This window comes from Gracilinanus agilis, chromosome 2, assembly GCF_016433145.1.
Source record: "Gracilinanus agilis isolate LMUSP501 chromosome 2, AgileGrace, whole genome shotgun sequence".
NCBI lineage: Eukaryota > Metazoa > Chordata > Mammalia > Didelphimorphia > Didelphidae > Gracilinanus > Gracilinanus agilis.
In genome coordinates this window covers 452,811,178-452,955,356 of record NC_058131.1, presented here as the reverse complement: position 1 = coordinate 452,955,356, position 144,179 = coordinate 452,811,178, and the positions used below count along the sequence as shown (strand labels likewise).

At 35.1% G+C, this 144,179-nt stretch overlaps 3 protein-coding genes across 3 annotated transcripts in view; 1 reads left to right on the top strand and 2 right to left on the bottom strand.

Annotated features, from left to right (window-relative positions):
- GCH1 (GTP cyclohydrolase 1) overlaps positions 1–27,606 on the bottom strand; it is a 73,449-nt gene extending 45,843 nt beyond the window's left edge. Inside the window, exon 1 of the mRNA XM_044664787.1 lies at positions 26,919–27,606. Within this exon, the coding sequence (XP_044520722.1) occupies positions 26,919–27,606 (688 nt within the window). The remainder of the gene's footprint in view (positions 1–26,918) is intronic.
- Positions 27,607–53,010: 25,404 nt separating this feature from the next.
- On the bottom strand, positions 53,011–130,474 carry WDHD1 (WD repeat and HMG-box DNA binding protein 1). The gene is made up of 25 exons (XM_044661978.1): positions 130,398–130,474; positions 126,418–126,529; positions 125,498–125,649; positions 122,890–123,001; positions 122,669–122,719; positions 121,455–121,550; positions 120,324–120,416; positions 116,535–116,641; positions 116,245–116,386; positions 115,358–115,574; positions 112,043–112,218; positions 106,028–106,212; positions 105,379–105,620; positions 104,219–104,356; positions 102,423–102,579; positions 95,168–95,282; positions 94,142–94,273; positions 75,152–75,351; positions 74,944–75,059; positions 73,993–74,055; positions 72,239–72,276; positions 70,934–71,101; positions 58,398–58,522; positions 54,167–54,305; positions 53,011–53,820 (listed from the first exon to the last, which is right to left on the bottom strand). The coding sequence occupies exons 1-25, from the start codon at positions 130,472–130,474 to the stop codon at positions 53,611–53,613; spliced, it is 3,363 nt and encodes a 1,120-aa protein (XP_044517913.1). The 3' UTR covers positions 53,011–53,610.
- Positions 130,475–131,806: 1,332 nt separating this feature from the next.
- SOCS4 (suppressor of cytokine signaling 4) overlaps positions 131,807–144,179 on the top strand; it is a 30,833-nt gene continuing 18,460 nt past the window's right edge. Inside the window, exons 1-2 of the mRNA XM_044661977.1 lie at positions 131,807–131,887; positions 132,000–132,071. The gene's annotated coding sequence lies outside the window, so the exon portion shown is untranslated. The remainder of the gene's footprint in view (positions 131,888–131,999; positions 132,072–144,179) is intronic.

Genomic DNA, 144,179 nt, shown 5'->3' with positions numbered 1-144,179 from the left:
TAGGGGAAAATTCCAAGGGGAATATTTGTCTTAGGGGTCTTTCCTTATAGTAAGTCTTTGATGTCCAGGTTCATCCTTTCTTCAACCTTAACAAGAACACAAATAAGGAAAGGAATCTTCCTGCTTATAATTCGACCTGAAGCACTCTGATAATTTGGGGATTCAAAGGAAACACAGAGTCCCATGCCACCTTCACCTTGCATTTGCTTGTTACTTTTGCCAGTTATTCTTTTGTTTTATCTTAGTTGTTTTGTTATTCTAATCCTAATTTCTCTTCACGTAAAAATTGATAGCCAACACAGACAGGCAAATTTCCTTGCACACATGCTTTTCATTTTAGATGGTACATTTTAAAGGGGAAAACTACATAGAAGGAAACTGACAAGAAAGTTTTCTTCCTAGTAGAGAAAAGAGATCTCATTTTCTGACCCAATTGTTATAGAAAAGCATGCTTTCTTTAACCTGACATGAATAAGCTATGTTCATTTTTCTTATATGTTAATAATTCTACTAACTTTCCAAGGAAAAGAGAGAAAAGTCCACATGGATTTGGGGCCATTATCTCTGGACACAAGCAAACATGTTAACTACTGTGACTGGGAATGGCTAATAAGATCTCCAACCATAACTCTAATAAAGGGAAGCATGGCACACAGAAACTGAGGCAACATGTCTCCATGCCTGTCCTCAGCAGAGTACTAAAAGCTTTTATCAACTCTTAACTATATGATAGATTTCTGCCAAAAAAAAAAGACCATTTCTTTGGAGCTATCAAAAGTAGGTATTATTTAGTGTCAACTGGGAACTTTGAAGAAGCAAAGTAATATTTTCATTACTCCCTTATTATTTCTTTAGCCCATTCCCTGAAAGAACTGTTTCTTCAAGTCACATGCCCACCCCTCTCACAACTGAGAACCCCGTCTAGCAGTTTGTATAAACTGATCTTAGAACCAAATTCTGGGGATCTAGACCTGAGAGATTAGAGAGAACTTTTGAGAAATTAATGGGAGGAAAAAGCTAAGACAAAGAAGGTAGATATCACAGAGAGACACTGGCTCTACATATCATTTTAAAGAGAAAGATAGTCTGAGGGAAGTCCCAAGACAAGGTAAGTTTTTTCCCCAACTTACACTCATGATGCCTTTTGATCCAAAGATATTATAATCTGAGATACAGATATCTATATCTATATGTTTGTGCATGTATACAGTAGCTTCTAATTTTATCCAACCAATATATTCCAACATCCTTCAAGCAAACTAAAAATTGTACACAACAGTGACTCCCATTTAATAAGTATTTCTTATATGAAGGCATATTACAACTTTTCTTAGGCTTATCAGAGCTACCAGCAAACACTGCTCTTATACTTTAGGGTCATTATTAATAACTAAATAGCATTAATGAAACAAAGAGAAGCACCGCTCTGAGGGAGAACTTCAGACTAAAGTAGAGCTAATGATTAGTAAAAAACAACATAATGACTCATACCAACACTTCTCAGAGTGAGAATGGGCATGACTAGGCTAACTATTTCAAGACTTAATGCTGCTTTGGGAAATGGTGCAAATTTAGTGCATAATTGAATTTTTTATTTTACATTTTTTCTCTTTTTTGGATTTGAAGCACATGCTACCAGTATTAAAAAGCTTTTTTGATTTTGCACTAGATTAAGTTTAAAAATGTCCATTAATCCTAATGTCTCTGCATACCCAAAAGCTTTAGACTATGGAAACCTGCCATTTATTGATAAATGTTATGGGATTGTGATTAATGTTTGTGTCTGGATCCAAAAGAAGGGAATACAAAAACGACTATTGCACAGTGCAAAGAAGCACAGAATTAACCTGCATAGTGCCAACTGAGCACAAGGTCAAAGAGATCTAATCCCAGTAGGATTGATGAGATTTTGAGCCAAGACAAAAGGATTTGAACTTGTTTGGGGTTCAAGGTTGTGGCAGTTTTGACATATGTTAGAGGCCAGACTTCCCTGAGCCACATTCTATCCAAGCACCTCACTTTGGCTTCCATCCTGGATCCCATTCTAGTCCCTAGTCTTTCATAATGTGGCGAACTTTCTGTAGTCCTGACTACTGATTGGGTAAGTGCATAATTACATAAATCACTTTAATTGGATCCTGATTCAAGGACCTATTATAGTTTTATTTTTTCTTTACTTGGAATTTTTACACATTAGACTCTGATATTCTATAGTTCATCCAGAAATTATTTTTTCTCTTTTATTTGGACTTTTTCTTGATGTTTTTTTATTTTCTTTTGCCAGTTGATTCATATACCTCATAATTCAGTCATACATAACTGAGTGATCCCTGTGTTTGCCACCATCCTCCTCAGGAGGGAATGTATTATTATCCTATAATGTAAAGTTTAAATTCTTTTGAGATAAGAAACTTGCTACCTCCCCAAATCCAGAAAGTGAACTGTTTGGAGAAGGCATCATGAAGATGTCTGTAGAAACCTACACTGTTATCAAGAAGATCCAGAATGAACTTTGAGATTTGAACTGTGGGGGGTTGAGTACATTCAAGTACACTCTTATGCCTAAGGGGATTGCCCCCAATTTAATTTTTGTCAATGTGCCTAGCAATCATTGGTTTTGTTCTCTTTTTCTTTTATCCCCAAATTATTGCAATTTAAAAGTTGGTTAGAGTCTTCCAAGAGATCTCAGGGGAGAATGTGTAATTGGAAATTTTGTACCTTTGAACTACATTACCCAGGAGCCCACTGACATCCTGTAGTTACATGCTGATGTAGACAGGAGATAAATTCAGTGGATTTCCATGTCTAGCCCTCTTCCTATGAGGGCAGCTATGAATGAGGGGCTTTTAAACAGGGAGATTAGCCATGGGCACATGTTTTTATTTTGTTGTAAAAATATCTTTTATTCCTTTACTTCTAGTGATTATTGATAAATCTTGTAAAAATACAATATTTAAAGCTATTGTATATTCATTTTCATTTTTACACAGGATCATACAGCTAGGAAGTGTCCGAGGCCAGATTTGAGCCCAGGACCTCCCATTTGTAAGCCCAGCTCTGTCTTTAACCAATACACAGTATTGATTATAAGATGGAAAGTAGGGATTAAAAAAAATGCTATGTATAGAAAAAGTTATATACAGTCATCCCTCACTATATTGTGGTTCACTTATTGTGACTTCGCTATATCGTGGTTCACTTATTGTATCATGGGTTAAAAAAATATCTAATTCTGTATTGCAGAGGTTTTTTTGTGGATGAATTTTGTGGATAAATACCATATTGTACACAATGGAAATGCAGCATGCTACTATTGCTCATGCAAATTTGCCAACTTGGCACACTGTTGGCTGATGTAATGAAAGTCAACCAACCACAGCACTATGTTCTGTATTCTGGCATCTGATTGGCTCAGTGACTGCTAGCATTGGTCTGTTTGCTCTCCTACACTGTGCCCATATGTTCAGCGTCTCTCCTGGTCCACGTCACATTGACATTTTATGAAGTTTTCATAAAAGTTTGAACTTATTTCAAGTCCTATGCCACCCAAACATTCTGTGCCTTCTAAGCCTTCTGGCAGTGAACCCAAGCACCAAATTACGTAGGTTTAAGTGTTTAAGAGCATATAAAGGGTTTATAAAAGTATGGGAAAGATGAATAAGAGTGTGGAAAAGGTTTATAGGCAAGTGGGAAGGGTTTATAAAACCTTAAAATATATATAAATAATAAAATAAATATAACACCATTACTTTGTGGATTTTCCCTTATTGTGAGGGTCTCTGGAACATAACTCCTGTGACAGGTGAGTTATCACTATCGAGGATAAATAAGAAATAAATTAAAAAACTGAAAAAACATAAATGATTGACTTGGAAAAGAGGTCAAGGAATAATGTTCACTGATTCATTCCTTTTTGACTTTAGGAAATTTATTTTAGAGGAAAAGTTCTGAATTGATTAACAATTGCACCATGCCCCTGGTTATGAAATTTCCTAATATTTAGGTACAGTTTGCACTCTCTGCCTTACCTCACCTTTATCTCTTTTTAATGCTTCAATTTTTTGTGTTGAGTCAAAATTCAGTTTATGGATAATATTTGGGACAACAGATATATATATATGTGTGTGTGTGTGTACGTATATTGTTTATATATACATATGTACATATATATACAATGCACATATATTATATATATTATGAGAATTTGACATTAGCCTGGACCCTTTTTCTTTCTATTGGTACCTTAAGATCAGCCTTGGATTTTGAAAGAAAAGTTTCATACTGAGTTTGAAAATAGCCCATACTCTGAAGCCCGCCCTTTGATTGAGTTAAAAACAAAGGTTGATGCTTATATATCAACAAACTACTTTAAATAAGCATGGGGCACTTTGGGGCACACCAGAGATCTCATGACTCCCTGGACCCTGAAAGGCACTTGTCTCTTGACCCCTGTTACTCCTGGCATCTGAAAGGCCAACCTCTGATCCAGATTTGAGGTCAGAGTCCATCAAATCAGAGGGACTCAAAAAAGTGATGTCACTGAAAGTATAGATTTGGCTCTGGAAAGGAAGTTGCACTCTTTGTCTAGGATTTTCAGAGTGAGACAGTGTTCTTGGAATGACTCTGGAGCTTGGTGGAGGTTTGGTGAGGGCTAGCCACATGTGGGTAAGAGACCTTTTCTTTCTCTGACCTGTTCTTTTTAATTTATTTAATAAAAGATACTGGAACAATTTGCCATTTCCTTCTCTAGCTCATTTTACAGATAAAGAGTTTGACAAGAGTAAACAGGGTTAAGTGACTTGCCCAGGGTCTCAGGCCACATTTGAACTCAGGAAGAGAGTCTTCTTAATTCTAGTCCCAACACTCTATCTAGCTGTGATATCTGAATCTCTAACTTCCTTTCAACTCAAGGACCTCTTCCACAAGAAACCTATCCTGAGCCCTTTAGTTTCTAGTGCTATTCCCCAGGAATATGAGTTTTCTATAACTTTTCTTTTTCTTTTTCTTTTTAAACCCTTAACTTCTGTGTATTGGCTCCTAGGTGGAAGAGTGGTAAGGATGGGCAATGGGGGTCAAGTGACTTGCCCAGGGTCACACAGCTGGGAAGTGTCTGAGGCCGGATCTGAACCTAGGACCTCCTGTCTCTATGCCTGACTCTCAATCCACTGAGCTACCCAGCTGCCCCTATATAACTTTTCATTTTTCATTTCCTATAGATGTTTCTCCCCAAAGGATGAGGAGGAAATGTTTCATTTTGGTATTTTGTAGGCCTAGTATCCAGCACAATCACTACTAGCACATTGCATGAGCTTAGTTAATGCTGTTTGAAATGCAAATAGGAATGACAATAACAACAAAAATATGAACTATGAATAATTATGACTTAATTTGGACCAGAAGAAGAAAAGAGAAAATTCTCCTCCCTCCCTTGCAGAAGCAAGGAATTATGGGTATAAAAATTTGCATATTCTTTCAGGCTTAGTTTATGTTTGTTAGTTTTACTGACCTATGTTTTTCTTCTCTGAGATGGCTCTCTACCTAAAGGAAGTAAAAAGGGATATATATATATATATATATATATATATATATATATATATGGGAGAAAAGTGATGAAAAACAAAATAGGCAAGTCACCCTAAATGAGAGAGTTAGACTCAATGATCTCTAAGGTCTCATATAGCTATAATTCTTTAGTTTCAACAAATAATTAAGTAAATATAAAAATAGATGATTATTGAGTTGAGTACTTAGCAGAACTAGACCTGACAGTTCAGTGATGGCAAACCTTTTAGAGACAGAGTGCCAGGGCCCACCCCCACCACACCCCCCAGACTAAGTGCTATGCCTGCCCACCTCCAGAGACCAGTGAGCTGTGCCCCTCACCCCCATCAAGTGTCAGGCACTCCCTGCCCCCCACCCCACTCCAAACAGGGGAGGGAGGAAGAACTCCCATTGGGCTGCTGGACAGAGGAATGGACGAAGTGACGAATGTCCTCAACAAGTGTAAAGAGAGGGAGGGGAGTAGCCTAAGTGCTCTGCTCCCCTCCAACTCTACTGCCTGTGAGCTGTTTACATTTCCCCCGGTGAGCTCCCATTGGGCTGCTGGGCAGAGGGGCAGGGATGTGAAAAAATGTTGTTAGGCTCCATGGAGAGGGGGAGGGGAACAACTCTGTCCAAGTCCTTCTGCCTTTCTAGTAACAAATTCTGGAGTAGGGGAGGGTGGTTGCATACCCACAGAGAGTGCTCTGCATGCCCTCTTTCGCACCTGTGCCATAGGTTTGCCATCACTGTGATAAGTTGTCTCCCTCATACAACCATTATAAGAGAGAAACAACAAAACACAATTTTTAATGTTTTCTCCCTTTTTTCTTTTTAAACAAAAGCATATTTGGAATGCCAAAAGCAAGTTTAATACCACATTTTACACTGAAGGCTTAAAATCTCTGCCAAATAGTAATATTCAAATAGAATAATTTTAAACTTTGCTGATAAAGGACAAAAACCTTGTCCTTACACTCATGTTCACAGTTTGCTTTTTGATTTGTTTTTTCCTCAAAAGAAGACACACAGGCAATATCCCAAATTATCATGTATCATACTAAAATGCTAAGATTAGTAGATTAAAGGCAAACTGATTGTAGAGTTTAAAGATTACAGATTTCATGCCTAGGACTGAGATAATTAATACAGTTGAATGCCATACATTATCAGGAAGATAATTTTTTAAAGAAAATATTCAGTGAAAAATTAAAGATAAATAAAGACAAAAACAAATTTATATAGCTCTTAAATGTTAAGCATAAGGACATAAATAATTCTCTGAGACATACAGAATTATAAAGATAAAGGGAAAGGTTAAGGTAAGAGTGCTTACCATCTCCAAGAAGGAGGAGGGAAAGGAAGCAAGGAGGCAATTTGGACCTTATAATTTCAGAAAACATATGCTGGAAAATTGATGTTACATGTAATTGGGAAAATAAAATCTTTTTTAAAAAGAATAATTATATTTTAATACGTAGTATTCATTATTGTTAGAGTTATGTGTCATTGAGATAAATAATGCCCTAAATGGTCCATATGCTTGGGAGTTCAAATTATATTAAATTAGTATGTTCTTTATCAAGATACAGTCTATGTTCTGAGTCTCCATTAAATATTCACCTCTAGAGCATAACCATGTATAAAATCAACATCAAAAGATTTCAGAAGCCCAGCCTCTCCAAAAGGTTTAGGTGTCCAGCAGATATAACAGCTATGGTAGTTGGGAGTTGCTTCCCAACCCTCAGCCTCATTAATACTATGGATTCTCCTATATAAGATTTTCTCTCTCCAATGGAATTTATCTTCACAAACTAGTTATTTTCTAAATGTATTTTAAATAACATTTGTTAAAATATTTGGAATAATAAAAAGCTATTAGATGATAATAATTTTTCTAATATTTTTGTATATCCTAGATCATAATTATTAAGATTTAAATTAGAAATTTCCCTGCACCAATCATCTCTAGGACCTAAACTAATACCCTTCAAAACAAGAATGAGTAAAATTCAGGGCTAATAAGTGACTATATTAATTTGGGTAGTGACAATCAATGAATTTTAGTCCACTAATGGTGTCTACTCAAATAACAGCCTATTTATACTATAGCAATATAGAAAGAAATTAAATTGTTTTACATAACCTGAAGTCTCAATTTTAGGAATTTTCAAGATAGATTATACTATGGATTCCAATGAATCTGCCTATTAGAATATGGTACTAAAGCCTAGATACTCTAAATATCAAAAATATCCAAAGGAAGTTTTCACTTTTAAGCTCTGAAAAGTCATGGGATTCTGAGGCACAGAAGAAATTTCTCAATGAGGGATCATATTAATAATATAGATTAGCCTGAATCCCATATCCAACCCACCATGTATTACTATACATTTTGATCATTCCAATGATTTAGATCACAAATAATCCAGAGCTTCCCCTTCCATGCAACTTTTGTCCATGTTTTCCTATGCACTCTCTATAGGAGAGTCCATTCAATCTTGGGGGTGGATCTTTATGTCTCTTGGCATTTCATGGATATCAATATAATAAGAGTGTCATCTCTCATTTTCATTGTAAGATCATGGCACTTGCTTTTTCAAGTATTTGCCTCTTTAATGGCACTGCTTCTTGCACACAGTTCCTGTTTCATGACCATATATTTCTCCATTGTTCTTTGAGTGACCTGCATTATTCATCCTATGTTAATTATTTTATTGCATTATTTGAAACAGAATAATATTGGTGTTAGAAAAAGATGGATCTTTATTTTAAGTGTAGATTTATGGTCATTAATGTTGATTGGCTCTTTTCTTTTTTTTTAACCTTTACCTTTCTCAATACTGTGTGTTGGTTCTAAGGCAGAAGCGGTAAGGGCTAGGCAACAAGGATTAAGTGAATTACCCAGGGCCACGCAGCTAGGAAGTGTCTGAGGCCAGATTTGAACCCAGGATGACTGGCTCTTTTCCAATCAGGCACCTATCCAATGTCCTCCATTCTCAACCATGGAAGATAATAGTTTTGTAAGCACTTCAGCCAATTCTATTAGCTGGAAAAGGCCTTTAGGTGTTAAATATTTTCGTATTGAATATTTCAAAGACCTGTAGTTTCACCTATGTGGGTATCCCCTCCACTAATATTTAATCATAATTTTTTTTCTCAACAGGCTGCACTCCAGACTTCCTCTAACATTCTCCAGCTTTTCAACCTGAAACCTCACTCTAGCCCTAGAATTCAGATATGGGAAATACTCTCCTCTGTCCCTATGTCATCTCCCTCTAGATGGCTTCTCCCAGAACCTTCATTTGAGGATGGTGTCCAAGTCAGCTGTCTCTTCATTTCCTATAAGAATGAACCCCAGACTTATCTATTATGCTACTAAGCTGGGTACCTTCTTTCCCTTCCTCCCTTAACCACTTTTCAACTTTCCTTTTTTGTTTTCTCCATTAGAATGTAGCTCTTATAGGGCAGGAGCTTTTTTTTTCTTGCTTGTATTTGTATTCCTAGAATGTAGCACAGTGCCTGGCATATGGTTACATTCTTAAATTTTTGGCTAGGAAGCATGATGCAATAGATGGTGAGGTGGCCTTAGGAATCAGGAAGACCTGAGTTAAAGTTCTGCCTCTGATACATAATAGCTGTGGGGCCCTTTGAGGAGGCACTTTAACCTCTCAGTACCCACAGGCAACTCACTCTCTATGTCCTTTAAGCTCCTGAAGAGTTGTCAGTTTATACCAGTGGAAGGAGTTTGATTAACCTAAAACAGAAAGTCACAATTCTTCATAGAACCCCTCCATGCACGATGAAGCTAGAAAGAAGCTGCCTCAAAAAAAGATAACAGAAAAAAAGCCTAGTAAAAAAATCTCCATGTCACTGATCCTATCTCAGAGTCATAGATAAATTTATGAACATTGGTGTATCAAGTACTTTTCTTCTGAGGGTGGAAGGAGGGGGAAAAAAAGTTTTCTGCCAGACTCAGGCCTAGATAAGCTGACCAACCAATAACCATGATTATAAAGAGTAAGAATTTCAACAATGACTGGCTTTAGGGTTTCACATACACATCTAGGTTTTAACTGAATTTTTGAAAACTTTTCTTTAAGTAATGAAATACTTCTGCCAAAAGTCAAAAATTCTTTGAGGAATTATCTAGTTCAGTACTTCAAATTATTGGGGATTTGGTATAAATAATGCCTTATTTTTCTTCCCCAAAATATTATTTTTTAAACCTAACTAGCTGAAAGATTAGCAAGAAATCTGATGCTGACAGTAAGTTTCATTCATTTTAACTAATACAGGAGAAGGGGTATAAACTATTGAATGGTCTTGAAATCTATGGTTTCAATTATAAATATGTTAGGATATAGAATTGTAAAGAGAAGGGAAACTGAGACTGCCACTATTGGCATATTTATTGTTTTACTAATTACAAGTTGATATTATAAGTTAGTATAATGAGTTTCACAACAGGAATCCCAGATCCAAATTAAATCATGGGCCAGAACAAAAACAAAAACACATGTGTGTGTAACATAACATGAGAGTTCACTATAAAATTAAAACATGCAAACACATGTATTACAATCATGTTTAAAAGTTGAAAGGTTGATGAAGGTCCTGAGAGTGATCAATCAAGATTTATTATTCACCTGTTATAATAAAAGGTCCAAAGCAACACTAGAAAATTTCATAACCAGTATCCTACTATCTCATATCCAATGTATTCCATACAGAGGAAGCTACCACTACTGAAGAATAATCCCAATATCCAGGATTTATAGCTTTAAACTATTACAATACTTCACCTGCAAAATAGCATCAAACAAGCAAATCATATTTCTCTATTGCCTTAGGTTCTCTAATAAAAAGGACAAAGCCCTGAGACTTCTTTAAGATAAGAAATGACAAATGGATAAAAAAAAAAGAATGCATGTAAAATTAATAAAAAGCTAGAAACAATTGGAATTAGAATATTCTCTAACCATGACTCTATGCAGCAACACAGACTATCTTCAGATATTGGCTAGTAGGTTTCTCATAAAAAGACTTTAGCTTTCTGTGAAACACCCATGTAGTTCTCAGACCTTTCATCCTTTCCCCTGGGGATCTGATCAAATTCTGGTCTTTGAAACCTAACTATAATAAGAGAGTGTTGACATATTCCAATACTGAGGCTGGGCTGAAATTTTTACTCTGGTGCATGAGTCAGAATTTCTGTGAAGCTTAAATTTTGTTCAGTAAATGTACACAAGGATTTTAGAAAGCAAGTGATAGATTACATCTTTTCTATACCTGGCATAAAAGAAATTTAAGTCGTTGGTTGAGGAATTTTTCCCTACCTTAGAAGAAAAGATTTTTCCATTCCACATAGAAGAGTAGGGGAAGGTAGCAAAATATTTAGTAAAGCATCAATAAACAACACCTTGTAATGAGTAGACCCACCTCACAAACCATGTATTACAAATCATTTTCCAAACTCAGGATAAAATCCTCTGTTTGGCTTTACAAAACCTTCATAACTTGGTCCCTTCTTACTTTTCCAGACTTCTTCATTTTTCACATCCTCCTCAATCCAGGTGCCCTGGCCTCCTTCCTAACCCTCACACAAAATACTTTATCTTCTATTATTGCATTGTTTCCCATGACTAGAATTCTCTTCCCTCATCTTTCACCTCTAATTTTCCCTGGATTCTTTCAAATCTCACCTAAAATCCTGCCTTCTGTAAGAAACTTTTCCTGGTTTATAGCACTCTGTGATCATCTCCAGTTCATCCTGCAGTTATATTGTTTGGACACAATTATTTCCATTAGATTGTAAGCTCCTTGAAGGCAAGGGTTTTTTTTTGTTTGTTTATTTAGTATAATGCCTGACACAATACTTTTAACTTCACTTGACTCAGAGTATTGTTAAGACATGACTTATTGTCTTGAAAATGTATATATTGGAGAACTGTGTCTAATAATTTAATCATGGATTTGGAGAAAGCCTCAAGCAAATCATAACTTCTTGTTTCAGTCCTTTAAAAAATCTGACAAAATGCAGAATCTTCTTTCTTTCCTCAGGAGTATTTCTCCTTAATTGTGCAAAAGTAATAGAAAGAACCCAGGTCTTTAAGTCAAAAGAACTAGGATGACTTTCCAGCTCTGACACTTAGAAACTACAAAACTTTGGAGAAAATCATTTTTTGCTTCTCAGCTTCAGTTTTTTCATCTGTAAAATGAGGAGACTGGAATCAGTTATCTCTAAGGTCCCTTTCTGCTCTACTGCTATACATATGTTGAAATTACAAGTCTCATGATAATATAACATCAGCATAAGAAACTCTCAGTAAGGATAATCCTTCTATCAATGCAGATGGCATCTGCACTTTACTGTCTTATGGAATATTAGTCTGCAGTGCTGAGGATTTATGGCTTCCCCAGAATCATACTGCCAGTTATGTTTCAGAGGCAGGACTTGAAACTGAGTCTGCAGGAAATAGCTATTTCTCCACTCTTCCCCACTAAAATATATTTATTCATATGAAATCAGTTGCAAGGGACTGATGAATCTAATCCAATGATAAATCTAAAAATAAAAACTCACTAATCCTTGATAGCTTTTTTTGCTACCTTTATTTCATTCTCCTTAAAGAAGAATGGGTGGGGTGGGGAAAGGGGAAAGGCTAGAATTAATCAAATGTTTACTCAACTCCCCAGAAAATTATAAAGTCTTAAAAAGTAAAATGACCTTAGATGGAAATGAACTTATATTTTAAATATTACATGACAACAAATACCTATGATTTTAGAAAATGCTTTGACTTTTCCTTCTACAAGATACATGATGTGTGGAAGATTCCTGAACAAATATGAGTGACTTCCCCAAAGAGATAATAAGGAAAAATACTTGTACAAAAATATTCATAGCCACACTTTTTGTGGTGGCAAAAAACTAGAAAATGAAGGGTTGTCTCTCAATTGGGGAATGGCTGAACCAATTACTGTTTCTGATGGTGATGGAACACTATTGTGCTCTAAAGATTGATGATCTGGAGGATTTTTATATGAACTGAGAGAACCTCAATGAATTGATGCAGAGTGAAATGAGCAGAACCAGGAGAACACTGTAAACTGAAAGTAAAACACTGTGGAACAATACAGTGTAATGGACTTTGCTCCTAGTAGCAATGCAATAAACCTGAAGGACTTATGGAGGGAAATACTATCCACATTGAAAGAACTATGGGAGTAGAAATGCAAAAACAAAACATATGACATCACTTATTACATGTATATATATGGGCATTTGATTTGAGGTTTAGGCTTTAAAAAATCACTCTATAGCAAAAATGAATAATATAGAAATAGGTATCAAGTGATAACATTTGTACAACCCAGTGTTGGCTCTGGGAGGGAGGAGGGGAAAGGAAAATGAATCATGTAAACATGGAAAAAATTTTTTAAATAAAATTAAAAAAAATATGAGTATCTTACACATAACTGATATTTTGAGTGCACTGTAGAGGCAATTTGTTAAAATTAATGTGAGATTGCCCTTAATTCAAAATAGAGTATTCTTTTTTTTTTTTTTTTTTTTTTACCCTTGTACTTCGGTGTATTGTCTCATAGGTGGAAGATTGGTAAGGGTGGGCAATGGGGGTCAAGTGACTTGCCCAGGGTCACACAGCTGGGAAGTGGCTGAGGCCGGGTTTGAACCTAGGACCTCCTGTCTCTAGGCCTGACTCTCACTCCACTGAGCTACCCAGCTGCCCCTAGAGTATTCTTTAAAATAATTTGATCCAATCACAAATTTTTAAGTTTGTCTATTTAACTGCTAGTTACATGAAGCTTCCACTCTTCCCCATTACTAAACTGAAGTACAGCTAGGTGGTTTTCTTTTTAAACTAGACATTTCTCAAACACTCACTGTAGTAAACTCAAAAAACACATGATCTAAACAGAGGGGTCAAACACCCAGATCATCCCATGTGACCCACAATGCTCTCAAGTGCTGAGCTAACCAAATTAAAATGTTATTGAGAAATATTTAACAAAATACATAAAAAGAAAATTTTTAAAAGAAAATATTGCATTTTAAATGTAAGTCAAAATGTAGCCCCCAGGGATCTTTGTGTGGCCCCCATTTCTATCAAAGTTTGACACCACTGATCAAAATATTGAGCAAAAGTGTCCCTTATGAGCCACAATGACCTAGAATAAATGTGATCCTTCCCACTAGCCCCTTGTCACAGGCTTGAACATGAAGGTTCTTGGACCTATGCTGAAAATTCACTGAAAGGTAAATGACAAAGGTCAGGTAGAGAGGACCTCATCGTGGAATTGACATAAGTAGAAATGAGCATAAAACATTCTAACTGAAGGGAATACATAAAAAATAGAGAATCTGGGAAAAGGGAAGAAGTTATATATGAAAAAATATGATGTATAATATATGAAAGAGTAGTGTCATGATAAAAATAGAAAAAAAGCAAAGTCTGGATATTGGTTTCAAAGACTAGAGAAGAGCTTAAGAAAAATGTTAGTAACAGTCCAAATCTTTCTAAATACAGCTTTTAAAGTGAATTTCAGCTACCATAGCCTCCATGAAGCCCTTCCTGCAACACTTTCCTCCCCTTTTTCAAATCTCTCATATTTACTCTAGACCTCTACTATATACTTTATAATAAAATTTCACTGTTAACTAATGCAAAATCCCATGAAGGCAGAGTAACATCTAGTTACATGATTTAAGGAAGTTATTCTATCCCTCTCCCACAAAAAGGGCCTTGAATGGTATCTTAAAAATTTATCATTAGTGATTTCCTCTTTTTTAACTCTTACTTTCTTTCAGTATCAGTCGTAAGATAGAAGAGCAGCAATGGCTAGGCGATAAGGCTAAGTGACTTGCCCAGGGTGACAAAGCTAAAAAGTGTCTGAGACCAGATTTGACCCAGATCCTCCCAAATCCAGGCCTCCTGCTCTTTTCACTGTGGTACCTAGCTTTCTTTGTGATTTCCTTTTAAAACATAAAGAGGAAGATAATTTGATAAGTCTCTACTACCTTAGTACTCTTAACCTGGCATCTATATACCTTTGAGAGGTCTGTGGATATAAATTTGAATGAGAAAAGTTAAGTTTATTTCAACATAAATATTAGTTTCTTTTTGTAATCCTATATATCTTATTTTATTCATTTGAAAGTATTTTTCTGAGGAACCCATTGAGCAAAATGAGTTGTTTAGATAACTTTCATTGGCAACAAATTGAATTTATCAATTATTTATGTGAGTGGTATAGCAACTGATTGCACAGACTCAAAGTGGACTTATTGATAGACTTGCTTATAGAGCATCAGGGAGGAAGGTTTGGTGAGGGCCAAAGGGTCAAAAAAATCTGAGAGGAAGGAAGGTAAGGTGCCATGCTACATCCTCCTGGGAGATGGGTTTTTAAGAGCGTAAGATTCTCCTTTCTTCCTATCAAGGTTAGGGAAATGGAAGCCTTCATGACTCTTGCCTGCCTTAGGTGATCCAATATAGTCTGCAGTATTCCAGACTCACGTGAAACATCACTTCTGTGATAAGACCAACATTCTCATATCCAATAGTAACTTATACACCCAGAATATGTGTTCCTGTGATGATGAATGTGGTTTTATTCTAATGATTCTAGCTTCCTTAGACCAATCTTAGCATGCTTAGCATGCATGTAGCCATGCTACATCCTCCTGGGAGATGGGTTTTTAAGAGCGTAAGATTCTCCTTTCTTCCTATCAAGGTTGGATTTAGGGAAATGGAAGCCTTCATGGCTCTTGCCTGCCTTAGGTGATCCAATATAGTCTGCAGTATTCCAGACTCACGTGAAACATCACTTCTGTGATAAGACCAACATTCTCATATCCAATAGTAACTTATACACCCAGAATATGTGTTCCTGTGATGATGAATGTGGTTTTATTCTAATGATTCTAGCTTCCTTAGACCAATCTTAGCACTGGGCTTGAGAAAGACCACCAAGTCAAGCCTTGGCTGGACTCTCCACCCTACATCTTTGATAAGTTTGGGAATAAAACAAGGTATTACAGTTGCTTATTGATGACATCTTCTTGATATCATAATATTTTGCTATTTTAAGTAAATTGCTATTGTTTTTCCTTTGATGATGTCATGAAATTGATCACAGTAATAATAATAGCTAATATTTGTAGAGTGTTTTAAGGTTTGCAGAGTTCTTCATGTATGTTATCTTATTTGATCCTTAAAACAATCTTGTGAGGTAGGTACTATTCTCATCTCCATTTTATAAAAAGGGAAATTTGAGTCTAAGAGAGATTAAGTGACTTGTTCAGGTTCATATACTTAATAAGTGTTCAAGATGGGATTTGAATTCAAGTATTCCTGTTTCCAGGTCCATTACTCTTAGTCATTCCTTCTGTTGAAAAACTTGCCCTTTTAAGGGAGAAAACTTGGGGGTTGGGAACTCTTAAGAAAGAACTGAAGAGACTAAATGTCAGGCAGCTGTTGGGAGACCCATCATAGAGATGGGACTGAGTACATGTACCTCTATTAAGCACTGTGTGCAAAAACACTCAGAGGAGATACAATGATGATATAGTCTCCACTTGAAGGTTGCAGTTCTAATATAGAGATATAGCATTTATACAAATAATTGTAATATAAAATAGGGTGTGCTATATACATAAAAGTTCAAAGTATTATGTATTATTGAAGGTAATTGATAAAGTTCACGGAGAACAATATTTTCTCTGAAGAAAAGTGGGGAGGTTTCATGAGGCAGGAGGCATTAGCAGTGAGTTTTGAAAGGTGGAGAGGACTTTTAATATGCAGAAATCCAAGGTTATGGGGAGGCATTCCAGTCACAGAGAATAGTAAAAATCAAATCAGAGAAACAGGATCCCTGTGACACATATGTAGAATAACAAATAGTTCAGTTTGGCTAGAGCAGTGATTCCCAAAGTGGGCGCTACCACCCCCTGGTGGATGCTGCAGGGAGGCAGTGATGGCCACAGGTGCATTTATCTTTCCTATTAATTGCTATTACAATTTTAAAAAATTAATTTCCAGGGGGCTAAGTAATATTTTTTCTGGAAAGGGGGTGGTAGGCCAAAAAAGTTTGGGAACCACTGAGCTAGAGGATACAGTGCATGAAGACAATAGAAAGAGATGCCATATTATGAAAGCCTTTGAGTATTTTGCTGATGAATTTGGTTCCATGATCAATAGGAAAAAGTTGACAGTATTTGAACAGAGGAGTGATATGAAGATTCACCTAGCACAGGGATCAGCAACGTATGGCTCTTTCTGCAGGAGCCATAAAGTCAATTTTTTTTCAGGCACTGTTACAGGAGCGTGCACTGTGAGCACTGTACAGCTCTCACGAAATTACATTTTTAAAAAATGTGGCGTTTGTGGCTCTCACGGCCGAAAAGGTTGCAGACCCCTGACCTAGCATATAATGCTTCAGTTAAATGGGAGAAAAGATTTTATGAAAATAGAGAGAAAATTTAGGAAAATATTGAAATACCTCAAACTAATTATTTTAAGTACCAACATTAAGGTAGCAGAAGTGAAAATACAAAAGAGGGAATGGTTACAAGAGATCTTGGAAGTAGAATTGACAGGATTGGCAATTGACTGTATGCACAAGACAAGGGAGAAATAAGAATAAAAGATACAATTAAGATCTCAAACAAGAGTATCTAGTTGGATGATGGTATCATTAAAAAAAGAAGTAAGTCATAAAGAAGAACAAGTTTTAGGATGCAGTTTTTTCAGAAATGGAATGATTAAGTATGAGTATAAGGAATTCTAAGTAAAGGTATTTTGTTATTGCTCAGCTATTCAATCATATTTAACTCTTCATGACCCCATCGATGGTAATCTCACAAGAAAGGCACTAATTAGGGGCTGAGGGCAAGTAAAGGCTTCCTACAGAAATAGGACCAAACAAAAGCTTGAGTTGTACCAGTATTAAAGAGCAGTCAGAATAGTGATAGGATCCATTTAAATGAGACATTTATAAAAAACCTACCACATGCTTTTCAACAAGCACCAGTGTGACTGGCAATGTGGAATACAAACATAAATAAGGCATAGTCCATTTCCTAAAAGAACATAAAACCTAGTAGGAATCTATAAAGATTAAATAAATTCCCAAATAAATATATAAAAAGTGCCCTGGAGACACTGGAGTCCAAACAGAATGCTATGGCATTACTGAGAGAGCAGAAAAAACATATGGTGGAGTGAATAAATGTAGTGGAAAGAATACTGGATTTAGAATTACAACTGGATTTGAATTTTGGCACTAGGTTATCTTGGATGGGTCATTTAACATCTTCTGAGCATCAGTTTTAACAATGTGAACAGTGAAGGGTTTAGATAAAACGTAAAGTTCCTTCTTGTTCTCAGTCCTATGATTTTATAATTAAAAGCAGAAACAGGAGTGTTTAATATAGAAATCAAGAGAAGAGAGTGTAAAAAGTGAAGAATTGGTCAGCAATATCAAATGTTTCTGAGAATTTCAAAATAATGAGAACTGAGAAAAAGGTAATTGGGTACAGCAGTTAGGAAGTCATGATCTTTGAGAGAATAGTCTCAGTTTCTAGATTGCAAGGAGGTGAAGGGTCACATAGGTGATAAAGTAGAAGTATCCAGTAGAGACTTTTCAACAAATTTAGGGATGAAAGAGAAAAGCTATGAGAAGATATCTCAAAAAGATAGAGGAGGCTTCTAAAAATATATTTTTTACATTAGATATGGTCATGCTAAGGGCAGTGGAAAGAGAGGTAATAAGATATGCAAATCAAACTAGAGAACAAAGAAGCAAAAATTTAAAACACTTAGGAGGAAATAAAATTAATTAACATGGATGAAGTAATTAGCTTTAGGAAAAAATAAAAGAATCTCTTCTAGGACAGAGGGGAAAAAGTAGAGATACAATTTCAGCTTTAATGTGTGGGAAAAGAGTTGAGACTAACAGCTAATGACCTTAATGTTTTCAGTGAAATAGGAATAAAGGTCATCTCTGTGTTTTGGGGTAGAGTAATCGAGTATATGAGGAAAATGCAAATATTTGTAATAGTTTGGGTGTAGACTACAATAGGGAATTGATCAGGATCTATACTTTAGCGTGAAGACACCTGGTGTCTACCAAGTATAGATTTAAGGGTAAAGTCAGTTTAGTCCATAGATTACAAGTAGCCTATAAATAGCAGTAATCTAATCCATCTATTGATCAGGATAATAAAAACAGAACATCATCTGTGGTTAGGTGATGCAATACACAGAATACCATGCCTGGAGTCAAGAAGATTCATCTTTCTGAGTTCAAATCTGGCTCCAGACACTTATTAGTTAAGTGACTCTGGGCAAGCCACTTGCTTGCCTCAATTTCTTCATCCATAAAATGAGTGAGAGAAGAAAATGGCAAACTACTCCAATATCTTGGCCAAGAAAACCCCAATTAAGGTCATAAGAAGTCAGGCATGACTGAACAACAATAAATTCACCAGACTGATATCAAAAGTTGTACCCATATACCAGCTAACTGTGATGAGATATTTTGTTTTGTTTATCCTGCCAGTGGTAAAATGAGAATAGATGGATATGTGGTCCATTAAGTCTTTTGCTCCATTTAAGGTTAAAAATCTACCATAGTGCTGTGGAAAGAATGCAAGATCTAGAATTTTAGGACCTAACTTCAAATCCAAGGACTGCTTTATACTTACTTTCCTCTCTGACTTGAGATAAGATATTCTTTATCATTTTCTTATTAGAAATTCCTTACCAGAAAAATATCAATTACTTCTCAGAAAAAAAGAAAGATTAGATAAAAAAAGGTCCCTTCCAGCATAAGATTTGTAATCCTATGAGATGATTCTTCTAAATTCTGACATAATCTGACACATACCTTAAAATCATTCCTTTCCTTTTTTTTTTCCTGATACATCCTAAGTCAGAGTAGCTAGGAAATAGTGAGCCAATCGTAAAACCAGGAAGATTTCTCTTCCTGAATTCAAATCTGGCCTCAGTCACTTACTAGCTGTGACCCTGGGTAAGTCACTTCATCCTGTTTGCCTCAGTTCCTCATTTGTCAAATGAGCTAAGAAGGAAATGGCAAACCACTCTAGGATCTTTGCCAAGAAAACCCCAAATAGGAAATAGGGACACAATTGAAATAACTAAACAACACAATCTGACTAAAGTGAACTCTTATACTTAGAAAACTAATTAACCACCCCTGAGGAGATGCTTTGATTTGACTCTAGATTAAAAAAAATAAGATTAAACAAATATTAAATGTTCAGATAAGTAAATGGCATTGTGTTAAATGCTAACCTGATAAATTACCAAATTGGCATTCTGAGTTACATCAGTCTCCTGGGAGTTTGGTTACCATTAGTCAAGTCCCCCAAAGTCTAATCAACCTGCCCTAATCTTTTCCTTCAGTTCAGTTCTAAATCCATCTACTTGTATCATGGTCTAGTTCATATCTCTTCATCTTTTCTAGAAAAATAGACAATAGGCATAGGCATAAGTACTGCTTCTGCAATTTCATTGATATAGAGAACATTCAGATGAGGAAATTCTCTCTCCTAATACAGGTACCTTCTAGTCTCAGAACAGTGATTGTCAAATTATGATCCATGTAATAAATCTGCCCTCACTCCTTTTTGTATAGCGCAAGAGTTGACAAGTGTACAAAAACAGACTTTGGGCTGCATTTGGCCATAGCTTGCTGACACCTGACAGAGAGTCAACTAGAGCACTCAAAGGTTAAAGGCTCACACAGCCAGTGATATCAGAGGCACAAGGATAGGAAGAGATAATTAGCAAGAAAACCCTAAATGGGGTCACAAAGAATCAGGCACAATTGAAATGAGTAAACAACAAAATCTGACTAAGGTGAACTCTTATACTTAATATTGTGTCCTGGGTCACACAGCTAGGAAGTGCCTGAAGCCACATTTGAACCCAGGCCCTCTCAACTCCAGGCCTGGCTCTCTATCTACTGAGTCATCTTGCTGCCCCCACCCTCAATAGAGTTTTTAAAACTTCTTTTTGACAAAATGTTGGAAAAATGGAAAAGCAATATTGAAGAAATTAGATATAGACCAATATTCCAAACTGGATATCCAGATAACCTTCAAATGGATGTGCCATAAAAAGTCCCATCATAAACAAATTAAAGGAAGGAAGGAATTTCTTTTTAGACCAGTGAATAAAAGACAATTTTGATTTTATAGGACTTAAAAGTTTTTGCACAACAAATTTAGTTAAAAACATATAATTGGAAAAAATTTGTACAGTAAGTTTCTCTGATAAAGGCATTGATTTTAAGATATGTAAGAAACTGATTCAAATTTATTAAAAAAATAACTGCTCCCAATAGAACTAGTAGTTTTCCAAAGAAGAGCTCTAAGATATTAACAAATATATGAAAAATACTCCAAATCACTAATAATTAAGAGGAATGCAAATGAAAACATCTAGGTTTCACCTCTACACATTAAATTAGTAAAAATGATAATTTTTTGGACAAGCTACAGGAAAACAGGCATACTAACATACAGTTGTTTATTATATAATTGTGTATGGCTCCTGCTACTCTGGAAAACAACCTTGAATTATACCCCCAAAATCACTGAATTGTGTTACTAAATATGACCTAGCTATACCTTTACCCCCACAGAGATAAAAAAAATATGAAAAAGACACATATATTTAAGATTATTTAGATGTGCTTTCTTTGTAGTAGCAAAGAACTAGAAACTAAGGAGGTACATATCTCTTGAGAAATGGACAATTTTTTATATGTTAATATAAAGTAACATTATTGCACCATAAGAAATGATGAAATGGATCATTTTGGAGAAAACTAGGAAGACCAAAGTGATTGAATTGAGCAGAAACATGGGAATAATTTATATAATAATATTATAGAAAGAAATGACTCTTTTTAAAATTTTTTTAATTTTTACTTTTTCTAGATTACATGTCAACACAATTTTCTGAAGTTTTGCAATCTATGTTCTCTCCCTCCCACCAACTGTCCCTCTTCCCTAAGATGGCCAGTAATATAATATAGATTGTACATATTGGTATCAATACAACACATATTTCTATGTTCATCATGTGAAATAAGACAAATTTTTTGCACTAGAGAAAAATTAATGGAAAAATAAAGAATGGTAGGTTTCCATCTGTATTCAGACTCCTTCTTTTCCTTCTATGGTGGTGGATACTCTTTCTTGTCATGAGTCTGGGGCAAATAACTTTGAAAGGTAGAAGAACTCTAATTATTTCAATGAGTATGATTCTGGAGGAAAAATGATGAAATGACCAATCCATCTCTCAACAGAGAAGTGTTGGACTAAAGGTGAAGAACAAGACATTCTATTTCATTTGACAATGCATATTTGTTAAAACAGTGGAAGAGTAAGTAAGGGGAGATAAGAGTATGTAAGAAAGGATATTGGATCAATGAAGCATCTTTTTCTTTTTACCAGAAAACAGAAATATAGAAGCAAGACCAAAAAGAAGCACGCACAAGTAGGGTGGCTTTGAAAAACCATAGGTCGAACTTATTATTTACTTTTTGTTTGTTCGTTTGTTTTTTGTTTTTTTAAACCCTTAACTTCTGTGTATTGGTTCCTTGGTGGAAGAGTGGTAAGGGTGGGCAATGGGGGTCAAGTGACTTGCCCAGGGTCACACAGCTGGGAAGTGTCTGAGGCCGGATTTGAACCTAGGACCTCCCATCTCTAGGCTTAGCTCTCAATCCACTGAGCTACCCAGCTGCCCCCTTATTATTTACTTTAAAATAAAAGCAAGTTGCATGTACTAGAGATGTTTACTTTTATGTACAAGCCTCTTTTTCTGTTCTACTATGCATATGAAAATTTTCATTCTAATTGGCGTTTAAGTTCTAACTTTAAAAAAAAAGTAAATAGCATAGGGCCAATCACAGAATTCTGGTGCCTCTGGAGACCTAGTAAGTTGACAATTGACTGGATCTATTTCCTTTTTCTGTTCAGAAGATCTATAATATACTCCAATGATAGAATTACTCCTGTTTCTCCTTCCACTGATCTTCATTGCAAATGTTTTCAACCATGCTTCCTTCTGTTTCCGATTTCCTCATGTAAGTGTACAGTGCTATCCCACAATACTCATACACACCTTCTATTTACCCTTCTTTTGAAAAAGGTACATTGATTATAAAGCCATAATTCATATCATGGGAAGAATGAAACAATAGCTACTTTTAAGGAGTTTACATTCAGCTGCAGTTCTTCCTTATTCAGTGAACCTGGAGCATATACATGGGCCAATTTCTGTTTCCCATCCTGTTGACAAGGTGGGAAGAATTCTAGAGGCAAAAGACTTGTTCAATTCCTTTTCCGACACTTAATATTTGAGTAAAGCTGGGTAAGTCACTTAATTTAGTTAACCCCAGTTTTCTCATCTGTAAAAGATAGACTGGATAGACTTAAATGACTTCTGAGATCCCTTTTAGCTCTAAATTAACGAACCCTTTTGGTTAGATTTACAAAACACCCAAAAATATATCTCTTTTTAATTTATTTTTTTTAATTAATAAAAACTTTTTTTCTCCTTCCCATCTCCCTGCTTCTATTTTAAAAGAAAAGAAAAAGAAAACCCTTGTGACATACAGACAATGCCCAAAAATATGTCTCAGGCTGCATCCTGAATCCATCAAATCTCTGTCAGAAGGCAGGTAGCATGACACATAATTAGACCTCTGAAATCATAATTGGTCATTTCATTAGTCTTTACAATGTTGTTGTTGTAGAAATTTTCTTCTGTTTGTGTTCATTCATTCTGTCAGTTCTTTGCTTACGGCTTCTTGGATTACTCTGAAATCTTTCATTATTTCCTATGGTGCAATGATATTCTTTAAATCTATTACATTCATATGCCATAATTTACTTGCCATTTCCCTGGTTATGAGTACCTCCTTAGTTTCTAGTTTCTTTTGCCATTTTAGGTCAAAGACTATGCACAGTTTAATAAATTTGTTGTTGTTCCAAATTTCCTAAAAGAATGACTAGACCAATTTATAATCTCACCAACAGTACTATAATGTGCCCTTTCCCCACAGGTCCCCTCCCATATTTGTCATTTTACATTTTTGTCACCTTTGCCAATTTGATAGGTATGAAGTAGAATCTCAAAATTGTTTTAATTTACCAATCAATTCATTTTTTTAATCAGTTGGAAAAGCAGAAGATCTATAGGTAAGGACTAGGCAATTGAGGTTAAGTGACTCTCACAGGGTCACAGCTAGGAAGTACCAGAGGCCAGATTTTAACCCAGATCCTCCCAACTCAAGGCCTGGCTCTCTATCCAGCTAGCTGGCTCTATCTAGTCAATGCAATTTAAATAGCTTTTAGATGTGCTCCCTCCTACTGAAGAGTGTGTACGTCCCTGAATTTTAAGCTATATTCCAGAAATCAAAATCCTATTCTCAGACATCACTTTCTAGGACAGATGTTTATATCCGAAATCATGTTTTTTCACTTTTGTATCCCTTGCATCAAACAAATAATAGTAAGGGAAAAAACCAAATGCCCTCATATCTTGTTTATTACTGGAGATTTCACAAATCTTTTCTAGTGCTTTTAAGTATTCTTTTGGCAATACTATTTGAACCTCCATGAATTAACAGAAGTGAGTAGAAATCAACCTTTATGATGTTATGAAAAGTTCTCTCTTCTGTTTAGGATAAATCCCTCATAAATCCAAAAGATCATTCCATTGTTGTTAACAGGTCAACTGTGTAAAAGTGAAATTTGGGAAATGTATCAAACTACATTTCCCGTGGTCCAACAGGTTTCCATTTCCGGGTCTTTGGGGCATGGGGAGGTCTACATCGATGCAGAGAGGGTTTAAATCTCCTGGGTTAGGAGGAAGTGGTCTCTTTTGCCAGTAGGCTTGCTCTTTGCTAGTAGGGGCTTGGCCAGCAGATTTGGGAGGTAGAGACAGGAAACAAAATGGAGGCGGCAGTTTTGAATGTTTACAAGCGTGTGGTCTAATGATTTTATCTATCAGCATGGCTTTAATTAAAATACTAATTTATATATTTATACCAGCCTTTATCATTTTTCATATTTATCAACTGACAGCTACCTTTAAACCCCTGAGCAGGGAATCACCAACCACTTCTACTCTTTGCTGTTGTTTCTAATCCTTATTGGATAAGATTTCACCTCATAGCTTTAGGAGCTCTACCATATTATTTCTTAGAAGAACAAGCAAGATACTTCCTTCCTTAGAGGAAGTATCATCCAGTTCCCTTTTCTTCAGGAAGGATCTCGAATTTGTTTGTTTGTTGTTTTTTTAGCTCCAGTGTTAAATTCAACCCCTTCCCTCTCTTCCTCTATGACACTTCCATTATTCTTCCCTTGATTAATATCAAATTTCTCCTCCACCATGTCAGATCTTTTATTCTCCCACTGAAAAACTGAAACTGAATGGATCAATTACACACACACACACACACACACACACACACACACACACACACACACAATTTAATGAGTGTAAAGAATTTGCAGGTAAGGAAATTCTCTCTGCCAATAAAAATCAGTGACTGTTAGGCAATTTATAGTTTTAGAAGATCACCTAACAACACTACAAGCTAAATGATTTACCAAGCATGTGTCAAAGACAGGAATCCAAGTATTCTTGACTGAAGCTAGCTCTCAATTCACTATGTGTGGCACCTCTGTCTTTTCCATTTAAAAATTAAACTACTTTCAGTGAATAGAGACCATATTGAGCTACAATTGTCACAAATTATTCTTTCTTCTACATTTTGCAGCTCCCAATTTTCCTTGCAGAAGGAATGGAGGAAGAAGGCAAGAGGTAGGACAGAAAAGTTATGCTTGAAATGGAACCAAAGTTAGCAAATTTATTTAGGAAATAGTATTTCCTTTTTTGGTTCCCACCAAAATTTAAGATCTTTTTCTACCATTTCCTTTTGGGTATGGGGAAGTAGAATGTCAGTAAGTCGGTAGAATGTTGCAATTTCCTAAAGTCCCTTTTGGATATCTTCCATCAATATTGCTTCAGAGTTAAGAAAAAGAACAAATGGGACAGAGGAGGTGCCCAGAGTATTGGCACAGTTAATTTTTTAACCCATTAGAGAGAGAAGTAGAAGACAAATAGATAAGACTTGTTAGACACACCAACTCTCAGACTTAAAAGAGCCTCCTATGCAAAATCGGTAGCCCTGAAATCTGTTGTTCTACTCACAAAATAAAGTATATGCTCTTTTTTTTCCTGTCACTTATGATTGCTCTACAATAATATAAACAGAAGACAGTAAGAAGTAGCAAGCAGCTCTTTTTAAACATTTATAAGTCTCCAATATTGCTTCTTGAAACCTCTAACAATAAATAATAAGCTTACTCCCTCTTCCAAGAGGAGTAATCTGATTATTTACAGTGGTTTTAAAAGATCTTCTGATTTGTGTATATTCATTCATTTGTGTATATTCATAGCCCAAGATTCCTAGCTAACCTGGGGAAACACCGCGTTTTTGTGTTAAGGTAAAAGACAGGGATTAGGGAAGATAAAATTTCTGGGTTTCAGTTGGCCTAATCTGCGTACTTGCAAGTATGTACACACTCAGGCACACGGGCCAACTAGGTTCCAGCAAAGTTTACCTGTTCCTTGGATGGTTTCCTGATCCGTTAGAGAATCTGAGTTGGATGGCCCTTTCAACAAGTGCCGTTAGCACTGGAGGCAGATTCTAAAGAAAGTAAAGGAAGGCGACAGGCTACGGAGTACAATTGGGGAACTAAATGAAGTAAGGACTCCATGCACGTCAAAGTTCATTCCCCATGGTCAACAGGGTTCCTGAAAGTACTCTGAGTAAAGGACAAAAGGACACGATTTAAGATAATAGAATTTTGGTGTTGGAAAGGACCTCAGATATCATCTAATTTCAGTGCCCTCAATTTTCAAAGAACGAAATTGAAACTCAGGGAAATGAAAATGACCTGTCTGACCAAGGTCACGTTTCTGGGAAAACCGGGATTCAAAACCTTCCGATTCTAAATTCGATCTTTTCGCATTACTCTAAGCTTCCTCCCTCAGTCAAAACACTGGACTCACTTTAGTTAGCCCCTCCCAGGAGTTTCCCGAAGTCTTCAGTACATAAACAGCACCGCAGACAATCGAGAACCTGGAAGAACATGACTCACTGGACAAGCTTTTGGCTCGGCCAAGGTAAGGGTGTCTGCGTAGAGAAAGAAGAGTAACTCAGTAAACTTTCGATGCCCCAACTGGGAGACGTTTACTCTTCAGTTCTCCCTGGATACGACTAAGTCATACAGGCAGAATCTCACTGACCTGAAATGGTCTCCTGGTAGCCCTTAGTGAAGAACTGCATGGCTGTTGCCGCCCTCCAGGGTGTCTTCAGTAGCCCCTGCCTCTCAGGGTCCTCACCCAGGGAGCGCAGGATGGTGGAGTAAGCGCCCGCCAGGCTGGGCAGATTCAGCTCGTTATCCTCCACGCTGCGAGTCCTCTCGGTCTTCCAATAGTCCACCGGCTGGGCGCTCTTTTCCTCCTGGCCCCTGGGCTTTTCCTCGCTCTCGCTCCGCTCTGGCCGGGGTTGCTCCTTCGCAGCGTGCCCATTGCACTGGGCACCTCGCCGCTTCTCCGCCGGTGTGCGAGCAGTACCTGCTTTCTCCATCTGCCTAGAGGGAAGAAGAGGGGCTGGAGCCCGTATTGGCCGTCGTTCAGCTCTAGGAGAAATTGGGACGCCTTCCATGGCCAATGAACTGCAAGTGCTGTCGCGGAACTTGCCTAGAGAATTTTCCGCAAGCTTAAGGTTCTCGGGGTTCGAATGTTTGCCCTGGAGTGAATGCGAGCCTGTGTGTGTGTGTGTGTGTGTGTGTGTGTGTGTGTGTGTGTTTGTGTGCGCAGCTCTGTGTACGCACCCATGTATGTCCGACAAGTGTGCCTTTGCTGTGTCCACCTCTTTATAGAGCCCGAGGAGGGCATGATTCCCATTAGCCAGAGCTTGCCCATGCGTCATCGACTTCCAGCCCTGCCTCCACCCACTCCTGTAAGCCGACAGCTGGGAGAGGGCTGAGGCGCAAATCATAAGGGGCTTCCCCTTGGTTGGGGTTTGGTAAAAGTCTCTGTGCCCTCGGCCAATGCATTTGTTTGCTGTCTTTGGCAAGAACACCTAGAAAGAACTGGATTTGGTTCTTACGGGAGTACGGAGAGAGGAGGTAAATGGAATCAGGAAGCAGTCTGAGAGCCTCGGCCAAAGATGAGAAATCAGACAGTTCCTTAGCTTGACTTTTCCTCCTTTTCTGTCAAGTAAATTGAGGGCAGGGGGAAGATAGGACAATATCACAATTTCAGCAATTTCCCACACAGATTCCCCCAAAAGTGAAACGATGAGAGACCTTTTCTACAAGCAGCAGGTTCTGTTAGAAAGTTAGTGTGGACAAATGTAGTTCTGGTTAGGAGAATAAATACTTGAAGCTCTATTTGTCCTTCAATCCAGAACTTAAAGTATTTGAGTATATATATATATTAGCCATCAGCCAAGGAATGTTATCATCGTTTTCTCAAAGCACCTACCTTTTGGGCCTTCAACAAGTGGGCTGCCAGGCAAGAAAAGTGGTTCACATTAGCTCTTAATTAAAAAAAAATTTTTTTTCTAGCAAAACTGATTTCCTGATGTTTCAAAGAGGATTAGTGCAAAACTTTGAGATACAATCGATCAAATAAGTTTTGCCCAAATTGACAATTGCTTTGATTGCATTCTCAGTTACCAAAAGATGTTTTCTTCACTTTTAGTATAGTTATTGAATAAAACCAAAGGTTATTTTTTTCAAAATGCATCAGATGGCAGTGTTAAGCAGAACCAGGAAAAAACATTGTACATAGTAACAGTAATATTGTGGAATGATCAAATGTGACAGATTTAGCTACTATCAGCAATATCATAATCCAGGACAATTCTGAGTGATATATGACAAAATGCTATCCACCTCCAGAGAAAGAACTAATGGAGTAGGAATGAATGCAAATGAAAACATATGATTTTTAACTTCTTTATTTGGGTATAACTTTGGGGGCCTCAGTTTTATAAGATTATTCACTTACAAAAATGAACAATATGGAAAATTTTTTAAATCCTTCATTTCCTATAAAATGGGGCAGCTAGGTGGCACAGTAGACAGAGCATTGAACCTGTCACCAATAATGTCCTTTATACTATGTGCATAATAGTTTTCTAAGCATTCCTGAAAAGTATAGCACATTCTCTGGATTGTTTTATTTATTTATATAGAAGCCAATGGAATGAGTATAAATTCATTTTTTTCATTTAAAAATATTTTAGTGCCAGGCCTGGAGTAGGGAGGACCTGACTGGGTTCAAATGTGACCTCAAACACTTCTTAACTGTGTGACCTTGAACAAGTCATTTAACCCCAATTGCCTAGCCTTTGCCCCTCTTCTGTCTTAGAATTGATACTAAGACAGAAAGTAAGAGTTTTATTTTTTTTAATTAGTTTCTTTATATCAAATGATAACAATGAAATGCCTAAATCCATATGACAAAGAAAGGTAACTAGTTGTTAGATTGTAACTGCTCTAAATCAGTGCTGTCCCCTGGATCTCAAACTCTTTCAGGGATATCTTTGCATTTAACTAATAGAAAAGAAGACATACAGCAACATGCTTTGAAGGACTAAAGAGTTATATTAAAAAGCTTCCAAATATGACTGAAAATAGCACTCATAATATTCCTCAATTTTTTGGTAAATATTTTTTTATTTTGTAATATTTTGTATTTGTATTGTAATATGTTGTAAATGTCATGTTAATCAGTCTAATGGATGTAAGGTGGTATCTCAGAGTTGTTTTAGTTTGCATTTCTCTAATCAATAGTCATTTGGAGCATTTTTATGTGACTATTAATAGCTTTGATTTATTTTTCTGAAAACTTCTGGTTCATATTCTTTGACCATTTATCAACTGGGAAATGACTCTTGTTTTTGCAAATTTGACTCATTTGCTGATATATTTAAGAACTGAGGCCTTTATCAAAGAAAATTGTTGCATTTCCCCCCATTTCTTATTTTCCTTCTAATCTTGGCTGCATTCATTTTGTTTGTGCAAAGGCTTTTTTATTTGATGTAATAGGAATTATCTATTTAACTTTTTGTAATCTCTTTTTTTTGTTCAAAAATCTGATGTACATTTTTCCACATTATTCTAATTTACTTGTGATATCACGATTTTATCTTGTTAAAGGATGTGAGACTTAGGTCTATATCTAATTTTTCCCAAACTCCTTTCTAGTTTTCGAAGTAATTCAAATGTTGAGTTCTTACCCATGTTGTGAACTTAATTAATTACTAACTAATCTTCCTCACAACACCCCAAAAGTTTCAATCTCTGAGTTTTTGTCATTGTTGTTAATCAAACCCTAGGTTACCATGGTTATTTACTACTATGTATTGTGTACCTAAGCAGATAGGTATCCCAGGGAATAGAGTGCTGGACCTGGAGTCAGAAGACAAATCTGGCCTCAGAAATTTACTAGCTGTGTGACCCTGGACAAATCCTGTTTTCCTTGAATTCCTTATCTGTTAAAGAAGCTAGAGAAGGAAAAGTCAAACTGTCCCACTGTCTCTGCGGGGGAAAAAGAAAAAAAAAAACAAATGGGGTCACGAAGAGACACCAACAACAGCAACAAAATTGTGTATTTCATCTATTCCACCAATCTATCATTCTATTTCTTAGCCGGGACCAAATTGTTTTGATGATTACTACTTTGTAATATAGTTTGAAATATGGCACTGTTAGGCTGCCTTCTTTTGTTTGTTTGTTTTTTAAACTCTTACCTTCTATCTTCCAAAGAGCATTGGTTTGGAGGCAAAAGAGCTGTAAGGGCTAGACAATTGGGATTAAGTGACTTGCCTAGGGCTTGTATAGCTAGTGTTTGAGGACAGCTTTGAACCGAGGACCTCCCATCTCTAGACCTGGCTTTCTATCCACTGAACCATCAATCTGCCCCTAAACTGCCTTCTTTAACTTTTTTTTCCATTGATTTCTTTGATATTCTTGACCTTTTGTTTTTCCAGATGAACTGCTACTATATTGTCTAGCTCTATAAAATAATTCTTTGGTAGTTTAATTGATATGACATTGAATAATTTAGTTAGCTCAGGTAGAATTGTCATTATTATATTTGCTCAACCTATCCATGAACAATTAATATTTTCCCAATTTTTTAGATCTCTATTTGTGTGAAAGGTGTTTTATAATTGTGCTTATATAGTCCAGTTTGTATTGGCAGGTAGACTTCAAATCTTTTATATTGCCTGTAGTTACTTTAAATAGAATTTTTCTTTTCAGCTCTTTCTGTTGTGTTTTGTTGGTGGTATATAGAAATACTAATGAATTATGTGCATTTATTTTTATTCTACAATTCTTTTAAAGTTGTTAATTATTTCAATTAAAATTTTAGTTGATGCTCAAGAATTCTCTAAGTAAACCATCATACACAAAAAATGATAGCTTTGTTTTCTCATTACCAATTTTTATTCCTTCAGTTTCTTTTTCTTGTCTTATTACTATAGCTAGCTATTCTAGTACAATAAATAGTGGTGATAATGGACATCCTTGCTTTACTCCTGATTTTATTGGTAAGGCTTTGAGTTTATCCCTTTTACAGATAGTACTAGCTGATAGTTCTAGATAGATGTTACTTATCTTTTTAAGAAAGGTTCCATTTATTCCTGTGATTTCTGGTGTTTTTAATAGAAGTGAGTATTGCATCTTGTAAAAGACTTTTTCTGCATTTTTTGATGTAATCAAATTATTTTTGTTGTTTTTTTGATTGATCTAGTCAATTATGTTGATATTTTTCCTAATATTCAATCAACCTTGTATACATCCCACCTGGTCATAATATTTGATCTTTGCAAGATATATCTGTAATCTCCCTGCTAGTATTTTATTTAAAATTTTTAATCAATATTCATTAAGGAAAATGAGCTACAGTTTTGTGTCTCTGTTGTTTCTCTCCCTGATTTAGGTACCAAAACCATATTTGTGTCATAAAAGAAATTTAATAGAACTCCGTTACAATTTTTTCAAATAGTTTATGTAGTATTGGGATTAATTGTCCTTTAAATGTTTGTTAGAATTCACTTGTGAATCCACTAGCTCCTGAGCTTTTTTCTTAGGGAGCACATTGATGGCTCACTCAATTTCTTTTTCCAAGACTGGGTCATTTAAATATTCTATTTCCTCTTCTGTTAATCTGGAAAGTTTATATTTTGTAAAAATTTGTCCATTTTCAGTTAGAATGTCAGTTTTACTGGCATAGAATTGGGCAAAATGACTCCTAATAATCGCTTTAATTTCATTGTCACTGCTGGTATGTTCAACTATTTCACTTTAGATACTAGTGATTTAGTTTTCTTCTTTAATTTTTATAATCAAATTAACCAATGGTCTACTTTATTGTAATTTTTAATAAAACCATCTGTGGTTTTATTAGTTCAGTAGGATTTTTACTTTAATCTCTTAATCTTTCCTTTGATTTTCAAGATTTCCATTTTGATACTTAATTGAGAAATTTTAATTTGTTCTTTTTTTTTAATTTGTTTAGTTGCATGCTCAATTCATCAATCTGTTCTTTCTCTCTTTTGTTGAAGTATACATTTAGAGACATGAATTTTTTCCTAAGTGCTGTTTTGGCTACATCCCACAAATGTTGATATGTTGTCTATTATTATTCTCTAGAATAAAATTATTAATTGTTCATGTGATTTCTTCTTTAACCAATTCATTCTTTAGGACTAGATTATTTAGTTTCCAATGACCTTTCAATCTATGCTTCCATGGATCTTTATTAAATGTAGTTTTTATTGCATTATAGGCCAAAAAGGATACATTTAATAATTCTATTTACCACATTGGGTTATAAATGGTTTTTATGCAGTTAATACGTGGTCAGTTTTTTTAAAGGTGACAGGTACAGCTGAAAGAAAGATATACTCCTGTCCCCATTCAGTTTTCTCCAGAGGTCTATAATATCTAATATTTCTAAGATTCTATTCATCTCTTTGACTTTTTTCTTATTTATTTTATTATTAGATTTTTCTAGCTCCAAGAAGGGAAAGTTGGGGTTCCACAGAAGTATAGTTTTACTATATATTTCTTCCTATAATCCATTTAACTTTTCCTTTAAGAATCTGGATGCTATATCATTTGGTGCATATATGTTTAAAATTGATATTATTCACTGTCTATGGATCCTTTTAGTAAGATATAGTTTCTCTGCTTACTGTTTTTAATTAAACCTATTTTTGGTTTAACTTTGTCTGAGATCATGATTGCTAGTTCTACCTTTTTAACTTTAGCTGAAGCACAACAGATTCTGCACCAGCCCCTTATTTTAATTCTGTGTGTGTCTCTCTGTTTCAAGTGTGTTTCTTGTAAACAACATATTGTTGGATTCTAGTTTCTAATTCATTCTGCTATCTGCTTCCTCTTTATGGCTGAGCTCTTCATATTCACATCCAAAGTTATGATTATAATTGTGCATTTCCTTCTCTTCCATTTTCTTTTGTTTATCCTCTCTCTTTTTATCCTGCCTCTACTTTAAAGTCTGTTTTGCTTTTGACCACTGGCTTCTTTTCTCTGCTCTCCTTTTTTATCACCCTTTCTCTAACTTCTTTCAAGTCCTACTTGTCTGTTGGATAAGATAGATTTCTATTACCAATCGAGTATATACATATATATTTTTTTTTCTTCTTTGAACCAATGTAGATATGAAGTGATATTCAATCATTACCACCACCCTCATTTTCCCCTCCACTATAAAAAGCTCTTTCTTGTGCACTTTTTTTCATACGAGATAATTTCCCCCTTCTCTCAGGGCATCTCTTTTTCTCATCTATCCATTTATTTAAACATCATCCCATAATCACCTCACTCCTACACTCTTTTTCTATGCAGAATCCTTCTAACTGCCATAATAATGATAAAGTTCTTAGAAGATACATGTATCATTTCCCCATGCGGAAAGGTACTCATTGTAAACTTACTGAATGCCTTATAAGTTCTCATTAATGTTTTTTTTTATGCTTTTCTTGAATCTTCTATTTTAAAGTCAATTTTTTTATTCAGTTCTAGTCTTCTCATGGAATTCTTGAAAGTCCTCTATTCCATTGATTATTCATTTTTTCCCTTAATAGATTATACTCAATTTTACTAGATAGATTATTCTTAGTTGAAATCCAAGCTCTTCTGCCCTCCGAAATATCTTATTCCAAGCCCTCCACTCTTTTAATATAGTAGCTGCTAAATTCTGTGTGATCCTGACTGTGACTCCACAATATTTGAACTGTTGCTTTTTGTCTACTTGAAATATTTTCTCTTTGACCTGGGAGCTCTGGGATTTTACTATAATAGATGCAGAAAAAGTTTTTAATAAAATAAAACACCCATTCCTTTTTAAAACACTAGAAAGCATAGTAATAAATGGATCTTGCTTTTAAATGATAAATGGTATCTATCTAAAACCATCAGCAATCATTATTTGTAATGTGGATAAACCTGAAGCCTGCCCTATAAGATTGAGTGAAGGAAGGATGTCCTTATGGCATATTATTTTAATCCACTCTTTCTTGGTCACCTGCTTTGGGTTCTACTCCTGCTCAATAAACCCATTGTTCTCATTATCAGTACTTCTCCTAACACAATTTGTTTCTTGTTGCTATGTTACATTATTAATTCATGAATGTGATCCCCTTGAAAGCAGGGTTCAGCTGACTTTTCATTGATAATTTCCAGAGCTTACCACAGTGCTTTGAACATAGCACTTCCTCGATGTATTTTAATTCATTCACATTAAGTTTATAGGCCACTAAAACACTCAGATCTTTTCACAAGACACAGCTGTTTAGCCACAACTCTGATAGATGTTTTTTGTGTTTTTTGTATGTGTTTCCATAGCTTGTTATTAATAGGTCAAATAGGGAGTTTGGTACTATTAGCATCAAAGATAAAAGCAAAGAGGTATGAAAAATAAAATAAATGTTTGTGCCAGTTGCTTTATAATATGAGCTTCTCTCACAAAGATCAAACACTTTCCCTGCTTTCTACAATCTATTACACTGAAATCTTCCATTCAAGTCTCTGATTCACTTATCACTCAGGTCTGTATGTGACCATTTAAAATTAAAATTGAGTTAAAAATCTTATTGTTCAGCCAGCCTGTTCCTGCAGCCTGCTTTCTGGCCATTTAGAATAAATGACACATGGATAAATACACTTCTGTCAATGTAACAAAATATACTGAGAATATTTTTGCAACCTATAAAAAAGGAAATTTAAAATGTTAATAATTTTTGTTTTATCAGATTGACCATTTTAGTACCAATACCACCATCACTCAAATGTGGCCTTAATCTTTGTTTAAGTGACCCAACCTGATAATCAAAGAAAATAATTAGGAGAAACTATCCTCTTTCATTTGTTTTTGTAGGGCAATCAGTGATTTTGGAATTCTCACCAAAAACCAAAAAAGAAATTCAAATTGTATCATGTATTGGAATATGTAAAAAGTGGATGACATTATTTGTGGCATAGTTATGCCTCAAGAATCCTTTACTTAAAGCATAGAGAAAAAAAAACCAACAACCCACAATCTCACCATTAGTGTACTAAAAATCCTCTCTATAAATGTGTTTTCATTTCATATATTTCTTTACTAAATTAAGTAATGCTTAGCAATACATTTCTCCCCTTTTCTTCCAACTGACAATTCAGATTTTCCTGATTGTCCCCTTACCAATTCATAATGTCAAGTTCATTCATAGTACCTAGCATATAGTATGTATTTTAAAAATATTTACTGATTAACAGTAACATGTGACTCAAGTCATAGGTTCATGGGTTTATGCTATCTCCTTCAACTCTTTTTTTCACTAATGAGGAATCTGAAATCCTGAAAGGTTAAGCCATTTATCCAAGGTTACCTCAACAGTAAAATACTAAGCATCATCCCATCCTGCCCAAATATTCCAACTCAATTTCATACTATAATGTCAGAAATGAATATAAGCTGGACCCACAATTAAAAAGAATCCATAGCTGACGTCCAGCAATGCTATTCTTATCATTACCAATATCCCAAAGAAGTCCCCAAACTACTACAACTTTCCATAGTAAGAAGGAATAGTGACAAGAAGCCTGCCCACTCAGTTCTCCAGCACCAAATCCACCCTCAAGAATCATCTCCCCTCTATCAGTCCTAGCAAAGGTCCCTTAGTGATAGAGATTATCTCTTTTTTGCCTTCAGATTGCCAACATCTATCACAATCACATATAGTTGGTGTTTACTAAATGCATATTGATTAACTGGTTTTCCCAAACCTATCCCACAAACAAAATTTTAATACTTCTGGGTGAAACCATTTTAGTTTTAATATTTCTCTCCATTTTGTATTCAGGGACAAAGATAAAAAAGTTTGGGTGTTTTGGGTGTGTGTGTGATTTTTTTTTAATTATTGAGCAAGATGGTCATGTTCACTATTTAGGCAAGACTAATTTTCCTATCTGGTTTAAAGGCAAGGTTTTATTATTCTCTGTAACTGGGAGTAAACATGAGGACATCCTGATCCACTGGATTGGAGCACCTCCCATCAGGTGAGGCATGTCCCCCTTCTGTGGAACATGTGCTCTGGTCCTTGTTAAAGGACATGACCTTTGTTGAGATAACAAAAAAACACCTCATTGCTCAACCTGGGAGGAGGGGCAGTATTGAAGATGATTGGCCACAAAGACCTGAGGGCTATGAGAATAAATGATAAGAAACAGCTTAGATTCTATTTTTTGGAATTTTTCTAATACACCCCTTGATAGGATGATGGGTAAGTGTTTGCTCCCCAACCCACCCATAATGGCAGTGGAGGCTATAAGCACATGGCAGCAAGAACATGTGCTTGCCCAGATGGCCTAAGTCCTTTTTCACCTTCTGTTTTCTGTTTACCTTCCTGAGCAGAGCCAAGGAACAAGGGAGCTTGAAAGAAATGGACATATCTAGTCATGGGAGTAACCTCAAGAGTTTGTAAGGTTGAGAGTTGGGGGTGCTATTTGACCAGTAAGCAGAGATGCCACTCACTACTTCTTGGAGGAAGAGAAGTACTACCTCCAGGTGGATACTTCAAATTTGAGGAGTAAGTCCTGGCTGGCCAGGAAATTTAGAACTTATGAGTCATTCAGCAGTGCAAGTCTGAAGTTAACATGAAATAGATATTTCAGCAGTCCCACAGAATTGTTTTAGCTTCTTGGGAGGATATAAATTGTAATGAGTGATTGTTGTACGTTTCTGTATTTGTTAAAGTATACTAAAAATAAAAATTTAAAGAGTAAAGTATGTTTAGGAGTCTTGTGTTTAAGGTATTTGTGGGAGTAGAGAAAATAAACCACTGTCTTATATGTAATATTCATATTACATATTAAGTTTTAGCCACTTTGGTTGAGACTCTAGACAAGAGCCATGTCTTAAATTTTTGTTTTAGAGATTTCTCTAGAGTTTCAGGGCTGCAAATAAGAGACAAAAAGATTTCTGACTCTTCTTTAGGGTTAGTTCAAAACTGGATCTGTGGAAACCTGGAACTAGATCTCTTTGTGGGAGGGGGGGCCCAATGGGCCTCACATAATGGACTAAACTGTCTCTAAGTTCCCTCTGATCTTGTTCAATCAAGTACATCATGCAGGGGGAAATCATTCAATCAACAAGCACATCTCTGTGCCAGGAAATATCCTGGATGAGAGCAATATAAAACCATGAGTGAAATGAAAACATTCCCTGTCTTTAAGCAGTTTATATTCTATTGGAAAAGACAACTATCTTTGTGGATCCATGTGTACATACATATATCTTCATATCTGTATATATATGCAGGCTTACATACATGCACACATAAAATAAGTTTATACAGAACAAATAAAAATTAATAGGGGGAGGGAAAGTAGCACCAGCAGCTGGGAGACACCAGGAAAAGCCTCATGTAGGAGCTGATATTGGAAATGAACTTCAAAGGTAGCTAGACACTATAGGATGTAGAAGTAAAGGAATCGTGCATTCCATGGATGGAGACAGCCTTTAGAAAGGCACAGAGATAACATGGGTTGCTTTGGCTGGTGAAGTGTAATAAAACTGGAAAGATAGGTTGTAGTCAGGTTGTGAAGAGCTTTAAAACTCTAATCACAGGGATTTGTGACTGATTTTAGAGCTACTAGAGAGCCACTGGAATTTATTAATCAGGGAGTGATGTGATCAAACTTTGACAACTGAATGAAAGATAGATAAGGAGAGTAAAGAGACTTCTGTTGGCAAAACCAATGAGGAAGAGGCAATGAGGGCTGGAAATAAGGTCATAGTTATGTGAGGACAGAGAAGAAGTTAGATTCAAGAAATGTTGCAATGGTAGAATCAACAAGACTTGCCAACTGGTTGGACAATGGGAGATAGGGGGAGAGATGACTGGTGTCAGGGGACCAAAATTTTAAGTTCCTGTGGGATGCTGTGCTTGCAACAAGGGCAAAGTTAATACTGAAGAGATGAAGAGAAAAGCATATATAACATAATAAAATAATAAAGAACTATGAGGGAGGTTGGCATCAGGTCCTCTTTCTAGAACTAACCAAAAATCAAAGTCCAGGATAGATCCAATGAGCTAACTAATGATTAAATTACAAGGGTGCGAGCCAACAGAGTTACCAAAATGTCATGCTGTTGTGGGTGGCACATGTTCTCTCCAGGCTCTGGGTTCCAAGAGATTGACTAGGGCACATGATATAGTTAGAAACTCAGGGTCTAAGCATAGTCTTTTGTGTTTATAATTATTTAACATAGCTGAAATAAGGACATAGGTATTGCTATGATTTGGCATTTTTTTATTAAAGACAGATAAAAATCTAATTTAGGCAATAGAATTCTTCCTACATCATTGGGTACAGCAAACATAAATTGGCTAAATTTGTTAAGTTCTGTCTTTGTTGACAATGAGGAAAGCTATTACTACTTATCCGGACATATCCCACTGGAGAAGTAAGGGATTTCGGGAGTTGTACTTATGTGTTCTTGTTTCTGCATGTAGCCTTGCTAACATTTTCTAGGAAAAGAGTTTTGTTTTGATCTTTTTGCCATCTGTTTCACTGACTTAATCCCAACCCTGCACTTGGGACCAGCGTGCATAAGGCTTGAAACATTTCTCATTGCCATCAGCATTTGGTAACAATGCATTAGGCAGTGATGGGCAAACTTTTTAAAGAGGGGGCCAAAGGAAAGGAAATGCTCATCTGTCAGTCTGTTTCTAAGGCAAATCTTAGATTGAAGTTTCGTTGTATTGTATCCTACTCATTGTATTTGTCAGCTTAGGAATAATGTTGCGCAGCTAGATAGGACATTTCAGGGGGCCACATCTGGCTCACAGGCTGTAGTTTGCCCATCACTGCATTAGAGAATTGTCCAAAGGATGGCTGGCAATGGTAAAAAAAAAAAGCAGAATTGGGTATTCTGATTACAGGGGTGGCATGATGCAGATCTTTATGATTCAATAGGACTATTTTCCTCATTTATAGGCGAGAAATTGGATAAAGTAGAACTTTCTTTCAGAACCATTCTGGAGAAATAGAGATTGGGAATTTATCCATTTGAAAAACAGTTGTTAATATTATTTCTAATCTTTATTTCTTTTCCTGTTCCAATTGAATGATTTCACTGATTGTATGGTTTTGGTTTTCTAGATTTCTGTGAGCACAGTGATGAGTGAGGGCATGAACCACATGAGAAACACAAGAAAATTCCCCTCACAAACATTTATGTGAAGAGCTGACACTGTCTAGCTCATGGGATGATACTTTAAAGACAAACTCATTCTGCCAAAATAAATCTGGAGCCATTCTCAGCATCTTTGCCAATCCACACAGTTTTTCTTTGAAAAATTCTGTCAACATGATGAAGCAATCAATTGACTTTACTTGCCCCTAAGAAAGACAACTAATAGACAACTGGTTTTAGAGTTAGATTCAAATTTTGACTCATCTGCATTGGCTGGGGGTCACCACAGCAAATCCTTTACCCCTAAACATCCCCAGGCATCTCTCTAAAACCAAACTATAAATTGTAGAATACCTAATATTCTTCCTTTGGTAGAATGGCTTTCTAAGCTCCAGATAGCTATGAAATCTGAGGTCTGAACCAACAGATAATTATAGCTTACTTTCCTCTTACCTCATAATTTTCATCTCCCATCAACTTTTTAATATAAAACAAAAACAGGCTTCTGATCAACTAAATGGTTGTTGTGTTGCTCCATCTGTCTGCTCACTTACTTTGTGTCACCATTACCCTGAAATCAATACTGCTATTTGTACACTGGATACAGTTTCCTGGCAACACACATCTTGAATCAATTCAGGTGAATTTCCTTTGTCATTTACAGCCAATTGGTTCCAACATCAAGTGGCTCTTTGCAGTGTCTGACAGACATTAGTATTTTTGTCTGCTTTGGAGAATTAAATGTTACATTTAAGTAGCATGCTTCACTTGTGGTTTTGAGGTGCTGAAAAAACTAAGGCTTTCACGATGTGTGTTAAGCTAGTAAATATATCTTTGTGCAATTCAGAGTGCTTGGGGTAAGACATTCTGTGGTTCCCTCAAGTGCAACTTAAGAAAATGTCTAGACAGGGCGAGTCTCACAGAGGATACTCAATAAAAATTTGTTGCCCATTATTCTATCTTGCCATTTTCCCTCTCAACTGATAACAAACTGATGACTACCATTAAAACATCCTTAGAGATTCAAATTATTTTCAAGTCAACATAGAATAAATTCTTTTCTCCTTAGTTTCTAAGGTTGAGAAAGTTCATGTTGGTTGTTTGAAGCCTTGAGTAGAACCGATACATTTTTTTCCAATTTTTAATAAGTGTGTGTGGGGTGTTAGTCTGTGTTAAAATATTTTTATTAAAAATAACATGAAACATTCAAAATATAGTTTAGATGTGACTAGCATGTAGAATAGTATAGAGTTAGTTCAGTGGAATAGAGAAAGCAAATGTACATTTTTGTTATTAATGTACTTTTCTTTGTCTTGATGATCATCACATTTTTATACATCTAAAGCATATCTTTTCATATTCATATACATGCAGACCTACATGCATACATCTCACAAAACAGTAAAAAGTACTAAAAAAATAAGCATCATCACTTAAGGCAAATAAAAGTGAAATACTAACCTTTTTAACTTTAGGCTCAACCTAGTTTATAATCCAATTCATACAGATTACTTCTATCCTAAAGGATAGCTTAAGTAAAATTCACAGGATATAGAATAGATTTTTAAAAATTTTCCACCTTAAGTGATGTGAATACTAATTAATAGAAAGCATATTTTTCTATAAAAGCAAGAAATGTCTCTAGCAAAACTTTGTTAGCTAAGGTCCTTGGAGATAAAGACAGCAAACTAGACAAAAACATTTTCTGCAACCTTGTTGATTCATGCTTCAGCCTCCATGCCTTTAGGCTATATATCTCTTGCTCCACCATCACACAGATCTCCAAGCTCATCTACAGACACTGTGCAGGTGACCTGCTGAGGGCAGGAAATTTATTTTTCTTTAATTCTAAAATGTCAAAATCTTTTTTCAAAATAAAATTTCATTATGGATCTGGCATTTGGAAAGAAGGAAATGTCTTTTTAGCTATTTCTCAAATGAACTGAAATATTTCTCATGTGTTGAAAGAGAAAATTATTACATCTATCAGAAATGTATCCATAGTTACTTTGGAGCAAGATTCTCTTATACTAGTAAACTTTTAACAAGCTCTCTAAAAATATACAACATATCTTAAAGTCTAATCTGTATTATTAACATTTTCTCCACTATTTTCTTAAGTATAGATTATCAACAAAACAATAAAATAGGGGCATCTGGGTAGGTCAGTGGGTTGAGAGGCCCAAAGATGAGAGGTCCTAAATTCAAATCTGGCCTCAGACACTTCTTAGCTGTGTGGCCCTGGGCAAGTCACTTAATTCCCATTGCCTAGATCTTACCGCTTTTCTGCCTTGGAATCAATACACAGTATTGATTCTAAGATGAAAGGTAAGGGTTTAAAAAAAGAACAACAAAACCGGCTCTCTTTGGAGTTTATGTACCCAGATAAATACATACACAGCATACTTTCTCTCTATGGGAATGATGGAATACTCAATGTATTTTATTATTTTAATCATGACTCACAGATTTTTCAAAGATTAAAATTTTTAAAAAGCATTTATTTGCTCAAAATGCTCACATGGATCTGTGATTTCATCAATTTGGGAGCTCCTTCCAACAATACAGATTGCAATTCATCTATATCTTGTAATGTTTGCCCATCACACTGCGCTAGTGGTCTTCCTTGGCTTCTCTCACCATCAAGAGATACACTTTTGCTCTGGTCATGTGACCAATCCATCTTTTTTATCATGTAGTTGCTTGATGATGTCCTTTACTTTTGTTCTTTGGAGCTTCTTATTGGATAAATGTTGATGTCTTTTCACATCCACCAAGTATCTCATTGCCTTCTGTGGAATTTCATTTTTAGCCCTTTGTCAATAGGCAGCTAGGTGGTAAAGTGGAGTTAAGAAGACCTGAGTTCAAATACTAGCTATATGAACCTGGGCACCTCTGTCTGCCTCAGTTTCCTATCTATAAAATAAGCTAGATAAGAAAATGACAAGCCATTCCAGTAACTTTGTCAAGAAAACCCTATATGGGGTTACAAAATCAAGACAGGACTAAAATGAATGTATGATAATAAAGCAGTCGAATGATATCTTGCTGCCATTAGCAACAAACAATAACAATAACATTTATTGTAAAAAAGATGGGCTTTTGCTTCTATGTGAGGCTTGGGGGGGTCAGTAAAAGACTATAATTTATTTAAAGTAATCTAACCCTATCTCTTCTTGTTCAGTTCTAGGATAAGATCATCGTTCTATCTACCCCAGCTATATGAACTGTTGGAAAAGTTCTATAGGATACCCATCCAAATGTATTTTGATCCCTGGTTCATAGACATTTTTCATCTATTTTATCTTTCCTGTATGAATGGGTAAGCCATTTATCCTTTTAATAATTTTAGAACTCTTCCTCTGCAGTCTTCTGGGACTCTATGCAGTATAATATTCTGAAACAAGAACATCTGGCAGACCTCACTATATGCCCCAAAAGATTCTCCTTGGTATTCATGGATAGATAAGATTAAAATACAGCTACTTCTGCTTGTTTGTCTTTGGTAAAAGGGAAGTTTCTTTCTTGAAAAGAGTGGTAAATGACCATGAGGTAAACAAAAACCCAAAACACAATGACACATTTTATTTTTTATTTTTTTAATTTTAATTTTGAATATTTTCCCATAGTTACATATTTCATGTTCTTTCCCTCTCCACTATACCTCCTCCCCCCCACCACAGCTGATGCACAATTCCACTGGGTTTTACATGTATCATAGATTAAGATCTAATTCCATATTATTATAGTTGGACTAGAGTTATCATTTAGTGTCTACATCTCCAATAATATTCCCATCAGGCCATGTGATCAAGCAGTTGTTTTCTTCTGTGTTCCTATTCCCACAGTTCTTCCTCTGAGTGTGGCTAGTTTTCTTTCTCATAAGTCCTTCAGCCTTGCTCTGGATCCTTGCATTGCTACTAGTAGAGAAGTCCGTTATGTTTGATTGTACCACAGTGTATCAGTCTCTGTGTACAATGTTTTCCTGGATCTGCTCCTTTCACTCTGCATCAATTCCTGGAGGTCATTCCAGTTCATATGGAATTCTTCCATTTCATTATTCCTTTGAGCACAATAGTATTCCATCACCAGCAGATACCATAATTTGTTCAGCCATTTCCCAATCAAAGGACATTCCCTCATTTTCCAACTTTTAGCCACCACAAAGAGCGCAGCTATAAATATTTTTATACAAGTCTTTTTCCTTATTATCTCTTTGGGGTAAAAATCAAGCAGTGCTATGGATGGATCAAAAGGCAGATAGTCTTTTAAAGCCCTTAAAGGCACAGTTCCGGATTGCCATCCAGAATGGTTGGATCAATTCACTACTCCACCAGCAATGCATTAATGTCCCAATTTTGACACATCCCCTCCAACATTCACCACTTTCATTTGCTGTCATGTTAGCTAATTTGCTAGGTGTGAGGTGGTACCTCAGAGTTGTTTCGATTTGCATTTCTCTAATTATAAGAGATTTAGAACACTTTTTCATGTGTTTGTTGATAGTTTTGATTTCTTTATCTGAAAATTGCCTATTCATGTCCCTTGCCCATTTATCAGCTGGGGAATGGCTTGATTTTTTTGTACAATTGATTTAGCTCCTTATAAATTTGAGTAATTAGACCTCTGTCAGAGTTTTTTGTTATAAAGATTTTTTCACAATTTGTTGTCTTCCCTTTTAATTTTGGCAGCATTGGTTTTGTTTGTACAAAAACTTTTTAGTTTTATGTAATCAAAATTATTTATTTTACATTTTGTAATTTTTTCTAACTCTTGCTTGGTTTTAAAATCCTTTCCCAGAGATCTGACAAGTATACTATTCTGTGTTCACCTAATTTATTTAGTTTCTTCCTTTATATTCAAGTCATTCACCCATTCTGAATTTATCTTGGTATAAGGTGTGAGATATTATCTAGACCCAATTTCTCCCATATTGTTTTCCAGTTTTCCCAACAGTTTTTTGTCAAATAGTGGGGTTTTGTCCCAAAAGCTGGGTTCTTTGGGTTTATCATAGACACAATGACACATTTTAAAAGAAAAAATTAAAAGAAGACAACGCGGAGATTTAGAAATTTGTTGGAATTATCCTTCAAGTTGAGGAGATTCTATTGTTTCACCTTTCATTATTTTTCACTTGAAAAATTCAGAGCTGGTGCTGCACGTGAAATTGAATGACTATAAATTCTATAACTATTGGCATCAAACACACCAAACACACAGAGGGAGAGAGAGGGAGAGAGAGAAACAAAAAACTAGAAAACAGCAATAAAAAGAAAATGACTGGTAGCACCTCAGAAGAAATGAGCAAACTTTCTTGTTTATTTTTTTTGCATTTTGTTTTAAAATCAAAACTGTTGCTGTACATCTGTCACTACTAATCATCCAATTATCAGGGAGAAATTAACTGCAATATTATGAATATTTGATAGACTGATGAACCAAAGCTGTTGAAAAAATAAAAATTGCCAAAAATCTGATTCCTCATTCATTGTGCTCTATCACAGTACAAACGTATTGTGCTAACTGCTGTTAATTAACTGCTCTAATATTTCATTTGAAAAACATGAAGGCTATGTGAAAGCCTCTATCTCACTGAGCCATGTTAATACTCCTCCCTGTTTGGTAGAACCACTTATATCAATTCCAATCCAACTGTTCCTTCCTACTTAGGCTGTTCTCTTTTTGGCCAAATTCTAACACAAGAAAAATATGTGGTTTATTTCTAGTCCCTTGGGCACTTTTATATTCAATGAGTTTTCTTAGAATATGGACCTCTGCTATTCAAAATTCTGACTTGTTATGGGGTTTTATCTTAATGTAGAGAAGCTAAGCAGAGTAGAGTTATAACCTAAACTTGGAATCAGGAAAACCTGAATTTAAATTCTGCTTTAGGTACTTAGCTGTGTCATTTAGATTCCTAGTGCTTTGTTTTCCTCATCTGCAAAATAAGGATAATAATAGCATCTACCTCACAAGGTTGTTGCAAGAATCAAATGAATTAACATAAAAAAAGTGCTTCGAAAACCTTAAAGCACTATGTAAATGCTAGCTATTATTATTGTGTGTGTCCAATCATATTAGAGCTCCAAGAACCTTCAGATCAAGTTAATAAACATTTTTAAATCACCTAACGAATGCCAAGCACAATGTTAAGTGATGGAGGTACAAAGGAAGACAAAAAGTCTTTGCCTTCAAATAGATCACAATTGAATTCAAAACTTAAATGATAAATATTCTCATGTTTCTTCCCACTTAGGCTTTTGTAATAGCAGAAGTGAAATATAGCCTTAATATCAGACCTATAGCCAGGAGGTTACACTTCTCGTTAAGGAGAGTAATTATTTAATTGGCATTGTCAAATTACAGCTTTCTAGAATTCAGGACCTTGTAAACCACTCTATATAAAATCATTATGAGATTCAAATAGGCAGTTTCACTAGCATAAGAAATACCAAAAAATGTATATTCTTTGAAAATCAATAACAAATCCTCTGCTTCTGATACATCTACACATATACAACAGTATTGTGCTAGCTGCTATTTTAATTAGCTGCTCTAATATTTCATTTGAAAAATATCCCAAAGGCTATCAAAAGCCTCTATCTCATTTAGTCATATTAATACTCCTTGTCTGTTGGGTAGAACCACTTATATCAATTCCAATCCAGCTGTTTCTTTCCTCTTAGGAAGAAGGAGGCTATTTTCTTTTTTTGGACAAATTCTAATGTAAGGAAAATATGTCACTTATTTCTAGTCCCTTTGGTACTTTTACATTCAGAGAATTTTAGAATATGGACCTCTGCTATTCAACTTCTGACTTGGTTTGTGGTGGGATTTTATCTAAATATGGGGAAGCTAGATGGAGTAGTGGATAATACCCAAGATTAAAGAACCCTATTCCAAAACCACAATATTTAGCAGTTCCCAGAGATGATCCAGTGAGTTGTGCAAATTGTAGATGCAAATATGATCCAAGAGTACATCATACATTATAGGAAGGAGTCCTATGTTTAATTTTATTCCATGCATTTATTTACTTATTTACTTTGGTTTTCATTTATTTATTTTGTATGCTTAATTATTTTTATAGTTATTGCTCAGAATAAGAATGAAAAAGAAAAAAGAAAGGCATTGATAAGAGAACTTGGCATCAATAAAGTCAGCAAGCTATTTTGCTTGGCACACAGTAGTGATTCATAAATGCTTGTTGATTTGATTTGAAGACAGTTTCTAATGCGAAAAGTTTCTACTAATGGAGGTTGACAATTACTTTCCAATTCATAGCTTTAAAGGACTGACTGGGACACAGAGAAGGAAAGTGATTTGTCTGGGATCATACAACCATTATTTGACAGAGGAGAGCCTGGAATCCGTGTCTTTCTGACTGTGAGGCCACTTCTGTGTCTATCACAGCACACTTCCTATTCCCCACATTTTTATGCTATGTACAGTGCCTCCTTACATAGACCTCTTGGAATCCCTTTAACCCCTTTTAAGTGTGACCTTGGAGAAATACTCTTCCTGATCCTCAGTGTTTAGTGCTCTTACCTCCTTTGCAATTATTTTAGAATTTTTTGTTCATCTTTTGCATTTATTTATTGATCTGCCGTATCTCTTCCCAAGAGGTTGTATGTAAACTGCTGCTCCAGAACATATTTCTCTATCAGCCATATTGACAAAAAAAAGCAACAAAAATTAAAAAGTTGGAAAAAATGACTTCATTCTGCCATCAGATACATTAGTTCTCTCTGGAGAAGATACTATTTTTCATCAGAGGTCCTTTGGAATTATTGTGGATCATATTGATCATTGTGGCTAAAGACTTAGAGTCTGATCAATGCAATAACCCCTAGATTTTAGACCAATGATGAACCATGCTCATCTCTGCCTCAAGAAGAGGTGATTGAGGAGGCAGCTGGGTAGCTCAGTGGATTGAGAGTCAGGCATAGAGACAGGAGGTCCTAGGTTCAAATCTGCCCTCAGACACTTCCCAGCTGTGTGACCCTGGGTAAGTCACTTGACCCCCATTGACCACCCTTACTACTCTTCCACCTAAGAGCCAATACACAGAAGTTAAGTGTTTAAAAAAAAAAAAAAACACCACATTAAAAAAAAAAAAAGAAGAGGTGATTGATTCAAGAGAGAAGAATGTATTTTTGGTCATGGCCAATGTTAGGAAATATAATAATAATAGTAATATTGTTGTTGTTTGTCCTTTGTTTTTGAAGAGAATCAATTGTGGATGGGTGAAGAAGGTGGAGGAAGAAGAGGAGGAAGAGGAGGAGGAGGAGGAAAAGGAAAAAGCATCTGTATGGTTCTTTAAGGTTTACAGAGCACTTTACAAATATTTCTTCATTTTATTCTCACAAAAACCTGTTGTCCTCAATTACAGGTGAAGAAACTGAAGCAGTGATTTTGTCCAGGAGCACACGATTTCTAATTATCTGCGGCCAGTTACATTTGAATTCATTTTCTTGACCTGAAGTTTAGCATTTCTCAGTTCCAAAAGGACTTAAACAAAAATTAATCCTGCCCTAAGCACAAAGAATTCATAAACAAATGAAAAAAGGTAAAAGTCTTAAGATACAACCTTTCCAGATAATAAACAAAAAATTGAAATAAAGGAAAAAAGCTACAGACTTAAACGAAGACCAAAATAAGTCATCTTAAATTAGTGTGTTCTTAAAATTTTGTGTGTCAGTTAGAACCCCTTATCAGCCTGTTGAAATTTATGGACCATTCTTCAGAATAATGTTTTTAAAAGCAGAAAATGAAATACCCAGAATAACAAAGGAAACCAATGATATTGAAAGTTTTTTAAATTAAAAAACAAGTTTATAGACCACAAAACCCACTGTCCTAAAAAATGAATAAATCAAAGACTAAATCAAAGGAACAACAAAAAATGAAATATAATTATGACATTAAATAAAAAACATGTAGGATGAAGCTAAAATAAGTCAGATCAGAGAAAACTAATGCATTGAAAAAAAGTTACAAGAAAAAAAGAGGACTAAAGATTTGGATATATAATTTTTAAAACAAAGTTAAAAACCCAACAAATTAATAACCTTAAAACAGTCACAAGGGAGATGATATTTTATTTTATTTTTAAAAATTTTTTTCAGTTATATGATTTTTTTGTCTCCCTCATTTCTTCCCTCCCCACTCTCAGAGTTGACAAGCAATTCCACTCAATATCACTCAAAATCTATTTCTATATGATTCATTTTTGAGTAATCTTTTAAAACCAAAAGCTGAAATCATATACCCATACAAACAAGTGATAAATAATATGTTTTCTCCTGGATTTTTACTCCCACAGTTTTCTGTAGATGTGTATACTATTCTTTCTAATAAGACAAGTGAGATATTTTAAAGAGTAATTAAACAAAGCTGTTTACAAATTTAAAAAAAAATTGCATCCACATTCTTTGATGCTGCCCATTCTGGACCACTGAATCTCCCACCCCAGGACTTGTGCCTTCATTTTGGATGAGTATGTTGTATGGTCCATTATATGTATTCAGCCTCAGCCATGCTTCACATTCTACCTGTACTAGGGTAAATCTTCTCACAATCTCTATATCTTTTATCATCTTTGCCAATTTGCAATGAATGAATTAAAACCTCAGGATTATTTTGGTTTGTATTTCTCTTATTATTACTGATTTAGACATTGTTTCATGTTAATAGTTTGTAATTCTTTTGAGAACTTAATTATGTTTTGTTATATATATATATATATATTTTTTTTTAAACATTCATTAATATTCATTTTTAACATGGTTACATGATTCATGCTCCTACTTTCCCCTTCACCCCCCGCACTCCTCCCATCCATGGCCGATGCACATTTCCACTAGTTTTGTCATGTGTCCTTGATCAAGACCTATTTCCAAATTGTTCGTAGTTGCATTGGTGTGGTAGTTTCGAGTCCACACCCTCAATCATGTCCACCCCGACCCATGCGTTCAAGCAGCTGTTTTTCTTATATGTTTCCTCTCCTGCAGTCCTTCCTCTGAATGTGGGCAGCATTCTTTACCATAAATCCCTCAGAATTGTCCTGGGTCATTGTATTGCTGCTGGTACAGAGGTCCATTACATTCGATTTTACCACAGAATGTCAGTCTCTGTGTATAGGGTTCTTCTGGCTCTGCTCCTTTCGCTCTGCATCTGTTCCCGGAGGTCTCTCCAGTTCGCCTGGAACTCCTCCAGTTTATTATTCCTTTTAGCACAATAGTATTCCATCACCAGCATATACCACAGTTTGTTCAGCCATGTTATATATATATTGATATAGATAGATCTGTTGTTTGTATATCTGATATACCAAGTCTTTATCCAAGAAATTTGATTAAGTTTTTTTCCCATTTATTTCCCTTCTTATGCTAGATGAATTTTTTTAAACTCTTACCTTCCGTCTTAGAATCAATACTGTGTATTCCAACGCAGAAGGATGGTAAGAGGTAGGCAATGGAGGTTAACTTATTTGCCCAGGGTCAATAGTGAGGAAGTGTCTGAAGTCACATTTGAACTCAGGATCTTGTTTTCCAGGTCTGGCTCTTAATCCACTGAGTTACCTAGCTGTCCCCACTAGATGAATTTTGCATAGAAAACTTTTCAGTTTCATTTAATCGAAATTATATCTCTTTTGTAATTGCCTCTACTGCTGGTGTAGATAAGAAATGTTTCCTACAAATAACTGAAAAGGCGTATGATCCATTCCTCTAATTTTTAAATATGATCTTTAATATGATCACATATCAATTTAAATCTATGACAGAATATGGTATAAACTAATTCCTGCCTGACTACTTTGCAGTTTTCCTCTCAGTTATGTTTTTGGTTTGTTGAACACTGAATTATTGAGTTCATTGATTCTAACATTGATATACTTCTCTAATTTTTAATTGATCCCAAATAGTTTTGATTGGTACTTGATACTGTTTGAGATCTGGATTTATACCTGCATTCCCCTACACCTTTTGTTTCTCCAAATGAATTTTGTTATATTGAGTTTTTTAAAGTATCCTTTTGCTAGTTTAATGGGTATAGCATTAAAAATGTAAATAAAGGGGGCAGCTGGGTAGCTCAGGGGATTGAGAGCCAGGCCTAGAGATGGGAGGTCCTAAGTTCAAATATGACCTCAGATACTTCACTTCACTTAAGACAAGTCACTTGACCCCCATTGCCTACCCTTACCACTCTTCTGCCTTGGGGCCAATACACAGTATTGACTCCAAGACGGATGGTAAGGGTTTAAAAAAAAATGTAAATAAATTTATCACATGGCATGCTTCTCCCATGAGCACTGACTGTTCCTCCAGATATTTAAGTTGCTCTTTATTTCTTTAAGGAGCACTTTGTAACTGGCACATACTTTGTATACTCTTCCACCCTGCCTCAGCAACAAAAACAGTCTTTGATTCAGTGACATTGGCCATTTTGCCATTTTTACCAAAACGCTCCATCTCCCGGTTCTGGGAAATTTCACTGGCTGTGACCTATGTGTTTAACTGATTCTCTCCCTCATCTCCTGGCTTCTTTTAAACCCAGCTAAAATCCCACCTTCTGATTAATGAACTGGAGGAATTCCACATGAACTGGAACGACCTTCAGGAATTGATGCAGAACCAAAGGAGCAGAACCAAGAAAACCTTATACACAGAGACTGATACACTGTGGCATAATCGAACATAATGGACTTCTCTACTAGCAGCAATGCAACAACCCAGGACAATTCTGAGGGACTTATGAAAAAGAATGCTACCCACATCCAAAGAAAGAACTGTGGGAGTAGAAACACAGAAGAAACACGTATGATTGATCACATGGTCTGACGGGGATATGATTTGCGATGAAGACTCTAAATGACACTCTATTGCAAATATTAATAATATGGAAATGGGTCTTGATCAATGATACATGTAAAACCCAGTGGAATTGCTCATTGGTCATGGGAGGGGGAAGGAAGAAGGGGAAGGAAAGAATATAAATCATTTAACCATGGAAAAATATTCTTAATTAATTAAAAAATAAAATAAAATCCCACCTAAAGGAAACATTCCCAAGTACCTTCTTTACATTGATGACTTCCTATTTATCCTGTATGCAGTTTGTTTGTACCGTATGTTTGCATGTTGCTTCCCCATTAGACTGTGATCTTTTTTGAGAGCAGGCTCTGGATTTTTGCCTTTCCTTATAAAAATGGAGATACAAAGTGTGCTTAGGGCATAAATGCTAATTGATTGATTGACTAAATATACAACTTTTCTCTCTCAGCATAATTTTTCTTACTTAATACTACATTTTCCTTAGTATTAATCTTAAATAAAATAAGACTTACAAGAAAACATTTAAAGATATGAACTAATTTTAAATAGAATAAAGCTTTAGAGATTGAAAATGCTGTACCCAAACAAAAAGACCATACTGAAAATCAGCCTCAGACATTTACTAGCCATGTGACTTTGGGCAAGTCCTTTAACTTTTGTTTTCCTCAGTTTCCTCAACTGTTAAATGGGGATGATAATTAGCATCTACCTTCCAGAGCTGATGAGAGGATCAAATGAGATATTTGAAAAGTACACTTAGCACAGTGCCTGGCACATACTAAGCACTATATAAATGTTATTATTACTATTACTGGCTAAAAGAGTCCATAGATATAATTTGGCTTAATTCTGATTTTACATGTAGTAAATTCATTTGGCTGAGAGTAAAAATAAAAACAAATCACTCTATTCATATAGTTTATTAATTTAAAATTAAATTAAAACCCTTACCTTCTGTCTTAGAATCACTACTGGATATTGATTCCAAGGCAGAAGAGTGGTAAGGGCTAGGCAATGGGGGTTAAGTGACTTGTCCAGGGTCACACAAAAAGGAAATGTCTGAGGCCAGATTTGAACCTAGGACCTCTCATTTCTAGGCCTGGCTCTCAACCCACTTAGCCACCCAGCTGCTCCCTCTATTCATATTTTTAACTGTTCTCATCTAGTCTTCAATGATTCTAGATCAAAGGCATCAAACTTATAGTCCCTAGGTGCAAACTCCTGAATGAGACCAGAACCAGATTAAAACATAATTGGGATATCTTTAAGAAAATAAAATACAAAGCATCATGGATAATTTTATTTTGTGTTTTTTTAAAGTCATTATGTGGCCTCTAGGAATCCTTTCCATTTGTGTTCAACACCACTAGTGAAGTAGTTTTGGAGGTGCAAGACCTAGCTTCAGATTCAGTCTCTGTCATGTAACTTTGGCCAATTCATCCAACCTCTCTGGACCTGTTTCCTCTCAGAAGCTTGTAACGGATGACCTAAAAATCCCTTGAAGCTCTAAATTTGATCCTGTGTAAATTGAATCCACACCTATTCAACTACAATATTAGCTTGGTACATAGTAATCAATGTCTATTAATTGACAGAATCTGTGATCAAGCTGCCCAAAGAGAAATTATGCTATTGGCTGTAGTGCTGTCAAAGCATTAATACTAAAACCTTTTTTCTCCTGACAGCTTTTTAGTGTTCAAAAGTCTAAGAAAAAAGGTGAGTTGTGGTAGTAAAAATAAAACTTTTTTTCTCATAATTTCAGTCATGCAAAAATTAATTTATTGCTATTTTATTACTTTAAACAAACCATAAAAAGTTAGGCATTAAGAAATTTCTTAAAGTAGAGACAACAAAGACATAAATCTTTACATAAAACAATGTCTCCCTGAAAATGACCAGACAAATCCTTGACAAATGAAAAAAGCCATTTTTAGGTCAACCCATTTTGAAATTGAACAGTTAAGTTTGTAGGGCAAAGGGTAAATCCAGATTGATTTGTGATACCTGTTATTTGTGAACAATAAACATAATATGCTAGAGGGTATTTCTGAGACATTTAGATTCTGATAATGTCTGTAAAAGGCAGAAAAACAAATTAGAACTAATTTCCATTTAGGTTAAGGATTGGTTTATTCTATTTAAGTTGGTCAATGCCAAGTCATAATGGTCTCCACATTTGGGCAGAGAAAACACTAAATAGGAACATTTTTACATATGGAATAACAAGTACAAATATAAACACAGTATGTTAAAAAGGATAGGGCTTAGAAGTCACTGTCTACCCTTAAAAAATAGGTAGCCTAGCTAAAGCATAATCAAAGGTTATAATGAGAAAAAAAACATTAGTTTTTTCAAGGCCAGTCAATTTTTTGTTAGTCTTTCTTAAATGCAAAAGCTGATAGTTTCTGGTTGGTAGAGACAGCTAAGGATTTTTGTTTTTTAGACAAATTCACATTCTCCTTTGTTTTTTCTTGTTCTTTCTTTTTTGTATGATCATTGCTGGGCTGTTTTCTTTTTTTTGTTTCAGTTGCATTTGTTTCAACTTCATCTGTAGCTCCTCCTTTGGCCTTCTTGGCCCATGCCTTATAAAACAATGGAGAAAAAAGGTTAGATGAAAAACTATTGCAATTTAAAAGTATATTTATGGTTCATAGTATAGTGTATAGAACAGCTAATGATCTGTTTTGTAGAAACAGTTTCTAAGTAAGGAATAATTTACACTAATGAAATCAGACATACAGTAAAAGACACACACAATAGAGGCACATTCACACTTGCACTTGCATATGTAAAGTAATACTTTATAAAGTTCATTATGGATCATTTCCTGTCCTTCTACAAATTACCTTATCTATTAAATTCCCAAATAAATAATGGATTTTTTAAAACAGGCATTTACCTTTCAAGATTCTCTATGGCTTTTCTTACCTTCCTTTCTTCATCTGACAACATTCTGAATCGATTTATTCCCTCTTTTATGATATCTGATTCCTCTGACAAATTAGGATGATCAGCCAAAATATCACTTCTGTTCTCTTCCAGCCACATCTGGAATCCAGTCTTTGGTCTAAAAGAGTTATCCCAAAAAATCTGTTTCAATTGCTAATCACATTTAGAAAATTATCTGTATGCCTAAAGCTAAATAGTAACTTTACTTTCTAGTAACTGAAGGGCTTTTCTTCCTGGTAATTTTCAAATTGGTAATTAACCATGAATATGACAAAACCTATAGGTGAGTCACAACTATCTTGGCTAATAGTCCAGAATAAAATACTTTAAATTATCTTGATAATTTATTTTAAACAAGTAAACTTAACTTTATATAATCAAGTTTTTTAAAAACATGTTTAAATGGCTAACTTTTTACTTTTTCTGAAAAATCTATGTATTAAAGATGTACAAGTGTTAAAAGTAATGTCATTTATATTTTCTGATTAAATTATATAATAAAGTTATAATATGAAATCTGGATTTCATTTTATTAGCCACTTAAAAGAAATCTGAAGGAATAACATGACAACATAGCCCCTTCTCCTTTGATGAATATTTCATTCTTTTTTCATTACTATTATTAATACACTACTTTTAATTTTTTAAAATATAAATTTAATATATATCCACAAAATGCCTAGAAAAACCAAAATTTTATATAAAACTATTAGCATTTAACAAAGTAAATCTGAATAAACCAAAGAAAGTCAAACAATCTGCTGTATCAGTTCCAAGTTGGTCTCTGATTTTATATCCCTTTAAGAAAAAATGCAGAAGGAATCAATGTGTATATACTATTCTGGTTCTGCTCATCTTGCTTCATATATATCTTCCTATATTTCTTTGTATTCTTCATGTTTTCCTCGTTATTTTACAGTGACATAAGATTCCATTATTTTTATACCATAATTTACTCAATCACTTTCTATTTATTAGAATATACTGGCTGTTTCAAAGTTTCTACTATTACCAATGAAATAGCTATTAATATTTTTGTACAGTTAAATCCATTTTAGGAGAAACTTCTACCAATACAACTGCTAACTTAGTTTTATGGCTAGTATGTTTTCCCATTATTGCTTTCCAAAAACTTTGTACTGTTGGGTAATTCTACCACCAATGTAACTGCATGCCTATTTTCCCTTAGCCCGATCAACATTTAAGTGAAAAGTGAAAATGGGAAAGGAAATAAGAGTTTTTAATGCTTATAATAATGTAAAGGCATAAGCACCTCCTATGTGCCAAGCACTATGCTAAGTGCTTTACAAATATTAACTGATTTGGTAATATCATTTCAGTTTATAGGTTTTTTTTCCATTTTAGTAAAGTCATAGCTTAAAACTGTCTAGATTTACAAATCCAATTGGGGAATATGTTCAAATTTTCACATATTCAAGAACAAAGTTTTGTAGCTTCTTCTTTAAAAATTGTCTCTGTGTCCTTTTACTACCTTTCACTCCATCAACAAGTATATATCCATCAACTCTAATAGATAAGAGTGGCAACTTCTAAGAATATGGTTGTAGGGCATTTTATTATCTGCACTAGCAGAGGGAGTTTTTTTCACTGGGAATCCCTTTTATCAATGAAATCTCAGGTCTAGTTAAAAAAAACCATATAAATATATATATGTGTGTGTATATACACACACATATATATATTTATATGGTTTTTTTATATATATACATACACACACATGTATATATATATATACACACGTATATATATATATACACACACGTATATATATATATACACACATATGTAGATAGATAGATAGATATAGATATCTATTTAGATCTCAGTTCCTTAGAGTTTCTAGAATGTTAAATCTTTATTTATTATATTTTTACAAATATTTTCCCAAACTGTCTTTTAATTGCGGAAATACTACTTTGTGCTGTGTGGCACCTTCTTAATCTTTGTATAATCAAATCCCGTGATTATGTCTCCCAGTAATTTCTTCCAATTTGTCTGGTTCCTTCTTTCCATAGTTGAGACCAGTATTGTATTACATCATCCTCTTTTAAAAATTAGAGTATTGTTCTAGTTCTGCCTATCACATTATAGTACAAGGTATAGTTCCAAAATAATTATTTTGTCATGATGTTATTCGGTGCTTAAAGCTTGGGTATATATATATATACATATATATATGTATATATATGTATATATATACATATATATATATATATATATATATATATATTTTAAAACTCTCTAAGTTTTTACATGTGTGTGTATATCTCTATTTTCAAGATCTCCATTATGTTCCATTTTCCATATTGTGTGCATGGGCTTTAGTTTGTTTAATGCTTTAGTTTTATAATTTCTTTTTTGTCTTTTTATTGGGTTTATAAAGTCTGATGATAATATATTAAAATCTCCTACTATTACTGATTTTCCTCCAGCAAGGCTGTTTTTTAAAAAAAAATTTTTACTAAAGAATTATTTGATAAATCTATATATGTAAGGAACTTATATGATAATTCTATATTTTTACATCTATGAATACACCTATATACATATGTGTGGATTTGTGGTTTCATCATTGTATGGACTGCATAGTGTAGAAACAGCCTTTACTGCTGAAAATTAGCCATTCATCTGTAAATTCGGCAATATTGTTCTCTTTTAGTGATTTAAAGCTGCCTGAAACACAGGATAGTAAATAGGCCTCACAGCCAGAAAGACATGGGTCCAGCTCCTATTCTGATTCATACTAGCTAGGGTGAATGACTTAATTCTCAGTCTTCTAGGTGGCCACATGCAATGGTAGGAATTTCCTCACTTGGGAGATCTCTTTATATCAGGGGTCGGCAACATATGGCTCTTTTGAGGGCCAGATATGGCTTTTTCTGCAGGAGCCATAAAGTCAGGTTTTTTTCAGGTACTGTTACAGGAGCGCGCACTGTGAGCACTGTACGGCTCTCACGAAATTACATTTTAAAAAATGTGGCGTTTATGGCTCTCACGGCCAAAAAGGTTGCCGACCCCTGCTCTATACAATTGAAACTACAAGTCCTGTCCCTATCCATAATTCTTTAAATACTTTTCCATGGTAAATTTTTGGCCATCCTTTCAATCTGAAATTACATAATAAACATTTCTGGATTAACTATGTCTCCGGATAAATAATATGTTGTTGGATTTTTCTTTCCTAATTCATTCTGGGATGTTAGCCTAGTTATATATAATATTAAGGTTTAGATTTGTCATTTTTTTCCATTCATTCTATCCAAAGGGAATATTTCCTTATTATTTATTATTAACCTATATTTAACAAAAGGACTGTAGTCAAAATTCCTCAAGTCTTGGGGCAATTAGGTAGCTCAGTAGACAGAGAGCTAGGCCTAGAGATGGGAGATCCTGAGTTCAAATGTAGCCTCAAATACTTCTTAGCTATGTGATCCTGTGCAAGTCACTTAACCCCCATTGCCTAGCCTTTACCATTCTTCTGCATTGGAACCAATATGCAAAAGGTTTAAAAAAAAAAAAAAGAAAGAAATGCCTCAGTTTTAATTTTTATGGAGGTTAGTCTCTTAAACTTGAAATTTTCTGACCCATCCCTTTCACTCGCTTAATTTCTTACCATTAAAAAAAATATTGTTAATATCTTCCTTACAATTTGTAGCATTTATTCTTTGTTATTAGTATTGGAGTTTAATTAAAATACGACTAGAAGAGCTGTATTTTAGATTTTTCTTAACAAGGATCTATAGATTCTATTTGTATAATATCACTTCTTTTAGTTAATTCTGGAAACTTTACTGTGGTTACTTACTATTATAACATACATAGTTGGTATTCTTTTGTTTCTCTAAATTTCTAGAATGTCACTAATTCTGAGGTTGCTATCACTCAGCCACAACTCTAGAAAGAAATTTAAAAGATTGTTTTCTATATATCCAGTTAATATAAAAGATACTTAGTTCTAGAACTAAATTGTGATTTTTTTCCAAAGTACAGGCGAACCTTTATAATTCATGAACAGAAACCTTAGCAAAAGGGTTAAATCAATTTGATGACTTTTCCCATGTGAAAAGAGAAAATATAGTTTTATCCATGTAACCTTAAATGATATAGTTAAAATAAATTTTATATATTAAATCTTTAAAAACTATAATTAAATATATTGAAAAGGCAATAAATTCTTATGTAACTTGACCTTTCATTTTCAATATTTTGAGCAGAGACAGTTGAGCTTTCAGATAATGAGTTTTCAGGATTTTCTTTCTCTTCTATTTTTTCTGTTTGGAAGGTACAGGTCTGAAAAAAATTTGTTGCCGGTACCTATAAAAAAAATTATTAAAATTGTCACAGCTTATAAAGATTAAAAATTTTACAAATCACAAGTATAGAAACAAGTATGACACAAGATGAAAATAGCATTTAAACCATGTTAAAATTTCACTCAAATGAAATAATTCTCATTTTCTGAATTTAAGCCTCCTCATATAGTAAGCCAGACCACCCTCAGGTTTTCTAGCCCTGCTTGCCCAAGGCAAAAACAGGAGATAAAATTGCCTCTCAATTCCTCTCTTCCCAGACTTTTAATAAGGCTCAGTGCTAGAAAAGCAAACTGATAAAACAATCATAAATCTTCAAGATGTAAAAATGTGATCTGGTTTTGAATATTTATAATATAAGACTCTCTCCCTAAGACAATTTACAATACTTTCTTACTCTACTCTTATTATAATTTCACTCCAGAATTACACATTGCATTGTTACATAGTTTTTTGATATTTTCTTGTTTTTTCATGTCCAAAGGACAAAAGAGATCATAAAGACAAAATTAACAATTCCGATTACATAAAATGAGAAAGATTTACCACAAACAAAACCAATATAGTTATATTTAAAAGAGCAGTTGTCAGGAGGGTTGGGAGGAAGCAAGAATCTTTGCATCAAACACGAATAAAAGTCTGATATGCAGACACACACACACACACACACACACACACACACACACAAATATATATAAATAAGGCTTATTCCCCCCCCATAGAAGTGTTCAAAGAATACCAACTATCAATAACTCTATGAAAAATGCTTTCAAAGAAAAAAGTGATTTACAAATCACTAATAAAAATAAGGCAAATTCAAACATTGTTTTACTTCATACCAAACAAATTGATAAGAATGAAAAAAAAAGAGAATAGTAAAAAGTTGGAAGGGTTTTAAAAAGATGGGCATTCCACTCTGTGGAGCTAAGCATTAGACCAAACATTTTAGAAAGTAATTTAGAATTATATAAAGTAACTAGATCCATACTCTGACCCAGAGAATCTACTGCTAGGTATAGTATGAGGCATCCCTTTCCCTAAAAAGTGATGAAAAATAGAAAGATTGCATATGTACCAAAATATTTATAGAGGTACTATTTGTATTAGCAAAGAATAGAAGCAAATTAAATGTTTATCAACTGGGAAGTGATCAGTGATGGACAAACTTTTTAAAGAGGGGGTCAAAGGAAAGGAAATGTGCATCTGTCAGTCTGTTTCTAAGGCAACTCTTTCGAAATTTCATTGTACTGAATCCTACTCATTGTATTCGTCAGATTAGCAATAATGTCCCCCAGCTGACAGAACTTTTCAGGGGGCCACATCTGGCCTGCCAGCTGTAGTTTGCCCATCACAGGGCTAAATAAATGGTAGTACATGAATATAATGGAATATTATTGTTCTGTAAAAAATGAGAAAGTGGGAAATACAGGGAAGCATTGGAGGACATACATGAATTAATGAAGAATGAAATAAGCAGAACTAGGAAAACAGTATATACAGGAACTAGAATGTTTTATATATATATATGTATATATATATATAACATATATATATAATATAATATTACTATGCCATAAGAAATCACAAAAGGGATGATTTTGGAGAATCCTGGGAAGTCTTAAATATACTGATGCAAAATAAGGTAAGCAGAGCTAGGATAATAATTTATTCAATGATATCAACATCAAATAAGATAATAAATCCAAAAGATTTAAGATCCTTGATTGATGAAAGACAAACTGTACTTCCAGAGGACTAATAATGAAGAATGCTAGACTCAAGAATGGACATCAAGACATATATTTTGGGGCATGGCCAACTTGGGAATTTGTTTTGCTTGACTATGCACACTTCTTATTAGAGTGTTTTCCCTCTCACAATTTGGGGGGCAGGGAGGGAGAACAGTCAAAAGATGGAAGGAAAGAAATGTTTGTTAATTGAAAAAAAAAAAGAAAGGTAAATAAAATACAGAAAAAAAGGCTCAGTTTAAATCCCAGCTTTAAGATGGCTTGGGAGTTTGTGGGAAGAGAAGAAGGGATATTCTCCCTCCAGCTCCTTTGGGATCGACTTCTCCTTATCTTGTATTTATTCAGATATCTACCTCCTTTCCTTCATTAGAATGTAAGCCTCCTGGACAAAGACTGTTTTTGCCTTCTTTTATTTCATCAATGCTTAGCACAATGCCTTGCATATAGTAAATGTAAATGATTATTATCAATTATTATACATGATTATTGACTGGTTGACTAGTATTATTGGACTCAGTTGATGTGTTGGTTACTTTCTCTCAACTGGCATTACATACTCACAAACACATTATATACACATATACACACATATATAAAATTTCTATGAACTACTTCTCTTTGCTATAAGGTATGGTCCTTTGGGTGGGTGCGGTGTATGTATAGATATGTTTTTTTAAGTGATGTTAAAACAAAATATATCAATAAAAATTATGTTTAAAAACTTTTATATTTTAAAAAACATAAAAGAATGGTCCAAATTGCTAATTGAGGAAATGCAAATTAAAAACTAAAGTTTTCCTCTCATCTCCATCAAGTTGTCAAAGATGATAAAAAAACAAAAATAGTTAATACTAGAGAATGGAGAAGCCATAGCTAGTCAGGTCCACAAATAAACTCTTGGTAGAACTATGAATTGGTCCAGTTGTTCCGCAGAATCATTTGGAAGTACATGAGAAAGGGTATTAAATTGCCTACAGAAGTGCATATCACTACTTTCTTTATAGAAGATGGGGATTAGGGTATGTAATGTAAGATTTGGTTAATGTATTGGTTAGATTTGTTCAGATGACAAAACTTTACTAAGAGGGAAGAGAAAGGAAGGGAAGGGAAGGGGGGGAAATGACAAATCTAAGGAATTTAGAGAAGAAAACATAATAAAAAGAACAATATACATAGCAATATACACTACTAAACGTGTCAAAAGTCAAACTAAATGTAGTAACTCCTTTTAGTTCCATAAGGTCTGATATTGAAATATACCTTCTTCTTAATAGGAAGGTGGCAGATTATGGATATATAATTTGCACACTGCTACCAAATGCTATCCTTGTGTCAGATGGTTTTAATTATTTTTCTTTGTTCTAAGTGAGAGTTCTACAAGGACATCAGCAATACTGGGAAGTGAATGGAAGTGTAAATAACAAAAAACATCAATAAGAGGGAAGGTAGGTGGCTCAGTGAGAGCTAGGAGAGCCAGGTCTGGAGAAGAGAGGCCTGGGTTCAAAACTGGCCTCAGACACTTTCTAGCTACGTGGACTGTGGGCAAGTCAACTTAACCCCAATTGCCTAGTCCTTACTGGTTTTCTGCCTTGGAACCAATACTTAGTATTGGTTCTAAAATGGAAATTAAGCTGCTTTTTTTTTTAAAGCTTCAATAAAAATACTTTAAATGAACTAGGATTTTTAAAGCAAAAAAAAAATAGATTTCTTCTGAATTTCAGTGTCTTTTCTCCCTTCTGTGTTCTCTGACAAGTTCTGGGTAATAAAAAGTCCTATTAGGTGAGCTTTTCTCTAGTTCCTCTTTTTATTAGTGGTAATAGTCATGAGGTACTCTAGAATTTTATGCTCCTTATTTTCTTTTTTGTTCTAGAGTACTGAGCACTAGTACTTGTATTCTAGCTGGTCCTCAAGACACAAACAACTAAGACTTCTTTGAAAGTAGGTAGACCTATATGACAGTAAAGGAAAATAATAAATGTTGGAGGGGATGTGGCAAGATTGGAACACTAATACACTGCTGGTGGAGTTGTGAATTGATCCCACCATTCTGGAAAGCAATTTGGAATTATGTCCAAAGGGCTTTAAAAGAATGCATAGGTTCAAACCCGGCCTCAGCCACTTCCCAGCTGTGTGACCCTGGGCAAGTCACTTGACCCCCATTGTCCACCCTTACCACTCTTCCACCTATGAGACAATACACTGAAGTACAAGGGTTTAAAAAAAAAAAAAGAATGCATACCCTTTGATCCATCAATACCACTAATAGGTTTGTACCCCAAAGAGATAATAACGAAAAATGTTTGTACAAAAATATTCATAGCCATGCTCTTTGTGGTGACAAAAAATTGGAAAATGAGGGGGTGTCCATCTATTGGGGAATGGTTGAACAAATTATAGAATATGATGGTGATGGAATACTATTGTGCAATAAAGAACAATAAACACAATAAACTGCTTGATTTCCATATGAGCTGGAAAAGACCTCCACGAACTGATGGAGAGCAAAATGTGCAGAACTAGGAAAACATTATACAGAGAAATTGAAACACTGTGGGATGATCACATGTAATCTAGTAGCAAAGCAATGATCCAGGACAATCTTGAGGGACTTATGAGAAAGAATGCTATCCTCTTCGAGAGAAAGAACTGGGAATAGGAAGATAGAAGGAAAACATTTGATTTATCACTTGTTTTTAGGGGTATAGGATGTGGGGTTTTGGTTTTTAAAAGACTACTCTATTACAAAAATAAATAATATGGAAGTAGGTATTGGATGATAATACATGTATAACCCAGTGGGATTGCTTGTCACTTCTGGGAGGGAGGAGAGAAAAAGAGAAGGAAAGAACATGAACCATGGAAAAATACTTACATAAATTTAGGACCTCCCATCAAAAAATAAAAATAAAATAAAAATAGCACTGAGTTAAAAAAAAAGGAAGCAGACCTGACAATAGCATAAAGTACCATTTTGCTATCAAACAAACAAAAAATGTTTTGCCACTTATTTCTAAATGTGCTTGTTGGTATGAAGGTGACTTTATTAAGTAGAAACATCCAGTTCTTTCCATGGCTCAACTTACTTGGTTCCCCAACTCATTCCACATTCTCCTTTGATTCCTGTCATGGGCCCTCTTCTTTTTTTTTCTATTCTATATCACTTGCTGATTTCATTAGCTCCCAAAAGTTCAACTGTCATGTCTATGCAAATCAACATATCAAACCTTAGTCTCTCCTCTGAACTCCAGTCTCCATATTACTAGCTACCCACTGGCCATTTCTATTTGGATATCTTGTAGATATCTCCAAGTCAGCATATTCAAAATAGAAATCCCTTTCCTTCTACCCAATTCTCCCACTTCCCAAATTTCCTATTATCAGTTAGGACAACCTCTCAGTCACCCTGGTTCATATCCTTGATAATATTCTTGACTCCTCACTCTCACTTCACAATATTTATCATTGCCAAATCTTGTCACACTTTTCTATGACTTACGAATTTTTCTCATTCATATACATGTGCCCTTTTCTTCACTTGCATAATCACAACCCTATTGCAGACTCTCAGCTCTCACCTGGATTCCCGTCCAGTCTTTCTTTACTCCAATCCTCTACATCAGGGATCGGAAACGTATGGCTCTTGAGCCATATGTGGCTCTTTTGAGGGCCAGATGTGGCTCTTTCTGCAGGAGCCATAAAGTCAATTTTTTTTCAGGCACTGTTACAGGAGTGCGCACTGTAAGGCTCTCACAAAATTACATTTTAAAAAATGTGGCGTTTATGGCTCTCACGGCCAAAAAAGTTGCCGACCCCTGCTCTACATAGATGCCACGGTGATTTTTCTGAGGCATAGATCTGACCATGTCACCTCTGCTCAATGAGATACAATGGCAACCTAATGCTTCCAGATTCAAATATAATTCTCCCTCCTCATGTCTGTCTCTTAGTTTCTCTGGATGGTTCCAAGAGCTTTGTACTATACTGCTCCATGTTTCCATCTGCTCTGCAAATGTCTTGTTTCTCCCTAGACCTTTCTGTGTTGTTTTTTACATTAGAATATAAGCCTCCTTAAGAGCAGAGACTGTATTTTGGCCCTTTTTTGTATTCCCAGTATTTAACATAGTACTTGGCACATAGCAAGCACTAAATAAATGCTTGTTGATTGACTAAGGAAATTATAAGATTGTTAAAAAACAAGCTGGAAAACATGGATAAATTTAAAGTAATAATTTGCAAGATAAGACTAGGAAAAACTAATTCATTTTTGTGGATTATCAGACCTCCACTCAAAAATTCCTCTAGAATGACAGGAAGAAATAGCATCAGGAAATTTATCTCTAAGCCATCCTCTGAGAAAAAGCTCATTAAAAAGCTAGAATATTTCATGTGCAGAGATTTGCCAGTAATAAAACTGAGAGGAATGATTAAATTGAAGAAACCTTAGATGTCAGTTGTGATTAGGATATTATAGTACAAAACTATTATAGGCCCACATCAGAAATATTCATAGAACAAGATCCCTTTACCTCTGTAGATGGATTAGTAGAAGTTTGGATCAGGCCTGCCACAGAATTACTAAAAGATCATTAGGCATCTGAGCTAGTCTAAATGTGTAATTTATTAGAAAGTATCAAAGAATAAACTTTAAAATTTATGAATTCTCAGAAAGCAGAAATATCTGAAACCATACCAAGAAGGCTAAAAAAAGCTAGCATTACTATCCTAGCTTGAGTGATGAAGTAGCATTTTGCTAGGTTCAATAATACTATTTACCATAAAGAACAATCACCATAAAAATGTGTGGTAAGAGTTGTATGTAAGTTGTGTAAGTACTAGTAAGATTGGTAGAAAAAGGGGAGGACTTAAAAGAGCCAACACAGTTTGAATGACCTAAGTGTGCAGAGAACTACAAAAGATGGCCTAGGCCAGTGATGGTGAACCTCTTACAGACGGAGTGCCAGGCCCAACTCCCCCAGACTAAGTGCTGTGCCTGCCCCTGCAGAGAATGCATGCCATCCCCCTCCCCCCACTGCATGCTGGGTGCACCCCAGTCCCCCTTACCCTACACACAGGAGAGGAAGAAAGCATTCCCATTGAGCTTCTGGGTAGAGGGGCGGGTGAAATGAGGAATGTCCTCAGCAAGTATAGAGAGGGGGAGGGAAGTAGCCCGAGCACTCTGCTCCCCTCTAGCTCTGCCACCTGTGAGCTGCCCACTTTACCCCCTGTGCGTTCCCATTGGGCTGCTGGGCAGAGGGGTGGGGGATGTGAAAAGATGTCAAACATGGTGGAGAGGGGGAGGGGAGCAGCTCCACCAGAGTCTCTCTGCCTTTCTTGTAATGAACTGGGGAAGGGTAGAGGGAGAGGGACAGTAGCTGAGTGCCCACAGAGAGCACTCTGAGTGCCATCTTTGGCACTTGTGCCATAGTTTGCCATCACTGGCCTAGGCCAAAGGAACATTTAGCAAATGCTACACAGAGAATAAACATTTGACTTGTGAGCAGTTAATAGAAATAGGTAAAAATTAATGGCACAATGGGCTTAGACTATACTGAGTAGTCCAGTCATAGAAAAATCCATTTTGTGTAGTTCTAAAACACCTCTTCAAATGTGGGCTAAAGAAGCATATCAAGAGAATCCCACTGACAACTAGGACTTGAACATAAAAACTTGTAAAGAACTTGTAGAAAAAAAGAATCACTGAATCAATTTATTTGTAAAAATGAAAGCCCAAGTGAAGGTCACACAATTTTATATAAAATCAATTTCAATACATGTATTAAAAAAGAGATTTTTTTTCCTTTTACAATGGTGGCCTTGATGGAAACATGAGTGATGAAGGGAGAGAATGGGCAAGAATCAATCCCAGGAAATGAAGATAGGCCCAGAGATCAAGAACATTCTAGACCTCAAAGAAAGTAAGCACATTTCATCATCAGTAACATTACAACAACCTGATTTAGCACCATTCAGTCAAGGAGCATTCATTATATGCCACCTACATGCCAAACACTGTGCCAGGCACTGAGAATAAGAAGAAAGGCAAAAATATAGTCCCTGCCCACAAGTAGCTCACATTCTAATGGGACACACAACATAAATAACTATGTATAGACAAGATCTGTAAAGAATAAAAGGAAGCTCATCTTAGAAGGACAAAACAAGTGTCATAAGGAACAGGGAAAGGCCTCCTACAGAAGGCAAGATTTGTGCGGAGTCTTGAAGGAAGCCAGGAAGTAAAAAGGTGAAGGGAGAACATTCCAAAAAAGACGAGTAATCAGTACAAAAGTATGGAGTTGGGAGACGGGGTATTAAGTTCAGGAGCAAGAATTAGACCAGTGAAGCAGGATCATAGAATATGTGGGGGCAGTAAGTTATGACAAATCTAAAAAGGTAGCATGGGTTCAGGTTTAAAAAATTTAACATGTTGCAAGAGTTGAAATCTGATCCTAGAGATAATGGGTAGTTTGGGGAATTTATTGAGCAGAGGGATGACTTGGCCATGCACACTGGGAAAATCACTGGCAATTTTCGTAGAGGGACAGAGTGAAATGGAGAGACTTGAAGCATGGAAACTAATTAGAAATCTACTAGATAGGGGCAGCTAGGTGGTCCAGTGGATTGAGAGCTAGGCTTAGAGTCTGGAGGTCCTGGGTTCAAATTTAAACCACAGACACTTCTTAGCTGTGTGGCCCTAAGCAAGTCATTTAACTCCCATTGCTTAAAACTTAAGGTTAAGGGTTAAAAAAAATAAGATTAAGTCTACTATACAAAAGCCACCCACCAATTCAAGACATCCAAAATAATTATATGAATAATAATAATGATAATAACTATGTAGAACTTTATGTAGAACTTTAAAATTTTCAAAGGATTTTATAGTCTCTTATTTTATCTTCACAATAGTGCTGAGAGGTAGGTATTTCATAGATGAGACTGAGGTGGTAGAAGTTAAGTGACTTGCCCAAGGTCACAAAGCTAATAGAAGTGCCTGAGGCTATGAAATAAGGTCTTCCTGAATGCAGATCCAGTGTTCTATCTACTGCACCACCCAGCTGCCAAAAGGCATATGTGATGCACTGGAGAAAAGTACCATTCTGTACTATAAATGTGAACAAGATGGCCATAGATATGTCAAGTATACTCATGAGGTGAATTATCACTTAGTTAAGAAGAAAATGATGCCCACAGGCCCAGGATCAAGAAACAAGCAATAGTATGAAGCCTAAGTAGTTATTAAGAATTGAAGCTACCTGATAAGAGATTTACTGAAAAATTTCAGTATTGATTGAATATTGAAGAAATTTAAATTAAACAAAGATTTGATCACCAGATAAAAAAGCCTAAATATAGTTTAGCAACTAGAGGAAAAAATGGAACATAAGTTAGAAGAAAGGCATATATGACATTCATATTATGCATTCAAAGAGACAGAATCTGAAACCATTACCTTAATACAAAAGAACTATAAAAAGCACCTCAATAGCTCAAATAGCAACTCATGAAAGCTGAAGCCTCGCTTTCTTAACAATTAGTCCAGAGAGATCCTACAGAGGGGGTCATTTTGTGTAAAGCAGACACTGTACATAGAAATTCTATGTACTTTTGCCTTGGACTAAGGAGGACTTGAGCCAGGAAAGAGAAGAGGGTCAAACTCAGAAGCAATACCTTTCCTACCTAGGACTTAATTGGTAGAGTCCTCAAGGACAAAAAGTGTTACATTTAACCATGATTATTGTTAGTGTTCTAATGTTGGCTTTTTCCTTGCATGTATTGTTAAAATGTGTAACACACACATACACACATTTTTAGGCGCTTATCTGTCAATGGATGCCTTGAATTATGATAAATTTATTTTATATGCTATGAATGTTGGTTAGATGTATCACAAATGCTTTTCTGACAACTCAGAAATTTTTAGCCATGAGGAAATATGTAAAAAACTGGATACAACAGGTTTTACCCACAGGGATAATAAATAGTGATGATTTTTTGAAGAAGGAATAGGAATCTTGAGAGACTGAGAATTTAAGTGTCATTCTAAAAAGTTCCAGAGAGAAAAGATCTAGAGAACCTCTTTCTTGATTGAGAGAGCTGTGGTAAACAAATGGTTTTCCAACTGAGAAGTCTATAATAGCAACAATGGTTAGAGATAGCCTTGGCAATGAGTTTTCTCATGGCTGATTTACTGTAAATAATATTTTATGTTTTTCTTTTGTTGTTTCTGTTAATAAGTTGCATAGCCAATAACCCTGTTCTTTATTTTAGCCTAGAAGAATAAGGGTGGGGAAAGGAAAAGAAAGATGACCAAATGCTTATAGGAAAATATTTATTTGCAGTTATTATAATTATAAATATAACTTGTTTAATAAATTGAGTAGGGTTCAGATGTAATTATTTAATGAAAATGTTACAATCAATATTTAAAGTAGAAACAGGGGGCAGCTGGATGGCTCAATGGATTGAGAGCCACGCCTAGAGACAGGAGGTCCTAGGTTCAAATCTGGACTCAGATACTTCCTAGCTGTGTGACCCTAAGCGAGTCACTTAAACCCATTGCCTACCCCCTACTACTCTTCTGCCTTGGAACCAATACACAGTATTGATTCTAAGACAGAAATAAAGTAGAAACATCAGAACATCTCCCTTGATTACCTTGGAACCCGGGATGAACATGAGAATAATGATCATATCAAGACTGGCAAAAATAATAAAAGAGGAAAATGGCCATTTTTAGAAAGGGTATGGGAAGGGCAACTAGGTAGCTCAGTGGTAGAGAACCAGGCCTAAGACATGAGAAGTCCTGGGCTCAAATCTGGCCTCAGACACTTCCTAGCACTGTCAGTTAACCTCAATTGCCTAATAACCCTTACCATTCCTCTGCCTTGGAACCAATACTTCATATTGATTCTATGATGGAAGTTTGGGTTTAAAGAATTAAAAAAATGAAAGGATATGAGAAGATAGGTACACTACTGTACTATTAGAAGAGCTCTGAATCATTCCAAAAGTGCTGAAAAACAATTTGGAACAATAACCTAAAATCCTTTAAAATGTTCATATTCTTTAACTTGACACCACAAAGAAATCAAAGAAGGATAAAATCCATGTGTATAAAAATGTTTATATCAGGACTTTCTGTTTTAGCAAAGATGTGGAAATAAAGTGGTTACTGATGGACTGTGGTATATAATGGAATACTATTACCCTGTAAGAGCTGACAAATATAACAGATTCAGAAAAGCCTCTGAACATTTACATGAACTCATGAAGAATGAAGTGGGCAAAACCAGAACAATTTACATAAAGACTACCAAAACATAAAGGAAAACAGTTCAGAGAGACTTCAAATCTCTGAATCAATACAGTGACCAGTCAGGACTTCAGAAGGTTGATGATGAAGTACTCTTTCCCAACTCTTGGCTGAGAGATGATGGACAAAAGGTGTAGATAAATTTACACACAAAGCCAATCTGATGATTTGTTTTACTTGATGACTTCATGGTTATGAGAAAAGGCTTCTAAATGAGGCACAGGGGAAGGGAATTAATAGGTAATAAAAGTGAAACAAAAAAAGAAAATGATATCAATAAAACATGGAAAAAATACACAGAAGAAAGCAGAAGGCAGTACAGACAGGTTAGCAGTTATTTTACTGCAATAGTGTTAAATTTCATATATAGCTATTATAATTGTATGAAGTCTCTTTTCCTCTTTATCCATTTTATTTGATGTTGATTTTGCCTCTTACTATAAATAGTTATAGTTGTACTGAGTCAGGCTGATTCTGATATGGTTTCTACAACAGTAAATAGTAAGTTACCTGTATTTAAAAATTTTTTTTATTTTAGGGTTTTTTAAAGTTGTTTTTTAATGCTTGCAATATTTAGTACCTTCTTGAAACATGAACATATACAGGTATGAGTATGTAGAAACCTTTCACCATTTTTCTAACCTGAGCCTTATTATCAAATACACTTTTTGTCATCCTCCCCTAAAACAATTCACTTTCTTATATAAGTCACTAAGTATCAAGTATTTGTTGACTTGGGTTGGAGTTTATTATCAAATTCTTCATAGAATTTCCCTAACTCTATCTTCTTCAACAGATGTTCTTATCTTCATGGTGGTATTTGTACTTATGAGTGTCATAAAATTAAGTGACAACGGGCCCCATGGAAATATATTTCATATTGCCTTTGAGTACATGATGAATTATTTGACCATAGTAAGCCATGAAACAAAGAAAAACTAAAAACGGCCTTCAACTTCCATGAATATATAGCTACACCCTTCATTGAAGATCATAACCCTCTTAGACTTTAAATGGATAATTTTTATCACTTGTTTCAGTCATGTCCTACTTACTGTTACCCACAAAAATAAACAAACAAAAAAAAACTATCCCCTTGTGGTGAATTTTTGGTGATGAGACCCTCTGACTAGTCACTGGACCAAAGATAATCTATTGCTGGGCCCACCTTACAGTTTGGTTAGACCTATCAGAGCTTACATGCTAATGATATAGCCTTCAAAAGTCCCAGATTTCCCCCCTCATCATGATGATGTATTAAGAGTTGGAGGGTGGTGGAATCACTAATCAAATTTAAAACAAGGCAAAAAAAGGTAAGATGTTGCTATATAAATGATAATGGCAATGGAAATAATACCTGTTTAGACTTCAGTTTTGGAATCAGAGGCTTCAAAACGAGGGATTTTTCCTTATTTGCAGTTCGATTAGGCACAGTAGACTTCTTGGATAATTTCTTCATATTGTCTAAAATGTTACTTGAAGTTGAATTTACTGAAATAGTTGGTTCTTTTGAACTGGTTGATAACTAAACAAAACACATTGTTAAAATTTCACAATCAAAAAATACTTTTCCTTTCAAATTTCAATAAAAATCTTTTAGGAAATCGTATCTTTAGAAATAAAATTAATGATGAATATAGTTGGCAAAGCCTAAATTCAAAAATATGTCCACTTCAAATCCACCTGGCCCCAAGTGACCAAATCACTACATATGAAGGCTATTGAAAATCATTATTATTCCTTATGGCATAGATTAGCAAATCTAAAAACTTCTTGCCAAAGTGAATTAGTTTTGTTCTTTCTCTTCTTCTTACAACCATTTAGAGTCATTAAAAACTCTAATTTTAAAAGACTCTAAATGCCAAGCTATTTCTGATTTTGATAAGCAATATAAACAAAACAAAATCCTGTAGAAAACCAAATTCACAGTATGTGAATGTATTTTCAAAAGGATTGTTTTGTTTATATCAAAACAGATCAAAACTTATCAAAAATCAGAAATATCTTGGTATTCATGCTCCTAATAGTCCTATTTTATTTATTTATTTATTAAGCCCTTAACTTCTGTGTATTGGCTCTTAGGTGGAAGAGTGGTAAGGGTAGGCAATGGGGATCAAGTGACTTGCCCAGGGTCACAAAGCTAGGAAGTGTCTGAGGCCAGATTTGAACCTAGGACCTCCCGTCTCTAGGCCTGGCTCTCAATCCACTGAGCTACCCAGCTGCCCTAATAGTCCTATTTTAAAAGTGAAATGACATACTGCAGTTTTTAAAGACCCTTGTAAAATTTAAATTAATATCCAATAGCTCCAAGTATTATATTTTATAAGATTTATTAGTAATCACTTGAAGTAGAAGAAATATAAGAACAAAAGTAAAAGCTTGAGTAAAGCCAGGTGAGTAAAATTCTCCTGCCTGGCCCTCATCCAACCACCACAGCCCCATTCCCAGGAGCTGCGAGCAAGGGCAGAGCTACACGAAACTTCTATCTTCCCTATGTTAGTTACATTACATATATACGTAACTGGGATGCTGGGAGAGAGTCTCTGGGGAGCAAAATTCTAATTACACACCCTAATAGTCCTTTAATTCATTTTGAGCACATCTGATGATTTCTCCCAAACATATTAAAGTACAGAAAATATATTACTTGAAAAATTCTTACCTTAAAAGGATTCACTCGTCCTTGGCTGCTAGATGTAACTATATCATTTGCAATAAGGAGGGAAAAAAATCACCTCTCAATTATATGTTTTCTTTACAATGAAATATTTTATCTAAAAATCACAAATTATATTTATTTTATTTTGTTTTAAACCTATATTTTGTGTCTTAGCATTAATTCCAAGATAAAAGAATGGCAAGGGCTAGGTAAATGGGTAAGTGCCTTGCCCAGAGTTACAGAGTTAGGAAGTATCTTAGTCCAGATTTGAATCCTGGTCCTCCAGTCTCCCAAGTGTGATAAAAAATTATCACACCAATACCATCTCCAAGCTATTAATACATAGGTTTATTGAGAAGAGGCCAAGACCAGAGACCCTAAGCCTTAAGAGACAGCCTTTTTTATGCACAGAAATCTGATGACAGTGACAGAAAATACAGTCAAAATTAAAAAAGGACAGATGCAAAAATCTTTCACATAGGCAGGTCCTAACCAATGACACAAGTGCTGAATAAGTTAGAAAGTACAAAAATAATCACTATGGGTGGTAGCCTATGTCTATTATTATGGCTGACCTTTCCAAGGATCTGCAATAAAGGATCAGGGTCTAAGTGTTTTCTACTGACAATTATTGTGTAATACTAGGACCCAAGAGTTGGATGACTGATATTTGCACCCAAGAGCAGCCCTCCACCTCCTTTCTGTCTTGTCATACACCCCCCCCCCCCCAAGAAGGTTTCCACCTTCCTACTGACTGTCTCATATTTACATGCAGCAGGGTGTGGTGAACTTGGTAGGAACTTTTCGGTTATAGGCTTAAGCTCAAAATGCCTGTCAGCAAGATCTGATACTACCCTAAGCTGTATTTTTCTTAGCTAATGCTTATAATTCATATAAAGCAAACCATATTATTTGTGTTATAATCCTGAAGGCTAATGCTATAATAATCATAAAGGGGGTAGGGCGTTTCACACTCACACGAGTCACTATGCTACATAGCTGTCCCTATTTCCTACATATAAATTCAAAAAGTTGTTTTAAAAGAGGTTTATGGTAGGCTTAAGATAATTTTACAGAGCAGCAGCAAATTTTTCTTTAAAAAGACTATGAGAAATATGTCTTTGGCTTTCCTGTCTAAAGCAAGAAGCCTGACCATCTAGAATTTCTTCAGATAAAAAAATGAATCCTACTTAAACTTCTGCTGATTTAAAGAACTATTTCATACTTAGGGGGAAAAAAGGAAAAATACTCTCCTTAGCTTTCTTATCAAACAGAAATCCATAAGCTTTAACTCCAGGAATAAAGAAAGGGCTAGAAGCTGTAGAAGAATAGGTCAATAAAGCAGACTGATGCTAAGAAAGACAAGACCAAGAAGCATTTACATTTTAAATAGCAGGTTAAATTTAAGGTTTGCAAATTTGCCCTTTTATTTTCTGTTTTAACTCCTATGTTTCCTTTTGGAAAAAAGAGGAAGGGGGAAAAATAATGAAGCGTCATATGCTTATTCCAAGAGTCACTAAGACAGGAGAAAAGTTGGGAATCTATAACTCTTTTCAAAGTATTCTAAGAAAGAAATAAATAAAATGAAAAAATAGTAATCAGGACACCAAAAAAAGCAAGTCCTAGGCTCAAAAGTAGAAGAAAACAGGGCATAAATACTTAGCCCAGGTCCAAGAATTCATCAGGTTTTAACATTAGAAAGAAGTTTCATACATTCTCTATCTCCCCACTTCAAACCCAAAGGAAAAACTTAAAACTCTCACCTGATTTGATTGCTGACCCATCAGCTGAATTTCCATTTTTACAAAATGGATTCTGTTCTATGAAGCAATTAAAATTAAGAGTATTGGTTAAATTTTAGCATTAAGTTCCACTACCAACAAAAATATCAATAAATTACTGATCCTCTTTCCTCCTCACAGAAATTAGCTTCCCTTTATCACAACCTGGAAAGCATTTTGGCCTTCTATTTTTTTTTTAAAGCTCATGTCATATTCTACTGTTCATTGAAATTATTTTATTGTTTATTTGTTACTTTACCCTATGAGACCATAAGTTCCATTACAGCAAACTCATTTTTTAATTCATTGGACCACAAGGTTTTTAAGCTGAGATCTTTTGAGATCTTCTAGAATTGAGATCTTTTTCTTTCTTCTGAGGCAAAACAAAAGACATAGTTGTTGTCCTTTGTACTCAAAGAGGGACAAAATGACATTACTATGGCAGCGTCAATATATAGTGTGACTGACTGTGGCTGATCAAATCAGTATGAGTTTGGAGGGCTCTTCCACAGATCTGGAACAAATAACCCATATGAATATTTTGGGATGGCGATGTTAAAGACATGTGCACATTTCATTCTTCTTTTGAGCTACTGCAGTTTTGCTCAAAGAGCACCACACTCTATGATTATTGAATGAATTAAAATGGAGGGGGAGGGCATCTTTTTCAAATGCAACATTTATTTAACCTGAAACTCATAAGCTACAACTTACCAGAAGAAATCAAGAACTATTTTAGAAAATTATTATTATGCCACTACCCTATTTAATATATATTCCCACTTTTTGTCTTCATGCTATTCTATTGCCAAAAACTTCCTGTTGTGTTGTATAGAACATAAAAACTTCTTCATAAAAAATACTATGAACTTGCAATATATATGTCAAATAAGAAAATAAAACTCATTGTTCTCAAATGTATCTTACTATTCTTTTGTAGATCTGTTTTTTCTTCTATTTCATCATCTTCTTCACTGTCCTCAGTATTATTTTCTTCAGCTTTATGATTTACGACCACAGGTTGGCTCCATTCTGTAGTACTACTGTAATTAAAAGGGAATGATGGTAATTCATAATAAACCTCAACATAACATTCAGAAAAAAACGAACACTATTACCAAAAATTTAGTTTTACCTAGTATTCAGCTTACTTCTGAAATCTTCCTCTTCCTCCTTTAATATTGCTGCCTTTTCTACTGCCAACTCACTAAGCCGTTGGGCTAATATCAATCTCCTTGAGCGAGAAGCATATTTAATAGCTAAATTTACAGCATTTTGAGTCATAAGTTCAGCAAGTTCTACACAACGAAACTCTCGATCCAGTTTACAAGAAAGCTAAACCAAGGAGGAAAAAATACAGACATTTTAATCTCTGATCAGGAAAGGAAAAGAAATTTCTATTAAAAATGAGACTTGATACTCTTTGTAGTGGCAAAAAACTGGAAAACAAGGGTATGCCCTTCAATTGGGGAATGGCTGAACAAACTGTGATATAGGCTGGTGATGGAATACTATTGTGCTCAAAGGAATAATGATCTGGAGGAATTCCATGTGAACTGGAACAACCTCCAGAAATTGATGCAGAGTGAAAAAAGCAGAACCAGGAGAACATTATATACAGAGACTGATACACTGTGGTAAAATTGAACGTAATGGACTAGCAGCAATACAATGATCCAGAACAATTCTGAGGGACTTATGAGAAAAAACGCTATCCACATTCAAAGGAAGAACTGTGGGAACAGAAACACAGAAGAAAAACAACTGCTTGAACACATGGGATGATGGGGATATGATTTGAGATGTAAGCTCTAAACGACCACTCCAGTACAACTATCAATAATATAAGCCTTGATCAATGACACATGTAAAACCCAGTGGAAATGCATACTGGGTATGGGTGGGGAGGGTGGTTTGGGGGGGAGAGAAAGAACATGAATCATGGAACCATGGAAAAATTTTCTAAAAAATAAAAAAATGAGACGAGTCTGCTTTTAAAAATAAACAAAGGATGCCCAGGAGGAATCAATATTTTAAAGAAAGTACCCATAATCATTCTTTCATTCTTCTCCATCTCCATTCCTGACTCTCTTGCCCTCTTTCTCCACCATCTCCTCAAATGGATGGCTTCTCTCTTTCCTTCCATTTTTCAGTTTCTAAGTGTTATATTCCTCCATTAGAGTGAAATCTCTTTGAGGACAGGGATTCTTTCTATTTGCATTCTCAGTGCTTTAGTACATACTAAATGCACAAAATTACTGACTTCTTATAGCAAAGATGAAAACCTTTATCAAACCAGAAAAAACAAAACTGAGAAGATATGACGGAGAATTTAGGTAAAAGTAACCTGGCATGATTAAATGAGCTACTGAGATTGAAAAATGATAAGCGGGTAAAAGAACACCAAGTATTACCATTTCTAAGGACATTTTAAAAGTTTTTGGTCTGACTTTGCCTATGATCACATAGCTAGTACATGGCAGGATTTGAATCTAAATCTTCCTGATTTTAATATAATTTCTCTACCTACCATGCCTCTATAAATAAGGTACGTTAGTTAATACCAAGAAATAAAATCATGTGAAGTTAAGGATCAAACTGGAAAAAGAAAAACAAATGAAAAATAGAAAAGCTGTAGAAAAATTTTCTATATTAAACTTTTTTTCCAAAAATGACACATTTGGACTATAAATCCCAATCCCTAAGGTGATAAAAAAGACATGGCCTTTAAAAAAAGAAAAAAGAGATAGAAAGAGCAATTAGACCAAATATACATGGAGTAGTCCTAGGCTGAAAAATAACAATTGAGTTACTCAAAGTATCTCAAAGAAAGGAGATTACTGAAGTGCTGAAAAAAATAATTAAGTTCATTATTACCCTCAAAATGACTCTTAGAATTTTAAAAAATTGTTGTGTCATTTGCCTATTTTTCTACTTCTAAAAATGCTTACCAAAATAATCTACACACACACACACACACACACACACACACACACACACACACGTACTTCTGGAAAAATATATGAGTAGAAATGAAGCAGGCTTTCAAAAACAATATTCTAAAGCAACCATCTTTATTATACCACTGTAGTTTACTATTTGTTGACTATAAAAAGTATCTAATTTGTTGAAGCAAAAATTAAGCAGTACTTCCCTTGAAAAAGATATCTCTGGATGCCCTTCGATTAGAGAATGGCTGAACAAATTGTGTTATCTGCTGGTGATGGAATACTATTGTGCTCAAAGGAATAATGAAATGGAGGAATTCCATGTGAACTGGAATGACCTCCAGGAATTGATGCAGAGTGAAAGGAGCAGATCCAGGACAACATTGTACACAGAGACTGATACACTGTGGTACAATCAAACATAACGGACTTCTCTACTATCAGCAATGCAAGAATCCAAAGCAAGGCTGAGGGACTTATGAGAAAGAAAACTAGCCACATTCAGAGGAAAAACTGTAAGAGGAGAAACACAGAAGAAAAACAACTGCTTGAACACATGGGCTGATGGGGATATTATTGGGGATGTAGACACTAAATGATAACTCTAGTCCAACTATCAATAATATGGAATTAGGTCTTAATCAATGATACATGTAAAACCCAGTGGAATTGTACGTCGGTTAAGGGGGGTTAGGGGGAGAGGGAAAGAACATGAAACATGTAACTATGGGAAAATATTCAAAAGAAAAAGTTAAAAAAGAAAAAAGAAAAAGATATCTCTGATAGACATGTCAAAAGTATACAATATTCCTTAAATGACATATAATTTTGCTTGATTTAATGCTGATTACTAATATTGAAGGAGACATAAAACCAGGATGTATAAATTTTTTTAAAATTAATTTCCAGGTACTTAGCCTCTCCCTCCCCTCCCTCATCAAAGAAGGTAGCATGCAGATGTGTATATATAAATTATGTCTTTCATGTCTCCATTTTTCAATTGGAGGTAAACATTCAGAAGTTATTCAAATACTAAGTCTGTAGCTATATATAATGTTCAGTTGTTCTTCCTGTTCCACTCTTTATTATTTCATGTAGTTCTTTCCAAAAATGTATTGTTTCTTACAGCACAAAAGTATTCCATCATAATCACACACCAAAATTTATTTAGCCATTGCCCAAATTGATGGATATCCCATTAGATTAAAATGGGAGTTGGTCCTTAGATTTTTATAAAATTTATTAGGGTTATTTGGATAGGTAGAATAAGAGAGAGAGAGAGAGAGAGAGAGAGAGAAGGGGCCCTAATCTAACTTTTTCACGTGGCTCCCCCAGCAGACTCAGGCAGAGCACCAGAGACAGAGAGAGCATGAACTTCCTGGTTAGCCCTTTTTATAACCTCCTGGCTCCCTTTCTCCTGTCCTAACCTCCAGGTCAAGTTTGGGTTCACGCCAGATTAATAGGTAGTTGACAGAAGATGATGTCACCTGTGCAACCCCAAGGAGGGGAGAGTAAATTTCCTTCACACACCCCCTGATTTCTGGTTCTCTGCCAGAAGCAATGAGAGCTTCTATAAATATTTTGGAACAGAGAGGTTCTTTTCCTTTTTCCCTGATCTCCTGGGGAAATAGGCTCAGCAATAATATTGCTCAAAAATAATATTGCTGAGTCTAAGGATATTTAGAGTTCTCTGAGCATAATTTCAAACTGCTCTTCAAAATGGTTGAATCAGTTCATAGTTCATAGTGCACACTAATTCCCTCCAAACATTTGTCATTTTGCAATTTTGTCATTTTCACCAATCTGATGGGTGTGAGATGATACATCAGAATTGTTTTGGTTTGCCTTTCCCTAATCAGTTGTTATTTAGAGGATTTTTTTCTTATATTATATGTGGCTTTGATTTCTTCATCCAAAAACTGACCGTTCATATGTTTCAGAAACATAAAATTGGAGGATAGCAATTATTCCCATAAATTTGACAAAATTCTCTATATATTTGATATGAGACCTCTATCTGAAAGACTGTCTACAAAAAATTTACCCCTGATTTTCTGCTTTCCTTTTAATCTTGGCAACATTTATTTTATTTGTGCAAAAACATTTTAATTTAATGCACTCAAAATTACCCATTTTACATCTCACAGTGCTCTCCATCTTATTGACATAAATTCCTCTTATCCATGAATCTGATAGGTAATATGTTGTTTGTTCTTCTAATTTGATTATATCTCCTTATGTCTAAATCTTGTATCCATTTTGATCTTATCTTAGTGAATGGTATAAGATATTGATCTACACCTAGTTTCTGCCAAACTTTCCAAATATCCCAGCAATTTTCATCAAATAGTTCTTATCCTAAGCTTGGATCTATACTTTTGTCAAATACAAAATTATTATATCTTTTACTACTATTGGTTGTATGTCTGTTCTGTTCCACTGATCTAACTTCCTATTTCCTAGCCAAGATCTGATAGTTTTGACAATTAGTACTTTATAATAGAGTTTAAAATGTGGTCCTGCTAAACTTCCTTCTTTTACTTTTCCCCCCATCATTTCATTTGATTGTCTTGGTCTTTTGCTTTTGCCAGTGAATTTTATTATTTTTTTTCTAGCTCAGTAAGACACTTTTTTAGTAATCTGATTGGGATGGCATTGAATAAGTAGATTTGTTTAGGTAGGATGGTCCATGAACAATTACTATTTCTCCAGTTATTTAGACCTAACTTTATTTTTGTAAAAAGTATTCCATAATTAGTTTGTATAGTTCCTGGGTTTATTTTGGCAGTCTTACTGCCAGGTATTTTATTCCATCTGTGGTTATTTTAAATGTATTATCTTGTAATCTCTTCTTACAGACTTTATTAGTAAAATTTATATAAAAATGCTGATGATTTATGAGGGTTTTTTTTCAATCCTGCTGCTTTACTAAAATTATTGATAGTTTCAACTAACTTTTAAGTTGAATCTCTAAGATTTTCCACATATACCAGCATATCATCTACAAGAAGATAGTCTTATTACCTCTTTGCCCATTGTGATTTCTTCATTTTTTTCCTTCTCTTATACTTTGCTAGTGTTTCTAATACTATGTTAAATAATATACTAGTAACAGACATCCTTGTTTCATTCCTGAAGGAAGGCTTTTAGCTTATCCCCATTACAAATAATACCTGCTGATGGTTTGAAGTAGAGGCTTCATATCACCTTAAGAAAAATTCCATTTAAGTCTTCCAGTGTTTTTAATAAGATTTAGTGTTGTATTTTATCAAAGGCTTTTTTCTGCCTTTCTACTGATATAATCATATGATTTTTATTAACTTTGCTATTATTTTAGTACAATTATGTTGATAGTTTTCCTTATATTAACCACCCTTGCATTCCTGATATAAATGTTGTTTGATCACAATGTATATAATCTTTGTGATGTATTGCTGTGGTCTCCTAGCTAGTATTTTATTTAGGCTTTTTGCATTCTTATTCACTAATGAAATTGGTCTGTAATTTTCTTTCTCTGTTTTTGCTCTTTCTGGTTTAGGTGTTAGTACCATATTTGTTTTGTAAAAGTAGTTCGGTAAAACTCCTTCTTTATCTATTTCAAATAATTTATTTAATATGAAAATTAGTTATCTTTAAATGTTTAGTAGAATTCACTTGTGAATCCATCAGTTCTTGATTTCTTTTTTAGGAAGTTCTTTTACGGCCTATTCAATTCCTTTTTCTAAAATAGGTTTATTTAGATATTCTATTTTCTCCTCTGATAAACTTATTTTTGTAAGTATTTTTCTTTTTCACTTAAATTGTTAAATATGTTGGCATATAACTGCACAAAATAACTCCTAATAATTGCTTTAATTTCATCTTCATTGGTGGTATATTCAACCTTTCCATCTTTAATGCTAGTGATATGGCTTTTTTCTCTTTTTAAAAACATAATATTAACAATGGTTTATTTATTTTGTTGATTTTTTTTATAAAACCAACTCCTAGATTTATTTATTAATTCAATAGTTTTCTTACATTCAATTTTGTTGATTTTGCCTTTAATTTTTAGTATTTCTAATTTGGTGTTTAGTTGGGGATTTTTAATTTGTTCTTTTTCTATTTTTTTAAAATTGCATTCCTAATCCATTGATCTGTTCTTTCTCTATTTTATTAATATAAGCACTTAGAGATATAAATTTTCCTCTAATTGTGATGTGTTTCATCTCACAGGTTTTAGTATGTTGTCTCATTATTAACATTCTCTTTATGACCTGTTCATTAATCCACTCTTTCTTTAAAATTAAGTTACTATGTCTACAATTAATTTTTACTTTTTGTTTCCAAGGCCCCTTACTACATACCTACCATTTTTATTACGTTGTGGTCTGAAAAGGATACATTTGATATTTCTGCTTTTCTACATTTAACTATGTTTTTGTGCTCTAATAGATGGTCAGTTTTTTTAAAGGTACCATATATCACTCATTTCTATTCCCATTCAATTCAGGTATCTGATGATATTTGACAGTGCCCTCCCCATTCTGGGAATAGAGCCCAATTTTTAATATAAAATTAAAAGTCAAAAAATAGTAAGGAAAAATAAGCAAATGACAAAAAAAGAACTTGGCCACAGGAAAGATCATGACACAAACTAAGAAGAAGACAATAATGCCAAAATAGCCACAAAGCCTTAAAGGAAAAAAATGAGAATTAGACACAAATCCAATAAGAATTCCTGGAAAGTTGTGAACTGATCCAACCATTCTGGAGGTCAATTTAGAGTTATGCCCAAAGGGCTATAAAATAATGCATACTTTTTGATCCAGTAATACCACTACTAGGTCTGTATCCTAAAGAAATTTTTCAAAAAGAGGAAAAGACCTACTTGTACAAAAATATTGATAGCTGCTCTTTTTGTGGTGGCGAAGAATTGAAAATTAAAGGGATGTCCCTCAATTGGGGAATGGCTGAACAAATTGTGGTATATGACAGTAATGGAATACTATTGTGCTGTAAGAAATGATGAACAGGATGATTCTAAAAAAACCTGCAAAGACCTTCATGGACTGATACAAAGTGAAGTAAGCAAAACCAGGAAAACATTGCACATGGTAACAGCAATGTTATAGAATAAATAATTGTGACAGACTTAGCTATTGTTGGTAATACAGTAATTGAGGACAATTCTGAGGGTCTTATGACAAAGAATGCTATCCACCTCCAGAGAAAGAACTGTTGAAGTCAGAATACAGATGAAAATACATGATTTTTTCAATTGTTTATTTGGGTTTATATTTTGGGGTTTTGGTTTTGTAAGATTACTCACAAAAATGAACAATATGTAAATATAATTTCCATGATAATACATATATCATGCAAATCAAATTGCCTGCCATCACTGGGAGGGAGAAGAGAAGGTAGGGAGATAATTTCCATCATACAACTTAGGAAAATCTGTGTGGAAAATTGTTATTACATGCAATTGGTAAATATGTGTGTGTATATATAAAACACATATATAAATTAATTTTTAAAAATAGCTCCTGAAAGAGTTTTAAAAGGATTTTAAAATCAAATGATAGGTAGAAGAAAAATACAGAAAAGAAATGAGATAGTGTAGCAAGAATTATAAAAAGAGAATCAACAATTTGGTCCAAGAAGCACCAAAAAAATACTGAAGAAAAAAAATCTTTAAAAAGAGGTACAATCCAGCCATTCCATTGCTGGGTTTGTACCCCAAAGAGATCATAGGGGAAAAGATTTGTACAAAAATATTTATAGCCACACTCTTTGTGGTGGCAAAAAACTGGAAAATGAGGGTTTTCAATTGGGGAATGGTTGAACAAAATTTGGTATCTGCTGGTGATGGAATACTACTGTGCTCAAAGGAATAATAAACTGGAGGAATTCCATGTGAACTGGAATGACCTCCAGGAATTGATGCAGAGTGAAAGGAACAGTCAGAAGAACATTATACACAGAGACTGATACACTGTGGTAAAATCAAAAGTAATAGACTTCTGTACTAGCAGCAATGTAATGATCCAGAACAATTCTGAGGGACTTATGAGAAAGAATACAATCCACATTCAGAGGAAAAACTACAGGAGTGGAAATACAGAAGAAAAACAACTGCTTGAACACATGGGTTGATGCGGACATGATTTAGGATGTATACAATAAACGACCACCCCAGTGCAACTATCAATAATATGGAAATAGGTCTTGATCAATGGCACATGTTAAAACCAGTGGAAATGCGCATTGGTTATGGGAGTCTGAGGGGGTGGGAGGGGTAAGAACATGAATTAGGTAACCATGAAAAAATTTTCTAAAAAATAAAAATTAAAAGTCATAAAAGAGAAAAATAAATTAAAAAAAAATAAAAAGAGGTACAAAAATTTATTAAAGAAAAGAATTTCTTAAAAAGTTTAAATTGGTCATATGGAACAAGCCATACAAAAATTCATTGAAGAAAACTACTAAAGAGAAGAATTCACCAAATGGAAAAGGAGGTAAAAAAGCTGGCTGAAAAAATAATTCCTTAAAAATGAGAATTGGACAAGTAGAAACTAATGATGCCATTAGACAGCAAGAAAAAAATAAAACAATGTCAAAAGAAAGCAAAAATAAGAGAAAATGTGAAATATCTCACTGGAAAAGCAATGGATCTGGAAAACATTGAGGAAAGATAACTTAAGAAGTATTCAACTGTCTTAAAAGTCATGATTTAAAAAAAAAAAAAAAAAGGCCTAGCCACCATCTGTCAAGAAATTATCAAGGAAAACTGTCCTGATATCCTAGAACCAGAAGATAAACTAGAAATTGAAAGAATCTGACAATCACCTCCTGAAAGAGATCCCCAAAAGAAAACTCTCAGAAATATTATAGTTCCCAAGTTGAGGTAAAAATAGTGTAAGCTATCAGAAAGAGAAGTTCAAATATCATGGAGCCATGGTCAGGATCACAATAGATTCCTAGGAAACCAAGAATTACCTACTCAGCAAAATTGAGTGTAATCTTTCAGAGGAAAAAATGGATATTTGGTAAAATAGAAGGCTTTCAAGCACATCCAATGAAAAGACTAAAGTTAAATTGAAAATCTAATGAACACAAGACTCAAGATAAGCATAAAAAGGTAAACATGAAAGAGAAATCATACATGGCTTAATGTGGTTAAACTATTTACATCTGTATGAGAATATGACACTAGTAACTCCTAAGAACTTCATCACTGTTAATAGGGATATAGAAGGACTATATACATAGATGAAGGGCATGAGTGCAAGTTGACTATGATGAGATTATCTTTAAAAAAATAAGTGAGGTTAAAAGAATTATGTCCTGATAAAAGGAAAAAGAAAAAGAAAGAATGGGTAAAATTATCTCACATCAAAAGTGTGTGAAGGGAAGACTCTCTCAGGATCTTACCTGTGTCCCTATGCTCCTAGTTACATCATATAGTGCAAATTATGTGACTGAGTTTGAACCAGATGTGACTGAAGCTGGCCCAAAAGGGAGAGGGAGATAGAAAAAGGTTCAAGGGGGCATCTGGGTAGCTCAGTGCATTGAGAGCCAGGCCTAGAGATGGGAGGTCCTAGGTTCAAATCTGACCTCAGACACTTCCCAGCTGTGTGACCCTGGGCAAGTCACTTGACCTCCATTGCCTACCCTTACCACTCTTCTGCCTTGGAGCCGATACACAGTATTGACTCCAAGATGGAAGGTAAGGTTTATATTTAAAAAAAAAAAAGTTTCGAGAAAAAGAAGTAGGGTCTCTTGATAGCTGGTGAGCGTATGAGGGGAATAGGGTCTTCAGGGGCCAGGCTATGTGGTAGTTTAGGTTAGGCCATTTTACTTTTATCCTTTTACCTAATTCTGATCTTTACCTATTTTAAATTTAAATTGTAAATTTTGTAAATATTGTAAATTTAATAAACTATATTAAAATTCCAAGGACCAGGGTCCTAATTTTAATTCTTATAATAGGAATATAAGAAAGAGTTTTTACAGAGGAGGAGACAATGGAAGGGAACAACCCTTGAACCTCACACTTGTAAAAGGGAATTCTTAATCCCTTCTTCTAACTTAACTGGGGAAAGAGCTGGCTGGCTCAGTGGACAGAGACCCAAAGATAAGAGGTTCTGTTACCATGGAGACCAGCCCACAGTTAAAAGAAATAGAAACTGCTCTCAGAGAAGATGTGATGTAAGAACGACAGTTGGACAGTGAGAGGTAAAGGCAAGGGGAAGTGTGAGAAAGGGCTTTCACTCTAAGTTTTCCTGAGGGCAGGGTGCTGCTGGCAGTTGCTGGTGACAGTTGGATGCTGTAAAATCTGATTAAAGGCCAGTGTGTGTGTTGGTCCATTGTTTAGTGAGTTAGGGGGGAAAAAAGTATGTGTGTCTATATATATATAAATAGAGTAGGTTCACCATTTACACCCCCATAACAAAATGATAGTTTTCAGGTAGTTTATAGGTTGATATAAGATTTAGGTAGTTTTTAGGTAGTACTAGGGTAGATAGTTAAATATCTCTCTCTTTCCTATCTTTCCATATTTACTATTTTTTCTCAATTAAAACAAAAATTTGTTAAACTGTTTTCCTATCTTTGTCAAGCTCCTAATTTTAACCCCTATACACTCATCAGAATTTTCTCAAAGAGGTAAAATATACACATGCAGTTGGGTATAAAAATCTTAGTTAACAGGAGAGTAGGATGGGAAGGAGACAAGAGAAGGCGGAGGGTGATGGAATGGAGATTGGTCAGAAGCAAAACAGATATTTGAGAAGGGATATGGTGAAAGGAAAGAGAAGGAAGACAAATAGGATAGGAGGAAATACATAGTCGATAATCAGAAGTAGGAATGTGAGTACAGAGAGCAGAATGGTTTAGAAACTAGAATGCTATAATATGCTGTTTACAAGAAATAGACTTAAAGCATAAAAATATACACAGAATAAAAATAAGAGGCTGGAACAGAATCTATTATGCTTCATCTGAGGTTAAAAAAAGGGAATGGTAGCAATCAAGATTTCAGATAATGTAAAAGCAAAAATAGAACTTAGGAGCTGCTGGGTGGCTCAATGGATTGAGAGCCAGGCCTAGAGAAGGGAGGTCCTAAGTTCAAATCTGGCCTCAGACACTTCCTAGCTGTGTGACCCTGGGCAACTCACTTAACCCCCATTGCCATAATGCAATAAAAACTGCATTCAATAAAGAGCCATGGAAACATAGATTAAAAACTAATGGAAGGTGGGGGGGAGGGGGGGGGAGTAGCTGGATGGCTCAGGATTTTAAAATTTTTTAATTGGAAGTTAGATAATCCAATTGTAAAGAAAGAGTGGAGTGGATCAAAGAAGGAATCATAGAAATAATAATTTCATTCAAGAGAATGACAACATTGAGACAAATATCGAAATTTATGGAATATAGTCAAAGCAGCGCTCAGGGGAAATTGTATATCTCTAAAACACTTAAAGCAAAAAAATAGAGAAAGAGCAGATCAATGAATTCGGCATGAAACTAAAATAACTAGAAAAAGTATAAATTTTAAAATCTCCAACTAAACACCTAAATGGAAATCCTGAAAATCCAAGGAAAGATTAATAAAACTGAAATTAAGAAAACCATGAACTAATAAAACTAGGAGTTGGTTTTATGAAATTTTAAAAAACTAACAAAATAAACTATTTTTTTGATTTGACTTAAGAAAAAGAATGAGGGAAATCAAATTACCAGTATCAAAAATTAAAACAGTGAATGCATCACCACCAACAGTGAAATTAAAACAACTAGTAGGAGCTGTTTGCCCAATATGCCCATACATCTAACAACCTAAATGAAATGTGTGAATATTTATAAAAAGACAAATTGTCCAGATTAACAGAAGGAGAATGAGACACTTAAGCATATCTTAGAAAAAGAAATTGAACAAGCCAGAAAATATCCCCAGGAGAAGGTTGATTCACAAGCAAATGATACCAAACATTTAAATAATAATTGATCCCAATACTCTGTAAACTATTTGGAAAAATCAGTAAAAGAAGGATTCTACACCAAATTCCTTTTATAAACATAAGTGCTAATACCCAAACCAGGAAGAACAAAAACAGAAAAAGAAAATCACAGACTAATTTCCCTAATAAATATTCATACAAAAAAATTTAAAGAAAATACTAATAAGATTACAGCAATATTTCACAAAGATCATACACTATGACCAAGTGAGATTTCTACCATGAATGCAGAAGTAGGTCAGTATTAGGAAAATTATCAGCATAATTGACCACATTGATAACAAAACCAAAAGAAAAAAACATGATTATCTCAATAGATTCAGAAAAAGCTTTTGACAAAATACAACACTCATTTTATTAAAAAGACTAAAGAACATGGAAATAAATGGCGCTTTCCTTAAAATGATAAGCACTATCTATTTAAAACAATCAGTAAGCATTATCTACAATGGGAACAAGCTTTCTGAATCTTCCTAGTGATATTTCTCATCCTTGGCAGTCACAAATAAACATCTGCTTGTTCCAGGAGTGGCTCTGGGGTTTCCATTACTGAAATAAAGTGAAGGAAAACAAACAAACAAACAAAAAAAACTTCCCAGTAAAATCAGGGTTGAAACAAGAATGCCCATTATCACCATTATCATCCAATATTGTACTAGAAATGCTAACTATAGCAATAAGAGAAGAAAAATTAGTTGAAGGAATTAGAATGGGCAATGAAGAAACAAAACTATCAATCTTTGCAGATAATATCACAGTATACTTAAAGAATCAACTAAAATTTTAGTTGAAATAATTAATAACTAGCAATGTTGTAGAATATAAAATAAACTCATAAATACCACCAGCATTTCCATATATTACCAACAAGGTCCAACAGCAAGAGATAGAAAAAGAAATTTCATTTAAATTAACTGCAGATAACATAAAATATTTGGGACTCTATGAACCAAGACAAAAATCAGGAACTGTATGAACACTTTCCACACAAATAAAGTCAGTCTAATAAACAACTGGGAAAATATTAATTGTTCATGGATAGGCTGAACCAACATAAAAGTTTCCTACATAATCTACTTGGTTCGATGCCATTCAAAGCTGCACCAAAAATTATTTTATAGACAGAAAAAATAATAATAAAATTTATCTTTAAGAACAAAAGGTCCAATAAAAATAATAATTAGTAAGGGCACCTGGACAGGCAAATCAAAAACTAATTGGAAATTAAATAATATGATTCTCCAAAACCAGCTAGTCAAAGAAGAAATCATAGAAACAATCAACAATTTCATTGAAGAGAATGACAATGATGAGACATCCTACCAAACTCTGTGGGATGCAGCCAAGGCAGTACTCAGGGGGAAGTTTATATCCTTGGAACTTTATATCCAATAAATATAGCAATCTAGGATATATAACAAATTAGGGAGGGCAGAGATTAATGAATTGGACATGCAATTTAAAAAATTAGAAAGTGAGCAAATTAAAAATCCCCAGATGAAAACTAAATTAGAAATACTAAAAATCAAGGGAGAAATTAATAAAATCAAAAGTAAAAGAACTATTGAATTAATAAATAAGACTAGAAGCTGGTATTTTGAAAAAACAGATAAAATAGATAAAGTACTGGTCAATCTAATAAAAATAGGAAAGAAGAAAACCAAATTGACAGTATCAAAGATGAAAAGGGAGACCTCGCCTCTAATGAAGGGGAAATTAAGGCAATCATTAAAAACTATTTTGCCCAATTATATGGCAATAAATATAGCAATCTAGGATATATGGGTGAATATTTACAAAAATACAAATTGCCTAGACTAACAGCAGAAGAAATAGAATACCTAAATAATCCCATATCAGAAATAGGAATTGAACAAGCCATCAAAGAACTCCCTAAAAAAAAAATCGCCAGGCCTGATGGATTCACAAGTGAATTCTATCAGACATTCAAAGAGCAACTAATCCCAATACTATACAAATTATTTGATATAATAAGCAAAGAAGGAGTCCTACCAAATTCCTTCTATGATACAAATATGGTACTGATTCCAAAGCCAAGGAGATCAAAAACAGAGAAAGAAAACTACAGACCAATCTCCCTAATGAACATAGATGGAAAAATCTTAAATAGAATACTAGCAAAGAGACTCCAGCAAGTAATCAAGAGTATTATCCACCATGATCAGGTGGGATTTATACCAGGAATGCAAGGATGGTTCAACATTAGGAAAACCATCCATATAACTGACCATATCAACAATCTAACAAACAAAAATCACATGATTATCTCAATAGATGCTGAAAAAGCCTTTGACAAAATACAGCATCCATTCCTATTGAAAACCCTGGAAAGTATAGGAATAGAAGGACCTTTCCTAAAAATGATAAACAGTATATATAAAACCATCAACAAGCATCATACCCAATGGGGATAAATTAGAAGCCTTTCTAATAAGATCAGGAGTGAAACAAAGATGCCCATTATCACCTCTATTATTCAACATAGTACTAGAAACACTAGCAGTAGCAATTAGAGAAGAAAAAGAAATTGAAGGTATCAAAATAGGCAATGAGGAGACTAAGCTATCACTCTTTGCAGATGATATGATAGTCTACTTAAAAAATCCTAGAGAATCAACTAAGAAGTTTGTAGAAATAATCAACAACTTTAGCAAAATTGCAGGATACAAAATAAATGCACATAAATCATCAGCATTTCTATATATCACATCACAGCAGCAGAGGTAGAAAGAGAAACACCATTTAAAATCATCCTAGACAATATAAAATACTTAGGAATCTATCTACCAAAACAAACACAGCAAGAGTGGAAACAGAAGAAAAGCAGCTGCTGGAACAAATGGGTTGAGGCAGACATGATTGGGGATGTAGACTCGAAACTACCACACCAATGCAACTATCAACAATTTGGAAATAGGTCTTAATCAATGACACATGTTAAAACCAGTGGAAATGCGCATCGGCCATGAGTGGGGGGAGGGCAAGGGGTGAAGCATGAATCATGTAACCATGTTAACTTTTCTAAAAAATGAATATTAAAAAATGTTAAAAAAAAAAAAAAAGGAACAAAAGGTCAAGAATATCAAGGGAATCCATGAAAAAAAAATGTTAAGAAAGGTGGCCTTACAGAACCAGACCTCAAACTGTATTATAAAGCTATAATTATCAAATCAACTTGGTATTGGCTAAGAAATATAATGGTATATCAGCAGAATAGATTAGATATACAATACTTACTAATAAATGACCATAGTAATTTAGTGTTTGATAAATCAAAAGAGCTAAGTTTTTGGGACAAGAATTCACTATTTGAAAAAAATATTTGGAAAATTTAAAGACACCATCTTCTCATACTGTATCCCAAGATAAGATAAACATGGGTACATGATTTAGACATAAAAGGTGATATGAGAAAATTAAGGTAGCATGGAATAGTTTACCTGTCAGATCTATGGATAAGGGAAGAATTTATGACCAAACAAGATAGAGAGCACAGGCAGCTACGTGAGTTGAGAGCTAAGTCAAGAGATGTGAAGTTTTGGATTCAAATCTGGCCTCAGATACTCCTTAGCTGTATGACTCTGGGCAAGTCGCTTTACCTCCATTTCCCTAGACCTTACTGCTCTGCTGCCTTGGAACCAATACGTAGTATTGATTCTAAGAAAGAAGATAAGACTTTTTTTAAAAAGAGGAGAAAAAAAGGAAAAAAGAGAGAGCATTAAAGGGTATAAAATGGATAATTGTGATTACACTAAATTAAAAAAGTTTTGCACAAATAAAACAATTAGAAGGAAAGTAGAACACTAGGGAAAATTTTTACAGGAAGTGTTTCTGACAGAGGTTACACTTCTCAAATATAAGAAAAGTGAGTCAAATTTATAAAAATATAAACCATTCAGGTTGCTTCAATTATAGATGACTAACAATAGTAGCTAGCATTTATGAGTGTTTTCAGATTTATGAAGTAGTATATATGTTAACTCATTTGATCTTCCCAATATTCCTTCCTCAAATGTCTAAAACATCTGTGGATTTAACTGGTATAGTTGCTCCCCACCAATAAAACCCTTCTACATCTAAGGTTTTCATGAAGATAAAAATACATTACTTGATGCATACGTTTTTGGTAATGAGTTCCTCTCAACTTAGCTACCCAAGCATTTTAACAGATCAGTGAGTTCCATATAATTTCTTTAGGTTCCACTAAGCAAAAGGATACAGCAGTTCTTTAAGATAAATGAAAATGTTCTCCATTTTATTTCTCAAAATCTACCAATATACACGGCCTCTGAACAGTTACAAGTTTATTTAAGAAAGGATTTGAAAAAAAATCAAGTATAGTTGACCTATACACATTATCCCTAATAATTACATGGAAATAAGCAGTTGCATATTTAAAATTTTTGAGCTCTAATAGCTATACAAATCATTGTTTTTGTCCTGCCAATCTCATTTTCTGCTATCCTATTAAACAGATGTTACCTCAATTAATCAGGCACATAGTTGATAGAAGATAGGCAGAAAGAAGCAAGAGAGAATGAGTATACTTTACACCAAAAATACTTTATGCCCTACAGTGATGCAAATTCTACAGGGTGAATAACCTAGTGAATTTTGGCAAGACTCTTTCAGTTACAAAGGTCAGGTTCAGTTCAGGCCAATTCCCAGAAATGGAGTTTGGCAATGAGATAGGTCCAGATCAGTTCTAGAATCTATTTGGGAGTAGACCAGGGAATTTGGATTAGTACAGGGCCTTCAAAGCCTAAGAGGAATGGCTTCAAAAATTACTTGTTTTTTCATTGTCCTTTGAATTGGGTTGACCATTTTCTGGACTAGGATGGGACCTCCCCCCGCCCAGACAATTTCAGTGCAGTGGGAATGAGCTTTTATTTGAATATGAACAATTGAAATGAAGCAACTAGCTTTATCCCTCTTTGACATACTTGGTCAACCACTTTCTATATTCTCTGGATTTTCATGACACTATTCTTTCTTGATTGCTATACTCAGTCTCTTCTATTGAATCAATGAAGGTTTAATTACCTTTAGGAATATAATATCCTGATCAATAAATCCAGCCCTTGTCTCTACTGTGCTCCAGTTCCACATCAACAATTGCCTAATGAACTTTTCAAACTGGATGATGCATTTGAAGTATCTAAGGCACACAGAACTCATTATCTTTCCTGAAAAACCCATCCTTCTTCTGAATTTCCTATGCAGCCATCCTCAACTCTTCAGTCTCCCTTACATATGTTCTCTAGTCTTGACAATTCTTCCCACAGTTATCTAGCATAAGTTCCCAACTCTAGAATTACAAAGTCAACACTGACTCTTTCATCACTTCTCACCTGGACTATTGCAAAAGCAATGTTGCAATGACTGCAATACTGCAATAACAATCTCTGCCATGGAGTTTCTAAGCCAGTGATGGCAAACCTTTTAGAGGAGTGCTGGGCAGCACCCCCACCCTATCCCCAAACTAGTGCTATGCCCGCCCACCAAGAGTCCTAGTGTCACACCCCATTCCCCCACTTTGTCCCCTCCTACCCCCAGTCAGGGGAGGGAGGAAGCATTCCTACTGACTGGGCTGCTAGGCAGAAGCGTAGGGGAAACTGAGGAATGTCCTCAGGTGCATGGAGAGGGGGAGGGGAACTGCTTCATCCCAAGTCCCTCTGGCTTTCTAGTAACGAACTCTGGCAGATGAAGTGCCCTTTTTGGCATGGGTGCCATGGGTTCACCATCACTGCTCTAAGCCATACTACATACAACTGCAAAAGTGATATTGCTAAGCACAGTTTTGACCGTGTGACACCCCTGTTCAAGTAACACCAGTGACTGCCCATAATCTCTAGAAACAAATACCATAAACTCCTTTGTTTAGCATTTAAAATCTTTCACAATTTGATTCCAATCTATTTCTATAGGCTTCTTACACATAACTTCTCTTCCCATACTCACAAACTAGCCAAACTAACCTTATTTTAACTTACAAAAGACATTCTGTAACTTGCCTCCTCTGCTTCACGTTGTCTCTTTGCCATGTCTGGAATGTACTCTTCCTCCTTTCAGTCTCTTGGTATTCCTGGCCTCAAAGAAGGATCAGGTCAAATGCCATCTTCTACAAGGGCTTCTTGCCTTGAAGATGCTCACCAACTACCTCATTACTTCTTATTTACTTTGTCTTTGAAGAAATATCTATTTTGCAGGCAGAAATTATTTCATTTTTGGTCCTATATTACCAGCAGCTAGCAAAGTGCCTGGCCCAAGAACAGGGACTTAATGAATTGCTGATTAAAATGTGCCAGGACTAATCTGTATCTCTAAATTAAATACGAATTACAGAAAATGCCTGCTCAAAAACTTTAGCTTCTTATTTCTAATTTACTCTTACTGATATAATCTTACTGACATAATAATTAATAATAATCTTACCATAAAATTATCAATTGTTATAAAATTATAAAACCAAAAAATTATCAATAACCTAAAGAATGATGAAGACATACAAATAGGTAAATTTTGTCATCAACAGTATAATAAGCAAAGTCCATTCTGTCCAGTAACTCTGAAGCAATCACAAAAACACCTAAGACATTCCCTAAAAATAAGCCTGAGATGGTAAAGACTAAAGCTAACACAAGGTCTCTCGCTTACTCATTAATACCTCTCTTCACACATCACATAAGACACATGGAAGAGACTCCAAGGACTCCCTTGCTCTTTCTTGAGACTGAATTGGGTTCTTCCTCCCTGTGGAACTTAGTGCCTATCTTGATCCCAATTACTACTGTTCTTTCCTCAAGAAAGAGTGTGCATTCTCTATTCGCAAAGTAAAGGTAATGTCTCTAAAGAAAGAAACTATTTCATTTTTGTTTTAGTAGGCCTAGCACTTAGCAGCCAGAAGATGCTTAGTGAATATATGTTCATCTGAATTCACAAAAAGTGGAAAGACCCCATTCTAGAGAATGGCCTCAAGTACACTAGACAGATATCCTGTGGATTATCAATAGGAGGACATGGACAAGAGTTCTACCAAGAAGGTGGCATAGATGGGTTGCAATGTGCACTAATGGGAAAAGGACTGACCTTTATGGATCCATGATTTTTGTAGTTTTTCCAGAATTTTGCATAATTATTTGCTTTACTCACCGCGAACATTTTCATTAACAATTCCTGTTGTTCTTTTATTGCCTGATTTTTAATGCTTTCTTCATATTCATAGCCATTTTCAGATAAGTAATCAAGGTGATTATGAAAGATAAAGGAACGCCAAAACTGTTCCTTAAGAGAAAAATAAAAGAAATATTTTTATTGCAAGTTAGTGCTTTAACTCATTACTTTATGAGGCTATGCCAATTATTTGTCTTCAGATATCAACCTCTAATATGTACTTCCTTGACACCTCCCTTCCAGTCAACTGTTCTTCAAAATAAAGAAGAAACAAAGTACACGACAGAGAAATCAAGGAATGTCATAAAAAAATAAACTGTTTATTCTTTGTCTCCTTAGTAATAGTGTGTTTCATTTGTACAAGTTACTTCATTGTGTACTTATTTTATTTCTCCAACTAGATTCTATTTCTTGAAAGTTGGGATCATATCTCCAATTTAAGTTTATATCTTTTCCTTATAGTCTACCACTATATAATGCTCTACACAAAACATACAACTCCCAGGGGCAGCTGGGTAGCTCAGTGGATTGATAGTCAGGCCTAGAGACGGGAGGTCCTAGGTTCAAATCCAGCCTCAGACACTTCCCAGCTGTGTGACCCTGGACAAGTCACTTGACCCCCATTGCCCACCCTTACTACTTCCACCTAGGAGCCAATTCACAGAAGTTAAGGGTTAAAAAAAAAAAAAAAAACCATACAACTCCCCTAAATCAATGCTTAGAAAGCCTTACTGAAACTTCATTATGAAAATATTGTGATGCATGCCCTAGAACTCTTTAATCCTTGAGACATCAATATAATAAGGTATTTTTATTTGGTCCAGTAAGTCAAACTTCTTAGAAGGGATCCAAAACCAAAACACCTTATATTTTAACTCCATATTAAATGGCATCAGCGATTTCTACTGTATTAAGCTAATATTGTTCTGAAAACAATACCTGTTTCACTATCAATACTTAACAAATATTTCTCAAATTCTGTTTTAGTGCTTTATTTTCACATACCTCCATTTGTCCTTTCTCTGTTGCAATCTGACAATAAGGAAGCTGAAAGGATAATATAGCTACAGCTGGGCGTGGAAGAGTAGGAGGAAAACGAGATCCTTTACAAGGAATGCACCTGTTGACAAGGGAAAAGCCTATTATGTCATTAAAAACACCAAAATATCAATTCTCCTTTATGCCTTTAACAATGAATACTTGATAAATAACAGATTCTATAACACAAATGAAATTCATTTACTATTAATGTTTGTTTTACATAGGAATTTGTTTGCAAGGACAAGGTATATTTTCCCAATTCTGAAAATGTGTCACTTTTCATATCACCTTTGAATTAAACAGCAAACTTGCTAAAAAGCTCCTTAGTGAAATCAGCTTTAACATTTGCCCAAATAAACAGTCAGAAGCACTGGAGGGTTTAAAAAAAAAAAACCTGGAGTTCATAGAACTTTCTAAGACCTATGGATTCACTTAAGAGGCTTCTTCTCTGGACACATTCCTGCCTGCTTTCCTGGAAACTTTCATACTGCATGCTTCTGCTCAGCTGAGCCCCTCACCTTCCCCAGACAATAATTTAGCTCTTCTCTGCCTCTAATATTAATTACTGGAATTAAAAACAAAACAAACCAGGTGCACCTTAGTGAAAACACACCCTTCCTATATAAAACTCTTGACATTCAGTAGTCTTGATGAACTACACTAGTACATTAGAAACAAAGGTTCTAAGTGTTTCTCACACTAAGAGAACAGAAGAGAGCTTAAAGAATCTGGGTATGTCAAGTATTTCAGTAACCTCCATCCCTCATCTTTTAACGGCCTGAAGAATACTGTATTAAGGCTCTGGCAACTAAGACTTTATTATATCCATCCCCTTCAGTGATTAAGGCCTACTGATATCCTCAGCCCTAAATCCCTCTTCCCTCATTTGTCATTCTAAAAACTCTCCTATCCTCATCTCAAAGCATTTTATAATAAGACTTGTGTCTTTCATTGCATAATTAACAATATAACATAATAAAAGTCTATTGCAAAACTCCTCTTACTCCCCAAACTGCTCTTCTAGACTAACCCATTTTATTACTCAAAGGCTATTATAAAGCTTGTCACTGTAGGATAAAATGTCAACTTAGGTTAACAAGGTCATCAGTAATAACCACTGAGAGAGTGGGGAAAGGAGGCCAGAAGTAAAGTATAAGTGTTTATTTGGCAATTTTAATGAGAAAAATGGCAAAATGACAAATCATCAGACTGTCCATGACCTGAGTAGATAAAGGTAAGATGCCATGAAACCATATGAATCCACATCTAAATGGGTTTTGATCAGCACATTTCAGATAATCAAAAATGTTTGTTAAAATTATTCATTATTTATTAAGTTATAAAACATTCATTTAGGACCAAATGCTCCATATTGCTTTAAAACTTAATGCCTATAGCACATTAATTACTCAACAGCTGGAGTTATAATGGATAGAGTGCTGATCTAGAGTCAGGAACACCTGAATTCAAATCCAGCCTCAGATACTTACTAAATGTATGCCCCTGGGCAAGTCATTTAATCCTATTTGCCTTACTTTCCTCATCTGTAAAATGAAGGGAAGAAAATGGCAAACACTCCAGGATCTTTGCCCAAAATGGGGTCACAGAGTCAGACACTACTGAAATGACTAAACAAAAACAAAATATTCCTCCATATTTCTCTAAAGCCTCTAGAAACTATGGTATAATAATGTAAAGCACTTTGGGTCAATTCCTTGACTTTCATAAGACCATTTAAAACCATAACACAGCAGCAGAGTGTGCAAACTGTTTTCCACTGGCTCAGACCTTTAATCAAGCACCAAGAATCGATTAAGCACTGTCATATGCCATACACTCTTAGAAACAAAGTTAGACGTAAAACAGTCCCTGCTTTAGAGGGGTTTATATTGCAATTGTAAGATTAAAATTAATATCCAATAACTCCAAGTATTATATTTTATGAGATTTATTAATAATCACTTGAAGCAGAAGAAATAAAAAAAAAGTAAAAGCCTGAGTAAAGAAAACTTTCCCAACTGCATTAGCAAGAAAAGAGAGAGAGGCGGGCTCACACTCAAACTTTATCTCCAAAACAAAAGGAAGTAACATGAGAACAAAAGTGGGATGCTGGGATTTATACAACTTAAGTATTGCTTCCTAGAAGTGGAACTTAAGACAGTGGGAAGATGGGAGAAAGTCAATTACAATAAAAGCTAAGCTTTAAACTATGACTATCTTCTTTGCTTTAAAATTTTCTTGACAAATAAATATACCTATTATATAATTTATTTGAAAAGTAAAGACTAGGGGCATCTAGGTGGCTCAGTGGATTGAGAGCCAGGCTTAGAGAAGGGAAGTCCTGAGTTCAAATCTGTGGATTGAGAGCCAGGCCTAGAGGAGGGAAGTAGGAAGTACTGAGTTCAAATCTGAAATCACACACTTCCTAGCATTGTTACCCTGGGTGACTCACTTCTTAACCCCATTGCCTTGTCATTACTACTAGTCTTAGCATCAATTCTACGAGCTATTTTTCCTCACACAGAGAGAAGATAAGGGCTTAAAGAAGAGAAAATAAAGTCCAATGTTAGTTTGTCAACAAATATTTACTAAGTGCTTACTATATGCCAAACTCTGAGGATACTAAGAAATGGGGGGTGGGAGAGAACAGGCTCTAATTTTTTTTTTAAACCCTTGTACTTCGGTGTATTGTCTCATAGGTGGAAGATTGGTAAGGGTGGGCAACGGGGGTCAAGTGACTTGCCCAGGGTCACACAGCTGGGAAGTGGCTGAGGCCGGGTTTGAACCTAGAACCTCCTGTCTCTAGGCCTGACTCTCACTCCACTGAGCTACCCAGCTGCCCACCAGGCTCTAATTTTAAAGAGCTCATAGTAAAATGGGAGAGAAAACATGTACAAATAAGATAATATAGGATAAACCAGAGATCATTAGAGAAGGAAGACACTAGCAAGATGAAAAAAGGTTTACAAATCTTAATGGGCTAGCTATCATTATCTTTCAGTAGAGTAATATATAATATATTCTAATATACAATAACTAAAAAACACAGCTTTTGACACAATAATCCCACTCTACACTCTAAGAAAAAAAAAAAAACAAGCACCAAAAAAGTCTGCGCAAATAGGTTCACAGAAGAGCTAGTTATATATTACAGGTTTTAACAAGATGGGACATTTTATATGGACTATTTCATTCAATTCATTAAAATGTTTATTTTAAAATGTTAATTTCTTAAAAATAAGGCAGTTGTGATTCAGTATGTACATTATATTTTAGGATGTAAAAATGTACATATATTAAAAAGAGAAAAGTTTAAATAATATAAACAGCTTAGTACCTATTAATTTTCTATGACCCTGACTAAATTTTTCAATGTAACTAAATTTTTAAATAATGTAAACAGCTTTAATGCCCATTAACTTTATATCAAATTGCTTAAGTTCTTAATAACATATTTTAAAAGAACTCTAGACTTCAAATATTTTTATAACTTAAAAATTATTTCTTCCTATAGATGTTCATGAGCTTCAGTTTTAAATCAATGTACTCTAGTGACCCACACTATAATAGTTTTTAAGAGATAAAAAGGACTTTGAGATCATCTAGTCCAACTAACCTCTTCATCATTTAATAGGCGAGGAAATGGTTCAAAAGAAGCAAAGTTAATTGTCTCAACAGATTAATATAAACTTTCTTTCATAAAACTTTGAATTATAATAAAGAACATTTCATAACTGATAATGTAACAATCCTTTCTTGAAATAACAAGAGGAAAAAGAAACTCATTTCTACTAAGACATGTTAGGAAGGAAAGAATAAATTTACTAAACACAAAATTACTTCAAATGCCTTTTGATTAAATTCTTAGATACTACCTAGCCCTAGAGCAACCTTTTTTTTAATTCCAGAGGTACAAGTTTGGCCACTTCTTTGGTCTCATTTATTATCTAAGGTGCAAGCAATTAGGGATGGAAAAAAGTTTGTGTTAATATTTACAGTGAATTATTAATACTGCATTAGGATTTTCAAGAAATACTGATTAATCTTTTTTTTTAAATTTTTTTCCTCTTTTATTTATTTATTTGTTTTTAGTTCTTTAAACCCTTACCTTCCCTCTTGGAGTCAATACAGTGTATTGGCTCCAAGGCAGAAGAGTGGTAAGGGTGGGCAATGGGGGTCAAGTGACTTGCCCAGGGTCACACATCTGGGAAGTATCTGAGGCCGGATTTGAACCTAGGACCTCCCGTCTCTAGGCCTGGCTCTCAATCCACTGAGCTACCCAGCTGCCCCCTGATTGATCTTTAAGAAAAGACTGGGGCTAGAGACAGAACCAAAGATTTCATTCATATAGGGAACTTCCCTAAAGGCAAATGTAGGTCAGCTCCTTCACTGCAGTTTGTAATCTTAGAGAGTACTAAGAGGTTAGTGACTCACCCAGGATCACACAGCCAATAACAACACTAGCAGTATGCATCAGAGGCAGCTGACTCCAAGACTAGCTCCATATCCACCATTTTGCTATCCACCATGTTGCCTCTACCTTTTAGACACTGAACTTAAAAAAAAAAGTACCCATGTCCATATGTAATGATCAAAATAGAAAATAACAGCACAAAACTAGTCAATAGAGCTTATTGTGTCATCAATACATTTGTATAACTATCAATTATATAGTGGCCAACAGTGATTACTAAAAAATTAAAAAAACATTATTATCTCCCCCAACCAATTCCTCCCCAAGATTAATTTGTGTTTAATTTGTAAATGTTCAATTATTTTGTAGGCAGCCCTCTAAGGCTACAGAGTATATGTCAATGTTCATTAGCAGAAAAAATTCCTCTTTGCATATCCTGCTTCTTACATCAATGAGGTCACACAGTTGGTTTAAAATATATTTTTTTGTATTTACTCATATTTTTACTTTTTTTAACCTAGGTGTCATCTGTTGCTAAGACCTAAGAACTGTTGATTTTACCTTTGCAAAGGTTTCTCACAATAGCCCCTTTTCTTATCTGATACAGCCACCATCCTGGTCCAGGTCCTCATCACTTCATGCATGGACTATAGTAATAGCCTCTGCTGAATCTGCCTGCTTCAAGTCTCTTCCACTCCAGTTCATCCTCCACTCAGGTATCCACATGATTTTCCTAAAGCTCAAGTCTGACCATGACACACCCCGATTCAATAAACTCCAGTGTCCACCTATTACCTCCAGGAGCAATACCAAATGTTTTGGCATTCATAATCTGTCCCCTTGCCCTCCTTTACAGCCTTCTTACACCTTACATGCCCTTGTTCCCCCCTCCTAATGCTCCTAACATGTTTATGATCTGGTAACAGTGGTCTCCTTGCTGTTCTTCCAACAAGAAACTCCATCTCTTAATTCTGGGCATTGTCACTGACTATCTCTTGTGCCAGGGATGCTCTCCTCATCTTCACTTCCTCACTTCCCTGGCTTCCTTCAAGTCTCAGATAAAATTCTACCTTCTAAAAGAAGCTTTTTCCATTCCATCTTAATTCTAGTATCTTCAACCTGCTGATTACTTATCCTGTATATAACTTGTTTATACATAATTTTTTGCATGTTGTCTCCGCAAATGGACTAATGAACTCCTTGAGGGCAGGAATTTTCTTTCAGTTTTCTTTGTACCCCTAACACACAGCATAATGCTTGGCACATGGTAGACACTTAAATGTTTACTGACATGTTATAAATTGACAGAATGTAAGAGCAGTCCACTGGGGAGTAGAGGGTTTCTTTTGTTTATTTGGGATTTTTAAATTTATATATCCAAACCCAAATACAGTGGCCAGGATATAAGAAGCACTTAGAAAATATTTATTGATTGATTGTCATTAGTAAATTTAGGAAGGAATAGTTAAAATTCTTACAAGTTCACAACCTAGCTTCTTTGCAAGACAGAAGAAAAGCCTTTCAAGCAAAAAATCAAGAATGTCAAGTAGCACGAAAATATCCTGATCTCTCATGTCTGCTGAAAACTAACAAAACCAAAGTGATCCACAGGACTATTCCTTATGAACAAATGCTAAATACTAATATACAAAAATAAAATTAAACAGGTTCATTTAATTGGGGGAGGAGAAAGGAAGTGGTATTGTAACAGAAGCAATATAAACAAGATACATAGAACTATTACTCTAAAATACAAAGGGATTTAGAACCTTCTGTGCTGAGTTTAAGAGCCATAAAATTTAAAGTCTATTTTCTAGATAAAGGAGTAATTAAACAGAACCTTTTTATTTCACCTATCAGCTTTCTCCCTTCTACAGCACTTTAGCTAATTAACTTTTAAATAGCACCAACACCAGAGAGGAATCACAACTCAAAGAAGTCAATTTTTATTATTTGTTACCACCTTTATTAAAAGGAATTGATGGGGCAAAACTCTTGAAATTAATGGCCATAAAGAGGCTTAGGGATCATCCATACATTTCAATCATTTGTGTTAACTGTGGTTCCCAATAATGACAGATAATCAAGTAATCTATCTAATCAGCAGTTCATGATTTTTAAAAAGTCATCAGATAAGGGCAGCTGGGAAGTTCAGTGGATTGAGAGCCAGGTCTATAGGCAGGAGGTCCTAGGTTCAAATCTGGCCTCAGACACTTCCTAGCTGTGTGACCCTGGGCAAGTCACTTGACCCCCATTGTCTACCTTACACAGTATTGACTCCAAGACAGAAGGTAAGGGTTTAAAAAAAAAAAAGTCATCAGAAAATGACACATGTAAAACCCAGTGGAATTGCTCTTTAGCTATAGGAGGGGGGCAAAGGGAGGAGAGGAGGGAAAGAACATGAATCATGGAAACATGGAAAAATATCCCTAAATAAATAAATAAATAAATGTAATCTTAAAAGTCATCAGAACTGTGTCTCATATACATGGGAAACTACAACGAGCACAGTCCCTTACTTAATGGCTGAACTAACATTACAAAAAAATGTGATTGTTGCCCCCTGCAAAATAAATATACTTCCACTCAAATTTCAAACCATCTGTCAAAAATGTCAAACAAGAAAAGTAATAAATTACAATTTAGTAACTAATGAAATAAAAAATAAATATGTAGGTTAAGGTTAGGTGGCAAGTATACTACTGAGTTAGTGAGAATAAGTGACATTAAATACTTAACATATTATTTCAGAGGAATTTTTATCAAGAAAAAAAGATTTGTTTGTGATATTATCTGAAACCCCACCTTAATTGCTGGGGGTTTTCATGGATACCAACTACCCAGTAGTGATCAGATTTTCCTTTGCAATGTTCTTTTGTATTACATATGGGAGTCCAAGTATTACCAAGTCTTCTGTTCAACATTCGTACAATGCCCTCTGAATCCACATAACAAGGGGTACCTATTTATAAATTTAAAAATAATTTTGTAACAAATAAAATACACAAACAGATATTTAATAGGCAAACAATTTATACTTAAGAGATAGCTTTACGTTTGAAACTAGAAAACTAGAAGTGGCAAAAAAAACCATAATTAGATATTCATCATTAAGATGTCATATTTAGTTACAGATGGAAGTCATTTTTCTATGACTGACCCACATCATGATCTATTTCCTAAAATCAATTATACAACCTGAAAATAAATACACAAGGGGGAAAAAAATCATTTTGGTAAAAATTACGCCACCTTCTGGAAGATATTATATTTAGTTCTTTAAATTTTTTTTTTTAATTTTAAACCCTTAACTTCTGGGTATTGACTTATAGGTGGAAGATTGGTAAGGGTAGGCAATGGGGGTCAAGTGACTTGCCCAAGGTCACACAGCTGGGAAGTGTCTGAGGCCAGATTTGAACCTAGGACCTCCTGTCTCTAGGCCTGGCTCTCAATCCACTAAGCTACCCAGCTGCTCCCTTCTTTAAATTTTATAAAGCACTTTTCTCAAATTATTCTCAGAATTATTCAACCACATATGAGGTCCATAGTACAACTATAAAGGGTGATAAATAGTGCAATAGTGCAACTGTGAACAATGAAGAAATTGAGGCTTACAGAAGTTAAAGGTGACTTGCTTATAGTCACAACTAGGAAGTGGCAAAGTTGGAACTTGAAATCACACCTACTGTCTCTGAGTTTTTGAATTAAAATGTATGGAATATGAAGACTCTTGCTAAATATGTAACAACTACAACTTGCTTTATCTATTATCTTTTTTATAACAACTGCCAAACAGGTTAATCACAGAAAACTGCCCAGAATTAAATCTTAAAAAAAGATGAAGCAGGTAATTTTTTACTTCAGTGTTCCTCTACTTCCTCTATCCTTCTCCACATGCTCCCCTATCTATCCTTCTTCCTGCTCAGTCAGTAGCCTATACCCTTAACTCCATTAAGGTACACGTAACTAAAATCTTCATGCTTGGTTAGAACTGCCCAGTTCTCTACTCAGACTTCCCCAATTGCCTAACCCTTACCACTCTTCTGCCTTGGAACCAATACTTAGTACTGATTCTAAGCAGGTATAGGTTTTTTAAAATCATTGATGTCCCTGTAAATCATAATTAATTTTTTTTACCAATTACATGTATTAACAAATTTCCACATAAGTTTTCCAAAGTTATATGATTTGTCTCCCTCCCTCACTTCTCTTCCCTGTCTTGGAGCTGGAAAGCAATTCAATACAGGTTATACATGTATTATCATACAAAATATATGAAAATCATAATTTTTAAAAACAACTAAGACACAATATTTCAAGAAATCATTAATTTTTAAAAACTAAGACACAATATTTCAAGAAATTATTAATGAAAATTCTCCAATTCTACTACAACCAGAGAGCAAATTAAAGTCAAAAAGGATCTACTGATCATTTCCCAGAGGGCACCCCAAAAGAAAAAGTCCTAGGAATGTCATGGTCAAAATCCAATTTTTTTTTTTATTTTGGGGTATGAAGGAAAATGGGAAGGAGGAAAAATAAATGTTTACTATTTGACAATGAAATAAAAGTTTAAAGAAAATGAAGTAAATTTATCTTACCTTCAGCAGAAAACCCAACCCATGCCAGATAAGACTTCTTTGTAAGAGGAAGAGGGTCTCCATGCAAAACCTGCTTTTTCCTTTTCCCCAGCTGGAGTAGCTGTATTCCAAGGCATTGATCTCCATCAAATCCAGTACCTGTTAATAAAAGGCAGACATCAAAATACACATCAAAGGTTATCATACTATAACAAATAATCTAAATATTTATTCACATACTATGAGTGATTCTTATATCTATAACATTTAAGATTAATATCAGGATTGTTATCTATCATCAAACTCATATATGAAAACATTCAATTCTTAGTCATAAGAATATATATGTAATACATATATAAAATATACATATATACACTAAAATGTTGGTATGGAACTTCATATATGCAGCAGTTCTGATTTTTACAGAGAATATGACAGGATGTTTCCACATTGTTTTGGAAATCAGTTAGGTGGTACAATATTTTCTTCATTTCTGTAATTGACTAGTGTAGTGATAGTGAATACAACAATATGTTCTTTCTTAACAGTCTAAAATTCCAGTTCTACCTATCCAATGATTACTGTGGGATTAAAGACAGCAGAGTCAAAATTACACTATATTCAATAACTACAACAATGTAAAAAAAGTCAATTCTGAGAAGCAACAAAACTGATCAAATACAATGGTTAACGTTATTATTAGACTATCAAAGTTCAATGACATATTGCTCCTTTCTGTTAACATTTAATAAGCTGTTTTGGGAATAATGTAATTTTTTAAGGTATTTTTTGGGAAGTATCTGATGGGTCAAAACAAAGAGTATCAATAATTTTTCAAAAAAAGATTACAGGGGCAGCTGGGTAGCTCAGTGGATTGAGAGCCAGGCCTAGAGACAGGAGGTCCTAGATTCAAGTCTGGCCTCAGACACTTCCCAGCTGTGTGACTCTGGGCAAGTCACTTGACCCCCATTGCCTACCCTTGCCAATCTTCCACCTATAAGTCAATACACAGAAGTTAAGGGTTTAAAATTAAAAAAAAAAAAAAAAGATTACATTTGTATAACAGCTAAAATAAGTAAAGCTATATACTATGAAATTAAAAGCAAAAAAGAAAATGTCTAGGTTCTTCTGATTTCAATACAACATAGTGAAACTATAAGAATGGTAAAAATAGCTACCTCTGTGGAAAACAATCAAAAGCTGCTCTCCATGTCCAGCCATTGACACAACAGGGCCAGGAAGGCTAAAGACCTCTTTCTGAACACCTCCTATAGAAAATATACGAAGGAGCAAGGCACCAGTGGCAGAGGCAGCCCATCCCTGACCAAGACAAATGGCTTCAATATCCTCATTTGGTGGCATGTCTACGGTCCACTCTTTACTTGAATCCCATGAACTAAAATGCAGGCAATGAAGTTTGCTTAAAATTGAAAGAAAAAAAAATTAGAGAAACATTTAAAACCTTTATATTTTTAAGTATACAGTTGCTACATAAAATCCATTAAATGGACTTAATTATTTGCTTGCTGTTGCACATCAAACTAAAATTAAGTGGCTAGCACATCATGTAAATCTGTAAATAACTGAATAGCCTTAAATAATGTCCTTTATAAACAAAATTTTGAAGCTATGAAATCAGAAAATGACATTTTCCAAAAATAATTTTATTTCAGAATTAGAAAGTTAAGAAATAAATTAGCTCACAGTTTCAGTGGATGACTTGAGAGAAATACAGTACAAGGTTTAAAAAGCAAAATTAAACAATAAGGCATAAATGTATATATTTTTGTTCACAGTATAAAGTCTTCATGTAACTATTAACTTTACCTTGCAAGTTCTGTAGTACTCTCACATGCCAACAAAATTGCTTCATTGGAAAGATCTGCAATTGTATAATTCAAAGTGTTTGACAAATGTGTTGCATGGTGTATGGATGTGTCATGAAATTCCACATCTATAGCACTATCCTGATCATCATTATAGCATCGAATAATTCCAATAGAATTCCAAACCTGTAAAAAAATCACTAAGATTAAATTATCAGTCTTGATTAAACATAAGTACATAAAATCAGCTAGCTATTTCAACTATTATAATTATTTCACAATTAACTAAAAGATATAGATGATTCCACTAGGCATGTTTTTTGTCAATTACAAGCCCTTTTACAATAAGGTGATTCCCAAACATGTATCAGCTATCAGACTTTGCCCTGGACCAGATCACTTAAGGAGTACAGAAAGCTTCCAGGTCCCCAGCCTATCCCTGAGATCCCAAAATAACACAACATTCCATAATACTCCAAAGGAGCAACAGAACCAACATAGACCTTCCCTCCAGAAGTGTGGCAGACCACCCACCCCCTGGACCCCCTCCCCCAACATCTAATCTTAAGTCAGGAAGAAAGCTGGACTAGTGGGCACACAAAAAATAGAATTCCACTATATTGAACTATTACATAGGCAGTGAAACTCAAGAGGTAAATACAAAGAAAAGAATGACTCCAAAATATCTACAAAGCAATGCCTCAGAGAAAAACACAGGTTGGCCATAAACTCAAATTCCTAGAAGTGATGAAGCAAGAGTTTTTTTTTAAGAGTTATAAATATTCTTATAAATGAAATGAAAGTACTTGAGAGAAAAATTGAGCATTATGAAAGAATTAGGAAGGAAATTAACAACTTGGCACAAGAGGTACAAAACCTAGCCCAAGTAACAAACTCCTTGAAAATCGAAATGGATCAAATAGAAGCTTATGACTTCATGAGACAACAAGAAATATTAAAATAAAATCAAAAGCCTAAAAATAAAAAAGAAAATACAAGGTATCTCAAAGCAAAAACAACTGGCCTAGAAAACAGATTGAAGAGAAAACATTTAAAAATCATTGGACTTAAGCAAATTAGGGAGCATAGAAGAGTTTAATCATCAGATCTATGGATAAGGGAAAAATTTATGACCAAATAAGAGATACAGAGCATTATAGGATATAAGATGGATAATTTTGATTATATTAAATTTCAAAGTTTTTATACAAACAAACCCAACACAATCAAGATAAGAAGGAAAGTATGAAGGTAGGAAAAAATTTTTATGGCAGGTACCTCTGATAAAGTGCTTATTTCTCAAATATATAGAGAACTGAGTCAAATTTATAAGAATGTAAGTCATTCCCCAACTGATAAATGGTCAAAGGATATGAATAGGTAGTTTTCAGATGAAGAAATCAAAGCTATTTATAACTATATATTTTTTAAAAATCACTTTTGATTAGAGAAATGCAAATGAAAATAACTCTAAGGTACCACCTCACACCTACCAGATTGGCTAACACTACTAGATCTGGATTTGAAAGAGATTTTGTTTTAAATGGGGGAAAGGACCTAACTGTTCAAAAATATTTTTGTGATGGCAAAGAATTGAAAACTGGAAGGATATCCATGAACTGGGAAATGGCTAACTAAACAAGTCGTGGTACAAGCAGAATGATTTCAGAAAAACTTGGAAAGACATAAACTGATGAAAAGTGAACAGAACCAGGACAATGTACAGTAACAGCAATATTGTATGATGAATAAGTGTGAATGAGTTAGATATTTGCAGCCACATAGTGATCTAGGACAATTGCAAAGGACTCATGATGAAAAATGCCATGTCTCCAGAGAAAGAAGAAAACTGAATGCAGACTAGAACATATTATATTTCACTTTCTTTCTTCATTGGGGCGGGGGGGGGGGGGGGGAAACGTTCAAATTCTCTTCTACAAAATAATANATGCAAATGAAAATAACTCTAAGGTACCACCTCACACCTACCAGATTGGCTAACACTACTAGATCTGGATTTGAAAGAGATTTTGTTTTAAATGGGGGAAAGGACCTAACTGTTCAAAAATATTTTTGTGATGGCAAAGAATTGAAAACTGGAAGGATATCCATGAACTGGGAAATGGCTAACTAAACAAGTCGTGGTACAAGCAGAATGATTTCAGAAAAACTTGGAAAGACATAAACTGATGAAAAGTGAACAGAACCAGGACAATGTACAGTAACAGCAATATTGTATGATGAATAAGTGTGAATGAGTTAGATATTTGCAGCCACATAGTGATCTAGGACAATTGCAAAGGACTCATGATGAAAAATGCCATGTCTCCAGAGAAAGAAGAAAACTGAATGCAGACTAGAACATATTATATTTCACTTTCTTTCTTCATTGGGGGGGGGGGGGGGGGGGGGAAACGTTCAAATTCTCTTCTACAAAATAATATGGAAAAATGTTTAAAATAATTGCACAAGTAAAATCCATATCAGATTGCTTGTCATCTTAGGGAGGGGGAAGGGGAGAGAGAGGAAGGGAAAGAATTTCAAAATCAAAATTTTTTAAAAGAATGTTAAAAGGGACAGCTGGATAGCTCAGTGGATTGAGAGTCAGGCCTAGAGACAGGAGGTCCTAGGTTCAAATCCGGCCTCAGACACTTCCCAGCTGTGTGACCCTGGGCAAGTCACTTGACCCCCATTGCCGACCCTTACCACTCTTCCACCTAGGAGCCAATATACAGAAGTTAAGGGCTTAAAAAAAAAAGAATGTTAAAAATTGTTTTTATATGTAATTGGGGAAAAGATAAAATATTTTTAAAAAACAAAAATAAAGGCTTAAAAAATCACTGGTCTACTTGAATAATATGACCCCCAAAAAGGGACTAGACATTATATTTCAAGAAATCTTAAGAAAACTTCCCAGATCTCTTAGAATACAAAGTGGAAAAAGAAAAAAATCTACTAGTCACTTTCTAAAATTAAAAAGTCCAAAATGAAAACTCCATTGAGCACAATAACAAAAATCCTCATCAAAGAAAGAAAGAATTCAAGTAGTGTGGCCACAGTCAAGATCATTCACAATTTAGCAGACATCATTAGAAAGGAACAGAAAACTTGTAATATGATAGTCTATAAGGCAAAGGATATGGCCTTATACCCAAGAATAACTTGCCTCACAAAACCAAGTATTATTCTACAGGGGGAAAAAGGAATCTTTTAAGCATTACTGATAAAATGACTAGAGCTACACAGAAACTTCGAAGGTAAAGCACAAAAGTTAAGAGAAACATAAAAAGGTAATCATGAATGATCAATGATAATTAACTAAACATGGATAAACTGCTTGTATTCTTTTCTTTTTTAAAAAACCTTTGCTTTCTATCTTAGTAACAACTCTAATATAGACGGGAAAGAACTGGGCAATCAGGGTTAAGCGACATACCCACAGACACACAGCTTAGACACAAGAAGTGTCTGAGGGCAGATTCAAACCCAAGGCTTCTCATCTCCAGGCTTGAGATATCCACTGCACCATCTAGCTACCCTTGCTTATATTTTAATATAAAGACAGAATACTTAAGTCTCCTCTAAGTCCTACGATCATCAGGAGTAAAAGAAAAAGTCTAATTAGAAAATGCTCAGGAGTGATTTTGTTATAAGAATGGAAAGAAAGGGGAAGAGGAATACATACGCCCATGATGGCGAACCTATGTCATGTGTGCCAAAAAGGGCATGCAGAGCCCTCTCTGTGGGCATGCCTGCAGTCAACTGCCAGAGTTGGTTACTAGAAAGCCAGAGGGACTCAGGGCAGAGCTATTCCCCTCCCCTTCTCCATATGCCTGAGAACATTCCTCACTTCCCTGCCAAATGCTTCCTCCCTCCCCTGTCTGGGGTAAGGCATGTGGGCAGGGAGAAGGAGTAGGGTGTTTCCCTACTCCTTCTCCCTGCCCACATGGTACAGAGGCCAGCCTGTTGAGTCTGTGATGAAGGTGATTAGAGTGGTGGAGTTGAAGAGGAGCTAGGTTTGAGGGGAGCAGAGCTGGAGGGAAGTGGAGCACTAGGGATGATCTCCTCCCCCTCTCCACATACATCTTTCATCACCTGCCCCTCTGCCCAGCAGCCCAATGGGAGTGCTTCCTCCCTCCCCTGTCTGGGGTAAGACAGAAGGCAGTGGACTGAAGCACAGTACTCAGTGGGGGGGGCTAGGCAAAGGGGATTAAGTGACTTGCCCAGATCTGTGAAGATAGGATTAACTCTACAGATCACAGTGTCTGTAGAGTCTGAAGTATCTCAGGCCAGATTTGAATCTAGACTCTCCCATCTCTAGGCCTGGCTCTCAACCCACTGAGCCACTCAGTGCCCCTGACAATTTTTTTAAAAAATATGGCCAAAGGGGGCAGCTGGGTAGCTCAGTGGATTGAGAGCCAGGCCTAGAGATGGGAGGTCCTAGGTTCAAATCCGGCCTCAGACACTTCCCAGCTGTGTGACCCTGGGCAAGTCACTTGACCCCCATTGCCCACCCTTACCACTCTTCCACCTATGAGCTAATACACAGAAGTTAAGGGTTTAAAAACCAAAAAAAAAACAAAAACAAAAAAAAAAATATGGCCAATACAGAAATTTGCTTTTATTAACTGTATATATTAATAAAAAGATCTGTTCTTCTTTAGTTCTCAAATGGAAAAGTATTGTGAGGGTTGAGGGGCAAGAAGGCTGATTTTTGCTGATTGAAAACATTTAATTTTTTAAAATAAAATTTTTTAAAGATCATACAACTTATTGACTAATGCAGTTACAAATGTCAATTCATTTTCTCTTTATTCTCATATTTGGCTTATGATGCCGGAATAAAAATTTAAGTTGGAGTTATGAAGAACCAGGCATTTGAAACCCTAGAAGAGAGAGAGAAAGAGAGGGGGGGGGGGGGAGAGAGAGGGAGAGCATTTATTAAGCACTTACTCTGTACTAGGCACTGTCCTAAATACTGGGTAAACTAATGAAAGCAAGAAAAATTGTCCCTGCCATCAAGAAGCTTACATTCTAATGGAGAAGACAATGCCTGGAAGGAGAGCTGGGATAACAGTGGCATGGCTGTTAATGTCCATTTAGTGTTGTGGAGGCCTAGAACTAAGTCACTTAAGGTCAAAGCTTGCCTATTAAAGCCCAGAGTGATTCCAGGGGCAGAGTCCCTGGTGAGAGAGATGGCCTAGTTAGAGACAGTTCTAGCCTTCTATAAAGATATAATACTGACTCACTGCAAGACATTAAGCCAATATACAATAAGCACTTAGTAAATAATGTTTACACACTGGACACTGGGGATAAAGACAAATGGGAAACAATCCTATTAGATAGATATTAGACAGAAACAATCCCTGCCTTCATGGAGCAAGCTCCATTGTGTTGGGGGAAGTAATATGCATATATAAATGTAGATAAAATATATATGGCAAATACAAGGGGGTGGGGAGGAGGAGGTTCTAGTAGCTGGTAGCATCTGAGCTAAGTTTTAAAGGAAGCCAGGGATTGTAAGATGCAGAGATAAGGATGAAGTATATTCCAGGTAAAGGAAACAAGGAGGCAGAAAGAAAGACTTGGTGATATGCTTTTTCTCCAACTATAGTTTCTTCAAAATCCACATATTACATAGTAAATAATGACCACGAGATTAAACCTCATGAGCAATGACAATTGCAATGAAAGTTTCACAAACATTTCAAAATAAAATGCGCTCCTTGATTTTTAAACATAATTCTTCTCAGATTTATTCCACCTAAAAGAACCATGAGCTTATTATTCCTTTAATAGCTTTGCTACTGCAAAATGAAAAATATTCTAAATGCACTGAAAAAGGTAAAATCATTGAAAAACGGTGCAGTTATGTTCAGTACAATACACTCAATAAGACGGTACAGTCATACACTTGGAAAAATTTCTTACCTTGAACTAAACAAAAAATTAACTAAACTACAATCAAGGTTTTGTATTGTTTCATAAGTACAAACCTCCTAATGAACCTTACCATGAACCGATGGGTGAGGTGTTGGGGAGTAGAACCAGATTGGAATGGCTTTTGTGGGGGAGATGGCCTTGGCCCATCATAAAATGGCCTTTGGGAAGTTATAAGTGGCAGAGCATGAGTTTGCTCATCTTTCTCTTCATATTTTTCATAAGACCCTTTTCCGATCAATGCAACTTCTAGAATAGAAAGTCAGAAAATCATATTTACCAAGGAAATAAAGAACACAAGCTAAGAATGTACTGGGAAAATAAAGACCAATCTCTGATTATCTCATACAAACTATGAACAATCTGACCTGCCAATCAGCCAATGGGGAAATAGTGTCTTGGCAATTTTGTTCCACTGGTCTTAGCAAATTGGATTGTGCTAAAGTGAGTGACAAATCAAAAACGACTGACTGCCCCCAAGCAGTCCTAAGCAAAGCTAAAACTACAATTGGTCCATGTAAAGTGGAAGGAATACACAGGAAGTGACCCAAAGAAGCATCTTTAAAAGCAGTTGCAACTTCCTGTGAGGGGCAGTTCTTCAGAGTTCAGAGTTTGAGTTCAAGGCTGGTGAAGAATCTGTTCGTGGACCTGAGACTCTGAAATTTGGTGAGACTGTTCTTGAATCTCTCCCCTTGAACTACCACGTGGGTGAGTGAAAAGGCTGACTTCTTTCCTGACTTTCTGGAGAGACAGGCCTCTGGAGAGGCCCCTGTTTGGAGAAGGCCTCATAGCTGGAATCTTTGCTTAGTTTACTTCTGGGCCTCCCTTTGCTGGGGCCTCTGAAGCCCTGCTAGCTGGAGTAATTATCTGCTCTACTTACTCTCATTACCCTTATTTTTACTCTTTCTCCTTTTGTAAATAAATTGCGATAAAAAAGTCATTCTGACTTAAGTAATATATTTTTGGCAACCACATTTTTATACATTTAGTCCAACTTTAAATTTTAACCTTTACAAAGCAACACAATGACATTGAGAGGTTGGGCAATTTGCCACAGTACCAATGTAAGTCAGAGGCAAGACTCAATACCAGATGGGTTTGACTCCTGGGGGCGCTCTATCCCCTAAATTTCTATGATTAGAGGAGCTTTTATGGCAACTACTTTCATGCCTTGTATTGAGCCAACTATAAACAAAAATCTCTAATCTTTTCACACAAAGTCTATGAGGCCAAATGGCTCCTACTCCATACCAATAAACTTAGCTTAAAATTTTTTTAGTATAATACCTGGAATTTAGTCCTCCTAAATTTCATTTTATTGTAGGAAGGGAACTTGTTTTGTTTTGATATAATCAGTCAGCAACCTTTGATATAATCAATCCGCATTTACCATTGAGATGTGCAGGGATGGACAGGTTCTCAGAGAAAGCTGAAACCAACAAGATGGGAAACTAATCCCACAAGCACTGCTCCCTCCTCCTGGGGAAGAGTTAGGCAAATTAAGGAACTATGAATGGTTCCTGAGATGTGACATGGGAGAGCTAGTGGGTGGAGAAAACTCCTTATAAAGGCAAGACCTAGGTTCTAGACACACACTTTCACACTCTTCTGGCTAGAGACTGGAACCTGAGGAAACCCCTGTCAATGCTCCCTCTTTCCTACATTTCCCTCTCTTTTGTGATAATGAGATTAAATTTACCCAGCCCATCTTTAGATTTAATCACCAAAGGTGAAAACATCTTCACTTAACTCACAAGTTGGGAGGTCTGTAACCCATGTGTGCTAGAGTGAGTGACAAATCAGAATTTACTGACTGCCTCCTGGGCAGTCCTAAGAAAAGCATCTATTGTGATTAGGCACGTAAACTAAGAGTAAGGCACAGGAAGTAACACAAAAGAGGCATCTTTAAAAAGAGAGTTCAGTGAGCTGAGGGTTTTCTTCTGTTTTGTGAACGGGATCTGAAGGAGCACTTCTGGTTTATGATCTGGACCTGGGACCTTAAGGTCTTGGTAAGACTATTCTTAAATCTTTCCTTTGGAATTCCACGTGGTGAGTGTAAAGACTGAATCTTCCTGAACTTCTCTTAAGGAACTTCCCTTTCAAAAGAGACTCTGTAACTGAAGCTTTTGCTTCATATGCCTCCATATTTTTGGAGCCTTACCAGTCAGCTCAAGGCTTGTCCTTTTTCCAATTGAGGACCAGTTAGATCTGTTAAACCAGGGATCTAAGCAAATTATTTAGTTTGTCAGGTTAATTATCTTACCTTATCCTCTCTTTAAATTTCTTACTTTCTCTTCTCATTTGTAAATAAACTTCCACAAAAGTCATTTTGACTTGAGGTTATTCTTTAATTGGGAATTGATAATTATTCAATTCCCTGGCAACCTAACCTTTTAATATATTGAACCAGAAACCCCCCTTTTCCCCCTTACACTTTACTATCACTACTTTGATTAAATTGTTAAAACTCCTAACAGCCTCATAATTTAATTTTAACTATTACATTATGAAATGTGGTACATTATTCTAACTAGATGTAAACTTTTTTTTTCCATCTGTTTTTTTTTAAACATTTATTAATATTCATTTTTAACATGGTTACATGATTCATGTTCCTCCTTTCCCCTTCGCCCCCCGCACTCCCCCCACCCATGGCTGATGCACATTTCCACTAGTTTTGTCATGTGTCCTTGATCAAGACCAGTTTCCAAATTGTTGGTAGTTGCATTGGTGTGGTAGTAGATGTAAACTTTTTGAATAGATTCCATCATCAAATATATAAGCTTCTCCACTTTACATTTTGTCATGCACAAATATGAAACTAGATCAAGTCATTGATATAGATGTAAAATAGGACAGAATTCTATTTCTTGACTCTAGAAACCTCTCTCAAAATTAGCACCAATACTTTAATCAATATTCTTTGTGTCTAGCCATTCATGAGTTATGAATATTTAACTGTAATATCACCTCTCTGACATTTCTTCATCCTGTCTCAAATGCAATTCCAAAATCAATACACTATCTCTGGCTTTTGCCAGATCTGACATATCAAAAATAATAATTAGGAAACTTTCAGGGGGAGCAGCTGGGTAGCTCAGTGGATTGAGAACCAGGCCTAGAGATGGGAGGTCCTAGGTTCAAATCTGGCCTCACACACTTCTCAGCTATGTGATCCTAGGCAAGTCACTTAACCCCCATTGGCTAGCCCTTGCCATTCTTTTGCCTTAGAACCAATACACAGTAATGATTCTAAGACATAAGATAAGGGTTTAAAAAAAAAAGAAAGGAAGAAAGAAAGAAATCTTCAGGAATTTAATTATCTCAATTAAAAATTAAAATAATTTACCACCTATGGCCTATCATATATACATTGTTAGGCTCTTACCAACTGAACTGTCATCATCTTCTAGGATGTGATTTCTGTGTTTAGAATAACCTGAAGCCAACATAAGATCATCTTCCTCATCTTCATAATTTATTCTTCCTTTTGGAGTTAATTGGAATTCCAGATTTTCATTTAAAAAATTACTGTTGTCAGTATTATCATTATCATCATCGCCATCAAAAAGATCATTGTAATCTTTGTTTCCCATGCCACAAACCTTTAAAAAAATGAATTAACCCCAGGATTTAGGAAAACTTAATTAAACATAAGTTAACCTAGTTAATCAATAATCAATTGAAAAATATCTATTCACTTCTATAACATTAGTTTTCTATACCACTTATTTGGCCAGTAAAAATTACTGCCTTATATTGTAAATTATCTTTGGTATATGTAAATCTTTCCCAAGTTAGATGGTAAGTTTCCTGAGGGTTGGAATAAGGACCCTATTTTAATTCCTCACAGAATATTGTACATAGTAAGTATTAAATAAATATTTAATTGCTCTTTTTTAAAAGAAATATCTGTGAATAAACTACATTCAACAGACTAATGTTTTGGCAGATCCAAGGATTAAGAAATTTTTGAATTAGGGTTCTATCATAAAAGTTAATCACTGATTTTATCTTTCAAATATCACCATAAGAACATGCTATAAAATTGGAAGATTATACAATTCTAACAACTGTGGAAATTTAAAACATTTTCATTTTCTTGTTCGCTCTAATGATTCTGGTAGGCAGACAAGTAAATGACTATAATTAACAAATGAGATATAAATAGACAATAATCTGTCAAATGTTCTTTCCTAGAATATATATTAGCCATATCTTAGGTAGAATACTATGCATAATCACTAATTAATGACCAAATTTATATAGAATTACTTTACTACTTGACTTTATTCCATCTGTATCACAAACATTTTCCAGTAATCCCAAGTTTCCTTCAGCATCTGTATATGCTATTTGCCTAGAAGTAGGGTGCCACGCCAGGCCACAAATTGTATAACCTTTCTCATGTTTCACCCTAAAAATAAAAAGTAGAGGTTGAATTTAAAACACAATAAAGAAAATCCAATAAACATAATTCTTTCAGTAAATGCTAGTTAGAGGAAATCAAATGGATTCTTCAAAACCAAAGAGGAATTAGACAGACAATGTATATCCAACTCTACCTTTCCATGCAGTCTTTGGTTTCCACATTCCAAATGACAATACAACCATTTATACTCCCTGCAGCCAAATATTTTTCACAAGGAGACCAGGTCACTACATTGAGGGGCTACCAAGAAGAAAAGATAATAAAACAAAGACAGTTTTAGATAAGTTAAGATCATATACTCATTTTGATTTAGCGACTAGGTATCACAGCGTATAGCATAGAACTGGAATCAAGAAAACCTAAATTCAAATCTTGTCTTAGATACCTGTGAGCTATAGGACCATTAGCAAGTCATTTAACCTCTCTAAGCCTCAATATTCTTATCTCATCTTATATCTCATCTTATAAAATGAAGATACTAATAGCACCTACTTTATAGGGTTGTTGGAAACATGATATAATAATATGAACAAATCATAATACATGTAGAGCACTTTGTAAACCTTAAAGCACTACAGAAATGCTAGCTGCTATTATTCCATAAATGGCTTTATCCTGGGTTTCAGAAAACCTCTAATTAGATTACATTACACCAAGAAATGCAGTAGTTACATAGAAAAAAATAAAAGCCTATCCTCCAATAAACATTAAACTATTCTTTGAAACTATTATTTTAGCTATAGGCTTGAGAGCAAAAATTAGCAAATTATAAAAACAAAAATTTAAAAATCTATTATTTTATCCAAATCTGAGATCATATGATTCTACAATTCAATTATTTATCATCAAAAGCCAGGATATACTAATAGATTTGTTTACTTCCCTAAGTAAAAAGCAAAACCTCAACTATGGCAAAAAAGAAGTGAAAAATATCACTATCTTTATGGAAGGTCTGCCATCATTGATAAATTAATGAAAGCTAAAAGAGACTTTTGAAACCTAGATTCTATTATAAAAACACCTTGAGCTTTTCCTTTGTGTATTCTTTCATTTATTTGTGATTACTGAAAGCTGGTTTTCCCCTGAAGATATCAGACCCTAAGGATAACCTCAGGCATTTCCTAGCTCTGTGACCCTGAGTAAGTTAAGGTTTAATCTCTATTTGCCTCAGTTTCCTTAACTGTAAAATAGAGATAATAACATCTGAATAACAGCACCTGCCTACCAGGTTTATTGTGAGGATCAAATAAAATACCTAGCACAATGCCTGACCCATAGGAGGTGCTTAATAAAATGCTTATTTCCTTTCTTCCTTCCTTCCTTTCTTTATTCCTTCCTTCCTTCCTTCCTTCCAATTTACAGCTCCACCAAACGGTGCACTAGTGTGCTTGTTTTTCCAAAGCCTCTCTAATATCTCTCTCTTTTTTTTTTTTTTTTTTGGCATCTTTGCCTGATGGGTGTGAGATGAAACCTCAAATTTATTTTAATTTGCATTTCTCTAATTGTTAGTCATCTAGAATATTTTTTCATATGGTTATTGCTAACTTGGATTTCTTCCTTTGAAAACTACCTCTTCATATCCTTTAACCACTTCTCTATTGGAGAATGATTCTTAGTCATAAAAGATTATAGCAATTTCTATGTAAATTGGATATAAGAATTTTATCAGAGAAATTCGCTGGAAAGATTTTTCCCACTTACCTATTTCCCTTCTAATTTTGACTACATTAGATTTGTTCAGAAAATAAGTTTTATAAAATCAAAGCTTTCCATTTTCCAATATTCTTTCTACTGCTTGTTTAGTCATCAACTTTTCCCTTATCCACAGATCTAAAAGGCAATTTTCTTCTTTGCTTCTCTAATTTGTGATGTTTAACTTGGTCTATGATATGTATTATTCTAAATCTAATTTTTATGACACTGTTGTTTGTTTCCCCAGAAATTTTATGTCAAATAGACTTTCTTTGGTCTTTGGGTTTACCAAACACCATGTTACCAGGTTTGTTTTCTTCTTTTTTTTTTTTAAACCAGAGCCTACCAAATTGTTTTGATGATTACTGCTTTATAATACAATTTAAGATTTGGTACTGATAGACTTCCTTCCTTCCCACTTTTTTCATTATTAATCTTGAAAAAGGTCACAAATTTCAAGAGTAATAATAAAAAAAGGAGGGGAGTGGCCCAAAAGCTCTGTTCCCTTTCAGTTCTGCGACCTGTTGAGTTGCCCACCTTACCCACTGTGCACTCCCATTGGGCTGCTGGGCAGAGGGGAGGGGGATGTGAAAAATGTCATCAGGCACAGTGGAAAGGGGGAGAGGGAGCAGCTCTGCCTGAGTCCCTCTGCCTTTCTAGTAACAAACTGAAGGGAGGAGGCAGGGTTGGCACATACTCACAGAGTGTTCTGTGTGTCATCTTTGGCACTCATGCCAAAGTTTCATCATCACTGGGCTAAGTAATTGAGGTTAAGTGATTTGCCTAGGGTCACACAGATAGGAAATGTCTGAGGACAGATTTGAAAGCAAGATCTCTTGTCTCAAGGCCTGGTTCTCTTATCTACTGAGCCATCTAGCTGCCCCTCTTCTAGCTATTCTTGCTGGATTCTGTTTGTGACACACAAAAACACTGATTACTTATATGGATTTATTTTATATCCTACAACTTTGTTGAATTTATTAATTATTTGAATAAATTTTTGATGGACTCTTTAGGTTTTCTAAATAAATCATATCACTTACAAAAATATGTAGTGATGATAACTGACTGTCCCTTAATCTTATTAAAAAAGTTTCTACCTTTCCTACATTAAATATGCTTGCTCTAGGAACTAGATAATTTATATATTAAGGAAAGGTTGACTTATCTCTGTGTTTTAGAGTTAAAAGAAATGGGTGCTAGATTTTATCAAGTCATTTCAGCACTTACTGATATAAACATATGGTTTTTGATATTTGCATTACTAAAGTGTCTTATTATATTTTGTATCTTCATTATGCTGAACCAATTCTGTATTTCTGATAGAAACTCAACCTGGTCAAAGAATATAATTTTAATAATATGTTGTTCAAGTACACTTGCTAATATTTTATTTTAAAAATTTGTGTCAATATTTGTTTGGGATATTGATCTAAAGTTTCCTTTCTCTTTGTCTCTTTGATTTAAGTATCAAAATCATATTACTTATCACAGAAAGAGTGGAAGGCTGACATCTTTTCTTATTATTACAAATTAAGTAAAATTGGAATTATTCTCTGAACATTAAATAATATTCCCTTGGAAATCAATCTGGTCCCAAGGTTTGTTTCTTTAGAATTTTATTTGTGGCTTTTAAAATTTATTTTTTTGATACTGGGTTAAATGGTTTACTTCTTCTTTTGAAAATTTAGGTATTTTATATTATTACAAATATTCATCCATTTCTTCTAAGTTACCAATTTTGTTAGCATATAATTAGGCAAAATCATTTGTGATAAATTCCTTTACTTTGTCCCCAGTTGTTATGAATTATTTTTTTATTTCAATATGAACAATTTGATTTTCCTCTTTTTCAAAAAAAAATCACATTTGTTAATTATCTTATGTGTTGTTTTTTAAACTTTATGTTTTGTTTTGTTACTAGGTAGGATCACTGAAAAGTTGGAGAGTATACAGGAAATGACTGTTTAAAAAAGTATCAATTTTTAAAAGAAAATACATTTTAATATGGTATATTTTTTAAAAATCTATTATGACATTTTATCACATGATCTATGATTATTGTGTAACAATCATAACTGTGACCTAAAGCTTTGGAAAGAAAGACACAAATGAAGCATCAACAGCAAGAATGAAATACAATACGTAACTGAGTTTATCCTATCAATTCAAGGAAGAGTATGTTATTAAATGTTCTCCCTCTAGTGAAAAAGTGAACAATAAAACCTACCAGAGTGATAAAATTATCCGAAAGATCAACTTCATTTCTCCAAGTTTCTCTTTTGTATAGTTTGATGGTGTTTCCCACTGGAATTGCCAGTAACTATTAGGAATGTAAATATTTTAGATCAAATTAAACAATTTATTTAGAGAATAAAAAGAAAATGAAAGTTTTAATGTAAGTTATTGAAGCATTAACTATACTGAGAAAAAAGAAAGTTATTATTACTAATCAAAACATTTTTAATATAATGCTATATGGTCTTTCATCTCCAGTTCAACTTAGTACACTAAAATTCTGGTATATGATACTATTACTTAAAAGTTGGCAACTAGTAGTTAAAAATTGGATGTACAAACAACTAGAACTTTGAAACTGTATAATTAGTCTCCTCTGATGAGAAGAAGGTATAGTGATAGGCCAGAAAAAGGAAACCGTGTATTCATCCTCAAAAGCCCTAGAATTCTTACAAAATTTTGAAAATAGCTTTTGATTTTTAAACTTTTCAAGAAAAATTTCTTATACATTTCCAACTGTTATCATAGTGACAGAGAATAATATGTATTTTTGATGGTTATTCCAAAATCCAAAACAAAAATTTGCATCATGAACACATCAATTTTTTTGTTGTTTGTTTGTTTGTTTTTTTTTTAAACCCTTGTACGTAGGTGTATTGTCTCATAGGTGGAAGATTGGTAAGGGTGGGCAATGGGGGTCAAGTGACTTGCCCAGGGTCACACAGCTGGGAAGTGGCTGAGTCCGGGTTTGAACCTAGGACCTCCTGTCTCTAGGCCTGACTCTCACTCCACTGAGCTACCCAGCTGCCCCAACACATCAATTTTTAACATCTCAATTCAGTAAAAAAAAGATTTAGAGAGAAAAAATTGTTTTTTAAAAGGAAATGAAAATTTTTTTTAAATGTATTTTTAAATGTAGCAAGTAAAATTATTTTTTTTTAAGAAAATTCTTAAGTGTCAAGAAGAAAAAAAGGTCTTCAATTATTTCCACATTAGCTTTGATTTAGATTCTAATGTTTCTGAGCATATTGAAGGCCTCATAATTAAAAGTTGATAGACTTGGGCAAAAAGTTATAATCAATTAAATTATTATTTAATTAAAATGTTTGCAAGTTTTACTTACCTTCCCACTTTTGGGCTGCCAAGCAAGTCTGCATATTGATTTTGCATTTATCACATCGTTACATTTTTGTAGCAATGGCCAACTAATAGTGCATGTCTGATTTTAAAAAATTAGAAAATTATTTTCCTTTGTGAAAATCTCAGAAAATTATGCAAAATGCAAATATACAGGTTTTAAAGCAACATAATAATAGCTTTTCAGTTAAAATTTTATTGTTAAATGATGAAAAATTCTCACAAAATGACAAAGCAGCAAATTTGTTTTTTTGTTTTGATTCTATGTAAGTAAATCTTTTTAAAACTATAAATATGTAAAATATATTGGATTTGTTTAATATTGTGAGTGCTTTTGAAAGCAGATAGGGTACAAATTTTAAATTATTATTACTACTAATAATGTACATGCAATATGATAGTATGTACTCATTCATCCAACAAGCATTTGTTGGATATGCCAATTTATATTCTGTTTGAGAATACAAATGTGCATATAAAGGTAAGCAACTTGAGAAGAGACACTTTTATTTTTATCTTTGTACTCTCAGGGCCTAGAATAGTGCCTGATACATGACAAGCACTTAATAATTGTAGTTATCATCTATAGGAATATATAAAGTAAGAAAAGAGGAATTTAATTACTAGCTAGGGGGAGTGTGGTGGAATTCAGAAAAAGGCCTCATGTAAAAGGTAGTATGGTCTAAAACTTGAAGAAAACTAGAGACTCTAAGAGGCGAGGAGAAGGTGGGAATATATTCCAAGCATGAGGATGGATCATTTTGTTTGAGGAAGATATAGTCCAGTATAGCTGGACAATAAAGTGTGTCTGGGGTATAAGTAATGTACATTTACTGCTGGAAAAGTAAGTTGAGACTTGAAGGATTAGAAGTACTTTAAAATAACAAATAGGAGGGTTTATATTTTATCCTTGAGGAAATAAGAAAACTCTAGGTTTTTTATAAATCCAAGTCTTCATAAACATAATTTACATATATATCCCTTTTTTGAATTATGTTCCTATATAACACCCAAATATGTGAGTAGACAAAAAGTCCATCTAATGCTACTTAAAGATGAAAAGGAAAAAAAAAGTTACTTATCTGAGCATTATTAGGCTATTCTGATGAATGATATCAGGCAAAATTATAAACAGTAAATATCTAAGCTAATCTAGAAATACATCAGGAAATATTTAAATAGAAATTAATGATAGTTTACCTGATCTGAGATTTTCCATACTTTAACTGAGCCATCACAACTTGCTGATGCCTGAATGGGTAAATAAGTTACAGATATATTTCTATTAAAAAGCCTAAGCCAAATGACAAATGAAAATAGTTTATCAAATTGAATATAAGTTTCTACTTAGTGATTCTCTTCTAAATCAAAAAACACATATTTGTAGCAAGGTATAAAGGAAAACAAATTTTAAAAACTACCAGAAAGATGTCTTTCGGATCAAGGGAAACACTTAGTACAGGGGCATCATGTCCTCGAAATGTTTTCTGTTGGGTGCTATCCATCACATCCATGACTTTCACCATAAAATCACTGTAAACAATGAAATTATCATATGTATAAAAGTAGAAACTTTTTAAAAAACATGACTCAAATGTAATCCATATTTTAAAATAATTATGATTTAAGTATTTTTCTTAATAAGTATTTTAGTGATGCCTGATTTTGACAACTTCATTTAACTTCCTGAAATTACATTCCAAAATCCTGATAATTTATTAAATATCTGCACTGGCTATATGTTAAGCTTTTCTACATTTCCAACTTAAGTATTCTATGTTTTTAAAATTATGAGGGTATTATAAGAATGAGATTAGAAAATATGTATTTGATAAGATAAGCTTGCTAAGTTAAAGAATCTGGAATGTTTTGTCTCAAGACTTGCAGAGAGGCTCGTGCAGAGGATCCTGTACAAGGCTTAGAATGAAAGAAAGGAGAGATGTGAGAGCGGAGCAGTGTCAATTAATCCCCAACTGTTGTGAGGGTTAGCCAGCCTTTTCCCTCTCTCTGACCATTACCTTGGTTTTGAGAAGAAATGAAGAGAAAATTTGAACTACCTTGGTAGTTTTCTTTTTGTCCACTTTGGGAAACAAATGGAAGGAAACCAGTTTCTATCTGCCGTCGTAATAACATTTTGTTTTGAAGAAGAATCACAGAAAATCCTGCTTATTTGGACTCTGAGTCTCACCTCAAAGCCACACTATGCTCAGTGAGCCTCTGTCATTTTGGTTCACTGCCTTTACTTACTTGGAGACAACTTTAATATGAAGATACTTAAACTTATATATAAGGACTTAGTCAATTTAGTTAGATATTGTTTTGGGGATTTTAGTTATTGATAAGGAGATTTACGGAAACAGAATTTTGTTTTGTGACGAAAGAGGAGTGGGTGGAAATCTAGTTTCCTTAGTTGTTAAGACATCCTTATTTTATTAATCCTTATATTTAACCTTTATAATACAAATAAACATATATTTATATATTTTATTGTTTATATTTAATATATTATTGTATATTGTGTAGTATATTAAATATTGATAATATATTAATATATATAATACTCTCCAAGACAGTTTGTGCACTGAGCCCAGTGAAGGAAGATTCACTCTTGGACTTTCCTTCAAGAAGGAGAACTGGGATACTTTGTGAACATAAGGCAAAGTATCTAATCAGTCTCCATCCTAATACTACACTTTATAATCTTATTATTACAGTACCTAGCTAATACTAACCCTCTCCCAAGGAACTCATAATTTTCCCTATCCCTAAAAAACAAGAGAAATTTCAAATGACCAGATCTAACTCTGGTTCATTTGTCTAGCCTTCACCAAAAGTATTTTGATAAGTTTATATATCAAAGATTTATCTTTGTATTCTTGTTTTTTCAATCAAAAACATATACTGAGAATCATTTACAAAATAATATGCTAAAATTAAGTGTGAAGTTACAAAGAAAATAGCTAATTTCTTCAAAGAGTTTACAATCCTAAAACCATTTTTAAAGCCCAGAATGAGGTGATATAGTGGCAAGATGTAACAAAACCAACTAACAAGGCCACAAGATTATAGTATCATAGATCTAGAACTGGAAGGTCCCTCAGAAGCCATATAGCTAATCAACCTCATTATTTTATAAATGAGAAAACTCAAGCAGAAAGAGGTTTAAGTGGATGACCCTGAGGCTCATGTGTAATAAGGGAGAAAGATTGCCAGTCCTCTGACTTGGAATTAGCATGGTCTATTTTGCTGTCTGGGGGCTTCACTAATTTTTCAGTTACTTGGGGTTTAATTTTCTTTTCATTTACATTGTTATAGTTAATGTGTATATTGCTCTCCTACTTTTGCTTATTTTATTCTACACTGTTTATACAAATCTTTACTTTCTCTGAATGTCTCTAAGCCATTTCATACCCTACACTAATATTTCCAGTTATATTCACATACCATAGTTTTTTCAGGCCTTTTCCTAATTAATGAGCAACCACTTCATTTCTAGTTCTTTACTAACCCAAAGACTAATTCTACAAGTATTTTAACATATATTGCACCTATATATCTATCACTGTAGTCCTTGAAGCATAAGTTCAGTGTGCTGAATCAAGTTGCTTTTCTTGACTAATTAGGTCAAACTAAAATCCAAAATAAGCAGTGTAGCTCAACTAGTGCATCAGCATTCTTGTCCTTCCACAATCCCTCCAACACTGATAATCTCCAACTTGTGTCAAGATCATTTTGTAATAAAACTGTTAGCTTTTAGGGGGCAGCTAGGGAGCTCAGTGAATTGAGAGCCAGGCCTAGAGATAGGAGGTCCTAGGTTCAAATCTAACCTCAGATACTTTCCAGCTGTGTGACCCTAGGCAAGTCACTTGTCCCCCATTGCCTAGCCCTTACCACTCTTCTGCCTTGGAGCCAATACACAGTATTGGCTCCAAGACAGAAGGTAAGTGTTTAAAAAAAATTGTTTTTACATATAATTGGGAAAAAATAAAATAAAATAAAACTGCTAGCTTTCCCAACACCAAATATTACCCAGATCCGGCAGCAATTTTGGAACCATCTCTATTAAAGACCACATGGTTTGCATTTGTAGTGAATCGAGTCAGTATGCCATCTGGAGTTCCATTAGGGAATGTATGAATTTGAACAGTATTATTAGATACCGAGGTGACCAATTTTCCTTTCTAAAAAAAAAAAATACACACAAGAATTTATTAATCACAAAGTTGTAAAATTAAATATGTTTGACAACTTGGATCAAAACTGACCAGAAATTTCTCCATATTTAAAACTTCAAAAAACTATCAAGCCTCCCAAATGCCTTCAGAATACTTAACAGTTTATAAATCATTCTCTGAAAACATGTTTCAATTTTCCTAATAATTGACTAATCATTACCATAATTATATACCATAAAGCATTAGGAAATATTCAAAAGATATACATTTAAGGGTAACAATTTAAAATCTGATTTCTCATTCTTTTACCCTAACATTCAAGAAAAGCAGGAATATGGTAAAGCTCATTTATGAAGAAAAATTGCCTGTCCTTTATTATTAAAAAGAGCTCTCTTATGCAAGATATACTACCTAATTTAAAAATTAAAATTTTTCCTTCCTTGCACAGTTGTGGATTTATATACATAGTGTTTGTAGACACAGACACATACACATACATATGTAACATTAGACTTGATACTTTGATTTTGTGAAACTTTTTCTTTTTTTTTGTTAACCAAGTGATTCACAGAAAGGAAGAAAAAATTTGAAAATCATGTCCAAATTATTAAATTAATTAAAAAACTGACATTTTTATTCCCTGATGTTTTCATTTCTTAAAGAGCAGACAAAACATTTCATAAGCTTTTGGAAAAGCATTAGTTTGCCAAAATATGAGATTCAGACTACTTAGCTAGTATCTTAACAAAAAGATCTTATAATCATTTTTAATACCTTTAAAGCACATGAATAAGCCCTTTCTCCAACATTAATAGATTTAGGATCATCGTCATCCAGGTCTTTCCAAATCCTCACATCTCCATCACTTCCACAAGTTACAATACAACTGTTTGTAAAAAAATTTATGTTTATACATATACATGCAAATATACACACCTACACTAACACATTAAAACTAGCCTAGTTTTTTGTCTTATTAAATAATTGTTTAAATGACATATTGTTATAATTTTTAATGATGAAATCAATTTGCCATCCGATAAATTTATTCACCCTCAAATTTAAACAAAAGATTAATGAATGGGACAAGATTTCTAAGTGCCCATTCCTGCTCTCAATTTTAAGATGCTATGGTTATTCATGATCACTTTATGAAAATTTTCAAGCAATTAAACAGTCACAAAAACACATAAGCTCAACTATTCAGTTTATATAAATTGTGGCATATAACATAGAGGTCACATAAGACTTTTGAGGGCCCATCTCTTACTTCTACTTTCTGCCTCCTGACTTGGATCCTAGGATCCCCAAGTCATACCTCCTTCTGGTCCTTAGGGACTCCCAGAAAATAGTGACCTCATCTGATTTGAGGGACAACCTTGAATTATATTAATTGCCTGCTTCCTTCAAAAGACCCATCTCCCATCCAAATTCATTTTTCCTTGGTGAAAACCCCAAACCCACTTCCCAATCCCAGCTTCTACTTCTCTATTCCCATCCAGAAATAGCCTACTCCAAATCTGCCTGTCCTTTTCATTGTGCTCTCTGGAATGCTTGTTCTACAATTAACAAATTTCCTGTGATCTTAATTTTTCCTCTCTCCCTCCTATCTTCTGGAATTCATTGAGATCTAGCTCCCTCCTGATGACACTGCTTCTCTGGTCAACCTTTCTAGCATTTACTATACTTTCTTTCACACTTTTCCTCTTATCATTCACTGATGAAAGAATTGCTTCCTAGGGTCACTTCCAGATTCTCCCTCTACTTTGATCACTTAAAAACCTTTTAAGGTTTACCCTATCTAAATTTTTCATCCATTTCAAATCCTGGTGGCAATTGTCCCCTAAAATCCAAGAAATCTCACCTCTTTCTTTGATGAGTTCAGTAATTATCTCTCTTTACCCCAAATCCTAACAATGATAAATTTCAACCTACATACTCTAATCTCCAACTTCCTTAATCTCATCATTCCCATGACCTACTCAGGTATTCTATCTCACAACTATAGATAGGGGTAGTAAGACACTGGATAATTTCCTCACCTAAAAATATCTTTTCTATATTCAAGAACTCAGAAATTCCTTTATCTGATTATAACTTTCTTTCATTCTAGATTTCCCTATGCCTTACTCCTCCCAACCATACTCATTCTCATTATTGATTGTAATTTGTATAACCCTCAAACCTTTCCCCAGGCTACTCTTATACTGATTATACTCTCTTCCCTTCCCTCCCAATCTTAACCACTTGATGAATTCTACACTAGGCTCTTCTCTATTCCATTTTCCTTTGGTCTTATTGCCAACCATACATGCTCAATCACAACTTGATTACTTCCATTATACACTTCCTTCTGTGCTACTCATATGCTACTAAATGGGTCTGGAGGAAGTCATGAAACTGCTAACTGGGTCAAATTCATTCTATATTTGTTATCTAACAACCAACTATACCCTCACAGCAGCAAGGCAATTTTTTTACTCCCTAATTGACTCTCTAACTAGCCAGAGCAGCTCTTCTGAATCTTCTTTTCTTATTTCAAGCCTCCTGCTTCTGGCAGAGCTCTTCAAAACTTTCAGCAGAGGATCTCATCTCATATTTTACTGAAAAAATTGAAGTAATTCACGAAGTTCCTTCTTCTCACATGAATCTTCACTATTTCCTTTTTCACCATGTTATCTAAAGAGATAGTCTTTCCTGCCAAGCCTAGTCCCTCTATAAGCACCTCTGATTCTCTCTCCCATCTTCTTCCGAAAATTGTCCCCACATCTTTATATCTACTTGTTCCTTCCTTTCAATCTACAAATATATTCATGGCTCCCATAAAAAAATACACAACTCTAACTTTATTCTACTATCTCTACTAGTTAACCTATAGCTCTTCTCTCTTTCTTAGCTAAGTTCCTTGAAAAAGTCAGCTATACTTAATGCCTCTACTTCTTCTCTATCTTCAAAAATTTTCTGCTATCTGGCTTCTGACTTCATCATTCACCTGAAATTGCTCTCTCTAAAGTTATTAATAATCTCTTAAATGTCCATAACTGATGTCTCTTCAAATCTCTTGACCTTCTTGACCTCTCTATAGAATCTGATATGTTGAGTAGGTGGTGCAGTGGACAGAGTACTGGATTTGAAGATGGCACTTACTGGCTCTGGGAACAAGGGTAATTCATAAAACTGCCTTCTGCCTCAGTTTTCTCATTTGAAAAATAGGGATAATAGTAGCTCTACCTCCCAGGGTTGTTTTGAGGATCAAATGAGAAATTTGCAATGCACTTTGCATTATTTAATATCTATAATGTCATATCATAATTATTTCATTTTAGTTATGTATTTATAATCTATTACACCAATAATTATAAATATTAACTTATATTATTATTTCAATAATACATTAAATAATAATATAATGTATATTACTATTCTCCTGGATACATTGTCTTCTCATAACACTATTCTCTCTTGGTTCTACTTCTAACTGTCTGACCACTCCCAAGTGTCTTTATCAGATTTTCACCCATATCATGTCAAGTAAATGTGAGTATTCCCCAAGCTTCTGTTCTAGAACCTCTTCTTTTCTCTCTGTACCCACTCTCACTTGATCTTATCTACTCCTTTGAGTTGGCAAATTAGAGATTTATACATACAGTCTTGTCTCTCTCCTGTGTCAGTCCTATGTTATGTTCTATTAGACATTTCAAACCGGATTACAGGAATCAAATTCAAGATCTCTTAAACTGAACTCATCTTTTTCACCCAAATCCTCTATTCTTCTATACTTCTCTATTACTACTATGAAGCCCACTCTCGGTCACCTAGGTTTGCAACACTGGTGTCATCCTCAAATCTTTACTCTCACTCACCTTACATATCCAATCAGTTGCCAAGTCTTCTTGTTTCTACTTTCATAGTACCTCTCATATAAATCCCTTCCTCTTTACTTACACAGTCACCATCTCAGTTCAGGCCTTCACTCCTCACTCAGATTATTTTAACAACCTTCTAATTGGCCTCCCAGTCTTAGGGCTCTCTTTACTCCAATTCATCCTCCACTCAGCTGTCAAAGTGATTTTCCTAAAGTCTGGCCACAACATTGCTCAATAAACCCCAGTGATTCCCTATTCTCTCTAGCTAGAAAATGCAATGGATAAGGTACTGGGCCTGGAGTCAGGAAGATGTGATTTCATTTCAGACAATTATTAGCTGTGTAACCCTGGGTAAATCACTTGACCTCAGTCTGTTCCAGTTTCCTTATCTGTAAAATAAGTATAAAAATATAGAGTTCTTTGGTATTTAATGTCCTTTACCACTTGGCCCCTTTCTTCCTGTCCAGTCTTCTTAAACAATACTCCCCTCCATATAAATGATCCATTTATACTTGCTTTTCTTTGCAAAAGACATTTTATCTTCAGTCATTTAGATAGCACTTAGTTTGCAAAATAACTTACATACATTCTATCATTTGAACCATACAATATTGTGAATTAAGTATTATAGGTATTATTATTATTTGTGTTTTAGAGGTGAAAAACTGACACTCAGGATTTCCTGACTCTAAAATAGTTTCAAGTCAGTGATTCTATGATCTGATATTAGGGATTATCTATTTTACTGTTCCCTCCTTGAATAATTGTGGGTCAACTGCATATGTAACATAAAAAATAAATTATATTTCTTAAAGCTTACATGTTTAAATATTATTCTATCTGTTATGCAAATATTTATTTGCATAAAATATTAGGAAAATACTTTACCTCCCAGAATCATCAAAACAAACATCTGTATGTCCTTCTGGATGTCCATATCTCATTGGCATTTGTGTGGCAGGCATCTTCTCCTTTTGATATCTCAAACAATTTTTTCTAAAAACATACCTTAAATTTTAAAATATAGTAAGTTAAATTTAAATTGGCTGACAAAAGCTAGATAATAAAGAACACAAACCAATGTAATTACCAACCTTGACTCTAGGGAACTGATTAAAATACTACCTCCTCTCAGTAGAGGTCATAGACTACAGGTGTGCAATGAAGCATGTATGCTTTTGTATATGGTCAAAGAATCTGTTTTTACTTATGAAGGAAAAGATCTAGGCAAGAAGTGATTATTGGGAAATGAGAGCTGTGTTTAAAAAAATAAATACAACATTTAAACATTTTTAAAAGCTGGCTAGATAACTTGAATGTCTTTATTTCCTAGAATCTAGCTTTTCTAATATGTAGAAGTTCCTTCCCCTTTCCCTCATTTCTTTAATTAGATCAGTACCAGTCCCATGCAGGGTATTGGCCTATATAAACTGACAAATAATTCCACCTCCTACAAGAAGCCTTCACCACCTCACTAAATGCAGTGCTTTCTCTCAGTTAATTATTTCTTATATATCTTGGATATAGTTCATTTGCACATATTTGGATGTTGTCATCATTAAATTGTAGGCTCCTAGAGGGCAGGGACTATCTTTTGACTCTTTTTGTATTCCCAGCGCTTAGCAGAGCCTGGAATATAGCAGGCTCTTAATAAATGTTTGTTGAATTAAATATAAATTGACAAATATGCATCTTGCTGAAGAATGGGGATGGTGGGAAGGAAGGAGGGTGCATTTACGTGGAAATTAGGAAGTCCAAGATTCAAAACTAGAACTTCCAAGAGTGGGTTTTCAGGGAGCAACAAAAAACTTGCCGTGGAAGAGTATGAAGAAGACAAAAAAAGAGAAGAGAATGAGCGGGGAGGAAGCAAACTGCACTCTGTCCAGTACGGGAAGGGATGTGGGGAGGGGCGGTTAACACTAACACATGGGTCCTCTCCCCTGACACCGGGCGGTCGGTACTCGGGAGCGTGACAGGGATGGACCTGAAGACGAAGAGGTAATAATTTTCTCCATGAACAAAAAGGCGGAAAATCAAAGCCTCCGTGGCCGATACTCACCCAATCTGACCACACAGAAGATGAGCGAAGAAGAACCCACGAATAAAACCAGTCAAACTACCCACGGCTTCCCGCGCTCTTCAGTCGCCCAGTTGACGAGTGCAGCGCGCCGGCTCCACCTCCAGGCTCGCGAAGGCGCGGGGCACCAAGTCGCGGAATGATGCCGTCACCACTACGCAGATCGTTGCTAGGACACCAGTCTGGAGGGAGGGGAGAGGCGGTGAAAGGAAGGGAAAGAGTCGAACTCGGAAGTGGCGGTGTCGACCTAGCGAGCGGGCGGGCGGAAGAGGAGACCGCTCTGGCGGAGACGGAAACCGGGGTAGCACCCAGGCGAGCCAGTCTTAGGAGGTGAAGGGGGGTGGGGGTGGGGAACGCAGTCTGGGCGGGGCTGCAAGAGTAACCACCACTCTCCTCACTCTCTCACCCCACAGTGGGCCACGGGGCGAAGGATTGGCGATGGAGGCGGCTCCTTGGACAGCCAGGGTCAAGCTACAATGCGGCAGGTAAGCTAGGGACCGGGAGGAAGGGCGGCCGTGCTTCAACTCCAGCTCGGGCTCCAGCCCTGCACCCAGCTGGTCTCCTCAGACTGCGAGTGCCCCCGACCTGACCGCTGGAGAAGAAAAAAGGTTTTACGCGGAGAATTTTTTAAAAATACTTTTACAGTCGATTGTTTCTGTATCTTTGGGATAAGTGGGACTCACCGTGTTGGCAACGTTCGTTCTTTTCTCCATTCAAATGTTCCCAAGTGACGGGAACATTTCAGGACTCCCTTGTTTGCACACTACAAAGAGTAAGTGCATCGGTGCTCATCTTTTATTTGTAGTGCTACCAGCACGCCTTACCATCGGTGCCTAAGCTGGCTCTTTAAGCTTTGTGCACCATTCAGGTTCAACTCTCAGCCATTTGGTTCTGGCTTTTTTCTCAATGACTTGTCCTTAAACAACTCTGAGATTTAAAGAAACAAACTACCTTCTGAAGTTTCGTTTATTCTTATGGTGCTTTTTATATAGTTCTCGCAAAAGTTTTGCAAAGTGCTTTACAAATGTTATCTCTGATGATCTTCATCATAACCTTGTGGGCAATTTTTAGTGAATGCTACCTGCTTCTAATGCAGTTCCCACTCCTAGTAATTTTTTATTTGTATCTTGAGATGCTTAAAAACAAATAATCTTAAATATGATTGTTTTTAGAATTCATTTGGCAAGGTGACAGTGGGGCTTTTACAAAGCATAAAGCCTCCGTGCCTGTGGTCGACAACCAACAGTGGTTGATTGTCTGTAAAATTGAGATTGTTGGGAAAATTGTCTGATAGTTCTAACCAAGTGGAGTTATCTAAAACAGTTCTGTATTTAGGGATTACTAATGTAGTGAATAGGCAGATGTATAGATTACCTTATAATTAGTATATTTTGGCACTTCATTAATTAAACTGAGCTCCAAGAACCTTATTGTATGGTTCCACAGGATTACCATATTAGTTTTTAAAAAAAACTAAACTTTGTACAAGAATTTTTCCTATTGGAAAACAGTTATAGTTAGGAATTTTCCATTAATTAAACAGATTAGATTTCTTTGAACTTTAAAAAGATTTTGTTTTCTGACCTAAGCATTATCATTGTATTAAAGAAATTAATCTTTGACAAATTTTTTAGAAGCAGGGTTCAATTTTTTTATAAGTTTTTGTTCATTATAATCGTAATAATCTCTCAATTCAGATAGGTTTTTCTAAGTGTTTCATTTAGCCCTTTTTTTAATTGATTTTGCAGATACTGATTTGCTTGTTTGAGTATAGGTTTGGGAATTTTTGTTTTTTAAAAACTTTGGACCAGATGTGATTTCACTAGTGTACAACTCTCTGGAAGCTCCCTTTAAATGCAGATGGACAGTTTGTTCTGGAAGATATCTTTAGTGAGCTAATCAGAGGTCGGAAAGGTGCCTCATGTATGTGGATTCACAGCTAAAATTTGTCAGAGGCATAACTTGAACCCAAATATTCCTAACTCAAGTCTAGTGAACTGTGTTGTGCTGCTGCAATAATTATCATTTGTGTTAGTAAGTTTAAATAACTAAAATAATGTGAAATAAGTTGGCAGTCAACTAGCATCTCTTAAAGCCTACTACCCTGCAGGTACTCGGGATGAAAAGATGAAAATTAAACAGCTAGTCACATAGCTAGTAAATATCTGAGGTAGGATTTTAACCCAGGTCTATATGATACCAACTCCAGTGTCCTATCTACTAAATCAGACAACCTCCTGATTTCATAAATAAGGAAACTGAGAGGCCCAGAGAGGTTGTGACTTATCCCAAGTCCCACAGGTAGTAAGCATCAAAGGTGGGATTTGAACCCAGATTCTGTGACTCCACAACCAGTTTTCCTTTCCACTACATCAAGACGACCTCTTGCCAAAGAAAAGGTGTGATATAGGAGAATTGTGCTAAGTTGTAAGAAACGAAGGATTCTAAGAGACGTAGGTGAGGAGAGATCCATACCTGGACACAGAAGACAACTTACATAAAGACACAGAAAAAAATGTACTGTCTTGCATGAAGATAATATGCAGTATGTAGTTCAGCTGAATGAAAGATTGAAAGGGAACTAATATGTAATAAGCCTATAAAGTTAGAAATTGGAGGGCTTTAATGACAAAAAAGGAATTTGTATTTGATTCTAGCAGCAAGGGGGAGCCACCAGAGGTTCTTGAGCAGAGAAGTGACCAGATCTGCTTTGAAAATATTACTTTGACTTTTGGGGGGAATGTCTTATTCTGATGTTGAGCCATTTCAGTCATGACTGACACTTTGTGACTTTATGTGGAGTTTTCTTGACAGAGGTACTGGAATGGTTTTTCATTTCCTTTTCCAGCTCATTTTACAGATGAGGAACTGAGGGAGATAGGTTAAGTGGCTTGTCCAGGGACTGACAGTGTCTAAGAACAGTTTTAAACTCGCAAAGATGAGAATTCCTCTCTTCAGGCCAGCGTTCTATCCACTGTGCCAACTGTCTCATTCTTACTATATTACTTAGTAAATGAACAAGAAGTATATGAACAAATAACACTTTGGTTATTTAGTAGAAAATGTAGAGTTTAGAGGCAAGGAAACCAATGAGGTTGTTGCTATAACATAGTTGTGTTCTAAATGAAGAGAAAGGATATAGAGGTGGAATTGACAAAACTTGGCAACTGGTCAGATGAAGGGAGGGTAAAGAGTTGATCATTCATAATATAAATGAACCTGGGTGATTAATGATTGAAGAACAACACCATATATTTAATTTTTTTTTATCTAATTAGTAGAATCAATCCAAAGAAACTTCTTTTTTTGCACTTAGAGGAAAAGCTATTGCTTTTTTTAAAAATGCTAGACAAACTCTTCAGTGATTTCTGTTGAGTTAAAATACTAATATAATTTCTACCAGTTCATTAACATTTTTATTTTAAATGGTGCCAGGAAGCATACAATATTTTTTTTAATTTATCCTCTCAAAATATATAATTGTTGCTATGGATGTCTCTTTTTAAACTGCCAAACATGGAGGGGGAGTCAGTCAGGTTCAACTGAAATAATCCCTATATTAGTTATAAAATAGTTATAGTATGTTGATATGGAATATATTGTGTAAAATAATATTTGAAGGACCTGTGATTTCATGAGTATTAATTAACTTACTTAATTAATTAATTAACTTAATTAAATTAATTAAAATTAAGTTATTTGTTCTTCAACCTTGAACTAAACCCTAAAATTCATCTAGCTATGACACAATGACAACAGCGTGAAAAAGTATGAATGAACTATAATCCATTGCTAAAAAACAACTCAGTGTATGGTGGAACAATATCATCATCTTAATATTACAAAAAAGAGCATTATGAAATCTTTCAGTACAAAGTCACCCAACAGGCATTTTGTGTTTTTGCTGACTATTTATAGGCATGTAGAATGTGAGCTCTTTGAGGCCAAAGATAGTGTTTTTGCCCTTTGTATCTTCAGTGCTTCATACAGTACCTGGAACAAAATAAGTACTTAAATACTTGTTGGTTAATCTTAGGGAATATAAAGAGGTCAATTCATTGACATGGTTACCTGATAAATTAAACACCATCTTAATGGAAAGCTAGAGCAGGAAAAGATTACAGTAACAACTGAGGAGGTCTACCAAAAAAATAACTAGAAATAATTTGAAGGAAACATGCATATTTCATTATCTCTAAATTGCCACATCAAATGGTCTTATTTAGAAGAAGAAACTATTGGTTCAGAGGAGTCTTCCAGAGTGAGAAAGGTACTGGGACATTGAACATCCAAAAGCAGAAGCAGAGATCAGGAATTAATTTCTTCCTTTGCAAATACTCTATGGTCTACCTAAACTGGCATTCTCTCTCTTTCTTCTGTTGAGCTTTCCATCTCACATCTCTTCCCTTTAGGTTATGCCTTTGCTCTGGCCTCCATGCCTTAAATGTACTCAGAAACTTCAAGCCCCACCTACCACATGAAGATTTATTTGAACACCCCACATACACATGCTTAGTATTCTTCCCAACTGCCTTGCATTTAAAAAATTTATTCTCTTTGTAGTTATTCTGCCCATACATATAAACTTGTTTTCTTTGAGAGCAGAAAGTATTTCATTCTTTTGCATATCCAGCACCTAACACATTGCCTAGCTCAGTGATGACGAATCTATGGCATGGGTGCCAAAGGTGGCACACAAAGTGGGCACACAGCTACCTCCTTCCCCACCCCCTACCCCCAGGGTTAGTTACTAGAAAGGCAGAGGGACTCGGATAGAGCTGCTCCTCTCACCCTCTCCATGCCTGACAACATTTTTTCACTTCACCCACCCCTCTGCCCAGCAGCCCAATAAAAGCACACAGCGGGTAAGGTGGGTGGCTGACAGTTGGCAGAGCTGGAGGAGAATGGAGCACTTGGGCCATTCCCCTCCCCCTCTCTACACTAGCTGAGAACATTCTTTACTTTGCCTGCCCTTCCATCCAGCAGCCCAATGGGAGCACTTTCTCCTTCTCCTGTGTGTGGTAAGAAGTGGTGGGGCATATCCAGCATGGGAGGTAGGGGTATGGCACTGGGTCTTGGGGCTGAGGTGGGGACAGGGCCTGGCATTCTGTCTGTAAAAGGTTCACCATCACAGCCTCACTGATTGTAGATGCTTAATAAATGTTTATTAATTTACTGATAACACATTACCTATTCAACTTCATATTTAAGGAGAAGAGAGAAAATGTTTCATGTTAGCTTTCTAGTCATATGTTCTTTAATGTTTCCAACTGGGTACTTGTTAAGTCTGGTTTAAAGAGTTTTTAGATCTAAGGAAACTATACAATGATCATTGGGTTTGTTGTGAGGATTACTTAGTTATTAGTTTATATATAGTTTATGTGGACCTAGCAGGAAAGGCTGGAGAATTCCAAGATGGAATGAAGAAGCAGGAAGTGTTTTTCTTGCTCACTGAGAGAGACTCCATGGTGGTTGGGGCAAGCTGCAACTGACCCTAGGAGACACCAGTTTACCAGTGATCCTGTGGAAAGACCGTCACCTACTTGCGGGAGATTTTGGTAGAGACTACTAATCCCAACCTGAGTTGCAGGTCAATTTGGGCTGGGTCAGCTCCCAGAATCTACCCACCTGGAAGAGTACAGCAGGTGGTCCTGGAGGAGCAGAAACACCGCTGGAGTGAGGCTGGACACTACTGTGAGGATATCCACTTCAGTCTTTGCTAGTCCCTGGGCCCTGTCTTGCTTAGGTCTCAGTTAGTGTAGTTAAGTCCCTTCCCTGACCCTGTGGTTTGCCCTTAGTCTGAAGAGTGTAGTTACCCCTATTCCCTTCCTTAATCTTAGTTGTCCCTGCTTAAAAGTGTTATAAAACTCTTGCCTTTACTTTGCTGGTTTCCATAGTCCTAGTCTAGATACTACAGAGTGGCAGTTGGGCCTAACTGCCACTTCAGTAACAGGCACCTCCCTAGCTGTTAAACCCTAGTCTCCCAACTTTGTTTGGTCCTGCCTTCAGACACTCCTGTCACCCTCACACCCTTCTAGAACCACATTTTAATATTTAAGTCTACTTCCCTGGTTATTCCCCATTACAGGCTATTGAAATATGTGGTACCAGAAACAGAGAGAGTGTATGTTCACTGAGAGTATTCTGCAATACTATTTTTTTACTTTCGCCTAGAAGCCTGTGAAGGTCCATTTACAGGAAAATCCCTTGAACAGAGATCCTATAGTTTTATTCTATCTCCAAAGTGGCAGGGAATCCTTAGATGTCTCATGAAAGAGGAACTAAAGTTCCTAACTTGTGCTAGAATTGCCAAAACTATACCAAAGAAATTTCGTTTCAAGCTTAGTAGGTAAAATTGGGGAAAAGTTGCTCAAGTAAATATATTATCTTAATATCATTGCCTATCATATTCAACCATTAAATGCCTTCTGTGTACAAAGAATAATGTCCCCCTCATTTATCACAGTAAGTATGTTGTGGAAGATTTTGTAATTTTCAGATTCTTACTGTTTCATTAATGTTGTCTTATGATGGATAATATTACCAGTGTGCAGTATGAACATCTGTTTTCACTTTTCATTGTTCCTGTTACTAAGATAACTGTCCCCAAAGCTTTACTAATTTAATATAGTTTTCAGTTGCTTCAAACCTCCTTGACACTTCTTGTTATACATGGGAGAGGACAGAAAGAGAGTATGTACTTTTCTCCTTACTTTACTATATATAAATGCCTCTAGGTGTGCTTATAGTACAGGGAATAGAGAGCACACAAAACATGGGACTTAAGTGTTCTGTAGAAACTCATCCCAGTGTCTTCTGGGATTTGTGTTTGTCCAACAATTGGCTAATGTATAAGAGCAAATTAATAGACTTTGCCAGAATGACCATTCTACACCAACTTAATGGTCTGTTTATTTAACCGATGTTCCTATTAAGAGTGTTAACATATTAAAGCCGTGTTTGTTGAACTTGGCAAAGTATAGGTATTTAATATATAAGATGGAGTGACTCAGTTACTGTAGTTGCAGAATTGTAAATAAGATGGAGAATAAGACCATTAATGCTATAATTTGGGGGAATTAACATCTAAAGTGAATTTGTAGCTTGATTCACAAATTGACTTTTCAATTTTTCAGTTGACTTTTCTCAATCAACTTTTCAATTTAGAAAAGAGATTGATTTCTTGGGAATTCCAGAGTTAGAAGTCCTAAGTTTGTTGGGGTTCATTTTGTGGCATGATATTCCAGGAGTAAAAATTCTAAAAAATAGTAAAGACTTCTAAATGTCAAATTCTAATGTCCTTTTGTTTTTCTTAGAAAATGAAGACATTTCCAAAGTAAGCAGGACAACTTATAAAAAGGGGTAAAAAGAAAGGTATTTTATTTGTGTCCCCAAAAAGGTTTGAGGGCATTGGTCTTGAGGACAAGGGAAATTGCTTTAAAATAAATTTTTTCTCGGAATATAGAAATTTGTTCTTGGCAAGGGAATTCATCACTATGTTTCCTAGGTAGAAATATGTGTTTTGGTGAAGAAATTCTGGAATAGAAACCCTCTTTTCTCAGCTTCTTTTTGTTTTCACTTCCCCAATCACTATTTTAAAAATCTTTTGAACATTGTGATTTTTTCAAAATACAAGTATCCCTTCCACGTCACATAAAGGAGGGCGGGAGACATGGAGGGGTTAGTGACTCAGTGCCCTGCAGTCTGTAAAATTTTTTGGTTCTCCCTCCGTACCAGAGCAGAAATCTGAGGGTTTTTTTCTGGGTCAGGCTAGGAGCAGTGTTCACAGTACCTTATTGTAAAATTGGGGTTAAGTATTTGGTCATAGGCTATATAGTCTCTAAACTTTTTCTGTGTTGTCTGCTAGCTTTCGTGTGTCAATTGCAGCTTCCACAAAACTCCCCCAAAATTTTCTTACACTACCAACTAGTGCTATAGGGAAAGTTAACAGTTAACCTATAACTAGAAACTGAGAAATGGTTGAAATACTGCATAATGATATCTAGTATATATAAATTTACATATATATAGATACACACTATATTATTTTTAGACTTCTGAGCACACCTAGTACTTTTTAATTTTATTTTTCAAATACACTCTACAAAAGGATACTTATACCAAACCAGCACCCCTAAATTTCCCACTATAACAAGATTTTGTTAAAAGTTTTTACCCTTGTTGGAAAAAGTTAACTCTTATCCATTGTGTTGATTTTCTTTTTAATCCTACCATCCTTCCTTTCATGACTAACCCTCTTTTCTAACTAACCTTCAACTACCTTATTTAAAAAAAAAAAACCTTACCTTCCATCTTAGAATCAATATTGTATATTGGTTTTAAGGCAGAAGAATGGTAAGGGTTAGGCAATGGTACTTAAGTGATTTGCCCAGAGTCACACAACTAGGAAGTATCTGAGGCCAGATTCGAACCTAGGACCTCTGGTCTCTGGGCCTGGCTTTCTATAGGGAGCCATGCCTCTATATGATTTTTTGGGGTCCTGAGCGGCGTGGTGGCATAGGATGGTTAAGGCAGGAGAAAGAAAATGAGAACAACTAGACTAGTGGTTAGCCCATGCTGTCCCAAATTCTGTGGGCTTGGGAGTTTATTATATACTGATTTCAAACAAAGAACACATATATAACCCATTAAAGTCTAAAGAGTAAAGGTATAAGTACCAAGACAATGGCCAAATTCCAACCATCAATTAGTAGGGATAATTCTGGGAGAGGAAATATTTTTATGGAGATGCTCATTTATTGAGTTCTGTCTTCCAGGATTATAGGCACCTGGACAAATAAAGTCAAGACTAAAAGCACCATACTTATCTGAGTATGCAGACTTATCTTAAGTAATGTTTGTTAGGGTTCAGGCTTCTTAATTATCAAGGAGAGGAATCATTAACTCAGTAGATGCTGGTCTGCCACTTCAAAGTTTTCCAATAGGAGTTCTAAGAAAGGTGGGGATCAAAACTGAGTCAAAAGAGGAGCCTCAGATTTTTATCTTAGATGGCCCATTCTGTCTGCATTCCTGACATGCAGTGCAGAAAAATCATACACACAGTTTTACTTGCTGATGATTTTGTAATGGGATCCAGATAAAATATCTGTTACAGACTCTGTTTCTCTAAATGACTCCTAATAGCCTCTTGGAGGGATCAAGTTGATTTTGGATTAACCTACCTGCTGGTACCAGAGCTTTTCGGGGCTCAGGTGACCAGAACCAAACACAAAGACTGCCTCAGTCTGGATTGGTCACGTAGGGAATCCAGATAACAGGCCCTAAATTTGATCCTATTTCTCCAAAGGCTTTAATACATCGAACAGCTTCCCACAGCTTTCAATACACTGAGCCATGCAACTGTCCCTGAACTACCTGGTACTTCTACTTTTCATCTGTTGTACTCATGTAATAAAACTGTACTTTAATATTAGCTTAAGCATGCCTTATCTTACTTAAAGCTTTCCCTCATCCCTCTAGGAAAGGCCCAAGGAGAGAAGAGGTCAAAATAACTTCTATTTGAGAGTATAATAGTCAATATTTTGCATTGCATATATAATTTCATTTGCAAAGGAAACTCCCACTGAAGAAATTCCCTCTACTTATACAGCCATCCCACCACTTACTCTTAGAGAGTTGCTTGCAGCCCCAAGAGGTTGTGCCAGTATGTGCCAGAAGTGAGACTTAATCCTAAATCTTCCTGACATCAAGTCTGACTATCTTTCTGCTAAGCCAGTAGTGTCTGTCATTCAGAAAATCAGTGAGGGAGGAGTAAAAGGATTTCTTTGCTACAAGACAAAGAATAAATTTAGAAGAAATGAAGGATAGGGAGATGGTACAATAAGAGATCATAGTTGGACAAAGAATTTTAGAATTCCTAATCACAAAAATAGAAAATCGTTAGTGAATTAATGATGTGACTATAGCGGTATGTGGCTGAGGTGGAGTAAAGGAATAGGTTAAGCAAACTGAGTTCCTCAAAAGGCAGAATGTTTGATGTGGTATGTGAAATCCAGTGAAAGAACAAGGATTAGTATGGGGAAGAAGAATGTGATCTGGTACAGACTGCTTGAGGAAGGAGGAAGAAATGACCTCAGAGCCAGTAGACAGCTACCACTAACAAATGACTGGGCAATTAAGATCTGGATAAAGTGGACCTCAAAGGAAAAGTTGCTGAGTGATGGTGGCTGAGGGAGTGGCAGTGAGGTATAAAGAGTATACAGACTAACGCCTCTAATCCTGATGTGTCAAGGGATAAAGAAAAATGCAACCAGTTATGGAAAGGAAGGCCAGAGACAGAATGTCTTCTGACATAAGCCAAGCATTTATGAGGGTAAAAAATGGGAAGAGCAAGAAGAAGAATGAGGTGAGGGGACACAACAATAGAATGTTAATCCACTGGGCACAGTGGAAGAGATTGGATTGTGGTGGATTGAGATGTAGAAAGCATGGGGAAGGTATCAGGTAAATGGGAATGAAAGAATGGGACATAATGTCAGGGGAGAAGGATAACATTTGCTCACATACCTGGGAATTCTGTATCATTGGAACTTCTTCCATGTAGCTCTTCTCTATACCCTCCTATAAATCTTCCATAAAACCCTCAGTAGCCTTCCTTTCAATCCCTGAACATTACATGGATACCAGTGAAGCATAATGATTATGCCTTACTTTTCTTTCATGACTGACTTTTTCTGGTCAGTCTGAACAAAATTATCTCTTGAATCTTTCAGGACTTTTTATGTGACTTAAGCATAGACATGAAAGACAATTTGTTTTATGACAGTTTTTAAGGCAGCATTTTGTTTCATGGGATCAAATTTTTATAGTCAGATAATAACAGTGGAATCTTGCATGAAGTATGGTGATCAAAAATTGTGAAGTGTAGAGTCAGAGGACACAGACATTCAAATCTCAGGTCTGCCACTTAATACCTGTGTAACCTTGGAAAAGTCATTTGACCTCCCCTAGTCTCAGTTTCCTCATTTGTAAAATAAAGCAGTAGAGTTAGAGGAGTTGGTCTGAGGTTTTCCATTCCTACATCTATAATCCTTTGATCTATATCAATAAAGATGTGGTCTCCTAGAAAAAAGCTTTTGACAAGACTCATTCCTGCTCAAAACACTAGAAAGCATAGGAATAAACAGGGCTTTCCTTTTAAGATGATAAATAGTATCTATCTGAAGCTAAGAACCAAAATTACAGTGGAGATGAATTAGAAGCCTTTCTCGTAAGATCTTTACTATTAAATATAGTCCAAGAAATGCTAGCAATAGCAATGACAAAAGAAAGAAATTGAAGGAGTAACAATAAGCAGAGAGGAAATAAAATTATCACTTTTTGCAAATTATATGCTTTACTGAAAGAATCCTACTATCAACTAGAAAACTAATTTGAATTGAATAATTAAAATTATTAACTTTAGCAGAGTTGCAAGATATAAATAAACCCACACAAATCATCATCATTTCTGTATATCGCCACCAAAATTCAACAAGAAGAGATAGAAACAAAAGTCTATTTAGAAGGGGGCAGCTGGGTAGCTCAGTGGATTGAGAGCCAGGCCTAGAGACAGGAGGTCCTAGGTTCAAATCCAGCCTCAGACACTTCCCAGCTGTGTGACCCTGGGCAAGTCACTTGACCCCCATTGCCTACCCTTACCAATCTTCCACCTATAAGTCAATACACAGAAGTTAAGGGTTTAAAATTTAAAAAAAAAAAAAAAAAAAGTCTATTTAGACACACGGGAATTATGTCAACACAATTACAAAATATTCTTTACACATTATATGCAAAACTAAATAATTAGAAAAATATTAGTTGCTCATGATAGGCTGAACCTATCCTGTTCCTTGAGTCGACCTTCTTCTTGAAGCTGACTTCCCTCTTGAAGTCCAACTCATTCTTGAAGCTGACTTCTTAGTAAAAATGAAAATACTATTTAAATTAATATACTTATTCTGTGCCATGCCAATCAGACCACCAAAGGGTTAGCTTGTAGAGCTAGGAAAAATCATAGTGATCATCTAGAGGAATAAAAGATCAAGAATATCATGGGAATCAACGGGGAGAAGTATGAAGAAAAGGGGCCTGGCAATACTCAATCTCATACTATATGATAAAGTGGTAATAATCAAAACAGTTTAGTACTAGATAAGAAATAGACAGGTCAATCAGTGGAACAGATTAGGTACTCAATATACAAAAGTAAATGAGCACAGTAGCATCTATTGTTTGATCAACTCAAAGATCCCAGCTATTGGAGCAAAAACTTCAACAAAAATGATTGGGAAGGGGCAGCTGGGTAGCTCAGTGGATTGAGAGCCAGGCCTAGAGACGGGAGGTCCTGGGTTCAAATCCGGCCTCAGACACTTCCCAGCTGTGTGACCCTGGGCAAGTCACTTGACCCCCATTGCCTACCCTTACCACTCTTCCACCTATAAGTCAATACACAGAAGTTAAGGGTTTAAAATTTAAAAAAAAAAAAAAAAAAAGATTGGGAAAACTAGAAAGTAATCTAGCAAAAACTAGGTATAGATTTAACATCTCAATGTATACCAGGACAAGCTCCAAATGAGTATATAACACTACAT

What these genes read in the sequence shown, in the direction of transcription:
- WDHD1 (XM_044661978.1), bottom strand. Translation starts at nt 130,474, where the DNA reads ATGCCTGCCACACAAATGCCAATGAGATATGGACATCCAGAAGGACAT. An exon ending in AGATGATGACAGTTCAGTTG is followed by an intron (nt 112,219 to 115,357) that starts GTAAGAGCCTAA and finishes TTTCTATTCTAG; the next exon opens with AAGTTGCATTGATCGGAAAA. An exon ending in TTTGATTGTTTTCCACAGAG is followed by an intron (nt 104,357 to 105,378) that starts GTAGCTATTTTT and finishes TTTTATTAACAG; the next exon opens with GTACTGGATTTGATGGAGAT.